Source organism: Mustela putorius, unplaced genomic scaffold, assembly GCF_011764305.1.
Source record: "Mustela putorius furo isolate JIRA1106 unplaced genomic scaffold, ASM1176430v1.1 tig00000174_pilon_pilon_pilon, whole genome shotgun sequence".
Taxonomy (NCBI): domain Eukaryota; kingdom Metazoa; phylum Chordata; class Mammalia; order Carnivora; family Mustelidae; genus Mustela; species Mustela putorius.
The window spans coordinates 42,330,713-42,452,608 of NW_025421304.1; the positions used below are offsets into that span (position 1 = coordinate 42,330,713).

Genomic DNA, 121,896 nt, shown 5'->3' on the forward strand with positions numbered 1-121,896 from the left:
GTGCACAACCTGAGCAACTGTATATAATGACCCTACTATCCATCCTCAGCCGAGTCAAGCCATATGCAGTTTGGACAGTGTTCCGGCAAAACCAGCTGGCACCAAAACAGAGAGGAAGAGTGTGGTTCCCGAAGCCACACCTCATCTGATCACTGATGGGATCCTGTGAGGTAACAGCATCAAAGTGTTACTGGAAACTGCCCAGCAGATGTTATTACCGCTCCCATCCATCCATTCAAAACACCCCCTCCTCTTTCTCATCTTCAGTTGTACCCCAAATAGCATTAGAAAGGCTGCAAATTTCTCCCCTTGGGGGAGTTTCTCCACCCAGGCTATCAATGCTTGAAAGAGCTGCTCCCCAAGGAGGCTCTCCTCCAAGTTTCCTTACCTGTTTTGTGAAAAGTTCATTAAGATGTTTCTTCCTGCATTTGTCCTTCATGGAAATGTTGAGCTGTGATGGTAACATGACCTAACGTCTGCCTTGACTCTCTGCCTCCCTAAGTACAGTGGGCATATGAGCCTGCTAATCCTCCAGGAAATCTTCCAAGGGAGTTATCTTTATCCCCATTTTACAGAGAAGAACACTGAGGCTCAGTCAGGGGAGGTGCCTTGTGCAAAGTCACACAGTGTGGAGGAAGCAGGGCTGACGGTTCAAACCTGGTATATAAAAACACGGCTATTTTTTTTACCCAAGCCATAATTCAGCCAGAATAAAACTATTTCGTCCATTTTATTGATTATGCTGACAGCAAGCAAGTCTGGGGACAAAGATAACTGCACTCTCTGGACAGAAAGCACTTCACTTCCCACCGGAAGACACAACGAGAAAGAGTAGCTGCCACCACTCACGGCACCTGGTGTCTCACGGAAACAGAGCCCAGGACTCATGGGCTCTGAGCGTTTTGTCACCTTCTCAACTCAAAGCCCAGACAGAGGGCTCGTCCTATGTGAGGGAAACGTGCTTTTCCACGAGGTGTTCTCCCCGAGAGCAGGACCCCACCGGCCCTTTTTAATACAGATCCAGTCCACACCACGCTGGGCATTTTCACAGCGCTCAGCTCCCCCGACCCATACCATTGTCCCACTGCACAGATGTGGAAACCGAGACTTGCGGGGTTAAGTGTTCTGCCCTGATGCACAATGGCAGACCCGGGGTCTGAACCTGGGTCACATTCTGTCTGTGACGGGGTGAGACGGAGGTTGCCGCGGCCCGCACGGCCTTGGCATCACTCCCCCGCCCCGCCGCAGCGCACATGAGAGACGGGCATGGTGCTGCACTTGTCGTCTGATCTACCTCAACTCAACGCATGTAACTTCACTCCTGCGTGTCCCTGAGCTACAGATGTGCCCCCATCTAGGGAACCCCCGGGAACAGGCATTACACAAATAAACTTCTTTCCCTAAATTTCCCTCTGATTCTTGGAGCTACTAAGACAGCACACCAATATTTCTGTAATGCTCTGAATACCACATAGGAAGGTCAGTGTACAACGCAGGCCTCAGTGGTTTCCTGCTGCGTCCTAAACCTCTCCTGCCAAATTTCTGAACAGACGAGCCCCAATCCCGAAGCCCGGCCGGGATGGTCTGCTGAGTGCAGGAGTTATGACCGTTTCCTCTCAAACAGGAGGCAAGCCAGTGACGAGGAGCTGAGGACGAGAGAGACAGGAGACCTCGGCAAACATCCGTCCACAGTAGACGTCAGGCCCGGAGCAAATGGGGTGACATACAAACCGTTATTAAAACCAGTCACGTAAGCCAGTAAAGTACCTCTAGTTTACAGTAAATTAATTCAATGCCTTAAAGCCAATCAATTTGTTTTACAACAAATCAAAGTCAATAAAATACCATTAAAACCAGAAAGTTCATAACCTTTGGCATAATCACAAGACACCTGGAATATGGTCTAGAGACTGTCCCGTGATGAGCTCCTGGTCTAGGGTGGCGGGGACCCCGTGCCCCACCCCACCCACAGTCACCCACCAGCCTTGTCGTGGGTGAGGGGGGCACCGCACCCTTCATAACGCGTCACCGTCACGAGAGAACACCACGAGTCTAAACTGTCCCCCACACGCCACAGTGAGCGTGGGACAGCGGAGCCCAGGACAGCGCGGAGGTCTCCGCGCGAGTCGGCTGACCAGAAACGGAGGCTGCTCTGAGCACTGAGGCCGAACGGAGGCCTGTGGGCCTGAGCTCGGTGCCAGAGGACAGGCTCTGCCGCAGCTGGGGTGGGGCACAGGCATCAGGCAAATGACATCGGCTCCTCGCAAGGAACAAGACACAAGCATCCCCCCCAAAGCGGGAGGTTATTTTCTTTGTAAACCTTCCGGAGCTACTCCGTGACATGACAGGCATTAGCTGCTCTCCACACGGTCTGTCCGCCGGTGTAGTCCCTGCGAGCTCGCCGAGCAAGACCCAGTGCCCTCACGGAGCGGGCGGCCTCTCTCAGGACTCCTGCCCTTCTAAACAGGACACAGAGATGACCTGTTTTCAAAGAATTTTTCATGTTCATACAAAAAGGCAGATCTTCCTGCTCACACAAAAAGCAGATTTTCCCATCTGCCTGGAGGTTGCTTTTGGGCCGCAGCCACGGGAATCACAGGGAGCACGGCGACATTCCGACGAGTGCCCCCACCAGCCGAGCTGCAGCCCAGCCCGAGAGGAGGGACCCCCGCTCCGCATCTGCAGAGGCCGCCGCCCCCAGACGGCTCGGCTCGGTTCTCGGCCCCCGGCCGCCTCCTCCCGCTTGTGGGGCTGGCGCGGCTCGGAAAGCTCACATCTGCTGCCCTGGCCACAAGCGACTCCCGCTCCCCACCGCCAAGGCCTGCGGTGCCAGCCCCACATCGCGAGCCGGGCCGGATTGTGGTGGTCTGTCTGTGTTTGTTGAAGTTGGGTCGGGAGAAACGGCCTCGCAGTGAAGGCGGCCTGGAACGCTCGCCCGAGCCCGGCACAGACGGCTCTGTCAGCAAGCTCCGGAAACGGCTGGAGAGGCTGGGACGCGGCCCAGGTCTGGAGCAGCATGGCTTGCCCAGGAACACGCCGTCCGAGTGGGGAAACCGAGGGGCCGCCGCCAGGACAGAGGTCTCTTCTGTGCGGAGGCCGTCCTGCAGCGTGGGGCCTTGGTCCCCTGGACCAGGGAGAGAAGCAAGCAGGAAGCCCTGATTTCCTTATTTGACAACCAGGGCTTTTCCAAAAGGGAAGCTGAATCATGCTGACTTTCTGGAGAGAGACAGCACGTCCTCTTTTTCTCAAAGGCACAACCCCTGGATACCGCCCCCCTTAAAATAACAGCAAAAACAAACACACAAAAAACCATCAGTAATAATGAAGGAAGTTCCTGTTTACTGAATGCTTACTAGAGAGAGAGACCACGCTGCAGAGCGATAATCAAACTACTTGGCAACCATCAGGCCACGGGCACCAGCAGATAAGGACGCACCAGTCTCAGTGCCCCCTGTGACCCCCAGTGCTAGCTCGGCGGCTGCATCACGAGGAGGTAGGGAGGGGGCGACCCCAGGGATAGAGCAGGGGCAACCGGTCAGTGCCTGGGGCCTCTGGGCAGCAATTCTGTATACACGAGTGCGGCCAGACTTCAGCCTCTAACCCGTCAGGGCCCAGCACCTGAGTGCCAGCCAGTGCAAAGCCCCCGTGCAAGGTGGTCTCCAAAATGGCCCTAAATGCTTCTGCCAGGGCCTGTATCTGCCGGAGTTGAAGCTGACGCCCATTTCCATGCCTCGGCGGCGCCACAGCCTGCTTGGCCAACAGCGTGTGGGGGAAGTGACAAGTGGCATGTCTGGACTCGGGTGTCAGGGAGACCTGGTCCCCGGAGCCCTGAGTCTCCTGCAGGACAGCCCTGCGGCCGGAGAAAACCGCTGCGGGAAGCGGCCCTAGAGAATGAGAGAGCCATGCTGGGGAGTCACACTGCTGGCCGGCCACAGTCTAGCCGCCATCCCAGCGAGGGACCGTGGGACGCTGGAAGAGCCACCAGCTGAGCCCCAGCCGCCCACAGAGCACCGGGCCTGCACACAAGGCTGCTGTCTGATGTCCCGTGTTTGGGAATGAGGTACAGCCCTGGACCCCCAGACCGGCACGCTCCCTTATTTATTTACTGTCACTGGGAGGTGGGCGTTATTGCTTCCAGCGTACAGACTCCGAGAGATGAAGGCGTTTGTCCAAAACCACAGTAAATACTGGAGACCAGCTGGGTCCTTCGAGGGAGCCCAAAGCCCCTCACCTTGGACGCCTCAGCGACCCCCCACCAGCATCTGCGGGGGCCCGTGATCACTGCCCAGGACCCATCAGTCTACCGCTCTTCCCATCAGGGCTCCGAGGCCCTCATACGTGAGAGCCGGCAGGCCCACCACCCGCGTGCCCCCTGGGAGCGCTGCGCGGCCGCCACTGCCCGTACCTTCTGGGTAAGCCGGCCGGCCACAGGACGGGCTCCGTGAGACATGCCTCTGTCGGAGACTCCGCGGAACGGCTCCTGCCGGTGGAAGAGCTGTCACTGCCCCCTCTTCATGCTTTACACACGTGAGTGTCCCTGAGAAATACACACATTGTAGAACACTTATGAGCTTTATTCCTGTCAGCACTAATGCAACTGGAAAAACAGAAAATTCTCATTTTCCCCTGCTGGAAAGTACCCTTCCACATTTTTCTGTCTTTGCTTCCCAGCTATGTTAGCTAATTACTCAAAACAAAATTGCCCCGTGAGACTGAGTCCACTCTGCTGCACGACCGTCCCTGTCTGGGCCCCGCACTACCCCGTATAAGCGATCACGAGCCGAGAGAGAGAAGCAACCTCCATACTCCTGCCTGACCCATCTTGTGCTACCCTGTGCTGGTCCTTCCAGGCTCTGCTGGGCTGCTGCCGTGGCTAGGGAGCCCATGGGGAGTGCTCCCTAGAGGCAGAGGACGTCACCCCCACGTCCCCACCGGCACGTCACATGCAACTCTGAGTGCCAGCATCTAATCTAAGCTCCCCTAATGGGCGTCCTCTGAGTTGCATCCGAGGCCCCTGCTTCCAGTCTCATGTTCTCCCACACACGGCATCGCGGCCGTCACAGCTCCACACCCGCCCTGTGCCCGCCCTGTGCCCAGAGCCGGGCCCCGCACTTGCTTTGGACCAGCTCATTTCATAGTAGATACAGTGACAAGCCCAGTTTGCAGGGAAGAAACCAGAATGTGAGCCCCAGCAGCCTGAAGTCAGGCTCTGTGCCATCAACCACGTTACTAATTACTCCTCAGCCCTCACATCATCCACAAGGACCACTGAAAGAGCAGAGTCTAATCCTTTCCTGCAAAGGATTAGCAGCAGAGAGAAAGTTCTCTAATGGCAACACTTGACCCTGGCTGCAGCGTACTGATAGGCCCGCCCATTCCACTGCTTGTGGTGGTCGAAATGCACACGCATTCCCCTATTTGTTTGGTGGCATAGCCTGAGAATCCTAAAATTAGCCCAAAGATTCCACTCAGTCACTCCGGCTGTCTTATAGCTCCTGAGGAAACAAGCAAAATGTGTCTAAGGGTCTACAGGTGGCCATGGTCGCTGCGGCAGGACGGACATCCAGACGCAAGCGCCGTGAAGCCATGTGGCTGAGCACGGGACGGACGGACCATGAAAATCCGGTCGACGCTCACTTCCTTCTCTGACTTCTTGGTGTTTCCAGATTCCTTCGAAACCCAGGTACTGTTTCCATGATCGGGGGGAAGTCCACAGCGCTTTGAAGGAAAAGCAGGGACACAGCTCACCGCATCCTGTTGGCAGAGGATCACCTTCTGGGGACACTTTGGCAGCCCATGTGCCACCCCTGCCATCCTAGGAATCCGTCCTACACAAACCCTTGCACAGATGCACCAGGGCACAGGAGCAAACAGAGTCGCTGAGACAAGGGGCTCGTTGTGGCAACCAAAAAGTCTGCCTACGGGGACAGCTGAATCTGCCGTGGGACAGCCGCACCACGCAACACTGGGCAGTCACAAAGACATGGGCTCAGATGCGAAGCACGGGGCCACGACACACTATAGCAGTGAGAAGGGCCAATCACGGACCTGTGCGTACAGTATAACCCCACTTGTGTCAAAGCGCACAGATGTATGTGGCTGTTCATGCAAGCTCTGTAAAGTCTAGAAGAATCTACTCTAAACTCAGAGCCTGTGGTTACCTGGATGGGGAACAGCTGGAAGAAAGAGGAAATTTTAAGTTTTACTCAGCTTTGGTACCGCTGGAATTGTTTCCAAAAGCAGTTCTGCTTCAGGCAAGTAAACATATTCTTTCTTTACTTTCTGTTATGGAAAAACTTAAACACACGCAGAACTAGAAAGAACAGTACAATTAACCCCGCTGGACCCGTCATCTGGCTTCCAGCTTCCAAAAGTGATCAGCTCCCGTCTGATGTGTTTCCCAGACTCGAGCACAACCGTCCCACCTAAAACGCATCCGTGGTCCCAACTCACCATGCAGCTGGCCGGCGTTCACATTCCTAATTTCTCACCATGTTAGGAACCGTTTAACAGTTTATGTCAGAACCCAAGGAAGGGCCACAAATCACAACTGACTGACAGGATATTCGAGCATCTTTATTGCATGGGTTACTCCCTCTCTCTCACACACGCAGACACACACACATGCATGCACGTGTGTGTGTGTGTGTGTGTGTGTGTCTGTGAATATGTGTGCAGGAAGTGGGTGCAACCCCTGACATGGGGAGGCGAGGTGACTTGCACTGGGGACACACACATGCGGGGACAGTGAGAGCGGCCGACAAAGACCACAGTCCCCAGCAGCTCGTCTCACAGGCTTCCCACGGTCCAGCTTCAGCGGGCTGCGCCTCCCATGGTGTCATCGCACCTGTTCTTCTGTCCCCTGGGATTCCTGTGAATGGGAGGTTGGACCGAGAGGCCTGATCAAGCTCAGGTTTGAGGTTTGGGGCAAGACTGCTTCTGAGCCATAGTGTGCTGTCCCATCGAGAGTTTTCTTGTCACATCACGTGACGTGGGTGGCAGTAAACCACTGGCTTGTCGTAATGCGGGAGACGTCCCTCCTCTGCTCCGAGACCAGCCTCGGCACCAAGCCGCGGTGGAGGAAGCAGACACAGACAGTCGTCGTAATCACAGGAAGCTTTCGACATCCTTCCTTCTCTGCTTCCAGCTCCCCTGAGTTTGGTTACATGACGCCCAGAAGCATGGGGGGACGGCACGCACCATCAGTGTGTCCTTTCGCTAGTACCTCGGCCCATCTGAGCCACTGTACTACGGGATAGCGCCTTCCCACGGTGTTCCATGGTGCGGGGGCTTTGGAGGCTAAGGCACTGCAGGGAAACGGGCCGGGGGCTTGCTTCACAGGTGCTTCCCTCCACTCTGAGGCAGCTCAGTGAACGGGATGAGCTCACAGACCCTGAAGCGAAACTGAAGACCTCTCCTTAAGACTGCCTCACCTCCTGGCTGTGTGACCCCAGGCAAGTTACCTAACCTCTCTGTGCCTTGGTTTCCTGCTGTCAAATGGGAATGATGAGATGACGCACTTGCTAGGGTGCTAGGAAGACCTGGATTAGGTAACACGTACAAGTGGCTGGGCACCCCGTGGGAGCTTCAATTCCACGACCTTTGAAGGGGCTGGGGAGGACGCCCAGCGAGCAGGGGATGAGTCGGCAGCCCCTGCGGGCACTGCACAGCATCACACAGGAACGAGAAGTGCTCTGCTCCAGAGTCAGCCAAGCCTGGCAGGGCTGCTTCCCAGCTTGGTGACATTCGGTAGGTTCCATCAGCTTTTGTGACTAAGAGGAGGCTGTGAGGAAGCCCAGGCAGCCGAGGGGGTGGAGAAGACCTGACACTTCATGCTAAGAGCGAATGTCTGTGGGGGGATTTCCTCGCTCCGGGCACACCGTCCAGCTTCTTCTATCTGACTGCAGTCAGCATCACAACCAGCCTCGAGAACGGGTCCAGCTTCACTCCCTATGAAGCTTCCAGCACTCCGCCAAGGATGCAGGAGTCCACATCCCTGGTCCACAATCCCTGACCTGCAGCCTCCGGGACCAGATGAGCCTCAGAGCTCGGAGCTCGGGGGAGTCTAGGAAGACCGTGAGTCACACACCATGCACGGTCCTAACTCTGGCACGGCTGCGATCAAGGACATTGCTTCTCCTACAACAAACATACAGTGTGCCCCACTAAGACCTAAAGAGATGTGCCTCGGCTCCTGTCAGGTTTTCTCACCCACTCACCCACTCAATTTGCAGGAGACAGAGAAAATGTCTCAGTGGTCTGATCTTTTGAAATCTGGGCACTGCAGAGAAAGGCATGCAGGCCGGCCGCGTGAGGATCCGAGGGACCACACGTGGGGTGCAGCAGGCAACAGTGACAGCTCAGATGGGACTTGGTATCATCAGGCCAATGTGAGGCTATCCGGAGCCCTGCACTTTCACAGATAGTCCTGGGAACCCAAGATTAGCTAATCCTTTGGACGATGCGAGGGCTGGCTGTCACAGGGTCCAAGAAGGGGAGGTGAGCATGCACACAAGCTCTTTACCACCCTCGGTCTCTTGGTCCCTGCTCTCATTGCCGGGGGGTGAAGGGCCGGAGACATTGGGGTCCTTGAGCTGCTGAGCGGCCAGCTGGAGGTGCTGTGGGCTCAGCTGCTGGAGCCTCCAGGATGCAGGGAGAAGCAGGACGTGTCAGAGACACACAGTGGGGTCTCTAGGCCTGTGTCCCGGGCATCTGTCCTTTCTTCCAGAACTCCACCTCCATGGCCATGGCTGACTGGCCTAGGGGAGACCCCATGACCCAATCAGAGTGCTTCCCTGAGACCGCACAGAGCGGTGAGAAGGAGAGAGGTCCCTCCCGCGGATGGCCCCCCGCAGGCTGAGATGAAGGCGCCAATGCTGTCTCGTGGGCCCCCACGCGGAGGAAGCGGTTTTAGAGAGCGAGAGAAGAGTGGCGTGCAGACAGAGACAGAGGAGAGAGGAGGCCATTTCTCACACGGCCCTGGAGCTGACCCAGAGGCCCAGGCCCGCCACTGCCCTCTCCACGCACTGGGTCTGCTCCCGTGTCTACCCTATTCCACCGAGCTGGGTGGGAACGGGGAGCAGGGGGGAGGGGGCCCGAGCAGCCGGCCGCGAGCAGCTACCTGGCTTGTGAATGAGCGCCGCGCCGGGAAGCCGGCCTCCGCGTGTGTATTTGTTCAGGAGGTTGGGGCCGTGGGGTGCGCACCTCACCCTAAGCCCACCAGCACCTGTTGAGAAACACCAACCCCACTGCAGAGTTTGGAGTAAGGAGACTCTGCATCACACCTTATGGAAAGCCACTGGTGCGGAAAACCACAGAGCGCCTTCAAGCCTGGGGTTTTATTTCCTCTGAGACCAAACAAAAGCTGGAAGCGGGCAAGGAAGCGCTGCAGAGTCCTTACTCTCCACTCCCAGCGGCCATGCACCGCCGCAGAAGGAGCCCCAGCTGGGCAGCAGCAGCGGTTTATAAGGTGTAAGTGTGGGGGGACCCAGCGCCATCCTGCAGGGAAGCTGGGAGCAGCCGCCAGGGGCCGAATGGAAAGTCAGCATCAGTCAAAGCTCACGCGGCCGGCCTGGCATCCTGGCTCTGGCAGGACCATGAAGGGGGACTGCCCAGTGCCATGGGGCGTCCTGTCTTCGACCCCTGGTGACGGTCCTCTACCTCTACGACTCCTTCTCTGGTTCTCTGTGTGCACAGCAGGACGTCAACTCCCCCTGGCTCCCGAGCGATGCACCCAGCAGCCACCCACCCTTAGAGAGCAGCATCTCCAAATCCCAAACTTCTAAGTGAGAGAATCTGGCCAGCGTGCAGCCGAGGGTGCCTTCCCCATCCCAAGTACTCAGGGTCGGGGGGTCCCACAGAAAAGCACCACCCTGCCCCCTTTTCTCTTCCTGGAAACCATTCCCGTATCTGGTCAGTCAACAAACGCACCCTAAGGCATCTTGTGCACCAGGCATGGTGCTAGGTGCGGGGTGGGGGGCGGTGAGGAGACAGCATTGTCAACAAGAGACCTGGCCTTTGCCCACATGGTGCCACTGTCCCAAAGCGAGGCAGATGGGAATTCAATAAGCAGACAACGGAATGCGGCCTCCAGAGGCACCGTGGGGGAAGGGGCCGGGGGAGGAGAGAACTTGTAATGGGGGGAGGGGCTGACCTGGGACCTAAAGTGACACGTGAGTTTCGGTGGAAACACTGCAGATATTAGCCAGGCAAATGATGGAGAACCGGCCCCCAGGCAGAGGCAAGCGCTCGAGCAAAGGCCCTGAGGTGAAGGGGTGAGGCTGCTTGGGGCAGCAGTGACGGTGGAGGGTGCTGGGCAATGCTGCCCCGGCCCGGGAGCGGTGCCCGTGCGCGCGCGCCAGGCTTCAGGAATGGGAAGGGAGTCGCGTGGACCGCCGTCGGCACAGCGAGGTTTCGGGTGAGCCGCGGGAAGGGCGTGGGGAGTCCACCTCCTTCCGTCATGAGAGTCCGTCTGAGTCCCGTCTCTAGAGCTGAACCCCCGGGTCCTCCATGCTCCATCCCGGCTCTGGCCGAGGGCACAACCACCCAGAGCGGACCCAGCGCTCTGCTCCAGGGTCCAGAACCCTTCGGGGCTCTCAGCACCGCCCGCGGTGTTCCAGTCCCTGGGCCTGGGAGACTCACCAGCACCCGGAACAATATTTGTCTTATATGCAGCCACAGCCCTACCCGATGACTAACGTCCGGTCCGCACGCCGCAGGGAAACACAGACTCAGCACACAGACTGTGGGATCGCGGCTGCCGCAACCACAGACGGGACGGGGGAGGGGCGCTGGGCACTGACCACGATACATCAGCGACCGCCCCCCACTCTGCCTGTGAAGACACGACTTCAAACTGCTTCCGAGGAAAGCTGTGTGGCTGCACTTCACCCAGAGCACGGCACAGGTCAGCAGCCGCTCGGGGCACTCGGCGGGAGTGAGCTCGGAGCTGCACATCCCAGCATGGCAAGGCCCTTGCGTTGCCCGATGTACTGCTGAGCAGTCAAAGCCACAGAGAGGTCACGCAGCCAGTAGGTGATGCAGCCAGTCTGACCCCACTGTGGGCTGTGCCACCGCGGCCTGCAGCCCCCTGTAAGACGTCCGGCAAACACAGCCCAGACAGCGAGCTTGCTGGTTTACTTATATTCCTACTGAAGCTTCAGTCAAATCCTCATGGGGGATGGAGGCCGTGAGGGCCTGAATCCTGCCCATCCTGCCCTCGCCGGCTCCTTCCTGCCGTGTGGCCAGGTGATCACACCTGCCCTGCTCACCCTCACGTCTGCCATTGAAGCTCACTGCCAAGGACAGGTGCCCCCCAGCCCAGAGCCATGCCCGCAGCACCTGCGCCTTCCCTCCGGAAACTGACCTCCACCTGTAGCATCACATTTACACACGTGCTTCATTCTCTCATGGGACCGAAAGTCCCAACGGGCAGAGACTGTTTCTGTTCTCCTCACTGCTGACTTCTCGGCGCCGACTGCGCGGCTCGTGGCACAGCATCGCGTACGGACAGAAGGCGGGGCGGCAGGGGAGGACAGGAAGAGAGACCCAGTGCTCTGGGAGCTCGCGGGGTGTGCGGGCGTGTGCGCGGCACTCGCTTCTCACTGTCTCCCTAACGAGTCGTCGGCAGGGGTTTGACATGGTTTTAACTTCTTGAAAATTACACTTGAATAACTGTCATCTTGAATGGTTTCCTAAGGAAGATCAAAACTGACCTGTGTCTTGAGGGATGGCTTAGGGGCATGGGTGGCAGAGGCAGGGTGGCGTGTCCCAATCCCCACGGGGACAGCCACCCCACAGGGGCCCCCTCTACTCAGGGTCTACATTCTTCATGTTGGTACAAGGAACGGGAAGCTACCTTAGCAGGAGCGGTGTACACGTTTGTACAGAAAGACCCTGCCTTGATCTGGCTGCAGCGGGAGACGTTGGGTAGTGGGAAAATAAGCTGGAAGAATGTGTAGTGGTTGAAGAACGACCAATGCATCTAGAGAATGGGTTCTCCGCAGCACGGGCCGGAGTGAAAAGACGTGCCTATGTGGACGCAGACAGGGCTCGGAGATCCCTTCGACACATTCCATACCTCACGAGAGCTGGGACACGCGTTTTATGTAAAAAAAAAAATAAATAAAAGAAGAGCAATGAAATGTGGTATGGGGAGGAAATTATACCATTTATGCTTAAAATTATATAGAGGTAGATGTAAATATACATGTGATTTTATACATCGGGAACACTTCTAGAGAGACGGTGAAGAAAAGTGCTCCCAAAGCTTGTCTTGGACAGAACCTTCTAATTTGTCATTCACAGCATCTTTCTGGGAAGAAATGAGCATTTCTGATAAAATGCTTACATGGTTTTCAATAAGCATCAAGCTGACCCTCACGTAAGAATCCAAGATCGGCCCCGGGTTATGTTTTCTTCCAGGGCCAGTGTGCCAGGTCCGGGAGAGGACGGAAGCAGACGACCCTCACTCTCTGTGCTTCTCTGATCTCTGCCTTGTACGACTTCCACAAGTGGCTTTGAGGATTCAAGCATGTCTCATGGCCACGCTGCGCCAGAGCTGAAATGCCTCACGGGAGCGTCGGAGAGTCATCACACAAACAACAGGGAGCCACGGAAGGACTCTGGGGCAGGAATCCCCAGACGAGAGTGTCGCTTTTGGAAGATTTGTGCTGAATTAGTGAGGTTCCCCCTTGCCCGCCCGTGCTCTTCCTACGCTTTTCCTAAAAGGTCGTTTGGAAACTGCAGCCCTTGCAGGCGAGTATGCTGAGACTTAGTGCTGAGAAGAACGTGAAACACTTTGAGACGGGCCGAGAGGGTCACAGGTCTCACAGCATCGGTGACACCGGCTGAACAGAAGACACGAGCGGCACTTTGCCGGGGCAGGAGGCGGACCGGGCGCAGGGAGAAGACCGGGCAACGGCCCCGGAGTCGGAGAACACGGAGCAGCACCGAGGCTTCCCGCCCGCGGAAGTGCACACGAACTCTGTCCTGGGGACACACCACGCGTTCAGACACACGTGTTCTGCCGAGACACATCAACAGGCGTGTGCCGGGAGAGCGCCCCTGCCGCTTGCGGACGGCCGACACACATCTGCTCACATTCTGTTCCCCACAGGCTCCACCGTCTTACGAACTTACTAGCGACCTACATAAAATCTCTTGCGTGTGTTCATTTTATCTTGGCATGAGGCTCAGGAGTTGCCTTCTGAAAATTAGACTTCAACAGCACCAAACCCGAATGGAAGGACTGAGGCCGGCTCTGCTCCACGCCTGTCATCGGAGCGGAGAGGAACCGGAGGGGACCACGAGCTGGGAGCCGAGTTTGTATGGCTGAGCACGTCAGGCGGCCAGGACCGGAAAGGGGAGAAGTGATCTGGAAATAGTTCAGCAGTCAGTTGGGCATGGCATGGTGGGGGACGGCTCCAGATGCGGCGGAGTGGGGAGGGGGTGCGCGGCCGATGGAGGGAGCGCTGGGGACCAGGGAAAAGCTGACTGTCAGATGTGCAAGGCACTTCCAGACACGTTTCTGCAATTAGACGATGCTGAACAGGACAGAGAGAGAGCAGGGAAGTGAAGGGTTGGATGTGGGGAAACTTGTTATTCTTGAATCAGAACAATGAGGTGCTTTCTTAAAAGGTAATCAGATAAGAGAGCAAAAGAGAGACTTGTTCCAAGCTGCGCCGAGCCCATGATCACACAATATTTACATTAAATTTAAAAGCTAATGAAATTCCAGTTCAGTGACCAGCAAAGCAGTGTTTGCCTGCCAGTGCGCTCTCCTCACCCACGGACAAACGGGCAGGCTGTGTTTTGAGTAATAATAGTCCGGAATAGTACGGGGAAGGGGTGGGCCTTGGGGAGAAGATCCAGTCTCTGAGGGTCTTTTCAGGGCTAAAGGGACTGCGGTGAGGAAGAAAGGGAAGGCACTCCTGGGTCCTCTTCCCGGACGTCGGGTGACCGAGCAGTCGGGCTCCAGCGTCTGGTTCCGAGATGTCAATCACCCACTGTCACAAGCTTTGTGGGAGGATGGGGACGACCCCCTCCCCGTATCCCCCCCGTGCCTCTGTGCGGCCGGAAGAGGCTGTCCAGGCAGACCAGGGCCTGAGCCTCCCCGGGTTCACCTGCTACGCAGACAGAGCACCGGAGTGCTTCAGAGGGAAACCTCCTGCGTTTTCTTTTACACGACGCAAAACCCGCGTATAAGGGACAGAGAGACAGCTTTCGGGGAAGCCCAGAGGCTCTGAAGGCTCAAATTCTTGCCGCTTCTGCTTGGTGGCCTTGGGCAGGCTCATCCGTCCCCCCCCTCTGGTCCCACGGGCAGGCGCCGGGCCACAGGCCGCTCTGCGTGGTGTGCGGTGTGCCGGAATCGGGCTCCGATGTCGACGACCACCGGGAGCGGCCGCGGGGAAGTACCACAGCCAGCTGCACACAACGGCTGCGTTAGGGTCGCGGGAGAACACCAGTGACCGCTTCCTAGATTCGTCCCGAGTCCTGTCATGTTGTTGTCTCTTCGCTTGCCAAAGGAAGTGAGACGTGGACTTGGCAGGGAGGGAAGGAATCCTAACTCCTGGAACACGTCAGTGGTAACGGGCAGTCCTCTCCGTGGGCCTGGCACTGTTCTGGTCGACGCTCACGACAAACCGGTGCGGGCGGAGCCGTCCCTGCCTGCCCCGACACACGGAGAAGCCGAGGCCCAGAAGGCGTGCGGAGCCTGCCAGGAGGACGCACATGAACCCAGCGGTCCTCTCCGGGAATGGAATTTCCCTGCATGGAGAGGGCACGCCCACAGACAGCCCACGGAGGTGGGACCCCGCACAGAGGGAGACGTCTCGGCCGTGAACCTGGCCTTCGGCACACCAGGTCCAGATGCCGGCCTTGGAGCTGAGTCAGGAGTCCCCTGAAGATGCCCCCGGGAGGCCTCTCTTTCCTGCACCATCCAGCTGGCTTTAAGACCAGTTCTGTTCCAGTGGCCAGAAACCCAGTGGCTCTTTGTGGCACCGGAGCAGCGCCTGTACCAAGAACCACCACATGCGCTGGGAGGGCGGCGGCCCCGGCCCAGCTGGCAGCGTGTCCACTGTGGGCAGAAGGAAAGACAGATTTCACCTGGGACAGACAGCTTGTCTCCTGCCCGGGGACAGCCCATGCCAGCCACCAGGTGGGGGACCAATTAACTTATGAAGTCAGCTTTCGAGGCCCCCACTGGCAAAGACAACATCTACGCACACAGTTCTCCGTTGGTGCAGGAAGCGGCGGCGACGCAGACAGAGCCGAGCCGCGAAGTCAAGTCAGGTTCAATGATTTTATTGAGCACCGGGGAACGCTCACCAGCTTCACCAACACCACGGCCCCCTGGGGACTCGGGAAGACTCAGGGCAGTGTCTGGAGATCGGAGCGTGAAGACATCCCCAAAAGGCAGAGTTTGGGCACAAAAGTTAGGCTTGTGTGTGGAGCTTCGGAACGCCCGCGCTTGGCTCAGCCAAGCTAACAGAAAGACCTTTCATGAGACTCTCAGGAGATGTTTCAAAAAAAGAAAAGTAAAGTAGAGCCTTTCAAAGTAGAAAGTTCAGCCCTCAGCAAAAACTGGGCTTTTTTGAAAAATTAATCAATTTTTGTGGTTTCAATAAAAGCAAAGGGTTTTGTGGTTTTCCCTCAAAGTTTTCACCATTTTCCATAAAAACAAAAGCCAATATTTGAAACCATTTTCCCCCAATGAAAGTGGCAACGTTTTTGCTCAGGGACAATTTCTTGGAAAAACATCTCTGTGGCGTTTCCACCTTGTGACAGCTTGGCTGGAGCCCAAGAAAGCCGCCGGCACGCCTGTCCACTGGGCGTCCTTCACCTGCAGCCAAATGTGCCCGCCTCGGGTCACAGAAATGTAATTCTGTCGGAAAAACCCCAGGTGACAAGAAAAGATCTTTTCTCTCTCAAGAGGTTAGAGTAACGGGCGTCATTTTGCTTCCCAAGGAGTCCAACGTGAAGGCTTCAAGTGATTTCTGATATACAAGAGCTGTGCCAGGAGCAGGTCTGATCGCAGAAGACCAAAAATGTCCCCACCTGATACCCAGTAGAGTCTGACCAGCAGAACCGTCATACTTGAGACCTCACAGGAAACCAGTTTGAACCCTACTATTTTACAGGTGAGGAAACCAAGGCCCAGAGAGGCAGTGGGGCCTTCTCTAAGACTCAGATTACTGGCAGAGCTATGACTCAGACCCAGGCCCTGTGGACCTCCAGCCACTGGTTTTTCCACATCCCACCTTCAGTAAAATTTACTTATTTTTTATCGTTCTTAATTCCTAGAACAAATATCATCTACACATTAGCCAGCAAATTTTAGTATTTCTTGACCTCCTGGAACAGAAGGTCAGTAACTTTCAGACTCTTGGATGATTCCAGACTCTCACACGATCTCTCAGAGAGGGATCCAGAATGACCCAGGAACTCTCAAGGGCTCACCATGGTCACTGAACCCATGGGACCATCAGCTCCTCCTGGAATTCTTCTCCCCACATTTAACATTGTTAACAGCGCTCTCCTCATTTCACTTTTTGCCTTGGCTGCTAGGAAACTCAGAGCTACTTTGTATGCTGAGCTGCAAGAGCTTCCCTCAGTCTGACTTTTTTAAATATAATTTCTTTCTATCTCTACACGTTGATTCTCCACTCCCTTGCCTTTTATTCTGAATTAGTGATTCTCATGCTTTGTATTTTCAGCCTAAGTCAGTCAAAATTCCTTCTGAAAATGGGTAAAAAATATATACTAAAACAAGTGCTTGCTCTCCCAGATCTTAAATCAAAGTAAGTAACAAAATTACTCAACAACAGACAGAACACTGCAAGGGAAACACAAAAGCCAATATGAAAAGAATGCCCCCCCACAAAAAGCCAGCGAAAGGAAACCGGTATGTTAGGGGTCGATCTCTGAGAAATACAACTGTCATGGTGGACGGCCCATCCCATTCTCACCGTCCCTGGCCACACAGCGGCCGGGAAGCTCACGTACAGTTCTAAGTCTCAAGCCTGAGGACTCCCTCTTCCTACGGTGGCGCAGGTGTAAGAAAGCAGTGGGATCAACTCCAATTACACCACTTCACAAATAGGATTGAGGCCCAGAGAAGGTGAGTGACTTTCCCAAGGCCACACAGCTTGGAAATGCTGAGTTCAAGATCTGGGCTTTTCCTACAGTTTCACACCCTTCTTCACAAACACGTCCTGTTCCACCAAACCTCATGCAACAGACTTAAGAATTTAATTCACCAACACGAGCTTCTTAGCTTTTGTTTTTTGAGGATAACCTAAAATCTAAACCAAAAGAAAAAAGGCTAAGTTTCTACTATCTATGACTATCGACAAGCTGTGTTCATGGGGAGAAGGTGGTGTCTAGGTATCTTGGTTGGAGTAGAACAGATGATCTATAATTCTGATAAGCTCTATGCATCACCCGAGTGACTCCATCAGTTAAGTATCTGACTCTTGATTTCAGATCAGGCCCTGCTCTCAGGGTCATAAGATCGAGCCCCGCGTCAGGCTCTGCGCTCAGAAGGGAATCTGCTTGGGATTCTCTCTCCCTCTCCCCCCTGCTCATGTTCCCACTCTCTTGCTAAAAAAATAAAATAAATAAATCTTTTAAAAATAACAAAGTACACTTCTAAGAAGATTTATAGCTAAAACTTAGGAAACTGTAGGACAAGTTAGTCTACCTATTCAATAAACACTTTTTTATTCTATAAATACTTGACAAGGGCCTGGCAGGAGCCCAGCCCCACAGAGGGGAGGCGAGCAGGAAACCACACAGAGCTCAGGTCCACCCAGGAAGCTCCCGTGTGCGACGGGGTACATCAGGATGAGCTCTCACGCGCTGGACAGGTGAACCCAGAGCAAACCCACGGGCTCTCCACAAAGCCAGCCTCTGTGAACACAGAGAAGGAAAGCTTCACTCTCCAAAGGGAGTCAGCTGCCTTTGTGAAGTGAATTAAAACAATACGATCAGAAAGCGTGGTGACCTGGAGTACGCGGGTGCCGTCTGCGCCTACACGGCCCGCCCCCCCATCTTCATGGGGTCCCTGTCCCTGCTTCAGCATGTGCCGAAAATGTGATGTCAAGTTAAACAGCGTCCCCGAAATCTGGGACCACAAGCAGGCTTGAGGTCTAGAACATTAGTTTTCTGTGTGCTCACGGAGAGGGACTGACTTAAATTATGTTGAGAACGTCTCAGTGGTAAAAGCGAGTGGGTTTTTTTTTTTTTTTAAGGAAAATTTTATTAGGAATATTTTTTCCCCTTAGGTGTGAAATTTGGCAGGTAACCGCATTCTCTGATGGACTGCTGAAGACTCGGTTAATTAGAAATAAGATTCGGGTCCAAGGTAAACATCTTGAGCCTGCTAAGTCTTCTTAGGATGTGTGTCTGAAATGCTTCTGAAAATAGTATAGCTTTCTATAAAGAAATATTAACCGCTGTTCATAAACGGAGTGGACTACGTTCTAACCCAACCCTTGCTAAATTGGTATTAGACGAGGGATTAGTCTCTGATTTTATTTGAAAATCCCAAGAGGAAAGCAACCCCAACCACTGCTTTCTTACCCGTTTTCCATAAACATGGCAAAGGGGCCCCGTCTCCAGGGGAGGCTGTGGAGCAGCCCCCGGCTCCGCGCGGAAGATGGGCCCAGCTAATTGCCCGCTGTTTGTTGACACAGTCGCCCGCACAGACAGAAGGCAGACAGCAGCGCGTCCCGGAGCCTCACCTGGGCTGGGACACTTGCTCCACATCTGCGCCTCCTGCCTCTCCCGCTGGGGGCCACCGTCCTTCGGGGATGGTCGCGTCCCCCCACGCCCTCCCCCCTGCTGGTCTTTCAGCCTCCACACCACAAAGTGCTGAGGGGAACGCCAAGCCTCTCTGAGCGCCCAGGAGCAACCCACCGTGAGGACGGCCGCTCGGACTGGGGTGATGGCCCCTCGGACTGGGGCGACGGCACCCCAGGCAGCCGCGGGGCATCGCGTCGGCGCGGAGCCGAGCCCCGCCGGGCGCCCTCCAGGGGCTCCCGGCACGTTGGGAGGAGTGAGCCCCCCCCGGAGCAGAGAAGGCCCCGGAGGTGCTCCCCCACCCAACGGGGTTCAGTGGGATTTGAAGCCAGACGTTCGGCGACACGGGCAGAACCCAGAGGACAAAGGGCTGGGCGGACGTGAGTCTGGAGCGACACCAGCGGGAGAGCAGGGGACCCGCGGCGCCCAGCGGGGCAGGCGCCGTCCCCGCTGCTCCGAGGACCAGGAGGTGCTCGTGCACACTCGTCCCCAGCTCGCGGGGACGGACGGGACGGGTCCCAGAGCTGCTCCCACCCCTTTGCTGTCACCCACCACACCGTGTGGGAAGATCCTGAGGGAACACACACGTGCCATTATCAGTCTCTACGCGTCAGACCCCCACAGGCGGGCTCTGGGCTCAATCAGTCCTCCGCACTGACGGCGCCCGGCCCGTCGCGGGTGCTGCACACACACATCGGACAAACGTACTATGTAGATCTATTTAAGAGTAAGTCTGCGTTGAATGACAGATTCAGGACCTGGGAGACCTGGGTCCCAGGACCAATTCCATGAGACTCTGTCATCTTCCCGGCCCCGAAGGCGGGGGCTGTCCCGGTCTGCTCTCAAACTCTGTACCCGGCAGGAGTCTCTGCGACAGGCTGCCGGGCCGGGCAGGCAAGGACTGGGCAGCTCACAGCCTCCCGGCAGGCCGGGCCCGGAACTTTGCTTTGTGCATCCAGCCGGGTGGGAGGGTGCGGTCCCCAGCGCCCAGGCGTGGCCTGCTGTCCGCCTGCTTCTGGGCCTCCCCAGCCGCACGAGAGCTTCTCCGTCCCCCACAGCACACCGCGTGCTCTGCGAGTGGGGAAGGCGCCCTCCTGCCCACAGAGAGCTTGCGGCCGAGCGCAGCTGTGGGGAAAAATGAGACCTCGTGCCCCCCGGGATCCCGATGTCTTTGCTTTAGTCTTTCTGGCCTCACAGTGGCTCACGGGAACCTCCCATGGCCTCGTTCTCCAGTGCGTCTCTCCTTCCTCCCCCCTCTCCGGGGCGACTCAGGCACGAATGCATAATCCCGAGTGATGAGTGAGGCCCAGGGCAGGGAGAAAATTCAAAAAGAAAATGAGAAAAGAGCCGAGCCGGCTGCATCCTCTCCGTAGGCCTGCAGGCCCGCAGGCCCGCGCGGCTGGTGCTCCGGCTGGACGGGCTGGGGGCTGGGCGCGCGACAGGTCTGGTGATGCAGGGTTCTGGGGAGAGGAGGTCAGCCTTCTCTTATGTTGCTTCAAGAACCCCAAAATCCAGCTTCAAGAGCACCCCTCAGTTGCTCCACTGACCTCTGAGAAATCACTCACTCGACAAGTACTTCCTGAGGGCCTACTGTGTGCCTGGCACGTGGGGTCCAGCAGCGACTACTAGGGACGCAGATGTGGGGTGAGGAGGCAGGTCCCAAACATCAAGAATGAGCTATTCGCTGTGTACGGGGGTCCTGAGGCTCCCACCACAAGGTGCACCCACCAGAGCCCCCAGCAGACATCTGTTCGCTGAATCACGGTACGGACAGGGCCCCCACCCTCCGGACCCTGGAGGGAAGGTCCATCCCCAGGCCTTGTGCTCAGCCTGTCCTCGGCGCTGCTGGCTTGGGGCTGAGGCCCTCCAAGCCCCGCCGCGCTCTCACACGGCCTCTCCGGTGCAGCTCTGAGTCTTCGTCTTCTTAGAAGGGCGCCTGTCACTGGGTTACGGCCACTCGGAAGACCTCACTGTGTCCTCACCGTCTACAAAGACCCTATTCCAAATAAGGTCATACTCAGAGGTTCCAGGGGCTAGAACCTGGATATATCTTTTCAGGGAACGGAATTCGGCCGACGGTTGTGTTGAGAGAAAGTCAAAGCGGAGAGAGGAAGAGCCAGAGTCAGGGGACAACACGGGTCTGGGCATCCGGACAGCAACATCGCCGCATCCCTGGTCCTGGTGGGGCAGGACTCCGTTTCCCTCGGACCCGGGGGCTCTCAGGCCACTCTCGTCCCCCTTTCTTTTCACTCGGCCCATTCAAAGCAGAGATGAAAGTCACCAGGAGCACCATTTGGTCGCCAGGACCCCTGGCGCCAATTTTCTCGACCCTTCTCCACGCCCAGGGCGCTTGTCTGGCTTTGCAGGGCTCTTTCCAGCCTCTGCTTCAGGCGAGAAGCTGACACATCTCCCCTAAAGCTGCCTCATAAAAGCTGGAAATATATTGAGCAAAGGATTCCATTTCCTGTCCTCGGCCGGCAGGCGCATGTACCAGGCTTTCATTCTCCGCCAAGTTCTCCAGGGAGGTAACACTGCAAACCATTTTTCTGCGTAAATGTTTACACTGTATAATTTCCCTTTGGTGCAAAGCATTTCATATACACAAGGAAAACAAGACAGAAACCAGCGTAGCCGAGATTCCCGAAGACGGGGCTCTCTGGACCTGAGGGGTGGGGAGAGAGGACAGACGCGGACAGCCAGGGGAGCAGCCCCAGCGTCGCTGGACGGCCCCGGGCTTGCTCAGGCGGGCGCGGGGGGCACCCTCGCCGCCGCGGGTCCGGGCAGAGTGGAGAGCTCCGCACACTCGTCTGGCATCCCCAGATACGCTTCTCTCTCATTAATGCCCTCTTTGTTTGAGACCTAAACGGGCTCAAAGTTGCTTAAAGTCTTCAACAGACCAGGAAAAATCATTTTGTAAATGAACCAACATGGTGCTTCAGAGCAGTCGGGGACGTACGAAAACGGAGCAGGGCTCCCCCACGCCCGGAGGCGGCTCCCGCCCAGGCCGGGACTCGGAGTCCAGGCTCCCGGCTGGTGCCCCACACAAGGCAGACAGCTGGCTGAGGACACCCCAGAGGGCCGGGTCCACGGGGCCTGCCCCCAGTGCTTCCCTTCGAGAAGGGAGCACACCAGGAGGCAGGAGAAGCTGCGTTCACGAGTGTGCGGGAAAGGGGGCGACCAGGACGGCATGGCAGAGACTGCGAGGGGGCGCCGGCCTTGGCCGGGGGCTCCGGGGCAACGTTTTTACACGTCGGTGCTCACGGCCCTGTTTTATTAGTAATACTGAAAGTGAGAAACCGCCGCAAGGCTCGGGTACAGCAGTGTGGCTCGCTTGCCTCAGTGGCCAACTCATGAAACAGCGCGTGGCCACCAAAATAACGCAAATGTTGACAATATAACTCCGGGCAGAAAATAAAAAAAAAAAAAATTAAAAAAGCAGAATATAAAATTGTTATTACCCTGAAGCACATAAAAATATACATATATGGGAAAGAAACACATCACATAATCAGCGGGGTTTGTCTCTGGCAGCTGAGGTGTGCTTCTTTAATAAACACAGACCCTTACATGGTAGATGCGGAGAGGCGGCAGAGGAAGAAGTGATCCCGAAGCTCAAACCGGGCCTACTGTCAACTGGAGGTCACGACTAAGGGTCAGCGTCACGGTCTCCGACGTCCCGCGGTTTCTGGCCACTCAGCACAGACCGGCTGAGAGAGGGCTTCCAGGCAGTTCGCATGGATACTCGCAGACGGGCCACACGCGTGTCTTTACACATACGTACGTGTGCGCTCTCACAGGCATGGTACGTGTGCACACACGTGTCTCCATCAGGATGTGTCTTCCCCAAGGAAAAGTGACAAATCTTAATTTGGCCACAAAAAGAAAAAGGTCCCTGAAGGGGGGCCCCACGCGGTCTTAGGGAAACAGATGGCCAGTTGGGATTTATGAACACAGGATTGAGAGAAATCATTTTACATATGACATGTTCCTTGGCAGAGGGCCAGCCAAACATGTTCAAAATTATTTTTTAATTAATTTCAATAGTAAAGAAAGAAAAGAGAAAAAGTCATTGAGTAAATCCCCTGCCTCTAAGCATTCTCACTTAAACAGATCCATTTGTTGTTTAACTGACTCCCTAGAAATTCATAGGCCAAAAAAATGAGGTCTGAGCGAGTAGCCTTGGCCTCAGACCATAAACCTGGCTGCTCTGAGCGCTAATCCAGGCCCGGTTTTAAACTCTCCCTGTGGTCCTGGGCGAGCTGCTCGGGCCTAGCTTTCCAGGTCTTTGCAGAGAGTTAAAATCACCGCGTGTTCCTTTCCCCAGGGCAGGTCCGTGGCTGGGGGCTGGGACTGGCTGTCGCGCTGGGCTGCCAACATCACGTGAGCACAGAGAACCGGCAAAGGGCTCTGCGGAGTGCCTGAGGCCACTCACCAGCTGGGGGCCAGGGCCCCAACACTGTCCCCCTCCCGGGTTTACTCTCCCCGCCAGAAAGATGAGAGTAACAAAGCGCCGCTCATCGAGACCCAACGAGATAAAGCGCTCATGGGCCAAAGGTCTCCCCAGGTTGGACTCCCTAGAGTGCTGTGTCTGCTTCTCCCTCCCAGTTCCTTTCTTTCTTTCTTTTTTAAGATTTTATTTATTTATTTGACACAGAGAGACCACAAGTAGGCAGAGAGGCAGGCAGAGAGAGAGGAGGAAGCAGGCTCCCTGCTGAGCAGAGAGCCCGATGTGGGGCTCAATCCCAGGACCCTGAGATCATGACCTGAGCCGAAGGCAGAGGCTTAACCCACTGAGCCACCCAGGCGCCCGCCCCTCAGCTCTTTTCTAATAACTGACTCCCCATATGGCTGAGTTCACACTTGTGTGGTTCCCTTGGGCAAAGGCTGGTTTTGAGTGATCATGACTCGTTTCCCTGAGCACTTACTAGGTACCAAGCACCTCCCCTCTTACCATTTACTAGGTTATTTTCCCCTAAGACAGACGGGGAGCTGTGGCCCAGCCAGCAGCAGGACTGGGATTTTACTGCAGGCAACTGGACCCCCAAGTTCACAAGCTCAACCACTCCTCCGTGCTACATGTGAATGGACAGGAGCAGGGACACGGATGCCAACCAGGATCCGAGATCTGAAGGAGTCCATACAGCGACCCTCCCCCTGACCGCTCCCGCCAGGCCCAGACTCCGGAGCCACCGTCTTCAAGCTGTGTGGTCCCTGGTGGGTTACTCAACCTCTCTATTCCTCCTTTTCCTCAGTTTCAAGATAACAGCAGCACCTACCGCAGGGGCAGCTGTGAATTCTGTTCAGTGAGAGAATGTACGTAGTGTTTGCAGGGACAGGTCAGGAACTGAGATTCAGAGGCGCCGCACGATGCGCTCGACAGGCCGCAGCCTGGGGCCCCCCATCAGCGGCAGGGGAAGCCGGAGAATGAGGTCGCCGGGATTAACTTAGACCTGGGGTTGGTAAGCCTTTTCCACAAAGGGCCGCGCAGTAAATATCCTCGGCTCTGCTGGTCTCTGCGGTCACCACTCCGCTCTGTCACAGACAACCATCAGGGAGTGGATGCGGCTGTGTTCCAACGCCACGTTACTGACGCGAAGAGGCCCCGGGCCTCGGCTGTAGTTGCTGACCCCTGCCTCAGACGCGGCTGGCTGGGAGCTCTGGACTGCGTCAGGGCTCTGGCAGGAAGGTTGTGGAGTGGAAGAGACACAGAATATGCCACAATCACTAAGTTAAATCCATGCAGCAAGGGTGGCCAAGTGCCACCAAAATGAAGGGCTGGGGCACTGCTGAACGGAGGAAGAGCTCTGCACCAAGCGTTTGGCGTTCCTAGAAGACGCCCTCTTCCCTTGCAGCTCTCAGGAGGCTCCCACAGACCCCAGCTCCAGGTCCGCTTTCTGGGCTAGGAACCCAGCTGGCTTCTAGCATGGGTGTGGGCGGCTGGGTGGGGAATGACACTCATTTCTAGCTGGCGTCTCCCCTAGAGGGTCTCCTCACCCAGGTCCCACCTGGGCCACAGACTTGGGTCCAAGTCCCCATGCTCCTTGGGGCCGCAGGGCCTTTGCACATGCTGTTCCCTCTGCCTACAACATCCTTGCGCACCTTCTTTCCACCTGGCCAACTCCTTCCCCCTATAGGCCTCAGCAGAAGCACCAATTCCAAGCAATGACCTCCCTCAGCCAGACACCACCCCCTCCTGGCTCGGTCCGCCTTTTACAAACTCCCATGCACCTGCACTTCCCCTTGTAATTCTAACCACACTGCGGTTCTACAATATTTATTTCTCTCCCCCACTGGACTCACAGCCCTATGTGAGCAGGGACCACATGGGTTATATTCTCTGTGGTTTCCCCAGTTCCTAGCTCAGGATCTGACTCAAATATTTGTTGAACAAATTAATAAATAAACAGAAAGAAAACTAAATGTACAAGTAGAAATCCCTCCTTCTGAGGAAGAGGGTAAAACCCAGCGGCGTTACATCACGGGAGAAGCACGTTTTAACTCTTCTTCCCTCTTCTACCATTTTCCCGCTTCCGTGCTTTCCCAGCTTAGAAACCAGGGCCCAGTGAGTTCACACAAGGGCCTAAGCTCTATTTTAGAAAGTGCTTCGCTGACTGATGTGCGTCATCAGCACTGAAAACAATGCCGTTTCGCTGTATGTTTCATGCAAACTACTAACCCACATGGGCGTAAATTTGCCTCCGAGGACAACTTAGTGTTTTTATGATATGATTTCAATATTTCCCCATTGTTCCACTGCAATATTTTTTGCTATTAAAAGACATAATAAACTTCTAGAGGGAAGAAGAAAAAAAAAACCAGGGCCACTCCAAGCAAGTAAAAGCAAGAGACTAAGGACCCGTATAACCACTTTTTCTTGGTCTCTGATGACGAAAACTTACTTTATCTCCACGATTACAAAAATACATGGAAATAGCCACAGACAGAGCTCAAGTCAACTTGAACTCGTCACCCTGCTTCAGCTTCCTGCCCTGCAAAGACAGTGTGGTGTGCGGCAGGCACTAAGGAACCCTGAGCAGTGGGTGTTACTGGCGCTTGCTGGGTCCTCACCTGGCCGGGAGGAGGCTCTGGTCTTTTTTTTTTTTTTTTTTACCTGAGGTATAACTACACTCAATTAGTCTCAGGGGTACAATATGATGACACCACACAGGTCTCTGCATCTTCTTGTAAGGACAGTGATCCCATAAGGGGGGTCCTGACCCAAGACCACATCTCATCACCTCCAGAAAGCCCTGATCACCTCCAAATACCATCGCGCTGTCAATCTGGGGACACACACATTCAGCCTGTAATTCTCATTAGTATTTTAATACTGATCACATGTTGAATGGATGCTATTTTGGATATGCTGAGTTAAATTATATTATTGAAATTAATTTCACATTCACTATTTATAACGTGCCTACTGGGAAATTTTGGATTATGCTTCTAGCTCAAATGACATTTCTATTGCACTGCCTAGTTCACAGACTGTGGATGTGAATTCCACCTCCGTGATAACTCTATGACCTCAGGCTCCTAATCCACGAAATGGGAGTCATTCCAGCACAGAAATGTGAGCTAGGTTTCTCTGTACCATCACCTGGAAACAGCCCGTCCACATGGGCTGTGACCCCCGGAGGCCAGTGTGTCTGCCGGAGCCCTCTCCCTAGTGAAGAGCCTCTGCTCCCTGCAGTCCTGGCAGGGCCCGGGGGATCACGGCGCCTCTGTCCGGGGAAGAACTGACTGGCAGGAGGTCTCAGCAAGAAAAACAAGCAGGGCCCCTCTCTGTGCGGTCGCTGAAGAGAAAAGCTTGAAAACAAACAAGCCAAGAAAGGAGTCCGTCCTTCACGAGGTGCCCCTAGAGCTCACTCCAAGCCCCAGGCGGGGGCGGGCAGAGCAGAAGAGGGCTGCACTGGCCAAGGGCACGCCGGGCAGGAGACGGCAAGTGCAGCACCCGGCTCAGACGAACCAAGTCTGGCAGGAGGAGGAGGTTCAGGTGGGCGGAGGACCGAGGTCGCCGCATGTGGAAGTAATCACTAAACCATTCCGCACCTTTCCAAGTCACACGCAGCCCCTCCAGGCCCAAACATCTTTGCATCCCCCAGGGCAGAGCCCCCTGAATCCAGCGGAGGAGCCTCTCGGCATCGGCCCTGGAAGCCAGAGGAAAACAGCCCAGCACAGGCTCAGGGAGAGGAGCATTCTGCTGGGGCCCTTCTGTGTGCGGTCCTGGGCCCGGGCCACAGAGCAAACATGCACGGATGGTTTGTCTGCGGCCGCTGGGATGGAACCAGCTGGAACCTGCCCACTTCCTGCACCAGCCGGCAGTCGCCTTGTGACAGATGCGGGTGAAGAACCTGGCCCTGACCTCTGCCCTGGAGTGCGCTTCACTTAGTGCTCCTGGGCCTCTGTGGGGAGAGGGATGAAACTGGCTGAGCCACAACAGCCCCAGGGTGGCTGAGAGGCCTTTGTCTGCAGCACTCCGTGGCCACGGACAGAGGCCACCTGGAAGCAGGTGAGAACCCCTGGTCTGGCAGAGAGAAGAGTCCCACATCCAACCCTGTCAGCAAGGACCTCTGCCCACTTGCCCCCTAGAAACAGGAAGCAGCTGAGCATCCAGGCCCAGAGGGATCATTCCCATGGTCTGCTTTTGTGAGGGGTTCTGATTAAGAACTTGCCCAGGCCAAGCTAACCAAGGGCAGCTGCACTCTGCCTCTGCACTGCCCAGCGGAGAGTTTCCCAGAAGGCACTGCGTGTGTCATGCTCTCCACCAAGTACACCCCGACATCACCCATTCCCAGCAAATACCCCTTCCTGCCGCTGCCGACCTCCTGGAGGAAACTGTCTTGACACTGTCCTACGTCCGTCAGAGTTACGCGCACCCTTCAGCCCCAGGCCTCGCACAGTCCTGCTGTTGTCCTCCGCACGCCATGATCACCCGTAGGGGCACTCGTTCCTGTGTCCGGCTACCGAGGAGGACCTCCATCACCCTGGCACTCACTGACTGAGCTCACGGTTCGGAGCTATTCTGAGCCCTTCCCCAGTCATGGGGAGCCCACGGGAGCCCCCGGCCTGGGTCTGAATCCCAGCCCAACCGTCCTCTTCACGGGGACCCTGAGCAAGTGACTTGACATCTCAGTGTGTAGTAACAGCTCCCGCCTTCTGGGGAAGGGGCAGCTGGGGTCCTCCCGCTGACAGGCCGAGAGCAGAGCCGCGCACCAGGACCCAGGACACTGCGAGCGGCAGCTGCAACTTCTCCCGTGGCACAGGGCACAAAACCAAACACGTCTATAAGATTCTGATGTCAACCCCAACAGCCCACTTGGAGCTCTCTGCCTCGGAACAGGAGGCCAGGGTGAAAGCCTCCCGCCTCAGGACCCAGGGACTCGCCGCTCTGTGCCTGCTGCGTCGCTCAGCTGCTGCTCCCGAGGACGACCCCGAGGAAGACGGGGTTATGCAGCGCAGAGAAGGTCCCGGCTGCCACCTCCCAGGGGAGCTCGGGGCTCAGGCTCATTTCCCACAGGTGGTCCGGGCCAGGTTTCCTGAAGGCCCAGGGACAGGACAAACAGCCGTTCCTGTCCCCCAGGGATTACAGTGAAAACACATTTAAACCTTCCCAACCTGGGTGGCTCAGAGGGTTAAGCCTCGGCCTTCAGCTCGGGTCATGATCTCAGGGTCCTGGGATCGAGCCCCACGTTGGGTTCTCTGCTCAGCAGGGAGCCTGCTTCCCCATCTACTTGTGATCTCTCTGTCAAATAAATTCAATCTAAAAAAAAAAAAAAACTTCCCATAAGAAGCCAAAAGGCCATGTCCATGTAGGATGCTCCACATACTTAAATTTTAAACAGCAACATGCCAAGAGCTCTCAAAAGTGAGGGACCCCTGCTCTGACTATTGGAAAGTGTTCACCTTCCAGAAAAATAATTGCAGCAGAGTGACGTGTGTCTGACGAAAGCACTCAGAGGGCGCCTTCCCTCCCCGAACAGTCTCCCCTTCCCCAGGGGTCCGGGCCACATGAGATGCTGAAGACGGAGGCCTGGAAATTCCTCCTACTGGGATATCATCACGCTCCAAAGGAGTCGTGGCTTAGCACCCCTAGGACAGGAACGGTCCTTGCTCCAGGTGAGAAACCAACCACTGGACGTGAGGAAGGGCCCGGACTCCTCCGTTCCTCGGGGTCACGGTGCTCCCGGAGATCAAACCTGGAGCACAGAAAGCCGAATGCCAGAGTCGTCATGGAAAGTTCGTGGACGAGTCTCACACCTGAATCCAAAGCTGGATTCAGAAACCAAGACCGGTTTCTTGACCTCTCTGAGCCTCAGTTTCTCATCCACAATCTGGGAGAAGCATCCGTGCCTGCTTCCCAGGTTGGCAGTGAGGACACGGGGAGACCCAGTACTTGAAGACTCTGTTTTGGAAACTGCAACACAGTGTTCAAACATGACTTTCATCTCTCTGAAGGCCAGGGTGTTCTGTCTTGCCATCCACACTTAATCTTTAAATCCTATTAAACACCCAGGCCTTCAAAGAGATGTCAGCAAAGACCTTAGACGCGTTGCTTTTCATAAGGGCAAATCACCTGGAACTCAGCTCACGTCCATCAAAACCCATGTGTGACCTGCACACACTGAAGCGTAGAGGAATGAGGAGGGCCTTGGAGCAAAGGCACGGGTACTTGTGAAGCGGGAGGGAGCTACAGCCCAGCACAACGCGCCCACAGCCTGTGCGGAGGGCAGGGCCGTTTCTGCTCAGGATTGGATCTGCAGCTCCCAACATCACAGCTGGCGCACGGCAGGTGCTCAGAAATGCCGGCCAACCACCGCATATGCATAGTGGCATTGAACTCGAGAAGTCTTACTATCCACACACACGCGAGTGCTGCGGAAGGAGCCAGGAAAGCAGCAGCTAAACCACGCGTGTGATCCCCCCGGAGGCAAGGGCAGCACATTTTGGTCTGAACTTCAGGATCATTTGAATCCTTGGTCCCGAAAATACATCTGACCCTTGAACAACATGGGAGTTGGGGCAGCTGACTCCCACACAGTCAAAACTCCATGTATGACCTCTGACGCCCCCAGAGCTAACTACTGACAGCCCACAGCTGACCAGAAGCCTCACGGACAGCACAAACAGTCGGTCGAGACGCAGTGTGCAGGTTACCCACACCGCACACCGCACTCTCACGGGACAAGCAGCTAGGGGAAGGAAAATGTCATCAGGAAAACCGCACAGCTACTGGACTGCGTTTACGGAAAAAGAAACGGGGGGTGGACACCTGGGTGGTTCTGCTGGTTGAGCATCAGACTCTGATTTCAGCTGAGGTCGTGATCTCCGGGTCACGGGACAGAGCTCCATGTCAGGCTTCCCACTAGCACAGAGCCTGCTTACCGCACTCTCTCTGTTCCTCTGCCCTGCCCCCACACTCTCCCAAAGATAAACGTTTTAGAAGTCTACATGTAAGTGGACTAACACAGTTCAAACCCGTGTTGTTCAAGGATCAACTATATGTTCCTGCATCGCTTATATAATCTATAAAGTAATAAACCCCCAAATGAAAATCAAAACAAAAAAGAAACTCCTGGGATGCCTGGGTGGCTCAGTTGGTTAAGCAGCTGCCTTCGGCTCAGGTCATGATCCCAGCGTCCTGGGATCGAGTCCCACATCGGGCTCCTTGCTCAGCGGGGAGCCTGTTTCTCTGTCTGACTCTGCCTGCCACTCTGTCTGCCTGTGCTCGCTCTCGCTTGCTCTCTCTGCCAAATAAATAAAATCTTTAATAAAAAAAAAAAAAAAAGAAACTCCTGTATAACTAATGCCCCTATTAGATCACAAGAACTCAAGAATCATTAGAAAAAGTCTTGGGGCGCCTAGGTGGCTCAATGGGTTAAGCCTCTGCCTTTAGCTCAGGTCATGATCTCAGGGTCCTGGGATCGAGCCCCACATCGGGCTCTCTGTTCAGCAGGGAGCCTGCTTCCCCCTCTCTCTCTGCCTGCTCCCCCTCTTGTGATCTCTGTCAAATAAATAAATAAAATCTTTGGGGGAAAAAAAAAAAAGAAAGAGTCTTTGATGACCCATAACTAAGATTAAAATTAGTAAAGTCAGAGGGGGGAGTTACACAGCAAAGACGGCCCAGGAACAGGAAACAGGTGCGACATTCAGTGCAGAGAGACACGGTGTCCAGATGAGGAATAATACAGGGGCTGCAGCCGGACATCAGGGAACTCCAGCTCCTGCCTCTGTATCTGATTAAACGAGATCAGTTTGGGTTGAGAATAAGGTGCTCACACCACACCAGTGAGGACGTGTCTGGCACAGAGCCACCGCAGGAACGAGTCCAGCCCCTGCTCCCGCTTTCTGAGCCCCGCGTCTTCAGACGAGAGGCAGAGGTGGGAGACGCTCTCGCTCGAGCTAGCCTCAAGGTAGAGAAGAAGCGGCCGGTAACAGCAGTCAGAAGAACACACACTTTCTTCTTAGTGTGTTTTTTCTTACACACACACACACGGACAGCAGCCAAGGAACTTCTAAAACAAATTAATCCCAAAATTAAGGCTGGGAAAGAAATCTCCCCCAGGACAACAATCACGTTTGAAGTTGGGTTTTCTGTTTGTTTGTTTTAGAGTTCTCACCATCGCTCTCCTGAGCAGTAGGTAAAACTATCTTTGGGGATCAGGCAGGAGATCTCCTGCTGGCTCTCATTCAAAAGCTGAACAGATGTTCCCGCAGCTGGAGAACCAACCAGGACCCATTACTTCGTCGGCACCTACGGACTTGCAAACCCACAGAACGCTCTCCACACACCTGTGCATCACATCGCCTCAGACGATCCGGCCTGCGAGCCCATGCAGCCCCGAGACAGCTGCTAAGCGCCCACTTCTCGGAAGGATGCAGGGGCCATCGGGATGGTGCTGTGGAGACCTAGCCCATCGCCCTGCCCCAGCATGAATACTCGGGCTTCATCACGGAAGCACCTCCCCTGAGCGCCGTCCCAAGGTCCGCACGCGTGATACTTTCCCAGGTGTGCCGTGTCCGTATCTGCCTCCCCACCTCCCAAACACACCCCCCTGCTGGCGCTTCTGCATCGCCGGTGAACTCTGCCAGCTGGTCCAGGTGTCTGTAGGCATCCAGGAGGCTTTGGAGGGGAGGAAATACTAGTTACTCAGAATTAAGTCTGAAAACGACACAGATGGAGAAGTGCCCTGGAGAGCTGGGGTACTGTTGAGGAACACTTATTCCAAAAGACAGTGGAGACCCGGCTCCCAGCCTCCTGCTGACCGATGACGTGGGGCGTGTGGCTCCGAAACGTTGGCCCGCTCAGCCCAGATACACACAGCTGTCTTCTGGGGGCTGCTCGTCCCCAGCACTAAGAGGACCACTAAGCACATGGTCCCGCTAGAAGCTTCCTCAGCCCTGTTTGCCACGGAGTGGCAGCCGGTGCTGGTGACGCATGAAAGGGCAGGAGCAGAAGAGCAGAAATGACGGTCAAACCGTGCTGCAGTTTGGGTGTCTAACCCCCCATCGACCCCAGAGCCGACAACCGACCTTCGGTCACACAGGCCCAGAGCCCGCCACACCGGTCTGCTCAGGGCGTGCGGTGAAACACACACACCACGCAACTGACCACTTCCACGCGTCTGCGGCGCACAACGGAGTGGCACTGGGTACACTCACGGGTTCGCAGCTGTCACCTCCATCTACTTCCCAGACACTTTTCATCTCCCAAAAGGAAGCCCGGGGGTGCAGCCGCCACTCCCCGTCCTCCTCTATCCGCGCCCTGGTGGCCCCCCGCTTTCTGTCCCTCAAGAGTCACCTATTCCGGATGTTCCGTAGAAATGGAACCATTCCATATGCGACCTTTCGTCCAAACGTGGTCTCAGGGCGACACCGCGCGGCCCTCCGGCTCCCAGCATGGCTCCCCGTGCCCAGGGGACACAGACGGCTCTGCAGCCCGTCCTCTGCAGGCGCCTTGCCGACGGCAGCTTCCAGCGCGGAAACCGCGTCACGGCTTGCGTCCCCTCCCGCCCTTATTCATTCCCCGTCTGTGAGCACTTACGTGGCACCTCCTGGGTGCCATGGAGGATGGCGCCCAACGAACACGGGCGGCCACTGCCTCCCAAGAGCTCGCACGACCCGGGAGGGCAGCGGCAGGTTGCGGTCTGTGGCGGGACTGGAGCCCCGGCCCTGGCAAAGCGGGAGAAGTGAGGGTGCAGGCGCGGGACGCCCGGGGACCCGGTTCAGGCGACACTCCCTCTCAGGGCCGCGCGAGGGCAGGCGCGGGCCGCACCAGCTTCCGTTCCCCACACTAGGCGTCCGACTCCGTCCTCACCGGCTCAGACCCCGACGGTGCCAGCAGAGCAGGTGTGCTGACGCGTGCGGGCGTCCCGTGGGCTGGGCAGCGCGCACGGGCTTCCATCGCCCTCGCCCACCGCCACACGCCGAGGAGGCAGCGTGGGCTCCTCACCTCCCTTCAGTGCAGCGGCTCAGAGAGGTTAGGGAGCTGGCCTAAAGCCACAAGCCTGCGTGTGGCAGGCCGGAGCGTGAGCCGAGCTCCACACCGTGACAAGACAGGAACCTGTCACATGTCCTTACACGGAGTCTCAAAGTGGGCAGCTTTCTCGGGGCCTCACCGGCATCAACACGTCCACTCCCCAGAACCCCAAAGGTAGGGATAATTTGACCCCCTTCTTACACCTGCAGCCGGAAGGGCTAACCAGCTTGCTCTGCTTCCAGCTCGTGGAGGAACTGGGGTGGGCAGCGTGGCCACAAGGCGTGCTGAACGACGTCTGTGTGTTGCTGTGCGGCACGGTTCCGCGGCCTCCCACTCAGATTCTGTCTCACCCATACTTACTTGGCCCTCGTCCATCAGAAGTTCTGTGGCCCTCCCGGGAGGCCCCTGTCCAGGGCACCCTGTCCTGGGTCCCTCTATCCATGGCCACAGCGTGGTAGCTGTTTCAGGGGAGGACCACACGTGACACTGGAATAGCTGTGCCATGCGCCACTCCCCCTGGCCCCAGCACAAACACACATGCTTGTGGGAAAACATCCCCATGAGGTCCTAGAGAGGCACAGAGAAGCTCATTTCTGATTTTCCTAGACCCTGGGCAGCCTGAGACTTCTGTCCTCTTACATAGTCAAGCCTGAAACCCCACGCCCACCCCAGCGGGGGTCAGGCAGGTCACTCTCCGAAGAAACAGAACCGACAGGAGATACATACAGCTGACCCTTGAATGACGGGTCCCAGAACCGCGTAGGTCTGCTTACACACGGATTTCTTTGATAAATACAGTACAGAACCATAAACCATTTTCTCTTCCTTGTGATTTTATTACCATTTCTGCTTCTCTAGCTTCTTTCAAGAATGCAATATGTAATTGGTGAAACATACAAAATATGTGCTGTTTAGGTTATCAGTGAGGACTCGGGTCAACAGCAGACCATTAGTAGTAAAGCTTTGGGGGCGTCAAAAATTACACATGGATTTTCGACTCCACGGGGAGTCCACACCTCCAGCTCCCATGTTCCTCAAGGGTCAGCTGCATATAGAAGGAGACTGGTCTTAAGAAATGGGCTTGCAGGATTGTGGGGCCCAGCAAGCCTTAGATTTGTCTGGTTGACAGAAGGCTGCACACTCAGGCAGGGGCCAAGGCTTCAGTCTTGAAGCTGAATTTCTTCATCTCACAGAAACCTCAGATTTTGCTCTTACGCCCCTCGCCTGGGTGGAGGAGGCCTCCCCAGACTCTCTAGGCTATTCGAAGCCTCCTGACTAGAGGCTGACCACATCTGCCAAAAGCCTTCTCAGCAAGACAGGTGAGCGTTTGGTCAGGGAGCTGGTCAGGGAGCTGGGAACTAGAGCCTGGCCAAGTCCACACATGAAACTGACCATCACACCAGCCAGGGCGGTCTCTGCCAGGTATCAGATACAGCTCAGGGGTCAGATCCCAGGGCAACATGAACCGAGCCATAACTGAGACGCTAGCAGGTGCGACCCATGGAAGGAAAGGGGAAAGGATCGTGCTCTGACACGCGCGCGGCTTTCTCTCCACAAAATACTGTGTGGGATACTCCGGCACACTGAGCAAAATATAGATGTTTCTGGACACGTGTAGACATGCATCCTTAGAGAACACAGACGTGACGGTGTGGGCACCTTCTCGGCACGGCCATGTCACAGGGGCTGTCTTGCTAAGCAACTGCTTCTACGAAGTTAGTAAGCAATGAAAAGAAACTTCGAGTTGTACATTTTAGATGTCACATCTGCTCACCCAGAACAAATCATTCTTTAATAAAAGATGACAGTGAGGGGCAGCTGGGTGGCTCAGTGGGTTAAGCCGCTGCCTTCGGCTCAGGTCATGATCTCAGGGTCCTGGGATCGAGCCCTGTGTCCGGCTCTCTGGTTCGCAGGGAGTCTGCTTCCTCCTCTCTCTCTGCCTGCCTCTCTGCCTGCTTGTGATCTCTCTCTGTCAAATAAATAAATAAAATCTAAAAAAAAAAAAAAAAGACTGCAGTGAACACCCCTCCCTAAATGACAAAAAAACTGCCTGACTCAGAACGTGGACGGCACAACCCCAGCCGTATGAGCAAAATAAACCAGCAAGGAACCGTCCCCGCCAGATCCAAGCCCCGGCAGCAAGATGTGTGTGACTCTCCCTAAGACATGCCGGGGGTGGGGGAGAAGTCAGCAAAAAGATACTTCCATTCAGGGGCGCCTGGGTGGCTCAGTGGGTTAAGCCTCTGCCTTCGGCTCAGGTCATGGTCTGAGGGTTCTGGGATCGGGTCCCGCATCGGGCTCTCTGCTCAGCAGGGAGCCTGCTTCCTCCTCTCTCTCTGCCTGCCTCTCTGCCTACTTGTGATCTCTCTATCAAATAAATAAATAAAATCTGTAAAAAAAAATACTTCCATTCAACTAAAGCTCAGGAACTCCCGGCCGCCTGAGCAGGCCCCTGGACCTGTCCAGGAGGGCTTTGTGCAATGGCACATACACGAGAGAAAAATCATAAACACCCTCTCCATTGGGGGCGGAGGAAGGGCAGCAAGGTCTGCTCTACCAGGGGCCGGGGGGCCGGGGGGCCGGGGGGCCGGGCAAGGGGAGGAAACGCTGGGATGAAATACTGTCATGTGAGCGGTGCAGCTGCCGGAAGCCAGGAAATCTGAAATGCGCGCCCGGACAGTCTGCCACTCCAGCTCTGCGCTGCGGGCGGCGGACAAAAGCTGCTCTGTGAGATGCCTGGGGACGGCGGCGGGCGTGACTGTGCTGGGAAGGGGCACAGGCTTCCTCCCCATTTAATGGCTTTTCAGTGCCGAGTGTAAAAACCAAAACATGTTCTGCAGGGCTGACGCCGGGCCCCAGCCCTCGCTCAGCCTTGCGACGAGATGGTCTGTGATGAGGAACAGGTCACCCGGCCCCTTTCTTCACATCGCAGCAGTGCAAGGGCGCTTCCGCCAGTGGGTGCTGCCTGTCGCCCTCTGGACACAGCCAGGCAGCCAGGACGTCCCTGTCTGGAGCCCAAACACCCCTGGCACCGGCACCGTCGCTGCCACAGTAAATCAAACTGGCCCTCACTGCTGCCCACCCCTCGACAGAAAGCCATACAGCAGCATGCAGAGAGTCACCTCAGGAGGGACTACAGGTCCGGACCGCGTGTGCACGGGTGTGTGTGCGTGCATGCGTGCACAGAGAAAGAGCGAGCCCCTGAGAATGGCAACCCCCTCTGGTGAACTCGAATTCTGGGGGAAATGACGGGGACCCCCGCGTTCCCACATCTGTTTACGGAGTTCACCCAACACTTTTGGAAACAATTTAGAGAGCCCTCCAGAGAAGAGCCAAGGAGGAACAGCGGACTCTGCCGAGACCCTGCGGGGTAGGGCCAGGAAGGTGAAGAGAGAAGGGGCGGCCCGGAGGCAGGGTGTCGGGGCCCACGGGAGGCAGGCCAGGCTTCTGTCTGAGGGAGGGGCCGAGGGCTCCCTGAAGGAGCAGAAGACGACTCGCCTCGAGGAGGAGGAAGTCACCGAGGCGGGGCGGGAGGTCCACGGAACGGGAACAGTAGATTCACCGAATTGGATCCTTCTTTTCCTTTTGCACAATTTAACGCTGAAATTCCAAGGTTCTGAGAAAACCCACTGGGGACCCGCTCCTCTCACCTTGTTTCAAGAGAGCAAATGCTGAAGCAACGCAGCTTTGTCGCCAGCGCTAAGGGATTTCTTTGCCATGGTTTCCAAGTCCCTCCTGCACATGCTCCCCAATGTTCACAGCAGCCAAACTGTGGGAGGAGCCGAGACGCCCTGCAGCAGACGAACGGATGGAGATGTGGTCCACAGACACGACGGAGTATCACGCAGCCATCAGAAAGGATGAACACCCAACTTTTGCATCTACATGGACGGGACCGGAGGAGACGATGCTGAGTGAAGTCAAGCAGAGAGTCAGTTATCATGTGGTTTCACTCATATGGGTCACAGCAGGCAGAGCACGGAGGACACTGGGGGAAGGGAGGGAAAACTGAACGGGCAGGAAATCAGAGTGCAGGTTTTGGAGTCGGAAGTGGGTGGGGGATGGGGAAGCCGGGTGACGGGAACGAAGGAGAGCCCGTGTTGTGATGAGCGCCGGGCGTTACACACAAATAGTCAGTCACGGAACTAGACATCAGAAACTACTGATGGACTCTATGGTGACGAACATAATAAAAAAAGTAAGTAAATAAAAGTCCCTCCTGCAAAACAACAGATGCTGGTGAGGATGCGGAGAAAGGGGAACCCTCGTATTCTGCTGGCGGGAACGCAAGCTGGCGCGGCCGCTCTGGAGAGCAGCATGGAGGGTCCTCAGAAAGTTGACAGTAGAGCCACCCCACGACCCAGCAACCGCACTACTGGGTATTCACCCTAAAGATACAGATGTAGTGATCCGGAGGGGCACGTGCACCCCAATGTTTACAGCAGCAACGTCCACAATAGCCAAACTATGGAAAGAACCCAGACGTCCATCAGCAGACGAACGGGTTGAGAAGATGTGGGGTGTCCAGACAGCGGAATATCACTCAGCCATAGAAAGGATGAAAGCTCCCGCCGTTTGCGAGGACGGGGATGGAGCTAGAGGGCATTATGCTAAACAAAGTAAGTCTTGATCAGAGAAAGACAATGATAACGTGATTTTACTCAAAGAATTTAAGAAACAAAACAGATGAACCTAAGGGAAAGGGGGAAAAACAGGGAGAGGGAAACAGACCAAAGAGACTCTCAACTCCAGGAAACACGCGGAGGATGGCCGGAGGGCGGGGGTGGGGGATGGGCCAGATGGGGGATGGGCCAGATGGGGGTGGGTGGTGGGAGGGCCCTTGTGAGAAGCCCTGAGCGCCGCATGGGAGTCCTGAATCACTGAATTCTACTCCAAAAAACAACACTGTACTGTGTGTTAACTGACTAGAATTTAAATAAAACCTAAATAAATAAATGAAGGTACGTATGTCCCTCCAGGGGGCCCTGCCACAGTCGACGTGGGTCCACACAGTCGATGTCCACGCCCGCGCAGACGTCTTTTGCACGAGGCCGTGCCTGAGGCCGTGTTTCTGTGCGGCTCCCACCCGCCACCTACGCCAGAACGCCCGGGAAGAACACATCCCTCTCCCTCCGTGTCCCCCAGAACCGAGGACCCACATCCCTCCCCTTGGGTCCAGGCCCTCTCCTCCTCCCCGCAGTGACCAGCCCGTCGGGGGAAATGAGCGCGTGTGGGAGGCGCCCCCCACCTTTGGGGACAGCACCACCAGGACCGCACCGGTCACTGCGTGCTTCCTCCCGCACAGGCCTCAGCATCTCAAACTCTCAACAACCCACTGGCATCCGGCCCCCACCTCCAGGTCTCGGATGAGGAAGCCGGGCGTCAGAGGACCCTCATGGCCCGCCCGGGGACGAAGAGCGAGGACACGGGCCAGGGCCCACGTTCTCAATCACTCAGAGAAACAGCGGTGGATTCTCAAAGCCGCCAGCCTTGCCCGAGGGATTTCCAGGCAGCGCTGAAAAACAGAACACAAAAATACCCCACAGAACGACAACTATGAGAACCTATAAAACAGGCTCTCACGTGAGCAGAACTCAAAACTCAGGTACAGATCTGAACGGAAGCTTTAACCCGTTTTATTTTCAGGATTCTCTCTTTCTTCAGATAACTAGCTCAAATGCCCATAACGTCCCCCTCATCTTAAAGCAGCATTCTGGGGATAAAACACGGATTTCTCTTCGGGGCCCATAAAGTGTGGGACAGCGCCACCTCCTGGTCAGCAGGCACAGGACAGCTCGTGTTTCCCCTCGGAGGCGTCTGGAGAACAGGCCGTCCTGGAGACATCCTGAGCACTGCAGCGTCCCAGGCCCCACGAGGAGAGGAAGTGAGCAGCGGCGCGAGGGGCTCACGGGAGAGGAGGCTGGACTGGCCTGCCTGGGCTCCCTTCTCTACGGCAGTGTTCCGAAGGTTACCCCACATGGGCCCACGAGCCAGAGGACACCATGCCTCCGGGGGCCAGGAGATGGCCAGCACCCGGGAGAGAGCACAAGGCAGTACCGGCCACGAGCCAGGTTGGGGGCTCAGGGAAGAAATCTAGCACAGGGCCCGGCAGAGGGGAGAGCCCCAGTAAATGCGTGATGAAGCAGAACGAGGTCAGTCGGTCAGCGGGTAGGCCTGCCCGCCCAGCGCTTACAGAACAGCGGGCACAGCAGAAACACACAAATAAAAACATCAGTATACTCCCACAAATTCCGCTGCAGCAACTTGAAGCTTTCAGGCAAGTCTCTCCACAGAACTTCCAGTAAGCACTTACTGGAGGAGCTGGGGTCCCCCAGACAGAGAGGCCACTTGGAACATTAATCCATTCTCTCGTTCCTTCAATAGGGACGGAGCGTCTACAGTACACCGGGGTCCGTGACACACACTTTACATGTCTTTTGTCAGTAGATCTTCACCACAGGCTCATGAGGTAAGAGCACAACCTGTATCTTACAGATGCAGACACTGTGTCCCAAAGGTACTAATTAACTTGCCCAAGGTCAACACAGCTTCTCACCAGAACCAGAATTTGAGCCAATGTTCAATCCAGTGCCCATGTCTTAAGTGTGCTCAGCCCCACAATGGTCCCTCCTCCGAAGGTGTTTAGAGAGTTCCTCCCACAGGGCAGCACTGAGCCAGACGGTCGGAGTCCACTGGGGAAGAGCAGAGCGAGGGCCCTACCCACCGAGAGCTCCCGCACGGCCGACACCCGGCAACCCGGTGTGCACGAGAGTGCGGTGCAGGAGTGGACAGCGGACGGCGTGTGGACGGAGCTGGACAGACCCACTGCCGAGTGCGGCTCTTGTTTCATCTCTCTGGGCCTGCGTTCTCATCTGAATGACAGAAAGAAGATCGAAAATAAGGTCAATGTGAAGATTATAAAATACCTGACACCCAAGACATGCCCCACAGAAGTGGCTGTTTTCAGGCACAACTCAGGAAAAAAGGCAGCAAGCCCCAAGAGGAGCCGAGTGAGGCCTGGAGGCAGGCGACGCCGAGACAGGAGGCACTTGCTTGGTGTTCCAGAGCAGTCTGTTGGCTGTTCTGGACGCTGCGGCCGGAGTGACTCGAGCCGACCACGCAGCGAGGCCGCAAGGTGGCAACTGATGCATCAAACGCCATCAAGGACACTTGCCGAGGTGCTCAGGGGTCGTGTGACTTTCTTTTAAGGCAGGGAGGATTCTTTCCTTCTTTTTTAGACTTAGGAGTCTGATGCAGTTTCAGACTTGTGGAAAAGTTTGGGAGTACAAAAACTTCCCGTATCCCCTTAACCTGGACAGGACCAACGTTAACATTTTCTGACTTTTGTCTTATCTTCTTGTCTTTGTGCCTTTGTTTCCAGAGCCGATGAATAGTATGCGGCCACACAGACATGACGATGCTTTAGCCCCTAAGGACATCCATGTGTATGTCCTTGAAACAAGGACATTCTTGTTCTCAACTCAGTATAGTGCCTCACAACAGGAAATTCCAGTATACAACATCACTGTCTAATCTACCAAGTGTCAAGTGTCCCTGTCAGTGTCCTTCGCATGCAAGACACCCGAGACCATGCGCTGCACTCCACGGGACTATCTCCCTAGACCTCCTCTCATCAGGAACATTCCTAAGTCTTTCTGGTCTTCTTGGGCCAGTTCTTGTGTAGTGTGTCCTTGGGTGTGGGTTTGTGTGATGTCTTGTCATGATCAGAGTCAAGGGACGCACTCCGGGAAGGAGCTCCAGAAAGTGCCGTGAGCTACGGTCCTTGTAGCTCTGATTATATGGCCAAAGAGTATATCTGATGCTGTTCTCAACATTGAGCAGGTTCAGAAAAATCACCATCTTCTGATCCAACTAAACAGGAAACTAGTGACACACTGTCTGTAAGAAACAACCTTTAAATACAAAGATGTGAACATGTTTTTTTTAAAAGATTTTATTTACTTGTCAGAGACAGAGGGAGAGAGAGCGAGTGAGCACAGGCAGATAGAGAGGCAGGCAGAGGCAGAGGGAGAAGCAGGCTCCCTGCCGAGCAAGGAGCCCGATGTGGGACTCGATCCCAGGACCCTGGGATCCTGACCTGAGCCAAAGGCAGCTACTTAACCAACTGAGCCACCCAGGCGTCCCAAGATGTGGACATGTTTTAAGTAAAAAGACGGTTCTGGCAATAACAGAGTAGTAAATCCCAGATTTCTCTTCCCACCTTCTACAAAAGGAAGGAGGAGGAGGAGTACGTGAACAGTCGTGAGTCCAGGAGACTCACGCCTGAGATGGTGGAAGAAAAGGGGGTGAATCCCATGAAATAAAATACACAGTGCCATGATGGAGAACGTCTTGACTGTGACCATCACGAGACTCTTACAGCTAGGAAAAGAATGGGTGAAGATGGGTCAAAAGAAATTGTCCAAACTCTAATACAAAGAGGAAAAGAATGAGGGGGCTGGGAGTGGGGGGGAACAAAGATCATGATGACAATAAAGTTTTAAATACACTTGGGACAACAGAAATAATTCAACATATGTGTAACTGAAACCCCGGGAGGAAGAGGAGGGACACAATGGTGTAGAAGATATATCTGAGGTGACAGCCGAGAATTGTACAAACGTAATGAAAGATATTAAGTCACAAATCCAAAAAGATCAGAGAACTCCAAGCAGGATTATTTATTGGAGAAAAAAAAAAAAAAGGATAGATACATAATATGTAAAATACTGAAAGAGAAAGAGAAAATCATTAAGGCAGGCCAAAGAAATTAAGAGACCAGGAGAATGACAGCAGACTGCTCATCGGAAACTACGCAATTCAGAGGACAATGAAGAACCCTTGCTTAAGGGCCGAGAGAAAAGAACAATGCTCAACACAGAATTCTATCCCCAGCAAAAATACCTTTCCTAAATAAAAGAATTTAATTTTTTTTTTCAGAAAAACAAAATCTGAGGTAATTAATTACCAAAAGATCCCTGCTATAAGATATTAAAGTGGAGTTTTTCAAGTACAAGGAATATAAAACAAGATGGAAACCCGGATCTACACAGAGAAATGAAGAGCTCTGGAAATTGTTAAAATGAAGGGAAGAGAGGGGCCTGGGTGGCTCAGTCAACTAAGAATCTGCCTTTGGGTCCGGTCATGATCCCAGGGTTCTGGGATTGAGTCCCACACTGGGTGCCCCACTCAGCAGAAAACCTGCTTTTCCCTCTCCCTCCACCCCTCTTCCCACTTGCGCACATGCTCTATCTCAAATATATAAAATCTTTTTAAAAATTAAAATAAAAAAAGGGAAGACCTTTAGGGAAGGGAAGACCTTCTTAATCACTCTGGAATGTTGAGTGTGTAAAGCAAAAACAGAAGCAAAGGACTATGGGTGTGTGGCCTATAAAAGTTCCATGACCCCACAGCAGAGGGTGGGAGTCCAGTCACTGTATGTGAATCGGTGCATTATCTGAAGGTAGACTGAAAATTAAGACTGCATATTCTAAACCCTAGGACAGCCAAGAAACATCAGTAACTGCTTCATGAAAATATAACAAGAATGCATTATGGATTCATAGCACATGTATAAGTGAACTGTCAGAGAAAAATATCACAAAGGTAGGGGTTAGAGGGAACTGTTACATGTCTTTGACAAAGCCAACCGCACCGAAGAGTGAGTGCCCTGCCCACGTTGCAGGGTCAGAGAGAAGGTACATGAGGTTACACGTGCGCGCTACGGAGCCCAGGCCTGACAAGCATGAAGTGCGTGGAGTATCTGCTGAAGGAGCCAGTCGCAGCAGACAGCCCATTCGTTCTACGGCGGCTTGGGTTTCCTGCAGAACCGCAAACAGCAGAATGCAGATTTCCCAGATGGGGCTCCCAAGGACGTGGGTTAACTGCCAGCTGGCTTTTTGTCTTCAAGTCCTGACCTGGAATGTAATCTATAAACAATCCCACCTCCAGAAACTCAGTTTCCCTCCCAGGAGCCTGTAAACGCGGCGGGCAGTTTAGTGGGCAATGGCAGCCAGGAAAAATAATTTTACCCAGGAAAAGGGACAAAGAGAACCACAGCTTATGTTGAGAAAAGGAAATTTCTAATCCCCCAACATCTGTAGTGCACATGGATCTGTGACGACACTGCTGTGTCGGACCCTGGGAAGGCTTTCAGTCCAGCCGGCTTGAAGACGAATGCATAAACCACACACGAACTCCACGGCGAACTGGCCGGCAAGTACTCTCCAACCTGCCCTGACACCCAATTACTACGGGGAGCCTAATAAATCTAATATTAAATGACAGTACGATGAATCCAGTAAGCCTCGCAGAATCATGAATCCTAGGCGAAGGGCAGCACATGAGGGCCACGGGAAGATCTTTAACGGAGATACTGGTCAGTATTACCCACTGTTCATTTTGCACAGAAGAAACATGACCCAGCTGAGAGACGGTGCTTGCACAAAGCGGGTGGTGGGGAACCAGGCATGTCTGGGGAGAGCCGGTGGATCTCTGAGGCTGGCGTGCGGGGCCCAGCCTGCCCGTGTGCTCCCCTCCTGCCCACCAGTCCGCTCCGACAGCTTCTGCTGCGGCCGGCGGCACCTCACTGCACTGTGCACACCCTGCTTTCTGCTCAGCTCCTCTGCCACTGCCCCCGGAAGCCCACTCGTCACAGAAGTGCCGAAGACACGTCAGCCAGTGGGACCGCCCTTCACCAACAGGCCAGAGCCAGTGGAAAAGCACTCACCCCTTCTGCCTCCGGCAGACAAATTCTAGGTTCATCCTACAGAGTTCCTCACAAAGTCCCCAACAGAATCAAGTCCCTGTCGCCCACTGCACGGGCTAACAGCGGCCCTAACTAGGGTGAGCTAATTTCACGCCATGTCCCCCAAAGAAACCATTTATTCTATGACCCACTAACTTGCAGAATTTACCAAATTTCAGAGTTCACCAAAAACTGGCTTATCTCTTTATAATGTTGACACCACCCAGGCTGCTGATGCGGGGTGGGCGGCGGAGAGGCAGAGAGAGACGGTGTCAGGGAGCAGGGGTGCCTCGAACCCTGCAGGCCCGGCCCCAGATCCTCTTCAGCCCTCGGCGATCCATCCAGGCACCGCAAGGCTTCGGAATCAGCAGCAGTGCCTGACAGCTTCGGGGCCCTGGACAAGTACCTCGTCTCCAGAATCTTCTCCACAGAAGGGAGACAGACCCACCCCGAGGGCTGCAGGCAGGGAGCACTAGGATGGCGTGTCTCAGCCAGCGCAGCTCAGCACACAGAGTGTTGCATCATGGCCTTGGCCGGAAATACTGCCTAAGGAGCTCCTACAATTCTCAAGGAGGAGCAGGAAGGCATCAAATCCCTCTGGGCTACAGACCTGCTCGTTTTAAGAGGCAATGGTTCATGGCAGAACTTCGTGCCCCACCTCTACTCCCAATGCTGGGTCGAGCTCCGGGAACACGGAGAGACACAGCGCTGCCCTCCAGAGCCTTCCAGGATGGCGGCAGCAGGAAGACGGGCACAGCGAGGATGAGGCAGGGCGCAGGCAGCAGCAGCCACCGGAAAAGGGCTCTGCAGGGAAACGGAGGCAGGGAGGGCTGGCTCTCCTGACAGAAACAGCGAGCGAGCAAGGAGAGAAGGCCGGAAATGAACAACGAGCGGCCCGGAGACCCGGGGCGTGGGGCCAGGAGAGGCCTGGATGACAGGGTTTCTGTCCCGGGCCAGAGGGCCTAGATGACTGGGAACTGCACCCCGCCAGAAGGAAGAATCTATTCCTGCGGTCAATGGAGGTGTTCCTTTAGGGGTACGGCAACTGCTCCTTTGAAACCCCAATGGTAATGTGCACCTCTGGCACACAGAGACCTCACCCACCGAAGGGAAGAACGTCCAAACTCCTAAATCAGGCAGAAATTCTCGTGGGCGTGCGATGTTTGGCCTCCCCATCTGCCCCCTCTGTGCAGTCACACTCAATCCTGCTCTTGCTCCAAACCCCTTGGAATAAATCGCACAGTCCGCAGGGTTGCCAGAGCCCAACAGGGATCACTGGATCGGGGGATCGGGGGATCGGGGGACCAGGAGCAGGAGGGCCTGGCCTGAGGCGCAGCACCTCTGACAGGTCAAGGCCGGGTGAGCTCTACCTCGCCCCAGAACACAGGCTTCTCTTCAAGGAAACGGACCAGCTGTGGGAGCCAGGCGAAGGCCCCTCTCCTCATCTGAGTTCTCAGTCTGTCGCCCATAAAATGCACATGGCGATTGCGCCCCACGTCGCGGAGCTGCGGTAAGGAAGCACGTGGCTGAGTCAACACAGGGCCTGGGACAGAGGAAGCACGCGCTCCGCTTACCCCATCGTCACCACCGCCTGCAGGGGAGTGTGGCTGGCGGAGAGCAAACACCCCACCTCCCGCTGCAGTTCAGATACAGCCGCTCCCGGGTGCGCACGGACGTCAGGTGAGACACACTCTGCGCACCAACTGCACCAGACCCCGCTGGCAGACCCCAGAGCGGAGACATGGGCGCATCCTCACTCTGGACACGCAGCTCCGGGCAGCCCCACCGGCAGGTGAGCGGCGGCCCCCGCGACCTCCGCACCACCTGCGGGAACGGGCTCAGGCGGGAAGAGGGAGCGCAGCTGCCGTCCGGGGGGCGCTGAGCGGCCTCCTGGGCAGCAGCAGGACTTGGGCTCCAGGCCAGGGACCACAGGGCAGCTCAGGCTCCCTCAACACGCGCGGGAGAAACGGGCCGTGGCCTCCTGAACTGAACCCCAAGGACAGAAAACCAAACGCGTCGGGGGAGACGCCGGGGAAAGCAGACTCTCCGGTCGGGTTAACCGTGGTGCACTCACACCTCTCCGTCCGGGCTCTCGCTGGGCAGCGGTCGGCACGCGGGGAAGCCGGGCACCGGACCCTCCGCGCCATCACCGCAACTTTTCAGTAAATCTAGAATTATCACAAAACACAAACTTCACTTAAAAAATGAGGCTGACTCCCACAAGAGCAGCGGGGAGCTGATGCCCGGCCAGCTACCTCTCCCGGAGGAAGGGGAGGCCGAAGCTCCAGGGCCAGAGCCCACACGGAGGCGGCGACCAGGGCAGCCACAGGTCACCTCAAGGCCCAATCTTCAGACGCGGCACTGATGAACACTGACAGGTTCCATCTTTCTGGGTAATTTTTGGTCCCCCTCCTGGACTCCTCTTCTTCCCAGAGCAGGCAATTTATTCAAGGTAGGACTAAATGGGATTCAGTCCGAACGTCTTTCACGTTTTCTCCCGTCACTCACACACCTGAGAGAAAAAGACTCTGCTGGTCTTCAACCTCAGCTTCTGCCTGAGACCACGGTCACAGTCCACGGAAGCTCGGTGCCTTCGAGCTCTGAGACCCTGTCCCTTCCGTATCCGTCACCCCTTTGCCAGGAGACATCCCTGGGCTGAGCCCGCCGTCCCTCGCGGCCTGGCTGTGTGACCTTGGACAAGTCACTGCGGTTGCCAGGCCCCCCATGACTTCCTTCAGGGAGGACGACCGGCGTGTTTCCAAGTCTGTGGAGCAGGCAGAGGGAGCCAGTGAACAGGACCGCCGTCCCTGCGGACTTCAGCGAACACCCGTCGGCGCCCCCTCCCCGTTTCCATTCCTGTCACAGTCGCGAGTCACTGCAGCAAAGGTGGCCCCAGCTCACCCCTTGGAAGCACCGGCTCAGGCTCCTGAGCACGCAGGGGAGCGTCCTCCCATGCGGGCCGGGGCTTCAAGTGCGAGAACATTCCCGGCTCTCCCCGCATCCAAGATACGGCCTGCAGAGACAGGACGTGCGGTCTAGTTCCCGCTGCTGCGCAACAAATCCCTCGGAAGTCAGCAGTTTCGAGCAACAAGTGTCTGTCATCTCACAGGTCTCCGAGAGTCCGGAACCCAGGGACAACCGCCCTACAAGAAGGACGGGGAGGGGAGGGGGAGGGGAGGAGAGCCACCAAGACAGAAACCACAGTGCCTTTCATGACCTAATCTTGGAAGTGACACAGCAAACTCCGTTAGTCCTCGGACCCACCCTGGTGCTGCACGAGGGACTGCTCAGGGCGTGAATTCCGGGAGGTGGGATCCGAGGGCACCGCGGAGGCTGGATGCCATGACCTGGGGAGGTCTGTTTCCAAAACCACCATCTGGGAGCACAGGTGGGGGCGGCCGTATCTTCCCAGGCTGCGGCGTCACGTGGCTGGCACCAACCGGCGGGCAGCAGGGCCAGGAGTCCCCGGAAGGCTGGGACCGGGCGGGGCACCTTCCTTCCCGGCTGCAGGACAGCTGGCGCGTGAGTGACGAAGGCGCGACGCCTCCCTCTGGCCAGGGTAAGCATCTCCACGCATCGGCAGCCTCAGGCCTCACAGGCATGTCAAAAACTCAACCAAGAAATCAAAGCAGCAGACATTCTGTTCGGGTGGTCTCAAACTCGGTTTAGGAAGGAAGGATTTGGGACTGCACAAGCAAGGCTCTCTGCGGGGTCAGGTCACGATCAGTCTCGCTCCCCTGGGAGGACAGAAAGAAGAGAGAAGCTTAGAGACCCCCCACGCGCTGTGCTTGGAACGGTTCGAGGGCACTGGGAAGCAAAGGAGGAAATAGGGAATTTGATTTTCACAGGAAATGAATGAAGTGATCATCGTTTGGTTTTTGATCTTCTCACTGCTTCCAGAGGTAGAAAATTACCCTGTCTGGCTTCCTCCCAGGCCAGCCCGTGGAACCTGGGGCCCTCAGGGGCCCCATGAGGGCCCCAAGGATCTAAAAGAAGTCACGGTCATTCAGGTAGCAAGGGGCAGTCCCAGGAGTCTAGCCCAGCTCTGCACATTTCACGTCAGCACTCTGAAAGGCAACAGAGCCAGAGCACTCCACCTCGGGTTCCTCTTCTGTAAAATGGGGTGATGACACACCTCTTTCAGAGTATGCTGCTATTACTGAAGATGGCGGCTGTGGCCACATGTAACGAACCCTCGCTCACTGTAGGCCGCCATAGGGCTAAGCATGTCAACAGCCTGGTCTCAACTGACAGCTGAAGAAACAGAAACTCAGAAAAGTGAAGTACTGGCCTTGCCCAGCCGGCTAGACTCCATGCTGACCCCAGCACCGGTGAAATAGAGCAGTCCTAGGCCTGTGATGCCTGGACGGATGGATGGACGGACGGACGGACGGACGGACAGATGGATGGAGAGACAGACAAATGAGTCAGTGGCGCAGGAACGGAAGGATGGAGGGATGAATGGGGAGACGGGCAGATGGACAGACGGGTATGCAGATGGATGACCGGATGGAAGGACGGACAGACGGACGGATAAGTGGCTAGACGGAGGGAGAACAGACGAGGTGGCGGGTAGGTGGACGAAGGGACAGATGGGTAGACGAGTAGGTGAGGGTACGGATGAGCAGATGGACAGACAGACGGATAAATGGACGGCTGGAAAGATGGGATGGGTCTATGGACAGATAAACAGATCGCAAGTGGGCGACGAGGACCATCGTTCTGGTTGTGAAGAGTCCAACGCCTTCCTCTAGGAGAAGCACTGGAAACTTCTACGTGTTTGCTTTCTACAGTTCTGACAAATTTTCCACAGGAGAACAAAGTTTGGCTGCAAAATACCTCTTCTTTTCCCAAGGAAAAACAGCACCTCTTTTTTTTTTTTCTTGCAAGTGATGCAAAACATTTCACATGGACCCAAACATATCTAGCACCTAAGGGTCAGGAGCTGGGGACTTCACCAGACACATACATCATTAAAGTTCCCCTGAAACGAACATTACCACTGTTTTGTGCCCATGAATAAAGCATTAAGCAAATATTGAGACTGAGACACCTCATTACCCAGGGTCGTTAAGTAACTCAGGAAGACCACAGCTATGTTTGAAGCCAATTAAGAGGCCTCACACTGGGTGTTGGAACCACACGAGGGGCTGGCATATCCCCTAGCACACAGTAGGCACCTCATAAAATGTGTAGAGCAAGTCAACAAGATGCTCCAGCCCCAGAGACTGGTCAACTACGCCAGCGCGCTTAGATCTCACTCATCAGGTTACCTGGACTACAGCACTCAAGAGCTCAGGACAGCTATGACTGCACAGAGCAAGTGACCCACACTAACGATAAAACCAACAATTCCGGTGTTTCATTTCTGTGTGTGGTAAAATACACAAACATAAAACGGACCACCTTAGCCATGCTTAAGTGTACAGTTTAGAAATATTAGATACATGCATAATGGGCCAATATTACCACCAACCATCTCCAGAACATTTTTCTCTTCCCCAGCTGAAACTAGTTGGGGTCCTTTGGGACTCCATATGAGTTTTAGGAATGGTTTTTCCATTTCTGCAAAAGACAATTTATTAGGATTTTGACAGCGGTCATGTTGAATCTGCAGATCATTTTGGGTAGGACTGACAGCTTATGAATATTGTCTTTTAGTCCATGAACATGGGATGTCTTTCTATTTGCTTATATCTAACTTCTTTCTTCTAATGACCTGTAGTTTTCGGTGTACATATTTTTCATCTCCTTGTCACGTTTATTTGTAAGTACTTTATTTTTGATAGTACTGTAAATGGGACTGTTTTACTGACTTCCTTTTTGCTAGTGTAAAGAGATGCATCTGATTTTTCGTGCTAACCTTGCATCCTGCTACTTTGCTGAATGAATTTTCCGGTTCTAATGATGTTTGTGAAATCTTCAGATGTCCTACATACAAGATCACATCCTCTGTGAACAGAGTTAAATTTACGGGACTCCCAAGAATCCAGGGAACAGACGTGGTGAAGGCAGGTGTCCTTGCCAACAGAAAAGCTTTCAGTCCTTCAGCAATGCCTATGAGGTTCATTGTGGGTTTTTCATACATGATTGTACTATGCTGAGTAGTTTCCTTGTACACCTGGCTTGCTGAGTGTTTTTATCATGACAGTTATTTGTTTGTATCTAACAAACACTTCCTTAGCATCACCTGCCAGGCACTGTTGAAACTGCTTTATAATTATTAACTCACTTGACCTCCGAAGAACCATACGCGGTATACACTGCTATCATCTCCACTTTACAGAGGAGGAACAAAGGCATCGACTAAACACACAGGAAGCTGTGGAACCGGCTTTCCAACCAGATGCTCCGGCTTCTAGTCCCTGTTTGAAACAACCAGGAAGCAGAGCAGAAGCCAGCAGGCTGAGTCTCTATTACACCAAAGACAATTCACCACATTATCTAATCCTTCCCCAAATTATATGATGTAGATATTCACAGGCCCGTCTTACCACCGAGGAAGCTGAGTTTATAGACACTTAGGAAACTTCCCCAGGGCCACACTACTAGTGAGAGACGAAGGCTGGGTTTAAATTTAGACTATTGAGCCACAGAACAGCCCCAACCCGCCCACAAAGGGTGATGTCCAGAGCCGCTCTGTCCACGAGCCCCTTGTGACCGGTGAGCCCTTGAAACATGGCCAGTGCCACATGCTGACACGACATTTTACAAAGAGTTAAGTACAACGGGTTATTACAATTTCATGTGTTCCTTTAAAATGTGACCACCAGGAGACGTACACATGTGGCTCGCACTGCACTTCCGTTAGACATCCAAGAATGGAGGACGGCAGGAGTCGGCAAGGACCGGCTCGAAGGAAGATCTGCCCCCAGGGCTCCCCTGAGCACTACCCTGGCAGTCACTGTCCCTTGTGCTAGGTGCCTTGGGCGGAGGCTGACAAGTGCTGTCCAGCTCCCGTGGACCACACCAACAAGAAATGCTTGCTCCAGCCAGTGGAGGATGCAGCCTGGGAGGGGGCTCAGGACAGAGGAGACCGACCGACTGCACAGCACTCCTCCACTGACGCCAGCACCCTCAAACCCCAGGAGCAGCCCTTCTCAGATCCCAACAATCAGTGCAAATGGAAGGCACACCCTCAACACCAGGGGCAGGCACAGAAGGCAACCCCAACCACCAGGAATGCAAGTGCCCTGGCAACTCCGCATCCGAGGGGTTTTCCCATTCTGCCCCAGGAGAGCCGAGACTGTGGGATCCTGGGCTGTGGAAAGCACATCGAGTACCATCACTGGTGGCAGAAAGATGACCTGGAGATGCGGGGCAGGAGGAGAAGGTGGCAGGAGGCAGGCGGGAGGAAGAAGGACCCGGAAGAGGAGAGGGGACGGGGGGGGGGGGAACGGGGGAGGGAAGGGGGGGGAGGGGAGGGGAGAAGGGCACAGGGGCCACTAGCCACGGAGTGCTTTCCACCCGCCGGGCCCTTGCAAAGTAGGATCGTCACGCCCATTTCTCAGATGTGGAGAGCAAGGCTCAGGAGGTGACATAACCAACCCAAGGACGCACAACCAGCAGCGTGTAAGGCTGAGTCGGCCGGTTCCTGTGACACCAGACCTACTTCTACTGCTACGGCACACGTTCAGTCATGGAGACACTGAAGTTATCATTTCAGGGACCAGGTCACGGCCTTCCAGCTCCAGGACGACCAGTCTTTCTGCACGGTGTGCGCTGCATAATTCCGAGGTCCGAACTCTGGGTGTCCTGGCCGGGCCGGAGCGTGTGCGTGCCGGCAGCAGGACCCACAACAGCGGACCCCACCTCAGTCCCACCTTCTGCACCGCAGGCTCTAGAACAGGCCAGCTGGTGACTCGGACGCACACACAGACGCAGCTGGACCGGCCACACCTGCCTCTCCACGTGGCTGCTCAGCCGCGCCCACCGCACCTGCGACTTCCTCTGCTTCCCCGGCTCAGTGCGTGACAGCGTCGGGTTTGCAGGTGCCTCCTCTCCTGCTCGCTCCCCCACCCCCAGACAGTCCAGCAGCAAATCCTCCTGTCGTCCTCAAGAAAGACCCAGACCTCGGCCTCCTTCCGGGCTCCTTCCTGGGAGGCGAGGCCCCTCCCCTCAGCCTCTGTGGCCAATTCTCAGCACAGCCGCCAGAGGGAGCACGTTAGACTCCAAGCCCGACCAGAGACCGTTAAGTGGCTTCCAAGGGCTTCCCAAGTCAGAAAAAAGCCGAAGACCTTTCCGTTGGTGCTGGGTCTGAGCTGACCTCAAAGCTTCTGCTCCTGGCCTCTGACCACTCCTCTCCCCACCCCAGCCACCCGGGGCTCCCGCTATGCTGCGCACTCAGAACAGGTCCGCCGCGGGTCCTTTGCACCTGCACCCTCCGCCCAGCAGTCTCTCCCCCAGACCCTCCCTCCCATCCTCTGCTGAGTCCCGTCTTCAGAGAGGCCTCACTCTCCCGCATCGGCACCGCTCCCTCTCCTCTGCCTCACCGTCCTAGCACCGTCCCCATCCCACAGAGATTCGCCCATGACCAGGTCCCCAGTCCCCACCATCTCATGCCCCTGAACAGAAACAGGCTCTTACAGCTCAGTGGAGTCCAAGGACTTTCCTGTTAAAGCCAACATTGCCCTTTTGTTTTGTGTTTCAGTATGTGACTCTGTCAGCTGTCCTCAGAGGGACCCCTGTGCGACAGAGGAAGGGACGGGTGAAGGTTGCGGACGGCCCATTCTTAGCAGAGGCAGTGTGCCTGCAAGCAGTGTGTGGAGAACTGTGTGTATCTCAACTAAATAATGCTAACGAAATGACGCAGCCACAGCACTCGTCCCTCCCACGCTGGCAAAGACTCCTAAGAGGAAGGACGCCCAGTGCAGCTGCAGGGAAGAGAGGAACCCCGCCACGGCTCCGGGTCACACCCACACGGCCCTCCTAGAGAGAGCAGAAGCACCTGGGTCTGCAGAGGGTGCTGCGCTCCACGCAGAGAGGGGAACACATCCCCCGCCGGATACCACGTGAGTCACAGGCACGAGCAACACTCCGACAAGCCTGTGTGCACAGCGCCATTCAGACGCCCGCCGCACAGGCACCGTCCCCCGCGATCTGACAGTGGGACCCTCGCAGAGCACCGACACGCTGAGTGTTCCACGGAACCCAGGTGGGCAAGAGCTGCTACCCGGAACCCTCCCGGCAAGAGGGAAGCAAGACACGGGCAAAGGAGTGTCAGCATTAGTAAGCGAAGTCCGTCCGTCCGAGCCGGGCGGATACCACACGGTCTCGCGCATGTGGGATCTGAGAAACAAGACGGAAGCCCACTTTAAGGTGAACACAGGGGGACAGACCATGAGACTCTAAACGCCAGGACACAAACGGAGGGCTGCAGGAGGGGGGTGGGGAGGGGAGGGGTAACTGGCGGATGGGCACTGAGGCGGCGCGTGATGCAGTGAGCACTGGTGACACACACGGTGACGAAGCCATGAATCCCACCTTTAATGATAACAACAACAACTAATAACACACATAAATCTCAAATAATAACTGATAATACACATGAATTTCACAAATATTTTAAAAATTAAAAAAGAAATGCTGTTTAAGAAAAGAAACAAGGTCCTGGAACGGATCCCGGCCCCATGTGGCCCCATGTGACCCCAAGCGGTCCCCCCGGGCCCCTTCTGACCCCATATGGTCACGTGTGGTCCTGTGCAAGCACAACAGAGTCTCTGTGGGGACCAGTTTCCCTTTCTGCAAAAAAGAGGGTAAGAATCTTAGCTTTCAAGAATTAAACGTGAGAACTGTAAGAATTAACTGAAGTCCCAAGGACAAAAGTATGCAATTTAATCACTTCTAAACCCATATATTGCAGACCCTCCCCTGATGAAATAGCAGATCTAGTCCTTGGCTGTCAAGGACGCTAGAGCTCCCAGGTGGGGCTTTGACGGACCAGGCTGCAGGGACCCGGCCACCCCTCTGGGCTTCCTGGTCGACCGGTCATCGCATGTGACACATGGGACCACCAGGACCTTCCTGACACGATGCCACAGGGAGCACAGAGCCCTGCCCAGGAAGCCATCTTGCAGAAAACAAGACACCCCAATCTGTTAGACCTCTAGATGGGAAACACGGAACAGCAGTAAAGCACTGTGTGTATGTTTAAAAAATCCTCAACTTTTTATATAGTTTCACACTCTTATGCCTGTTTTTATACATAGAAGAGTTTCTAGAAAGAATAACGGAGGGAGAGGGAAGCAGAGAGGGAACGGAGGGAGGGAGAGAGGGGAGCGTGCTGGGACGCGTGCTGGGACCGGGAGGAGGCTCCGATGAGGGCACAGGAAGAGGCTGCAGCCAGCGAAGCACACCCAGGCGGAGGGTAGGATTTGCACCCTAGGAACAACCTGCCCCGCCTGGCAAGGCACCCCGGCGCTCCGATACCTCGACCCCCCACAAAGCCCAAGCCCAGGCAGCTCGGAGGAGGCCGCCAGCTCCCAGCCCAGCACTGCTCCCTACCTGGGAACAGCGAGCGGCTGTGTGCAATTTCTGGAATCTCCCCCCTTCAAATGTGGGATGTCTGGAGAGGACACACCTGCCCGGCTGGTGCTGAGACAACAAAATTCCCCAAACTGGAATGCCAGACTTGGCCTCCTCCAGAATGCCACCACCTTCTACTGCCCATGGATCAACCCTGAGGTTTGTTGTTTTAACATGAAAACGGTGCCCTCAAACAGGGCTGCTCTCTTGGAAATGGCCAAAGTGAAAGCAGCTGTTCCCCATCACGCCTGTGGCCCCCCGGCCCCCCAGAGGGGCACCGAGCAGAGGAAACAGTGGACTCCCCCAAAATCAACAAGGACTTATGGAACACCCACTGTATGCCAAGCAGTGAGAGCTGCCAGCACAGCAAGAAGACCCACAAGGACTGTGAGCCTCGAACACGGCCGACACCCTCGCTGACGGCAGAGTCTCTCAAGGGCCCACGTGGCTTCCATGTGGCTGCAGGGACCCGGCCACAAGACCAACCCCACGTGAGACAAAACCCAGTGGACTGGGAGGACACAAACCTCAGGGAGCTCCCACAGAGAAGTGAACTGGAGACACTTGGAGGAGGGGAGTTTCTTGAGAGGGAAGTGGCCTGAATGGGATTCGAGAGAGCTAAGCTCAAGTCCTGTGTCTGTCACCAGCTTGCGGTGTGGCTTTAGACCTGGCATTACCCTCTCTGCATCTCAGTGTCCCTCTATGAATGAGGTGGTCGAACTAGGTGTCCCCACAGCCCCTGCCAGCCCCCAGGTCTCAACACATGGGTAATCCGAGAGCTCTCTGAGGGCAGAGCTGGGCAGCGAGCCCACCCAGGACTAGGGCTGGGCTGGGCACATGGCTGAGGCCGGTCGAGCCACCAGGGCTCTCACCTTCTCCCAGGCGATTCCCGATGGGCCCGTAGGTCTCAGGAAACCAGAAAGGAGGCTTGAGCAGGTGTAGGCCAGGCAGGACACCAGCCCCCATGAGACTCTTCCCAGTCCCTCGGACGCCAGCTGACCTCCCAAGGCCACACAAGCACCTGCCTCCTGGGCACTGGCCCCATCAGCAGGTCACTTCCAGACAAGAGTGTGATGTGTCCTGGCACAGGGCTGGCACTCGGTAATTCAAGAATTCACTTGTTCGTCCAACACAAAAGCGGCGGGGCACCTCGTGTGCGCCCGCTATGTCAAGCACTGGGTGTACCATCCTGACTTGATAAATTTGGTCCTTCTGGGAAGGAGGGTGATCCCGGCAAGCACTATCAGGTACCCGCGGCACGTCCTGAGTGCTACGACAGAGGTGCACCCCAGGCCAGGGCTGGAGGCGCGGAGACCCCTCCCAGCTGTCGGGCAAGAACACGGCACAGCGCCACTGGATGCCCGGGCTGAGGGAAACGGGTTTACTGTTAGTGGCAAAGTTCACATACACAGACTTCCAGGAACGAGGACCCACGTGGCCATGTGAGGGTATCTGGGGTCAGAAGACACGGCTCTGACTTCCAGCTCTGCCACTTACAGCTGTGTGACCCCGTCTCCCAGCCTGACGCTTCTCATGTGACACAGACCTCACCCCGCCAGGCTGCTGCAGGCTGACACCAACGGGGTGGGGGACGGGCACAGCTGAGCTACTGAGTCATGGCTCTGCCTCTTCCCAGCCTCTCCGAGGCTCAGCCGCCCCATCTGTAAAACAGGCAGAGGACGTGGCAAGTTGTCCCCTGCTCCACACTCACGGCTCCCCAGGGCCAGAGCTGGGCGTAAAGCAGGGGCACCACCGCCCCGAAGTCTGCACTCCCAGCCTCCCTCACCAGAGGTGCAGCCAGAGGAGAGCCTGGCTTGGAACCTTCGGGATCCACACACGTTAATATGCTATTCAGGACTGCGAGGCAGCCGCAGTCTTCAGAACACGGCCCCCGAAGATGTTCAACTCCTCTCTGACACCTGAGGGGGAGGCGGCTACTGAGTAACGAGGAAGGAAGCAGGTCCACTGTCGAGCTCTGTGTGGGGAAAGCCACCGCCTCAACCAGAAACACTTGACCTGGGAAGGAATCCAGAGACGTTTTCCAAAGCCCAGACACTGTCCCCGCACTGCGGCCAACTGTCCAGCGGACTCTGCAGCGGTCCAGGGAGCGAGGACAACAGCTCCCTTCAGAAGGCGTGTCGGGGGCTCAGTGGGTGAAGCCTCTGCCTTCAGCTCAGGTCGCGATCCCAGGGTCCTGGGATCGAGTCCCGCATCGGGCTCCAGAGAGCCTGCTTCTCCCTCTCCCTCTGCTGCTCCCCCTGCCCGTGCTCTAAATAAACAAAATCTTAAAAACAACAACAACAACAAAATGCTGCTGTTCCCAGCTGGGGACCGTGACAGCACCATCGCCCTCTGGGGTCCTCCAGCTAATGGCTTGTCCCAGAGCTCACGCCTGCTCCAGGCAGCTGCCCCTGGCAGCGGGCTGACCAGCCAGGTAGCCACCGGACGGGAAAGCCAGTCATCCCAGCACCGAAACAACCCTAGACTCGGGTCTGTCCAGGCTTAGAAGAAACTCATCAAATGCAGGAAGTGCTTCCAGCAGGAAGATGCTGACCATTATTCCGGAAGCCTGGAGAAAAAGGGTTACAGCAAAGGAACAGCTCTCGGTTGGCTGTGAGGGACCTTTCTGAAAAGGGAATGCAGGGGACTTCCCTCTGGTTGAGAGAGATTCTCTTCCAGGGTCTTCATGTCTTAATAGTTTGGGGACTTCACTTGCATTCAAAGGAGCCATTTTCCCAGGAACTGCTTTTTCTTCTGCTCATTCTGCCCTGCTGGCTCCATCCTTCTCTGTTTCAGGGTCCCTGCCTCCTGAGACCTTGCTAGGCAGGTCCCACTGTCCCCTGGGCTAGCCCCGCTCTATACACAGCCCCACAGTACTGGAAGGCATGTTGTCCCCCACTGCCCGTCACCACGCTGGGACGAGGCCTGTGACGGGGATGGGGACAGGGGCCAGAGCCTCAGAAGGGGGCGATATCCCTCCGGATAAACACGGAGCTGCACCACCATGGCACGGTCGCTCGGACATGAGTGCTTGCAGGCACGGCGCGGAGGCTGGCCACATCCCCCAGCGTGATTTTGCCCAAGGACGGATTCTCTGACGGCTGGCTCTCCTTGGTCTCCAGGTGGACAGCAGACAGGCTTCTTCCCAAAAAGAGCAGAGATACCATCCCCGTTTGGAACAACCTCCAGGCCACAGAGGTCCCCGGGAGCTGGCCTGGGTCTGTATGGCCTGGGCGGGGCAGCAGGTCACCTCTCGCTCGGGGCCTGGGTCTCCACACCTGCCCCAGGGGGAGTGCTCGCTCCGCCTGGCAGGCCACCAGGAGCCTTTAGCACACCTGGGAGCAACCAAGCACCAAGGGGGAAGTGGGGGTCCAGGGAGCCTGCAGCCCTTACCCTCAGGGCAGTAACAGCATTTGGGAAATGAGAAGCAGACCAGCATTATCTACAGGAAATGCTGTAACCAGGCTCGGGTAACCTTCTAGAAGGCCAGGGCAAAGGCAGCGGTCACAGGGCCCAGCTGTGCTGTCCAACTTGCTGGCTGCTGGTCACACACGGCTATTTAAAGTTAGACTGCAGTGAACTAAACTAAACTACAACTCAGCGGCAGGGACCGTGTCTCGAGTGTTCAACAGCCACACGCGGCTTGTGGGCTGCCGTGCGGAACAGCGCACGTCCGACATGCTGTCTGCAACACGTTCTACTGGACGGGACCGGGCGGCATGGTCACTGCTCCGTAAGCGGTATGAGCCGGACAAGATGAGGAGGAGCGGTGTAAGGGGTGGGGGACTGAGAGAGAGAGGCGGGAGCGAGGGGCGGGAGGGGCTGGGGAGGGGGAGGGGGGCTGGGAGAGAGGAGAGGCAGCAGGGAAGGGGCAGGGGGGGGGGGAGGGGAGGCATCAGGGAGGGGAAGGGAGAGGCAGCACGGGGAGCAGGGGTGCTGGGGGAGGGGAGGCAGCAGGGGGGCCGCTGGGAGGGGAGGCCGGAGCGGAGCGAGCAGGGATGGGGAGCCTCCAGGAGGGGCTGCGAGGGGGGCTGGGGACAGGGAGAGGCAGGGGAGCCGGTCCTCTGGGCTCCAGGGCCACGGGAGCGGGAGCGTCTTTCTCACAACTCCTCAGACTCCTCGGAATACATCCCACCTGGGAGGCTGCCGGGCCTGGCCCGGAGAAAGCCGCCAGCAGGGGAGCGAGGGCCTGAGTCCTCCTGAGCTCCCGCTTCTCCAGCCTCTCCAAGCACTTTCCAGACGAGACTCTTGTGGCTTCAGGACAACAGACAGGCGGGAGAGCCAGGGCTGGGCCAGCCCACCGCAGTGTCACTGCCTTAACAGCAAGCACGGTGACTCCGGTGACTCCGGGGAGTGCATCTGGAAGGGTTCACGTCGTCTCCACCGGAAACAAACCACCGCCACCTCCATGGCCGGCCGGGCCCCCCATCCCAGGGTCTCTGCGGCTGCCTCCAGGCAGGCCCCGTTCAACTGGCTTCAGCCAGAGCAGTTTCTCCCCAACACAAGTCTGACACACTTGGGATCTTTGAAAAGCCACCGATGCCTCCCGTAGTGTGGTCTGTGCTCACCTGTGTCTCTGGCCCTCGTAAGCTGCACGCAGAACGCGGCAGGTGGTCCTGGGCAGGCCTTCCCACGGCGGCGCTCTCCCGCACACTCTGTCCTCAGCCTTCATCACCAGAGTGATGGGACTCACCGTCAAGTCTCAGCTCAGACCACCGTCCCCCAGGAACCTCCCCTGACCTCAGGACCAGGTCCACAGGCCTTGTCTTGTGTTAGTTTCCCGCAAGGCAGAGCCTGAGGCCACGACTCACGGCACCCGCTTTGCCGACAGGGGGGCCGGGAGGCCTGTGAAGGAACGGGCAGGCGAGCCGGGACAGAGGGCATCAGCAACGTGAGCACAGGGGGCAGCGGGCTTCCGTCCTGCCCGGAGCGCCAGGGGGCAGTGAGAGCAGAGCTCGGCGCTGTCCCATCCAGGAGGCGGCCGGCTGTTTACCCGCAGCTCCCACCCATCACCGGCTGAGGGCTGCCCCCGGGGGCGTCCCTCCCTAGCACAGGCGGTCTGTCCCTGCAGCCGAAGAACACCCGATCAGGGACCGCTGGCCCGTGGGGCAACACGGAGATGCATGTGAACAGAAGGTCAAGGGCACGCGTGTGCATTTCACTCCCCTCGGTAACTGTCCCCGTATCGCAGCACCCCGTCAGCCCAGGGGCAAGTCCGGCGTTCACCCCGCCAGGCCTGACGCACAGGAGGCGCCAATAACTATCTGCTGAGTGGACGAACGCCCTCAGTGTTGCCCTTAGGCCAGATGGGCCCCAAACACCACTACGCCCTCAAAGGAAGCCTGGAGGCTTCCCAGGACCACCTACTGGAATGCCCCACGGGGCCAGCCCCAGGCCCTCCCCGGCCTAGAGCCCCTCCTCTGTCCTCTTCCCGCCTCTACCGCGGCCGCCCGCGATCACACATTCCACCCAGTCTAGCGCCTGTGGGAATCCGTCCGGCCCTTCCTGCCAAGGCAGCAACAGAGTCAACTCGGGTCAGGGGTGAGGGAAGGTCCAGTGGCTCCACTTTCTTCTCTGTACTCCTCTGTATTCTCAAACCTCCCGAAGCGAACTGTACTCCTTTTTTCACTGAACTTCCATTTTGAGGTCACCGTGGACTCACCGTGACTTACACGGAAGAACACAGAGACCCCGCGTTACTCCCATCCGCTGTGTCCCAACTGGCAACATCTGGCAAAACTGCAGCAGCATCTCACAACCAGAACACCAGTAAAGTCAAGATACAGGATGTCTCCATCACCACAGAACGCCTCATGCTGTCCTTGGGTGATGGCACCTGCTTCCCTCCGCGCCCCCACCCGCCTCCACCCCAATCCTCTGGCAACCACGAGTCTGTTCTCCACGTCTAAGATTTGATGGTTTCAAGAAGGCTACGAGGAACGACGGGGATCTTCTCACAAAAGTGCACACACACAGATACCTCAGGCTACACACACAAGTTACAAAACTAACTCAAAATAGACCAGAGCCCCAAAGAATGAGCTAAACTATAAATCTTTTAGGAGAAAACACAGGCAGGGCACCTGGGTAACTCGGGTGGGCGAATGCCTTTAGCTCAGCTCATGCTCCCGGGGCCCCAGGATCAAGCCCAGGTCGGGCTCCGGGCTCTGCTGGGAGCCTGCCTCTCCCTCTCCCACTGCCCGCCGCTTACCCCGCTTGTGCTCCCTTCTCTGTCCCAAATAAATAAATACAATCTAAAAAAAAGAGAGGAAGAAAACAGGTAAATCTTTGCGACACTGGATTAAGCAACAGTTTGAGATACGGCCATCTAACCTAAGAAAAAACAGCAAGCCAAGAAAAATACAGAAAACTGCATTTCATTGAAATCAAAAATTTCTGTACTCCGAAGGTCATCATCGTCAAGAGGAAAACCGCCTACGGGGGAACATGCTTGCCAATGACACATCTGATAAGGACCTACCATCCAGAACACAGCCAGAACAGACTCAGCAACAATGAAAACAACGGATGATCCAATTAAAACAGAAACAAGTCGGAACAGACATCTCTGCCAGGAAGACACGCAAATGGCTGGTGAGCACGTGGATGGACGCTCGAGGTCACTGGCCGTCAGGAAAACGCAAATCAGAACCGTGATGGGCCACTGGTCCACCCCGACAAGGACGGCTATCACCCAAACAGGGCTAACAAGCGTCGTCAAGGATGTGGGGAAACCCAAACCGGCCTGCCAGGCGGGCGGGAACATGAACGTGAAATGGCACAGCCTTCCACTGTGGAGAATGGAGCGTGCTGCGCGACACGGTCGGCGGTCACCCTGCGCCCCGGCACTCACGGGCGCAGGCCCGAGAGGAGCAGGAACACGTCCACACAGAAGCAGCACTAGTCACCGGGAAGCAACAGGCGGAAATGACCCAAAGGTCCCGCAAGCTGCCGTGTACACACACAGAAAGGAACGCGGCGCTCACACCAGCTACCACGTGCGCGGAGAGGCGCCAGCACAGCCGACCCACGTGCCGCAGGGCTGCACGCACGGGAGGTGTCCAGCACAGGAAACGTCAGGAAGCAGGTGAGCGGCTGCCAGGCGCTGGGCAACAAGGCAAGGACTGAAACAGGAGAGGTCTCTTTGTGGGGTGACCACACGGGTCTGGACTAAGACAGCAGGAGGAGGGCTGCACCACCACGTAAATACACCAAAATCCACGGAACCATATGCTGTAAAAAGGTGAATTTTATGATGCAAATGACACCTCAGTTTATAAAAACATCGATTCGCATAATTTCATGCGACCTACTAAGGTGAGTGCCACCTGACACAGGTGCCAACCCTACCTCCGGCCTGTCACCGGTGGGCCTGCTGTCCCCACCAACCTGGGCAGGAGGAGAGACGGGACACCAGGCTGGAGAACACGCCCCGCTCCACAGAGAGGAACCAGTGTCAGCGTTCAATCAGGGACCACTCTGGAGCTTCACAAATAACATTTATTGGCCGCGTTCGCCGGAGTCTCCCCCGCGTCCACAGCAGCTGCGCCGCCACGAAGCACTGCCTGCTGAGGGCCTGGACCCAACCCCGGGTGTGACTCCTGGGGCCTGAGAGAACGGTGGCTATCGCGCACTCCCCCTGACTTGACATTCTCGTCAAAGACCTTCATTATGATGGACATTTTCGTTGATGTTCTCGGCAATGGCTGAAGATTCCAACTTCAAAACCAGAATAAGTGGCTGGAAAGCAAAGAGAAAGGCAGTTACTCGGAACTGGGCCCCGCGCCGAGCCCATGCTGCCCCGGCAGGACCCCGCAGGGAGCCTCCCTGGGTTGGAAGGCGGGGGACCCCCGCAGCACAGGGGGATGCCGTCTGAGTCCCTGACGAGCCCAGGCAGGAAAAGGGTACAGGGAAGTGATGCCACTTCCAGCCATGGGTTCTCTGATGGGGCACTCGGCCCCCAGAGCCCACTCTCCCCCTCGGGGCAGGAAGGAGAGCCCCGGCCTTGCGCCCTCTGCAGTTGTGAAGGGGACGCGATGCGAGCAGGCTGCGGCGGGCCCCATCGAGAAGGCAAGTGTGACAGTCTCAGCCCTCCAAGGTCCCTGCTGGGAAGGTTCGGAGCTCACCTCCCCTCCCGAGGCCTTCACAGTCCTAAACCTCTGCCAGGCCAGGCTGCAGGCAGCCGGCAACTTCTCCTGAGATAAGCTGGTGTGTCGTCTGGGGGACTCTCACAGGGCACCCTGCAGACACCCCAGCCAGACAAGAGAGTTCTCCTGAGCATCTAGCTGGCACCTGTGGCTCGGCCCAAGGAGCCCGGCTCTGAGGCAAACACCTCCTCTGCGCTCCCCAGCGTGGTCCCTTTGGCCTGCCCGGACCGTCTCCCGCGCGTACCATCTGCAGTCGAGAGTCCCTCCTGGCTCCTCCCAGAGTGCGCACAGGGAGTCCGACTCGAGTTAGCAAACACACACACACACACACACACACACACACACACGATGAACCTTCACGCACAGCAGAGAAGGAACGCGAGCTCACGCGCAGTGCCCCGAAGCTGCTGGCCCCCAGCCCCGAGCCTTCCGGAGAGCTCACGCCACAGACCAGCACCTGCACACAGACCTGCCCTGGGACACCGTCTGTCATCACGGGGGTCAGAGGCAACACCGGCAGAGCAGACAAGCAGGGCGCAGCGGGCTGGGCGGGGGGTGAGGGGGCTTCTGCTTCCAGCCAGGACGAGAGACAAAGACAGAGCTACCCCTGCTGAGGACAGCAGCAGCGGGGACAATGGACAGGACACCTACAACCACCTTCAGATACCGGACACTTGGCAGAAGACTCCTCTTACAATGACACGAAGACAATTAAGCAAACAAGTCAACATCTATCAACCTGACCCGTGTGCACGTACACGCTGGTGCAGTTGTGCACACCCTCTATCCACATGCACTTGTGTATCTGCACGTCCCTGCACAGGTGTGATGGGAGAGCCTGAGCAGGAGATCGAACGAAGCAGCCCTGCCTGCCCTGGAGTGAGGTTTCTGGGGTCGAGGCTGGGGCAGGGGCTTCCCAAAATGGAGCCTTGACGGCTGGGAACGGGCAAGGGGAGAGGCCACAGTCCCCAGGCCTGAAACTGTGCTTATTCCCCAGCGGGCTGGCTGGGCGAGCGGCCTCTAACAGCCACCTTCAACCTCGACGTGATGGAAACGTGTGCACACTGGAAGCAGTGCCAGGCCACAGGGATGAGTGGACGAAAGACAGTCGGGCAGCCCCGAGATGCCCAGTGCCCCACCGTCAGCTCGGACGTGCCTGCACCGCTCACGCACTGAGTGTGTGGTGCCGTGAGAGCCCTGTGGAAGGTGTGAGCAACTCCGATGGTGAGCCCGCCGCAGCCACTCCTCACCCTTCGTTCAGCCACAGCCAACTTCTCCCACAGCCCGGACTCAGCTGAACCCCCAGCCCCTGACCCAAACAGCCTGGAAGTGAGATGGGCCCAGGACCCCCAGGGCCCCCACCCCATGCCTGCTCACCGAATGGCCAACACGACCTTCAGGACCACCTGCAGGAGGGTGAGGAGGCTGAAGGGCAGGAAGGGGGCCGGGGGGCTCACTCCCCTCTCTGGGGCCAGCGGCTCGTGCTGGTAAATGGCCTGGAGCTGTTGCCACTTGAGGAGGAGGCGCCCGTCACAGCAGATCCGCCAGCGGTTGTACCAGGAGTGCAAGTCCAGGGGGCGTTCTAGGCGAGAAAGCAAGTCAGGCCCTGGGCAGAGTGGGGACGGAGTGCCGCAGGTGCACACCACACACGGGAGAACCTTCCAGAACCCAGGGTGAGGACGCCAGGGGATCCAGCAAGGCCGGTCCCAGTCCTGAGAGTGTGGACCGACCGACATCACGCAGATGAAGAGAACACTGCTGTTTACTTATTTCTGGGCTGACTGTGGGGCTCGTGCCGGCGCCTCTATCCCTTATAGCCACATGACGAACCAGTTATGGATGAGAGAATTCAGAATTTAGCTGGGATGTGTTTCCCATTAATCTTCGGTTTTGTTTTTGGAGGAGGGAACCGGGGGATGCAGCTGAGATGAAACAGACGGGCAAGAAGCTGAGAATGAGTACAACTTAGTGATGGAAACACGGGTCGGAGTGTCTGGAAACCACAACCACAGATGCGATTCCAGTGTTTCCACTTCCCTGACACGAGCCTTTGAGAGCTGCTTTGGTCAGCGTGGGAGCCTTCTGATACCACACCTTACTTAGGTTACACTACTAACGTGCTATGACTACAAGTCACACCACATTTATATGTTACACACACCACACACAAACTTTGTCACATCGCACACCATGGTACTACTCCAATTATACTAATGGGTAAAAGCATGCTTGATATAAAATACACTATTTTCTTAATCCTACTACAAAAACATAGGGAAGAAAAACAGATGAGCCCCCTCTTTACAAAGAAAATACAAGATGAGAAATACAGATTTTTCTCTTTAAAATGGAAATAATCTGGGTTTGAAGCTAAAGAAAGTAGTTTTATATTGCTTTTCTTAAATCATATTTTTAAATCACCCTGTACAAAGCTCAAGGGAGACCGATCCTAACTGTCCTGGTGCCAGTGAGACCCGGGCTCTCAGTCCTGTCCTGGAAACACCTTCTGGCCTGAATGGGTGAGGGCTCGACTCACCGTCCTTAAAAACTGCCTGAGCTATGAGACAAGGACTGGAGAAAAGTTAATACTGGCTTTTGAAAATGTGTCAAATTGGTGCACATGATTCAACAACAAGCTGAGCTTTTAGCTTTTCCTAAAGATGCAGAGTATTCAAAGCCAAAAGCCACCAATAAAAATAACCCGTAAATGTGTGACTATACAGTTAAAAGAGCAGTCTCTCCAACTGCTCTTGTCCTCCCACTGTGGTTCCTCTCGTAAAGGGACTCTGGCTCTCTCCCCCAAACCGGAGCCAGCCTGCTGCTGTTGGCTCTGCTGCTTGTCCAGCCCCCCGTCTTGCTCGTGGGTTCCTGAACTCCTGTCTTCCCACCCACACGGTAACCGTGACTGTCAGCCCAGACACACACCCGCAGCCCGCATCCACATCCACACGGGGCTTCAGCTTCTCGGCCATGGGAATGGGGGCCGACTCCGCAGCCGGCAGCAACTTATTTCTCCTCGCCGCAGTGTGTCCGGGGCTCCCTCCCGTCGTCCCTGAGGGCTGCGAGCTCTCCAAGGCAGGTGCCACATTTCGTACACACACCCATGTACGTCCATCCTCCCGAGACACGCTTCAGCTGCTTCAGACACCTTGCCAAGGACACCACTGCTGCAGACACATGCATGTCGGAGTGTCTCCCAGACGTCACCCTGACAAGGGCTTGCCGGAGTAAAGACGACGCACATTACAAAAACTGAAAGATGGGAGAAATGGGTCAAGTGGTCAAAAGATACGATCTTCCAGTTAAAAAATAAATACAACCTGGCGCTCCAGGGTACAGCACGGTGACCAGAGGTAATAATACTGTATTGTATTTCTCAAAAGTTGCGAACAGAGTAGATCTTAAAAGTTCTCATCATGAGAAAAAAAAAGATTTGTAACTATATAAAGTGACAGATGTTAACTAGACTTACCATGTTGGTCATTTCACAAAAATGTATCAAAAGTATCAAACCATTACACTGTACACCTGAAACTAATATAACATTCTATGGCAATTATAGCTCAAAAAATAATTCGATAGATGCCTCTGAACTGCCCCGACAAAAGCCGTGTACATCCGTGCTGTTCCTAATCGTGTGACTCTTCCGACCCGCGAAAGTATGTGTTTGTGCCGCATTACAAGGTGGGCCTGCTGGCTGGTGGCCACTCGCTTCCTGGGCACGGTCCCACCCAGCCCTCTGCTCCTGGCTTCTGGGCAGGCCAAACTGCTCGCCCATCACAAGCTCCCAGTCCTAGCCAGGCGTCCATCCATGTCCCCCTTCCCAGATTCCAGCAAAGGGGCTCACCACGCAGAGCACGGGAACAGCCGGGCAAGGGAAGGACCTGATCCAAACCACCCAGCACGCCCACTCCTTGGCTCACACGCAACACAGAGGAAGCATCCACGTTGGCCATCGGCGCCGGACACGGCCTCCCAGAGCCATCCAACCCACTTGTTTTAGAGACAAAGAAAGCAAAGGTGGGACGGAGAGGTCCTCCCTCAAACTGACGCGCGTGTACGAGAACACACCAGCTCACAAATACGTGCCTCTCCGACCACGCTCTGTTGCAGAGACGCACTACACCACCAACACACGGAAGTGAGGTGTGTACTACCGCTGCCGGAAACACGCGCACGCATGCACACTAGCTCTCAAACACATACGTGTGCGTGTACCGCAGAAGGGACAAGCGCCTCAGTCTGCCGTCATGCACGTCCAGCGCGTCCTGCGTGTGTCAGCGCAGGCAGCCGCACCAGACCGTTAGCAAACACACTGACTAGGTCACCGGCATGCGTGCGTTTGTGTACGCCGGACACACACACACACACACACACACACACGTCACGAACTATGCAAGATTCGACCTTAAAAGAAAATACACTTTAGACACCATCGAACTCCAGGCTGCAAATCGGCTTCACCCTGGAAGCCAACGCAGAGAGACCGTCAGAGCCTAAGGCTTCTCTCGTTCACTGCGGGAAAATGGTAGGTGGCTAGTGTCGCCTGGAAAGACAAGGGGGTGAACACGCGGTCGTGTGCCACACGCCATCTGTGATTCACAGACATCTGGGGATGAGAGAAGTCTCCCCATCCGCACGAGACCCCACCCTCCTCGGGCAGGGAGGGGAGAGACACGTATGCTCGGTTACCTTGGATGCCTTTACAGCTCCGCGGCCTTTTCAACACCTGAAAGAAAGAATGGGGGCAGATGTGTCGGCCCAGCCTGGTGGCCCACAGAAAGGTGGGCCCGGGGATCTGGCTGGACACCAGAATACAAGCCATGGTCCCCTTCCAACGTGCCTCTGAGTCTTAATTCTGGGGACAGTTTGCTTCTAAATGAGAAAAACCAGCAAATCATAAGTGGGTGAAGGCAGAAAGGAAGCCTCTCCCGACCACCCAGGACACCCAGAAAGCGTGGGAGAGAAGGGGCCGTGGGACTGAGGAGGGCTGGACCTGGCCAGCAACCCCAGTAGTCACTGCCCTGGAACCCAGAGCCTTGGGAACGCAGACAGAGCAGAAAACCGGAAACAGTAACTCAGAGTGCTGCCCCTTCCTGGCTCAGCCCCCTGCCTCCAGGGACGCCCAGAGGGCTGGACAGGGCACTGAGGCAAGGGGAGGGAGGTGGAGCAGAAGAGCAGGAGGCAGGAGAGACGGCATGAAAACTGGGGGCAGCAATGAGGGACCCCTCCAGACAGCAGTGCGGCCCACCCTCCCGGCACCCCCAGGACACCGAGCTGGTCCTCCCCTGCACACGCCCACCTCCTGCACTCTACTGCCCTCACTGTGCCTTCCAGGAGACCCCGGACACCAGAGCCCTCTAGGTGTCCCCGGTCCCTCTGGGCCTCGCTACCGTGAGCCTCCCTCTTACCTTCTTGTGAGGCCTCAGGATCTGGGGCACCCAGTAGGGCATCACGGCCTGATCCCTAGGCATCGGGAGCCGGCCCCCAAAGCGGTGGCATAAGCAGGGGCATGCCTCGGAGGTTTTGGGGATATAAAACCGGACCATCTTTTGGATCTAACAAAGAGGGAGGGAAGAGAAGGTCCAAAGGGGTTGTGGCCCAGAAATCTTCGCCCTGGGACAGGGCCCTGGGGAGCTCCTCTTCTGTGCCCTCCCGCAGGCCCACCCCAACCACCCAGCAGAGGGAGAAGCCTCCCCCCACGACATTCCCAGGGGCCGCCTGCATCTCTGCCGTGGGAGGTCTGCACGGCTGCCATGGTGGGACATGAGAATCGCAGGCAGGTGTGTCCTGAGCCTGCAGGCCTCCAGGACCGGCTCCTGGGCATAACATCTAGCCTCTCTGAGCCTCAGGGTTCTTGGCTACAAAGCTTTCCCGAAAACACGGGCCAGGGTCTATCACGGGCAGCGTCTGGTCCAGCAACCTCACTCTGGGATACGTGAGCATCTGCCAAACGACGCTCGTGACTACACGAGCGGCAGCACGGCCGGAGTGCCCAGGAGCCCAGGGGCCTGTCTGGGAGGGACACGGGGACAGCAGGGAATGGGACAGCCTCTGGAAAGGGCGAGGCAGACCTGTGTGCCACGGCATGAGTGAATGCAGAGGCATGACGTGGCGTGGGAAACACAGTCTGCAGGCGCAGCATGCTGCCGTGTGCCGTCTGCATAGAGAATCTGTGTGCCACGATTCCCGGGCAGGAGTTGTGGGGGATCACGGCCTTGGCCCGTTCTGTACCCTCCCCACAGCCCTGCCCTTTGCCCTGTGACCCCCACTCCTTCCGGCAGGAGGGCAGTGTGGAGCCCACCCCTGGACTTTCCTTAGGCCATGCATTGGTTTGAACCATGGACAAGGGGGACGTGATAGCAGCCAGGTCTGGCCAAAGAGACCACACGGGCCTCTACAACGTCTGAGCCTGCACAGTGGCCCCAAGATCAGGGGAAGGTGGGGCCGGGCCACCCAGCTGAGCCCCTCACGATGACAGGGACTGCAGTCTGAAGTCCAGGCAGCTGAGCAATGTGCTACATGTCCCTAAAGGAAGGAGACACACACGGCCCGTCTCCGGGCCACACGGGGAAGCCTCAGGGTAGGCACAAGTCGGGCACCCCCCGTACCACGGTCAAGTTCCCGCCATGCGCTCACGTCTCATGTCAGAAAGGCCACAAAACGTGCTTGTGCACGGACCCTGCTGATGTCCCGAGGCGGAGGGGATGTGGCCCAGAGCAGGCGTGGGACATGCTGCAGAGCGCAGAGCCCCACAGGGGAGGGCCGAGGCATGGAAAGCTCATCCGAAGGAGATGAAGAGGCCCCGGAGAACCCAGGAAACTCTGTCCACCCCTACCTCCTGCCAGCACGACAAGTGCCCCACGGGACAGGCACATCTGGGCCAGTTCCGCCCCCCACCAAGCGAGTGATGGTGCTCACTGGGCACGCTCTCCGTCGCATGTACGGCGCTGGTTGCGCAGACCCGTCCTGCCCAGAACCTCGCTACACAGCGCCGTCCCGGTCCCGCAGACAGAACGAGCGTGGGGTGCAGGGGAGCAGGAGCAGAGAGAACACCCCAGGCCAGGACAGCTGCCGTGGAAACTGGCAGACGGACTCCAAATCTCACCCAGAAACGCAAGGAAACCAGAATGAGCGGCTTGAAGAGAACCAGCACCGGAGGGCACCGGCCCCGCGTGAAGCCGCGCGGCGGAGATGGCGCAGCGGCGGGCGGGCGGGCGGGCGGGCGGAGAAGCAGCCGGAACAGGGTCCAGACAGACCCGCGGCTACACGCACGGCTCTTTTCTGGCAACGGTGCAAGGGCCGGCCCGTGGAGAAGGCGTGTGGCACTGGCACAACCGGGCACCACGACGGAAACAACGGAACTTCAACCCACACCGCAGCCACACACAAGACGAACCGAAAGAGGGTCGCGGACCGGAACCTAACTGTAAACTCTAGCACGTCTGGAAGAAAATGCGGGAGAGACCCTCCTGCCTTGGCGCACGCGAGGATCTCTCAGGAATCCTTGGACAGCACGTCCCAGCACCACGCTGCGCGGGACACGGCTACGCGGGGTCGGGAAAGGGTCAGACTGATCAAGTGGGCTCGTCCGGTTTAAAACTGAGGGTCTGTGCCAAACACCAGCCACGGAACAAAAGGACAAGCCAGAACCACAGAGAAATGCTTACAAACATGCAAGTGGGTACGACAGGAAGTACGATCATACCCACAACACACGAACAACTCTCAAAACCCCCGAACTTTAAGAAAAAAAAAGCAAACAACCAAATTTTTTTTAAAGATTTATTTATTGGACAGACAGAGATCACAAGCAGGCAGAGAGGCAGGCAGAGAGAAGAGGAAGCAGGCTCCCCGCGGAGCAGAGAGCCCGATGCAGGGCTCGACCCCAGGACCCTGAGATCATGACCTGAGCTGAAGGCAGAGGCTTTAACCCACTGAGCCACCCAGCTGCCCCAAAAATGTTTCTAAACGGGCAGAACATCTGAAGAGACACAGACCAAGGAAGACGTGCCAATGCCCCAGTTCTGGAGGGGCCACTCAGCGTCACTTGTGACTATGGAAACACCAAACAGAGGCACAGGGAGACACACACCTATCAAGACGGCTACAAGCGATAAGACTGACCGAGCCACGCGCGTCCGAGGACACGGAGGAAGCGGACCTCACGCTGCTGCTAGGAACGTCCAGTGAGAACCCCTCGGGAGAACAGTTCAACACACGCTGTTGGGTCACCCCACGGTCCGACAAGTCCGCTCCCAGGTATCTGCCCCGGAGACAGGAAAGCGCGGTCACACAGACACTTGGACACACGCGTCCCCAGCAGCTCGGCTTGCGACGGACAGAACTTGTGGAGGCGGTGCCCGTTGCCTTCACCGGACGAAGGGCCGCATGGCGGTCCCGTCATCGGAGGGACACGACCCAGCACCACGCTGCCACCGCGTGGAGGAAGCACAGAAATAATCACAGGGAGTGACCGAGGCCACCGCGGACCCGCTATAGGATTCCGCCCACAGAAAACCCGAAGAAATGCCAACTGAGCTGGGGTGCCGGAAACAGATCCGTGGTTGCCCGGGGTCGCCGGGGAGGGGAGGGGCACGCGGAACCCCCTCAGGACGGCTCAGCGGCAGCAGCGGTCTCAGAGTGGACGACTGCCGAGACTCAGCAAACTGAACAGTTTCCACACGAGCACTTACCACACGTTCCTCGTAACTCCACACACCTAATTCTTGGAAAAATCTGAATTTAAAAAAAAAAAAAACATACAAACCGTCTCCCCAGAAGCTTAAGAAATCGCTCACATAACATCTACGATTTCGAGGGGTGACCAGTCCCCTGAGGTTCACCCTGGACTCGGAGGAAGCAGCCCTGGTCGACGTCACCTACCTGCTTTCGGGGTCTCAGGGACAAAGGGACCCAGTAAGGCAATGCCGCCTGGACCCTGGGCACCGGCAGGAAGCCCCCGAATCTGGCCTGGCACTCACAGCAGGTGGGCTGTCGAGGGACAGTGCTGGGGACAGGACACATCTGGGCAAGACACAGAAAAGACAGAGTCAAACCTGCTCCCCGTGGGCGACGGGCACCAAGGAGCTCCCCGGAACAGGGAGTCCACGCCTGGAGAGCCAGGGCTGGGGCAGGCTGCCCAGGGCAGGCAACGGCCCCCCAGCTCCGCCCGCAGCTGGGCAGGCGCGGGCTACCACGGCTCCGTCTGCGGAGTCCGCTGCGGGGTCGCTGTCCTGCCGCGCTCCGGGAGCGGGGCTGGGGGGCTGCAACCGGCTGCGGGGGAGCGGGCGGCCGTCTCCGCCGCGGATCCGCCGGCAGCGCTCTCCGTGCGCAACGGCCCCACACCCACGCCGCGTGGCCCTCAGCATGCCACCGGCAGGAAGGGGCCGGTCACGCCCCGCGGAGTCAGAGGGACAAGCTGATGCCCCGAGCGGGTGCGCCGGGGATGGTGCTGTCCTCCCCGGGCTGGGGCGGGCGGCCCTTCACGGAACCACCGGGCCCGCCCACGCGCCGGGACCCAGTCCCCCGGGTCCGACGGTCCCCGGGGCTGCTGTCCGCGGACCCCTCTCCCCGCTCCGGGGCCGCGGCTGCCCAGAGCCTGCCGCCCTTGCCGAAGGCTGTGCGGGGCTCGCCTCCGTCCCGAAGGTCTGCGGCCGGCTCTCCCTGGAAAGCGAGGACACGAGGCTGAGAACGTTCTGGGCGCGGTGCGGGGAGCTGCGGGCGGGGCGGGGGAGGGGCTGCGGGGGGACCTGGGCCGGCGCCGAACGCACTCCCGGGTCGGACTCCCGGGTCGGCGGGTCGCCGCGCTGCAGGGAGGGGGGCGCACACCGGGCACCTGCGCCGGCCCCGGGGCACGCCGGGCAGCGCTCGCGCCGCGACACCGGCCCACGCCCAGCCCCCGGGCGCCCGCGGGCGACGCCGGAGCGGCCCGCAACGAGGACCCGCCCGCCGCCCCGGCACACGCCGCTCGAAGCCGGGTCGGGGCGCACCCGGGACCCGGGACCCGGGAAGCCGCTCGGCCGGGGGCGCGTCCCCCGCTCCCAACGCGACCCCGCGCCGCCCCCCGCGCCGCCCCCCGCCCCGCCGCTCGGCCCGGCCCGACCCCAGCCCCGCCGGACGCCGGACGGACTCATCCCGGGCCTCCGTGCCCAACCCGGGGCGACAGCAGCTCCTCCCCGCCGGGGAAGCGCCGCCGCCGACGGACGGACGGACGGACGGTCCCTGACCGCGGTCCCGGGACGCACCGAGCCTCAAGGCCCCACCCCGGGCTCTCGGTCGGGAAACACGGCGCGGCCGTCCGGTGCCTACGTCCGGTGCCCTGCCGACGCGCTCCGGCCACCGCTGGGCCGCAGCGACCCGGGCCCGGGGACGCGGCTGGGGCCGCCCGGGCTGCGGCGTCCACGGCCCGGCGAGCGGGGCTCAGGGACGCACCTGCCTGACCTCGGGGCCGTGCGTGCCGACAGACCAACGGACACGCGAGGGCTCCCGGAAGTGCCCGCCGCGACGCGGGCCGGGCCGCCGTGGACGCGGCTGCGGTGACCATCGTGAGGCGGGTGACCACAGTCCAGCCGCCCCTCACGCGTCCAGCTCCTCCCCGCCAGCGGCGCGCGCGCGCGCACGAGCACGCACGAGCCTGCACGAGCACGCAGGCACGCACGCTCACGGGGACCGCCCATCCAGGGCCCCGCCCCTTCCGCCCGCTGGCCGCCTCAGGCCCCACCCTTCCGTCCCAACGGCCCCGGAGCCCCGCCTGGTTCCCCCGAGCTCAGCCAATCGAGCGCTGCCTTCTAGGCATGTGCCCTGATCTGGCGGCTGATTGGCCTATGGCGGCGCGGGCCTCGGGGTCGATGGGTCACGGGGAGGGCTCGGGGCGGAGCGTACGGCGCTCCCCGGCGCGGGGACCGCCCCCACCGCCTTCCGGGGGCGCCGGTTGTTGCCCGCGAGGCGCCCTGCAGCCGCCCGTTGCGTTCCTCGAGTTCGGATCCGGCCGCGAGCCCCGCGCCGGGACCCGCGTCGTGCCTCAGCCCCCGGGGCTCGGCGGGGCGAGCCTGGGGAGCCCGGGGGCCGCGCCTGTCGGGGAGCCGCGGCGGTGGCGTCCCGGGGCGCGGCGGGTGCGCGGGCGGGCGCGCGGGCAAGGGTGTCGGTGTGCGCTGTGCTGCCGCGGCCCGTCCCGGTGCGGCCGCCGGAGCGGGAGTCCCGGTGCGGCCGACCCGGAGCGGGAGTCCCGGTGCGGCCGCCGGAGCGGGAGTCCCGGTGCGGCTGACCCGGAGCGGGAGTCCCGGTGCGGGATTACCCGGAGCGGGAGTCCCGGTGCGGCTGACCCGGAGCGGGCGTCCGGTGCGGGCTGACCGCTCCGCGGTGTTCCGAAGCCCGTGCCCGCGGCCCGTGGCTCCCGGCCAGGCACACCCCGGAGAAGGCGCCCTCGGCGCAGCGGAAGGCACGGCCAGCAGCCTCCGCCGCGTCGGCCGCGCTGAGCCGGAACGACCCGAACGGCCGCTGGGGCTGGGAAGAGTGGAAGGAAGGTCGGCGGCGTCTCCACGCGGAAGGACGACGCGTGCACGGAGGGCGCGGGGCAGTGCGGAGAAGCCAGACCGCCGAGCAGCACAGGACGCCCCGTGAATGCCGTCGGCCGGAAACCCGGTGCCTCCCGCCCCGCACACCTGCCTGGAAGGTCCGGAATAGCCAGAGTGACCAGGGCCGGACCCCGCCCCGGCCGCCGCTCCCTCCCTGTGCGCTGGGCGAGCCACCGACTTCTCCAAGCCCGGCCGCGGTAGAAGACTGAGGAGCAGCAGCCAAGCCCCAGGACGCGGGGGTCAGATCGCCGGGCAAACCGTCCACGCCGGTGCGAGTCAGCTGGCATCACTGGAGCGGGGGCCTGCGTTCTCCCTGTGTGCGCCTTTCCCTCCGGGCACAGGCTGGCTCACTGCCACCTCGGAGGAGGCACATGCGACCAGAGGAGCCTGCGGCCGCCAGAGGCGTCCATCGGGCTGTCGTTTCCAAAGCCGTCAGGTAGGAGGAGGAGCCGAGATTGTGGAGTCCCAGAGCCGCGGTGCACTTGTGCAGTGCGTGAACCAACCGAAGGTCCCTAGCGGAAAGCATGATGCGTGGGGCTTGCTCTGGGCCTGCCCCTGCCGCGGCTCCCAGAGGTCACCGTGTATGACCTGCACAGGAGCAACCTGGGCTAGCAAGGGCCCCGCAGAGGCCTGACACCGGAGGACCAGCAGACCGGAGGGGCCCATCTGACCTGGCTCGAGGGGACGGACCAGTGGTGGGCCGCTGAGGCGGGCACAGCCAGCACAGGGCATGCCCCGAGCCCCACAGCACTCACGCCATGGCTGTCTGCGCGTGCCTGCCCAACGGTGGTGACTGGGGGCCCGAAGCAGGCCGAGCGTGCCGGGGACTCATGTCCCTGGAGCAAGGATCTGAGCTTCTGTGCTGTGGGGTTTGTGACCACGCAGCGACCTTGCCTGATGGACCCGTGACAGGCACGGGGAGCTCTCCAATGCTCAATCCTGTGGGTTTGGTAAAAATGGGATTTAAAATTTTTTTGACACTTTCTAAGTAGTCTCCACACCCCGCATGGGGCTCAGAGTTACATTCCTGACGCACGCGCGTGTCCCTCACTGGGAGCCCTTTGGGGCCTCTTTGAAATATCCCCTAACTGTCCCGTCTGAGTCACAGTCACGCCAGGGGCCACCGACTTGGGTGCCGTACTAACAGCCCCAGGATCCAGGACTCCCTTTTTCACTCTGACTGGGGCCCTATGTATGTGACCGGTGCCTGCCGTGCAAGGTGGCTGCCCTAACCCTCACCTTTTCTGGTGGGATGCAGGCGCTGCTGTCCCCGCTTGTTCCCGCCGCCTCTGCAACCGTGACGTTCTAGAACTCTGTCCTCAATGTGCTGTGGAACACGGGCTCCCTTTCCTTCTCCTTCACCATGTCCTGCGCTCTGCCAGGGGACACGGCACCACCACCGCCCTTGCTATCAGCAGAGTCCCAGGAAAGGGCCGAAGGCTGCGCCCGAGAGCCGGGCTCAGGGAGGTGTGGTCATTTGCAGGCAGCTGTCCCTGTCTCACCCCAGCACCGAGCACTGGCATCGTAATGCTTCCCATGAAGTCCTGAAGCATCTTCTAGGGGAGGGGCTCTGTGCCGTAGCTGCACACCATGTCTCCCCGCGTCCTTGGCACCCTGTGGGAGCCTGCCTCCCAGCAGAACTGGGGAAGGCTAGAAGCTGGGGGAGTAAAGCTCCGTGGTGAGGAGGGCCATTCACCCGGGCTCCACAGCCTGTCCCCAGCCTGAGTCCTGGAGGGAGCCCGACATGGTCCACGGGGGTGCTCAGCAGCCACCCTCTGAAGGAGTCTGCAGAAGGGCTGACCAGCCCATCCACTGCAGGGCTCAGAGCTCCCCTCCTCTGCTGCCTGGACCCTCAGTCGGGGATGGCAGGATACCTGAGCCAGCATCTGGGTTCCTGCTGTCCACCAAGTGGTCACAGAGCCGAGCCCCAGAGACAAGCCACAGGCAGGTGGGACCCCTGAGACGGCATCTGGCCGAGCAGCACACAGACAGGAGTAGAACAGGAGTAGAATCCTGTCTGCACCCCAGTTCTCCAGTCCCATCCCCAAGCCCCACATCCCGCTGTCCACGACTCCTCATCCAGGCTCTGGTCACAGCCCAGGCCATGCCAGTTCTAACCCGAGCCCTCACGGCCGCCTTGGGGCACTCCCACCTCCACCTTCTCACCAGAAGTCCCTTCTCAGTGTGGCGGTCAGCGCTCCTGGGGCTCCCAGTTAGAGCCCCAGCCTCCCTTCTGCCTGCAGGGCACGGCCGTCTGAGCCCGTGTGGGTGTGCGCGCGCGTGCACATATATAGACCCACGCATCCACACGGCCTACCCGTGGTGTGAAAATGTCCTGGGGAGTGTTAGGGGGAAAAACGTTTAGAAAGGCTCCTTAGAGTGAGAGGATAATGGAAAAAGGCTGACAAGCGCCCCTCGCCGCCACGCTCTCTTCTGGAAACCCAACTCCCTGAGAAAGGCAAAGCTGCGGGCCGGGGTGCCGGCTGTGAAGGGGAAGCACCGGGGACTCTGAAGGGGATGGAGGCCGTGTCCCGACTGTGGGGCTCGTTCACAGCCATACGCACACACACGGAAGGCGTGCACACGCGGCACATTCACATACGCTGTGACAGTCTAACCAAGAAACAAAAGGACAGCTCAACCGCTTCTCACCGAACAGCTAGGGCCGGCTTTTGTTGAGAGCCATATTCCTCTGCATCCCTTCCCGAAAGATGCTGGGAAAGGAGAGGACAGTTACATGGAGGACAGCCACAGGCAGGCCACCACGCAGCAGCACCAGAACCCTGGGGGGCATGGGTTGGGAAGCTTCCAGTGCTCAAACCCTCTTCCCTGGGGCCGGGGCTCAGCATCCCGGGGCCCGGGCAGGCATCTCCCTCTCTCCCAGCCGGCCACCCCACAGGGGGCCAGCCTGTCGGTCCAAGTGGCCGGCGGCACTACTTCTGACACACGGACCTCACCTCCTCCTGACCACCAGGCGCCAGGGCCAGTGTGCCGGGGAAGGCAGTGCTGCTGGACCTGGGAGGAGCCCCCAGTCTGAAGCACAGACAGATGCAGCGCCGGGGCCCCGCCTGGGTTGAGGGAGACAGGTGAGGACAGAGCACCTCACCCACCGCCATGGCCCTGCAGATGCCGGCCTAAGCGTCGCCTGAGCTAGGTGCCACAGGTCCAAGGGCACCCGCGTCCACGCCGGCCTAAGCGTCGCCTGAGCTAGGTGCCACAGGTCCAAGGGCACCCGCGTCCACGCCGGCCTAAGCGTCGCCTGAGCTAGGTGCCACAGGTCCAAGGGCACCCGCGTCCACGCCGGCCTAAGCGTCGCCTGAGCTAGGTGCCACAGGTCCAAGGGCACCCGCGTCCACGCCGGCCTTGACCCCCCACTGCACTGGGGACAGACCACACCCTAAGAGGGTGCCCACAAGTGTGCACAGGAGGCCACCATGCCCATTTGGGGATATTTTGTGCTGTGATCTGTGCAGGACAAAGACCCCACTGGTTGTTCAGTGCTGTGTCCACAACGTGCGGCACCGTGTTTGGGGCACGACGTGCAGGTACTGACCCAGTGGTTCTCCACAAGGTGACTACCCACGGGACACTGGCCATGTCGGCAGATGCTTTGGGTTGCCGTGATCACGAAGACGAGGAATGATGCTCAGTGCCCTACAGTATGGGATGGCCCCCCCACAGAGACTCAGTGCCCAGTAGAAAAGACTCCAAACAAGCAGCCAGGGCTGGAGACAAAGCCCTAGGGGCCATGAGGTGAGCCAACAGTGGGGGCTGGTCCCCGTAAAGATCCTGGGTCTGTGGCTGGGCCTGGGCTGCAGGCGTGTGCCGCCAGGGAGAGCAGGACCATCTGGGGAGGGAACACCGGGTTACTCGAGGCCTCCCTCCAGCTCTCGCCACGTGTCCTGCAGTCCACGACCTCCTTCCCTCTGCTCTGCTCCCCAAGAAGCTCCTGTTCATCCCAGGGTTGGGCATCTACAGAAGGGCCAGGTGTGGGGAGGGACTGTAGGTGCCGCCCTCAACGTGAGCAGAGCGACCGTCCCCTGCAGCCGTATGTTCCCCAAAACCAGGTGCTGGGAAGGCACCCTTCAGCACTCGCGGATTTTCAGTTCGTGCTGGCTGGGGGGGCATGCAGTGACCTAGATCCCCACCAGAGGCCAGGCTACAGACAGCTACAAGAGGGGGGCCAGGGGCCCGCAGGACGCATGGGGAGCTGGGCCAGGGCCCTGCCCAGCACAGCCTCCCCCAGGTGAAGGACCAGGCAGCCGCCTTCCAGGGGAGCTGCCAGGCAAAGCCGCTGCTCGGACAGAACAGGGGAATCCTCCCGCCCATGAGCAGGAACAGGAGGTACTTTTACTGCCTATATAAGTTCCTGCAGTTCTTGGGGCGCCTGCGTGGCTCAGTGGGTTAAGCCTCTGCCTTCAGCCTAGGTCATGATCTCAGGGACCTGGGATGGAGCCCTGCATGGGGCTCTCTGCTCAGTGGGGAACCTGCTTCCCCCTCTCTCTGCCTACTTGTGATCTCTCTTTCTCTCTCTTGTCAAAAAAATAGTAATAATAATAATACATTCTTGCGTTTCTTTACAAGGATGTTACCTTTACAAAGAGAAAACCCAGACACGAGACCCCCAGCTGTGCGCACAAAGCACAGCCCCGCCCTGTGCTTCCCGTTCTTACCGTTTTCAGAAAAGGCGAAGTCCGCTTCAGTTCAGCCTGAGGAAACCCCACTGCGGCCCCGGGTCCCCCAGGGGCACTGGGTCGGTGACGGGACACTTAGCAAGCCGAGGTCAGAGGTGGGATCCGGGATCACTTACCGCTTCGTTCCACAACTAGGAGGTTCAAGATGCTGTCAGGTCCAGGTGGAGAGGCTCCCGGGGGCCTCACCCCACCAGGATCCGGTCCTGTCCTTCGGCCCTCAGCCCCCACCGCCCGCTGCTCGTGGCTCCTGCCTCCTCTGAATCACGTCCCCAAAAAACTATTACAAAGCACACGACGAGATTTCAGAAACTGATTGACGGAGAATCAGCCCCACACGGTGGTCCCATCCCGGTGACCCTGGGCGCCAGCTCCCAGCAGCCGCTTCCTCGGGGCCTGGCCCCGCGGGGGCACCGTCCCTGCTCCAGCCCGTCTTACACCACAGCAGACGCCCCGGAGGGACAGGTGTTCCCCCACCCCACCGGTCAGCTGTCAGGCCGTGGGATTTCAAGATCAAGCAGCAGAAATGGGTTTCTTCTCCAAGGAGGCTACATGATCTCAAAGAACAGCCAAAAGCAAAATTAGGCTGAAAAAGCAAGGGTTCTGACCCCTCCCTACGTTTTGGTGGGCGTCCCTGTGAGTGCAGAAAGGGCCCGGCAGGGGGGCTGTTTTCCAAGCCCCGGGGTCACCGCCAGTCACCCACGCCGCCCGAAGGCTGGCCGGCAGGCCCCTGAGCCGTAGTGACACGGAGCACTCGGTAAGTGGGCACCGTCTTGTTCGCGTTCGCCACAAGCCAGGGAGGGCTGAGAACGTTCCTGTAAGCATTCCTCAGCGCACGAAGATGGAACAGGGCCGCTTCCTCAAAGCACCGGGTCTCCAAGGGGAGCTCCTCTCCCACACACCGGACAGCGCAGCACGAGACGCTCAGAAATTCCGAGATCCCCGTGACCGAGTTCACCACGGTGAGGGACTAAAGCAGGCTCCTCTCCGTCACCGCTTCTGAGCACGAGCGCAGCGTGAGAACACACGGGCCGCCCACCATCTGAACACCAGCCCGCAACCGCTGCACGCCGGGGCCACAGGACAGGCTGGCTAAGCGATGGGCCTTACCTGGCCAGACCACAGCAGCACACCCAGGTTCTCGGGCAAAGAGAACGTTGGACAGGCCAGCTCCAGCTCAGAGCATGTTCTGCGTAAGGCAGGGATGGAGGCCTGGCCGGCTTCTCAAGCTAGCCCACCCCGGGCGCACGCCCACCCTCCTCCTTCCCCAGGAGGAATGCCAGGGGTACAGGCGCTCCCCCCACCCCCCTAAGCTGCACGGGCTGGGGAAGGAGGTGAGGAAGGGAGCGGCGGGAGGCCGGCGCCCTCAGCACCAGCCACAGCGAGCCCTGCCCCAACCGAGGGGCCGAGGGCCGAGGCCGGGAAGTAAGGCCCAGTCTGGGCTGCGGGAGGATCTGGAAGGCCCACCACCACGAGGCCTCCTGACCTGCTCCCATCCAGCAGCGGACACTGCCGGTCTGAGCTGGGCAGGCCACATAACCAGACAGACCGCCAGGCCTGAGTCAGAGCCAGAAAAAAGGTCATTTGCAAAAGCTGCCCGCACGGCCCACGATGCCCCGATGCACGAGAATCTCCAGACTGACATCCGCCGTCTCCGATCACGTCACTCCCTAGCGAGTCGCCGAACGGCCCGTGCCCAGGTGTGCAGACACGCACCTGAGGCTCCCCTCCTGCCGCTCGTCCGCACCAGAATTCCCCCACCTCACAGCAGCACAGTGGCCAGTAAGGGGGGTGCCGAGCAGGGGAAGATGGCCAGACCCATCCAGGTCCCCCGCCAGCTGCCCTGAATCAAGCACCACATGGGCACGACAGTCCCTAAGTTGGGTCATTCATGTTCCTTATGGGGACATGCGCTACCCACCCCCCAGCTGCCTCCAGGCTTCCAACCACGATCTCTGTCTTTCCCAATCCTCACCTGCAACCAATTCCCGGCTGGAAGCTGCCCGGGTGGGCCGGCTGCCTGCTCTGCCCTAAGGCACACCCAAAGGGGCTGGTTTGCACGGGCTCTGCGCACTCCCCTACCGAACTGCAAACAGTTTCCAAGAGGGAAACCACGTATGCCGGATGCCCGGCTGTGCAGTGAGAGGCCCTCACCCAGGACACTGCCGAGCCATTTGGCCCCACAGGTCCCTGGGGCCCTGCCTGACGCCAAAGACAGGGACCCACAGGAAAGGAGCCAACAGCCTCTGCTAGCGGAACCCATGGAGAGGCCTGCACTCCAGAGGCAGGTTCCACCGTCTGGGTTCAAGATGAGTTTTTCATCAGAAAGGCTCATCTTCAGTCTGAGTGGGCCGTACAGACAAGCGGCCGCAGGCTGGGGCGGAACATGGAGTGCGGTCACTGCACGCCCCGCTGGCCTTCCCTCTGTTCTCCCTGAGGCTTCACGCCTCGGCGACACCATGCCTGCCACAGGACACACAGTGACAGCCACAAGGGTGGTGGGGTGACAGCGCCTGGAGGCTCAGTCCTGCGGAAGACACGAAAACTGGGACAGCGCCTCGGGCCCTGCTGGACGGATGTGGGACGTGAGCCATGGTGTCTCCGACAGCCGGCCAGAGGGAACCCCCTTCTCGGCTCGCCTCCCTCCCGAGTCAGGAGGCCGGGAAGAACCTCCTCGCAAGTCCGTCGTTTAGGGACATGCCCAGAGCTCACCCACTCTACAATTCCGGGAAGCAAAGCGAGTCCAAGAGTTGCCAAAAGTACTGAAGCTAGAGCAATAGGGACTTTTTATTTTTTAAAAAAAGGCCAGTCAGGGAGAAATTCGTCAGGAGAACAGGTTTCATGGGACATCTCACGTTGGTCTCTACAGGAAGGCACCACAAAGCTGCCCCTTTCCCTGGGGACCCTCGCCCCCAGTGTAGGGGCCCGGCGCAGTCCGTCCAGCAAGGATGAGCATCGCAGAGGGGGACGGGCGGTCTGCCTCGCCCGTGAAGCCGCCCCCATGGGAGGTGCGCGTGGGGACAGCTCTCTGCAGGCCTGAGGCAGAGCTGCAACGAATTCTTGGGGGTCCGCGTGCATTCGGGCTCTGTTCTCAGGGGACGCGAAGATCAGCAGAGACCTTACGGTGGCCCCAAAAGCAGGTGTCAGCGGGACACACAGGCACAGCACCCGCAGGAGCATCTGTCATCAGGGTCCCCGCCTTGGAGGATCCCAAGAGGCCCTGGTGTCTACAGCGCATTCCGTCCATGGGCGTGATGTCTAGAAAGCTGCCCTGCGCCCTGCAGAGGGGGGCCAAGGTCCTCTGCGCATCACCGGCTCTGCTGCTCAGGCCTGGGAACAGCAGCACCGGGCGCGCCCTGCACATGGGGAACGCGGGGCTGTTTCGGACGTGGCCCTGCTGAGTTCCGGGGCAGGTCCTGGGACAAGTGGCTGAGCTCGGGGTTCTGACGCCAGCGCGTGGGCAGGAGGTGGGTGGGGGGTGTGCGAACAAACACCTGCGTGGGACTGGCTGGGGCGAAGGTCCTGACTCTAAAGCTGCAGAGACCAGGGCGAGCAAGCCACCCTTGCCTATGGCCCGCATCACAGGCCCCCTGCGCTGCTGCCCAGACCCGTCAGAGCTGAACCGCATTTGTCTAAAATCCAAGCAGGTTAGTAGAGAAATGGGAATTCAGTCCAGGGTCCTGGCCCAGCATTCCAGACCCTCCCCGGAGCTCCCTTTATGCACACTCTGCCCCCCACCCAGACTGCCCTCACCCCAGGCCCCTGCCAGCCTGCAGGCCCTGTCCCTTGCCTCCAGCGGCACATCCCCACATACGATGCCTCTGTGCAGCCCCCAGGGTGGCTCGGGCTGTCCCTGAAATCCACAGGCTGAGGACAAACCCAGCTTCTCCACTTGAGTTGTTCACAGAACTCTGCAGCCGGCGTCTCCATCGGTCCTCTTCTGGTTCTTTCTTTCCGTAAGACACGCTCAGTCAGCCTTCCCACGAGCTCCGGACAGGACACACGCGAACGTCACACACTCTGTACAAAGAGTCCGGGGGGGGGCTGGGCCGAGACTCCGCCGTCGTGGGTGCTCTGGTCAGAGGCCGACTCTCCAAAGTGCATGCTGCTTCCTCTCCCGGGCGCAGGGTCCGGGGCCGCCCGTCAGGAGGTCAGGGACTGGATGTTCTTGAGCATCTCCTCGAAGGCCTGCGGGGACGGCGCCTCTGCATTCCGGAAGGTGGCCTGCACCCTGCTGTACAGGCTGAAGGATTTCAGCTCCAGCCAGATGAACCCAAAACGGTCCTCGTCGAACAGGATGAAGACCCCAGGGGTGCGCTCGGGGCTGGTGAAGCCGTGGCCGGCAATGAGGCCTGTGCCGTAGAAGCTGTGCCGAGACAAGAGGGAAAGCGCCGGGAGGAGCGTGAGTGCCGGGAGGAGCGTGCTGGGCCCGTCCTGCCCCCGCGGCCCCCTGCTGCCGCGCCCCCACACCGCGGGCCGGCCCTCCGCCCCGCCAGCTGGAAGCAGCACGTCCCGGAGCCCCAGACAGCCCATGGTCCGGACCGGCAAGCGACTCGAAGCGCCAGTGCGCGGAGTCGTGGGCCCGGGTCAGGCTGACCTGCCGCCCGCCGCCCTCCCACCAGCTCACCCAGCCCAAGAAAAGGGGCCTCGGGCAACCCCGCCGTGTACTTCTGCTCCGGAGTCTGGCTTCGTAAAGCCGGCCCCAGTACCGAAACCTCAATTCCCGGAACAGCTGCGTCAGCACGTCCACGACTCCAGTGCAGTCACCACAGACGTACCGGCGCGTCACTGTCACTGTCGTGCACTCAGACTATAGGACTTTCAAACGCCCGTAAGGCCAAGGCTCAGGTTTCAAGAGCAACGTGGGACTGAGATGAGACGCATTTGTCTTTCTTGCCCCGAAACTGGGGCTCACAGAGAGAACGAGAAGCCAGGAGCCGGCCCGATCTCCCAGCACACAGAACGGCGCCCAGCACCCCGATCTCCAGCCACCACGCCCAGGCTCCACTGGGCAGGAGGGGGAACGGGCCTGTGCTGAGCGTGTGTGGTTCATGGGACTCTCGCATGCGGAAAGTGGCACCAGAACCCACAGGGAGCCAGTGATGCGGCTGAGGTTCGTACTGCGGACGGCCATGTCCCCCATCCGCGCTGCGGCGAGGCCTCGCAGACACTCAGATCCAGCAGGGAAGGAGCCACAGCACACCCCTCCCAGGTCCCGAGGCCAGTGTGCAGCCCACCCCATGCCTTCACCGCAAGGCGGGCCTGACAGCACCCAACGGAGCCCACGGGGCTCTCGGCCGGCCACGAGACACCGCAAGCTGTCCAGTCTCAGGAGGACAGCAGGCCGGCCACGAGACACCGCAAGCTGTCCAGTCTCAGGAGGACAGCAGAGCCCTTCTCTTGTATGACCGCTCGCAACAGTCGGAATCACACTGGAACACCACCTGTATGCCTCCTCTAGGAAAACCCGAATTCAGCCACTTTTGTGGTAATTGTGTAACATGAGGGAAAATGACACGGATCTCCCCGGTGGGAGATCACGGACGAGTACGTGTGCTGACCTCTGCCCCAGGGCCTGGCACCAGCTCCCGAACCCGAGAGTCCTAAGGGACAGGAACACTAGGAGGGGACCGAATAGGAGGGGACGGGCCAGGAACGGAAGCCTGGAACCTCGAGCAGCCTTGCCTTTCTCCAGACGGGAGAAGGGCTGGAGACAGAGCTGACGACTGGCCAGGCCTCTGTGAGGAAGCCTCCGTGACATCCCCAAGTACAGGGCTCGGGGAGCTCCCAGGTGGGGGACCCCTATGTGCACCCAGTCCCCGGGGGTGGAAGCTGCTGCATGCGGGACCCTACGCATCTCCGCCTGCGGCCGTCCACTGGCGTCCTTTCTCAGCTCCTTCAACGAAATGGCAGACATAGTGTTTGCCTGAATTCTGTGGACTGCCCCAGCACATGAACTGAACCTGAGCCGCTCGCGGGGACCCCCGACATAAAGCTGGTTGGTCACAAGCACGGCTGACGACTTCGTTTCGGTGTCTGAGGGGACAGAGGCAGTCTTGCCGGGTCTGACACCATCTCTGGGGGCAGTGTCAGGACTGAGCCCACTGGCTGGACACCAAGCTGGTGTCGTGGAGAACTGCGTGCTGGTGTGGGGGGACCCCCCGAACTGGCACCGGGTACTCAGAACCAGTGTACCCAGCAAGCCCACACAGACACCTAAATCCTCCCTCGGGAGTCAGAGCCCCGGCCACACTTATGCCACACGTGATGCGCCAGTCAGACCACCAGCACCGGCATGAGCCAACGGTCAGTTCGGAAGTCAAGGAAACAGTCCTTTCCGCCCTACTGGACAGACACGGAGGCCAGGCAGCTATGATGCCAGGAGACAGACAGGTCATCACCTCAGAACATCCCCTAGGGCAACTGTGCAGGAGAAATTTCTGCAGGGACGGAATGTTCTAGACCTGCACTGTCCAAATACACACGTGGCTGCTGGCACCTGAAATGTGGCCAGTGCGACAGAGGACCCGAGTCTGTGGTTTCTTTTGTTCTGGTTCGTCGACACCTAAGAAGCCCCGAAGTGCAGAGGGCTGGGGCAGGGGGCCTGAGCGGCCGAGAACAGTGGCCCAAAACAAAACCGTAAGAGCCGCGGTCAAACCAAGAGCAGGCCGGCCCCGGGGCAGGAGTGCGCCGCCAGCCCTCTGTGGGGAGAGAAACCACAGATGACACGGACGGCTGACCCTGAGTGTGCTCAGCGGGGCCTCACCCACAAGGACATCCAGCTGAACTCAAGCCTGTTCCCCGGGGAACAGGTGCAGAAGGGCCCCCTCCTCACTGGCCCCTTTCAAGGCCACCCGCAGGCTCGCCTGGCTACCCTTCACCTGACCGCTGAGGCAACACAAGGCACTAGGAAGGAGGAGGCCTCCAGCCCGGCGGTTCTAGTAAGCCTGGAGGCTCCCCGGGGGGAAGAGGTCAGGAGCCTCCGAAGTCTGTGCAGCCCAGGGAAGGGCGCTGTCCTAGAGCCTAAGCTGGGGCCCACACAGAGCGGTCGGGGCTCCCCGCCCGGGTGCAGGGAGCCCCACACTGGCCAGTGCCGAGCCGGCCCCCACAGCCCGTCTCCACGCCGGGAGGGGAGGCAGGACTCCCCGGAAGGCCCGCTGCGCCTCGTCCCCACTTCTTACCACATCCTGCAGGTGCGGGGGTAGTCCTCGTTCCTCGAGCTCACGCCCACGGGCAACACAAACGGCTGCCCCTGCCCGGGCTGGGCACCCGCGGCCTCTGCTCCCCCGGCCTCCCCGACCTTCTCGGCAGGCAGCTCCGCACCGGGCTGGGCAGGGCCCTGCTGGGGCTCTCGGGGGCTCTGCCGTCCTCCGGCCCCGCCGTCCTCCAGCCCGCTCTCCTGCTGCTGCTCCTGGCGCAGCCGCTCCCGCACGTCCAGGACGAGGCGGGAGAGCTCGCTGAAGTTGCGCAGGCTCTCCACGTCAGGCAGCTGGATGCGGTGCCTGAGGTCGATCTCGACCGTCTGCTGCCCGGCGGGGATGTTCGGGTCACCCTGCGGAGCGAGCACGCAGCCGTCAGTAGGGCTCAGGGAATGGCAGCGACACACTCTGCATGGTTCCTGCCACGATCACGCTCCTGGCCCTGCAAGCTCACTCCAGCCTTCCCACGGACTTAGCGGCACCCCTTCTGATGTAAGAACGTTTCAGAAGTCCTCAAAAAACACGTGCCCACGGCGCACACCTGGTCTGCGAGGGCATCTTTGAAACTAGGGGCTGACGGCACCCGAGTGACCTCGAGAGGCGCACAGACACCCGGCGGAGTGGTTCATGTGGACCTGGGACCTCCTGGTGTGTGACAGCTCCCGTTCTAGAACACTGGGGCTTAGAGAAGGGCACAGACCCTCCCAGGGACGGCAGGGCAGACCTGACCGCAGGCCCCGACCTGTCCGCCTGACACGCAAATGCTCCTGAGCCTGAACCTGGGAGAACCTGCAGGCCCGGCGGCCCCACTGGGGGCCCCAGTGCTGGGCTCTCCACGCAAGGAGCCGTCCCAGGGTGCCAGGCCCTGCCAACCCAAGTCCAAGAGCACAGCTCCCTGAGAACAAAGAATAGGCACTGCGCCCCGGGACACTGAGTGTGCCGGACAGAAACACACCCCAAGTATGCACATGGCAGGTGAGCGTGGTGTGGGCGGGGCCCCCGGAGCAGGCCCGGTGTCCGGCTGGTCCGAGACCCCTACTCTGTTCAACAGCCCTCCGACTGTGCTGGTCAGCTGCCGGGCCAGGATGGCCGCGGGAGCCCGTGTAACAGTGCGGGCAGTCTCCAACGAGGTCGCACCTCAGAGCCACCAGGGGCGCTCAGGGAGCCCCTCCCCACTGAATCAGAGTGAGTGTGGCCCCCATGGTCCGTGGTCCCTGAGTGTCCAGGGACTCAGCCTCAGGGTTTTCTCACATCCCTAAGGATTCTGCGTGTGGCCAGGACCGGGAGCCGCAGATAAAACCACCCTAGAAATGCTCCAAGTTCCCTGGAGGGGTTGTGAAATGCAAATTCTGGTTCAGTGGGTCTGGGGGGCGGGGGGCGGGGCGCACTCCCAATCAGCATTCCCAGCCCACTCCCCGGTGCAGGCTGCCAGGGGTCCAGAGCCCACCCTGAGCAGCCGGGGCGCAGCCTGAGCCTCGATACCGCGCAGCCGTTCAGACTGAGTTCACAGAGCGGGGTCCGCCAGGCAGCGCCCGGACTCACCGTGATCTTCGTGCCCCGGGCACGCTTCCCGTGGAAGCTGAGCATGACGATCTCCAGGCCGTGGCTGCCGTAGGTGCCTTTGAAGAGGCCGGGTCTAATGAGGTCATCCGGGTGGCTGGGCGGGAGGTAGATGCGGCGGTAGGTCAGGCAGTTGCTGTGGGGGGAACCGGCGGCGTGAGAGCGGCTCGGGGGGCAGGCCCAAGTACGGAGCTCACTCGCCGAGCTGCCGGTGAGGGAGGGCGGGCAGGGCAGGGCAGGGTAGCCGAGCACAGCCGGGCAGAGCGGGGCACCCGCATTCCTCGCCCCCCCCGAACGCTTGCAGGGCCCATCTCACACCTGCTCGGATCCCACCAGGGCTGAGCAAGGGTGCACACTCGCGCTATCAACACGGCAAGGGAACTGGGGTGGGCGGCGCTCTCTAAGGGGGAGGGGCTGCCACTCCCGCTCTGCTGGCCTGGCACAGGAGCCCCGGAGATGGCGAAGGGCACGGTCACCGCGCAAGGCCTATTTCAATGGGTCCCAGGAAGAGGGCGTGGGGCAGAGGCCGAGGCAGGGAGAGCAGTTAAGAGAGGAGGGCTCCCCCCACCGCAGACGTGGGGAAACCACCCCGAGGCCCCAGCACACAGGCTGGTCCGGTCCGAGCACACAGCTGGAAGGCGATGAGAACCCGACAGAAACCCGACACCGAGGGGGTGGCAGGGGGCAGGGACTGCGCTCACGGGACCACGGGGGCCGCACTCACTCGTACTGACTGGTGTAGATGAACTTCATGAGGATGAGCTCCTGCATGTGCTCGTGGAAGATGTCCTCCAGCGTCCGCCCCCACTCCTCCCGCAGCCACGTTCGGAATTCCTTCCAAAAGAGCACAGGTCACGAAAACGCCACGACCAGCAGGGAGGACTGCTCACTGTGGCACTGAGTATTCTTACGGCTGGGGTGATGCCGCAGGCACAGCAGTGCCCAAGTCCCAGCGGGGCGGACAGGACGGGGGCTCCCACAGTTTGCTCTCCGAGTCCCTGACTTCCTTCCTGGGGAGGTCAGCCACCAAAGGAAGGTGAGGGGCTACGCTCCCGCTTTGCCAGAGCACACGGGCCCAGACGTCAACAGGCAACAACAGGGACCGTGGGATCCTTTCAGGCAAGGCTGGGGCCACAGCCCGTGTCCAGAGCTCCCAGGTAGCAGCCACAGGAGTCTCACTTCTGTGGCCACTCACAGGACATGCGGTGTCTACACCGAGCCTGGTTCAGGGGCTTCTAGGAAAGCGGGAGCACAGCAGGACTGTCATCGCTGACCCCCGTGCTGGCCTCATGGGCCAGAGCTGCTTTCTGCCCCTGTGATGAACAAAACAGGTATGGCAGGGGTGGCGGGGTGGGGCAGACGTGCCTTCCCAGTTATGTGACATGTTCAGGAAGTTGATCTGTGACAAGGGAGCTTGTACAAACACCGTGTCCCCAAAGCTCAGTTACGAATTAATCCACAGCTCGGTTCCTAGCTCCATACAGTGTTTCTAAGGACCGTCCTGAGTTAGCTCCACGAACAGAAGCAAACGTGATTTAACAACGACAAACCAAGAGAGCTACAGCCTCTAGGTTCCTTTAGTGTGTTCCCGCACAAACCCTGGCCACACACGGAAACCCCTCAGCACAGCGACAAGAGCACACGGCTTTGGAGCCTCAAGCTCGTTACATACGACTGACTGCACGTCTCTATAGCAGCAGCACAAAGTTGAACAACGGAGGGTTTTACGTCCCATTTCCAGCAGCCTCCAACAACTTATGACCTGGGAATACGTGTTAGCAGGCATATGCACGACCCCTTCTCTGACAGCCACGGGCCTGGCGGAAGGAAACAGAGACACCCCACAGTACACGTGCCCGTGGACCGGAGTTCCCGGTACCAAGCCAGCAGTTCTCTCCAAGGTCATCCGAGGACTCAACGCCATGACAGCCCCAGTCCCACCAGGGTCTCTGTACAAACTGACAATTGTGAAATTCTTAGGGAAGTGAAAAGAACCTACAACGTCCAAAACAATCATGCAAAAGAACGAAGCTGGAGGAACCGCACCGAGATCACCTCTGACTCACTCTGAAGCTGCAGAAACCAAGACAGCAGTACCGACACCGGGGTCAGTAACCACCAACGAACGAGACAGAGAGCCCAGAGCCCGACCCCGCTATCTGGTCCGCTGCCTTCCGACAAATACAGCCAGTCCACCCGTGGGAAAGAAAGTCTCTTCCACAAACGATAATCCAGCAGCTGGACATCCACACCGAGAGAAGGAACCACAATCCCTGCCTCACACCACACACAGGAAGTACTTCCGGGTGGACTGCGGACGCAGACACAGCACGAAGCTACCCAACTTCTGAAGAGGAGACTCTGCAGCCCAACAATCATACAAGAAAAAACTTAACACATTAGACTTCAAACCCGTCCACTCAGATGGAGCAAGGCCCCGAAAACCAAATGGCTAAGGAAGAGCCAGGAAGGGAAGGGAGCTAACGCAGCGAGTCACGGACGCGCCCGTGTGGAGTAGCAGACACGCTGCGCGCCCCGAGCCCGGCTTGTGAGGAGTCATCATCTTATTTACTTCCCCAGGAAAGGTCAGAGGCATTAGAAATACCAATTACCCAGTACCCAAATACCAGACCCAATTACTCAGAACACAGACCTCGGAGATATGTTCATTACGAAATTATCTCCTGAGCAACGCATGCCCAGGGAAAATCACAGTGGCCCAGAACACGCAAGAAGGGAAGAACATCAACCCGAGCTCGCTCACCGGGTGCCGGCTCCGTGGAACCACCACCTGCGTGTGCGCACCAGCCCAGAAGATGGGTGCGCACACCCTCCCTGGTCTACAGTTTGAGCAACCCAGTTGGCCCATGGCAGTCGGAGCTACTCCCCGAGCCCCGGGCTAAGTGGGCTTGTTTCCGCCAGGGCCAAGACGAAGGCTGGCCAGAGCTCAGGAGGCCGGGGCTCACCCATCCTGGTGGGTGGTCGAGGAGGCCCAGGAAACGAACAACACGTGACAAGAATTTGGAACGTCTTCAGGGCCTTTTCCCTGGTAACTCCACTTCCGTATGGTCCAAACACCAGGAAGATTTCTGCAGAGTGCAGGGGCCACAGGGGGGACACCTGCAGGCGGTCAGCATGGTGTGAAGGCGTTCACGTGTCCTCTCAGTCTCCAGACCCCTCACGTGCGACCGGTGACAGCATGGCCCCATTTCACAGATGAGGACTGAGGCTCTCAGAGAGCAAGTCACCGGGCAGGTCAGGAGGGCAGCAGGGGGAGCACAAACCCCATGTCCGGCCACAGGAGAGCAGGTTCACTCACGCCATCGCCCCACGGATAACAGATGGAACGTGATTTAAAAATGAAGACAGTAAAGAATTCTAGTGAGACTGGAAAATACTTCTGGAAGCGCTAAAAAGCTTTAAAAACAAAACTAAACAAAAAGACTCAAATTAGATGCAGTTAGATTGCAGTTGCCTTGCAGAGCGAGAAGGTATCATTTCAGCATGAGACAGAGAGACAGGAGTCTAGTGCCGCAGCCTCTCTGTATGACCGAATACAGAGGCACCGGAGGCAGCAGGAGCGCGGCCGGCAGAAGCCCACGGCCGGGTGCGGAGGGACGAGCGCAGGGCTGCGGCCTGCCGTCCTCCCTCCCTCCCTCCACTCGTCCCGGCTCTGCTCGGCCTCGCAGGCCCCCGTTTCCAGAAGCCGCAGGGTGCGGGGCTGGACAGGCACAGGGTGGGCAGGGAATGTGCCAGCTGGGCCTTGCCGTCCCTGGGAAGGAGGCCAGGGAAGACGAGGCCGGGCAGGCTTGGGGGGGCCCCGCAGAGGGGCTGCACGGTGAAAGCACACAGGTCACCCGGAGGCAGCGTGAGGGCGGTCGAGGCCACCGCAGCCCGAGCATCCGATCACGCCACGGCAGTCTGGACCGGCGCTCAGCGCTGGACACGGCGGCAAAAAGCCCGGGACTGGAGCTGGGGGTGAGCAGCGGGAGGGCCGGTGAGCAAGACGGGGCGCGTCAGCCAGAGACCTGCAGGGCAGCTGTGGCCTTCACAGGGCAAGGGAGGGAGACTCGCGGGCTCCTTCGTGGGCAGCACACCCAGCGGGTCTGGGGCCAGCACTTCTCAGGGCACATGGCCTCCAGAGGGGGTTGTCACACAGTGTCACGGAGACTGGAGGAGGGCACAGCACCAGGCCAGCTCCTGGGGGCATGAGAGGACTCCCTCCTTCCGCGGAGGAGACTGCGCTCACCCTCCTGTTCCCCTGCTAGCCCTGCTGGCCGCCAGAGCCCTCCATTCCCTTGGGGGCACCATGCGGCCCCAGAATTTTAAATGACCATCAGCCATCAGAGCACAAGGAGTCATAGGGCAGGGCTCAGCCTTTTAGCTCAGTGTGCAGAGCGATCCGGAACATGGCACTGTCCCCCCATGGCCTGTCCTCTCTCCCTGGGGCCTGACACCACTCCCCTGGGTCCCAAAGACTCCGCGAGGAGGTGAAGACATTTCTGGCGGACTCGTGAAGTGGCAGGAGACCCTTTCCCCAGACAGCTGAGGGGCAAGACAGGGGAGGGACAGAGAGAAAAGCAGGTGAGAGGCGAGGGGCAGCTGAGATGGACAAAACGACCGGAGGGCCAGATGGCAAGTTATCCCTCTGCGCTGCCTGGAGACGTGGCATCTCCCAGCCCGCCCTCCCCGGGCGGACTCCGCAGGACAGACAGACACCTCTGACTACAGAAGAACAAAAACAGAGAAACTCCTGGATAAAAATATACGATAAGCCAAACTAAAAGACAAAACATGAGGAAAAATACTGGCAACTCATGCCTGATTTTGATTTTCTAAGAGGAAAAGAGCTCCCATCAATCAACCAGAAACACAGCAGCACCCAGAGCCGCGAGGTGGTTTCCCAACAAGCGCGTCCCAGAGGAGCAGCCTCAGGGAGCCCCGCACCAAGCCCCGACCGCGTCCTCGGTCCCCGTCACAGAAATGCAAACGGACACCACGGTCCCGAGACCAGCAGAGCTTTGCTTCCACCTGGGCTGCACGTGCTCTTACGTTCCATGAAGGCCTCGGGTCAGGGCTATCGCGGCCAGAGACAACAGCAATCCGCTTCACAGCCAGGGAGCCCGCTCAGACGCGGCTTGCAAGACTTTTTTCTGATCCCGGTGCGTGTATTTCCAGAAATACATTGCACGGCCTCTTAAGTCCACAGCTGAGGGGCTGCTGTTCTCAGAAAACACACTGGCCCTTTCCACCGCAACGCGGCCTAGAGCACCCGCCTGCATGACGACCGTGCCAGCCGTCGTCCCCAGCGCCGTCGCGGGGGAAAAGTGCGTCTGCCCCGGCCGTCACCGTCACAGGCCGAGCATGTGAGAAAACAGGGCCTCGTCTCCCTTCAAGGGATCCCCACGAGCCCGTGTGCTCTCTGCGGACACACACGCGTGTGACTTTACCTCGCGCCTCCCTGCAATTCCGCGGCTCACGGGGAAGCTGTCGGACTCCGAACCTGAGAAATGCGCAGCCAACGAGTAACCGTCAGCTCAACAACGACCCTGCTTTTCCAAAGTCCAGCTTTCTTATTTATTTGACAGACAGAGATCACAAGCAGGCAGAGAGGCAGGCAGAGAGAGGGAGAAGCGGACTCCCGGCTGAGCAGAGAGCCCGAAGCGGGGCTCGATCCCAGGACCCTGAGATCATGAGCTGAGCCGAAGGCAGAGGCTATACCCACGGAGCCCCCCAGGCGCCCCCAAAGTCCAGCTTTCTGAAGAACTTTCTGGAATGGCCGTATGTGTGACCTGGATCCTCCAGAAAGGCAAAGTCAAAGGTGAGATAGCACCCGTGCAGATAAACTCGCGGTGTGGCTCAGAGACCAGCCTCCCCGCAGCGCTGCCGAGACCCGGGAGTCAGCCCCAAGCCCGTCTGTGGGGAGGACACAGAGGCTCGCCGCCACCTCACACCCAAGAAAAAACTTCCAGCAGCACGGGCACGCTGGCCATAGGGGAGAAGGAGAGCCCATCAGAGGGAACGATTCCTCCCGGGCTCGATCGATCCGCGGGGCGGCGGGGAATGAAAGCCTGTCCGCGTGGACACGTGCACGGGACGCCCTGACGAAGGGTCAGACGCACGGACCGGGCTGCGCCAGGGAGACGGCCCTCCGCTGGGCGCACACTGGCGATGTGACACCGTTCGCCCCACGCCCGTGCCCCGCGAACAGAAGGGGTACAGACTCACCTCCTGCCTCCCGCCAGACATCCGGTGGTGGTCCGTCTGGTTGCACTTGGTGGAGAACTCATCCTTCTTCACGATCTTGAGTGTTCACCACAGAGGAGAGGGCACCGAGTCAGCCACGGGCAGCAGGGTCAGCCTCTCCCACACCCACAACCCCCACACGCGTGCCGGAGCCCAAGAGGCCACCAAATAGCGGCCCATCCAAAGAAGGGAGCTCAGAGCCACCCAGAGCATACACATCCTTCCCAGGGGAAGGTGACATGCGTCTTCCCAGGAGGACACCCTACGGCAGGAAAGGGGGCCTGGTGCTTTTGTCATATGTTAGGCAACACCCATGCTTCCTGGGGCGGCTGTGTGCCAGACTGTTCCCAGAGGGCAGAGCGTCTTAGTCCGAGCTCATGGTCTTGCAAAGAGGAGCCCTGAGGGGTTGGAATCACGACAAAAACAGCAATCGGTTCCAGCTGAACACACGATCCCGGGGGGCAGGGGCATCACAGCACACGCACATGAGAAACGCACCCCAAGTGGACCGAGCCCCACCTCCTCCCACGTTCACCACTCGGTGTGGACACGGGTCTGTAGCTGGGAACACCACCGCCGCTCAGCCAGCACCGCCCCCCGCCTGCCCCTGGGACGGGGAAGGACAGAAGGACCCCGGCCCCTCGCCTGCACATGGCTGCCAGGCCTCGGGGGCCCCGCTCACCTGGATGTGGCCATTGTGTGGCCCTCTGTGGCCATACATGCACTCTACTGTGGCCGACTTTCTCTCCATCAGGTGGACTCTGAACAGAGGCTTGAATCGCATTGGGTCGTCCACGTGCGGGTCGTGGGGGGGCAGGTACATCCAGCCAATGATGAACAAGCCATCCACCTGTGGGGAGCAGACGGGCATGAGTCCACGCAGGGCTCGGGAGGAGGGGCCAGGACGGGACCGGGTCCCCAAGGACCACCCTGGCCTCCACGCGACAGACCCACAGAGACTCTCGGGGCCAGGAGACCACCTGGTCACCACAACCAGCACGACCCACCTACCCAGCGCTCAGTAAGTAGAAGTGGTTAATGCCTGGAGACCGGGCAACGGTCGCCAACAGCACTGCGCCGACACCAAGACCTGGGAGAGCAGGACTTACGTGCTCTGACCCAGACAGAACCGCAGCATGAGGGGCGGGCGCGCTAACCCCGCCGGCGGCAGGGATCCTTGCCCAGCGGGGACAGATCCCAGCCGCGGTGAGGGGCTCGTCACACACCTTACCACCCCACCTGCCCACGGGAAATAAAGGGACACACGCCTGCAGCCTTATCTACAGCAGCCGAGATGCGGGAGCAGCCCCAGTGCCACCGACAAAGAGACGGACAAAGACATGATGTATGTACCGTGACACGCCGCTCGGCCATCAGAAGGGACGAAATCTTGCTATTTGCGATGACACAGAGGGTTGTGTGCTAAGTAGACTGCGTCAGCCAAACACAGACGGGTTTCGGCCACACGGGGAGTTTAAGAAACAAGACGGACAAAAGCAGCAGAAAGAGATGGACAGACACAGAGAACAAAGACACGGTCCCTGGGCGCGGGGTGCGGCGGGCAAGATGGGCGAAGGGGAGGGGAAGGGCGGGCGGCCGGCTGCGGGATGAGCGAGTCACAGGGTAAGTCAGCGGCGCTTGTGAGCGCAGCTAACGGACCATGTCACCCAGCTGAAACTCACGTAATGCCGTGGTCAGCACGCCTCAGTAAAAAATAAAATTCCGAAAGAAAAAAACAAGCAAGTTTTGTTTGAAAAATAAGGTGGAAAAAAAAAGTAGCTCAACCTACACCTAAAGGCAAGCCTCGTGGAGAGCAGGGCCAGGTCTGAAGTCGGAGGGACAGGCCGGTCGGCGCTGGACCGCAGCAGGAGGTGCCCAGGAAGCACCAAACCCGCCAAACACGGGGGGTCAGGGGGCTGCTTTGGCAGCAGAGCCCCGCGAGGCACACACGGATGCCGCACGCCGGCACTGCGGACCCGGCTCCAAGCAAGCCGCCGCGCACAGGCCGTTCTGCAGCCGTCCGGTAGACGAGGTAGACCAGGCCTCAGGCCATGTCACAGTGTCCCCACCACATCTGCAGGGCAGGGCAGGGACAAGGCCCACTCGCAAGGAAACACCCACGCCCCTTAAAGACCCGCACAGAAGTACGAACAGACGAAATGCCATGGGCCTGGGATCTGCTCTAAAAACCCTGGAAATCAGAGGCAAAGGGAGGAGGCAGGTCCCACGGGCTCTGCCGTGCCTGACAACAGAGGCGTCCACGCTGCCGTCAGTCTTCCAAGGCACCCGACGGGGTGGCCGTGGTGGACGTAGTGTCAGAGTGGGGAGTGGTCCCCAGGCACAGCACACGGCACGTTCCCCGAGGCCAGAGGGCCAGCCCCACGGTCGGGGACCTGGGTGTCTGGCAACTGGCGCTGTCTCACCCACTTCCACAGCGATCCGGTCCGAGCTGACGAGTGCGACCTGGCACTGTTCTGGCGTGACTCTGTTTCCCATGATCATCCCCTGCTTTCAGAAGCTTCAGTGTTTTCTTGTCACTTTATTAGTCACCGCGAGCGAGAAAAACAACGATCACCCTCCCCGCCTAAAGCACGGAAGGCAGCCTGCCCACACCGGGAGCGGTCTGGCTCGTCCTGCGAGGAGCGCTCTAAACACAAGGCTCTCCCCTGCGATGTCAGACATAGAGAGAAAGCGTGTTTCGTCACGGGGGTTTCCGCCAATCATAAGGAACACGAAGCAGTACTTATCCCCGTCCAAAACCCCACCCGGTGGGCACACCACAGGGTCCCTGGGCGCCCGCGCAAGGCAAGCTGGGAAAGGCCCACACCGAGGCCCCAACGTGCTGCTTGTGAGACGCACTTGTGGCCAGTCCCGCGGACTAGGGCCTCCGGCCTACAGAGGGGCGAGCGCCCAGAGGGGAGCAAGACCAGACTGCCAGCGCTCCCCACGGGGCACCAGGCTTCACTCCCAGCGGCCTTTGGCTGCAGCGACATGGGGCCGGGCTCCCGGACATCGCGTCCCAGGGCTTCTGTGCAGACAGCCCCCGGCAGGCCAGTGGAGTGAGGATGGCCACACCAGAGACCCGGCAACGTGCCTACGGTCCAGGTGCCCGTAAAGCACCAACAAGGAGCATCTACCTTTCAAAACACGGCTGGGAAGCAACTGGGCAGAATCTACACACGAGACAGCAGGACCTGTTCTGGCCGAGAACCAGGGCCTTACACAGGATGCCCCGCCTGCAGCCACCGGCTGTGAGGGCCGCCCACGCCGCAGCCTGAACACTCCTGAAGACACCAGGGGGCACGCTCAGTGGCCCCGTGACGAGAACCAAGACCCTGAAAACAGCCCCAAGAGCCTTGGGCTTGAGGCGAGCCCAAGAAGGCAGGGCCTCCCAGCCCTCTGCCCCAGGTCCCCGACTGCAGGATGCTGAACCCCCAGGCCACCACAGAGGCCAGGGCTCTCGGGCAGGATCCCAAGGAAGAGGGCCCCACAGTGTCTACAGCTCTGGGTCCCAACCTGTGAGGGGCGGGAGGTGCAGAAGCCAAGCAGAGAGCGCTGCCAAGACGCTAACCCGCCAGGACGGAGCGCAGGACCCCTTCCCCGGGAGTGGAAATGCAGGCCCTGGAGAGCGGCAGGCGCCCAGCCCCCTGGGGACATGCTGTGGAGGGGCCACCAGGAATAAGACTGGCCCTCACCACTCCTGGTCGGGGCCAGGCGCGCTGCTGGCTGGGACCCCAGGCCAGAGGCCGGGCACCCTCCGGCGGCAGCAGCGTCCACAGCCGCGTGTGCAAACGTACTAGCAGCCCCACGGCCACACCTGAAAACCCAGAGGGTAAAAGCAAACTGTGAACTGAACCGGAGATACAGAACTTTGGTACATTCAAGACACAATAAGGAAAACAAAGGTCACCAAAAAAGAAAAAATAAGCCAGACTTACATCCTGACCACAGTGGACTAACAGGGACTGCCGTGAAGCCCAAGGCGACCCTAGACAACAGGCCACGCAGGGCTGTGATCCCAGAGAATGAAAGAGGTGATCCCCACTTCCCCCTGGATTCCTGCCAGAGCCACCTTCCAGACCCCAGGGCTCAGAGGCCAGGCAGAACTGGGCAGTGCTCCAACCTGAGCAACCAGAGACCGGAGCTCGGGGGGCTGGCGGGGCTGGAGTGTGGGGGCTGAAGTCCCAGAAAGGAAGGAGCTGTGCAGAGACAGAGCCCAAGATCTGCCGAGGGACCTTGGCTCCAACCACTCACCAAGCCCAGTGCCAGCTGTGCAGCACGCTAGACCGCCCGGCTCTGCGAAGCCGGAGCAGGCGTCCTCAGGGAACTCCCAGGGCAGGGCAGGGGGACCCCCCAGCACTGGGACCTTAGACAGAGAGCTACAGCACATCGCTAAGAGGCCCAGTGGTCCTCCCGAACACCCTGTCTGCCTGACCAGACTAACCCCACCTGAGGGACAGGAGTCATCCAGCTCAGAACTCGTTAACAACATCGACCACCGCAGCTCCCGGAGAGGGGCAGGCGCACAGGGGCCGGGGAAGCAGCAGACAGCCAGAATCAGGAAGACACGGCGGCTGAAACCAGAAACACCGTGCTCCCAGCAGAGGCGGGGTGGGGGGGTACCCTCATGGGACGTCAGTCAGGCTGCTGGCAGGACAGACACCTGCTTCCAAGGCAGCCTCCACTCCCACTGGGCAGGCTGACCCCTCTGGTCCTTGTCTGCGGGCCCCGGCCCCCTCTCCCCCTACACTGGGGATAGTTACCAGGACCACGGCTCTTAGCTCAGCAGCCCTCCTAGCCTCCAGTGAGCCTGATACTCGGAAGGCAGAGGGTAGAGCCTCTGGGGCCTGACCCTCGGGGTCTGTCTGTGTGAAGAGGTCCCGTGATTAGACTCGGGCTCTGTGTGTTTCGCAAGCAATGGAGAGAAGTGGGGCTTGTGCTTCATGTGATACCAGGAGGAGCCCAAAACAGAGTCCTACTGCTGGCTAGTGAATGTGATCCTCAGGATGGGTACTGTTGGCCACATCTCTCCCCAAGAAGGCCCCACTTCCTCCCTATAATCTTGATCACTAAATAATGGCTCCCAAGAAAGTCCCTGTCCTAATCCCTGGAATCCCTGTGAATGTCATCACCTTACACGGCAAAGAAAGGATTAAGAGACCTGACGTTAGGGGGCACCTGGGTGGCTCAGTGGGTTAAAGCCTCTGCCTTTGGCTCGGGTCATGATCTCAGGGTCCTGGGATCGAGTCCCGCATCGGGCTCTCTGCTCCATGGGGAGCTGCTTCCTCCTCTCTCTCTGCCCGCCTCTCTGCCTACTCCCGATCTCTGTCTGTCAAGTAAATAAACTAATAAGAGACATGACGTTGAGGATCTTCAGAGGTTTCTGGCTCATCTAGGCAGGCCCTGAACGCCATCCATCACTTGGAGCCCTCTGAGAGGGCGGTGGACAGAGGTCTGAGACACATGGAAGGGGAGAGGCCACGTGAGGATGGAGACAGAGGTACAGGGTACGGCCACAGACAAGGGCCACCGAGGCCCTGTAGCTGAAAGAAGCAGAAGGATCCTTTTCTGGAGTCTTCGGACGGAGCATGGTGACCCGGAAACACCTTGGTCTCAGCCCAGGAACACTGATGGAGGACGTCAGGCACACAGACTGAGGACATCGGGAGTACTGACGGGAGGACAGGGAGCACACGGACAGGGGATGTGGGGCACAGAGACTGAGGACGTCGGGCCCACGGAGGACGCTAGGCACAATGAGAACATTGAGCACATCAGGAATACTGACTGAGGACATTGAGCACACAGAGGACGCTAGGCACAATGAGAACATCGGACACACTGACTGAGGACGTTGGGCTTCCAGAAGAGAGAACACATTTCTGTCATTTTATGCCATGCAGTTTGTGGTCACTGGTACGGTGGCCGCTGGACGCTAAGACAGTGAGCGGGAGATGCCCTCAGATGGTGGCAACCACGTTTCCCCCAAAAATTGTCCACCGTTGGTGCCCCAACCCACCAAGGACACGGGCCTGACCCCAGTACTACTACAGTGGGTGAGAAAAGATTTCAAACCGGGGTTTGACGTCGCTCTGAGGCCCAGCCTGGGCGTGAGGCCGCCGTGGCTGCTGAGTGACTCACTCTGACCCGACAGCCTGGCGTGCCTCCCCAGCCACCAAACTGTGTCTTCCTCCCAGGACAAGTGCTCCCACGTGTTAGTGGAATGACAGAAGGAGCGCTCGGTGAGTCGCAGCTGGGGTGTGCCCCGGGGCTCAGTGACAGGGCCGCTGCGATGACTCCATGTGGCCCGGAGGGCCTGAGGGTAAGTGTCCAGGGCTCCTGGGGCTCCTCGGTTACAACAAACTAGTGCACACCCCAAACCCTGAGGGCCCCACAGGCGTGAGCGCAAAGGCCCCAGGTGTCCAGGAGGCAGGGGCCAGGGTACAGGAGGGAAAACATCCTCGCAGCTCCACAAAGTCCAGGGACGCAGCGAGAAGGCTGAGGACCAATCACAGCACAGCCTCGGGCCTCTGACGATCATGCTGCCGTCCAGCAGGCGACGGCCCCTCGGGGAAGGCCTGCGAAGGCCCGCGAAGGCCCAGGCAGCCCGCTCTCGCTCTCGGACTTACCACCACGTTCAGCAGTCCTCCGTAGGGCCCGATGTCCGGCTGCCACAATCCCAGAATGTGTCGGTACCGGTGGAGCACTACAGGGAGAGAGAGAGCAGGTCTTCACGCTGGGGCCGGCCGGTCTGCACTCCACAGTGACACGGCGGGCACCGCCGACAAACTACTCGTGATGGCTGGGGACAGAGCCTTGGACATAAACGTGGATCTCAGAAGATCGTTCAAAAAGTTTCTCAAGAATCTTAAGAAGGAAAATGTCTCTCGAGACCATAATAAAACAGGCAACAGGGCCACTCTGAACCCAGGCTCTAAGTGACCAGCACCAATGGCGCTGCCTTGAAAGACAGAGTGAGCACCCTTTTGAAATGGTGAACCTCCCATCAGTGAGGGGGTCAGAGACTGGGCCACCACTTTCCTCAGCAAGGCCAGGACGAGATTTTTCTAATGCTGGGACCCGCATCTGCCCATGAAGTGTGTCTCTAAAGCAATCAGACTAAAAATTATCACTAGAGTGAACGGCTCGCTCTGCTGGGCACACAAGCCCGACAGCCCTGTCCTGGCAACAGGTGTCACCACGCCCCATGATGACACATCCAGTCACACATCTGGGTGTACCTGTGAGGGTGTTTCCAGGTAAGATTAGCATTTAAATCAGTGCACCGAGTGAAGCTGATTACCCTCCCTGTGTGGTGGGCCTCGTCCAATCAGTTGACAGCCTGGAAAGAAAAGGCTTTTCCACAAGCAGGGACTGCCTGTCTGTGTGAGCTGGGACATCAGTCCCTTCTAACTTAGGACCTGAAACGGAAACGTGGGTTCTTCCAAGCTGTCCAGCCCGCCAGCCTTCAGACCCCAACTACACCCCTGGCTCTTCTGGGTCTTCAGCTTAATGACAGCAGGTCTTGGGACTCCTAGGCCTGTATTAACCGCAGGACCCGATTCCTTATGATAGAGTCATCCAAGAAAACTGGTTCTGTTTGTCGGGTGAACCCTGGCGAGCACACGGGGAGCAGGGACGGGCTGGAGCGCTGAAGCCACGCAATCACTCCGTTCCGAGGGGAGGGGGCCCCGGCCGGCAGCGCCAAGTGGGACACAGAGACAGTCGGGATGGCAGCGATCAGGTCTCCTCCACCTTGGTCTGGGGTAGAAGGACTAGGAAAGTGAGGCCAGAAGCAGCCCAGGCCCCTGAAGTACGCGGGCAGGGGGCCGGCGACCGCTGAGACCCGAGGTGTCAGCCTAGGAACACAAGTTCCTACACGAGCATGTACTGTCTCCCAGACCCCTGCCGTCCGTGCTGCGCGCCATCTTCTGAGTCGGTTTACAAGCGGCACAGGAAATCCAGTGTGGTTATCTTACGGTCATACCCTGTTAGGTCTGTGTTTAATAAACAAGCAGGAGCTCAGCAGATAACCAACTCCATGGTGACATGTACGCTCAAGGGTTTCGGGGTAAAATGTGATAGTATCTGGCACTTACTTTAAAATGTATCAAAAAAGTAAGTTGGAAACATGGAGAGATGACAGCTGTGGGATGTGACCTGTTGCCGAGGGTGGTAGGATCTGGTGATGCTAAGTGGCTGCTTGTGATCCCGCCCATGTTTCTTTCTTGTCGATTCTTAAATCTTTCATGACGAAACACAGGGGAGTACGACACCTGGGCCCTCCCCTCCGGTCGCCCCTCCCCTCCGGTCGCCCCTCCCCCCGGCCCTCAGTCTGACTGCCAGCAAGGGTCTGGCTCTTTTCCAAACCAGTCTACGATCTCAGAGCCCCGGGACGGCTCCAAGAACATGCGAGACTCTTGGCGATTCTAAGAGTTCCCTGTTTTGCTTTAGAAGCTACAGCTTGTTGCAGTAAACACACTGCCCCCCACGTGTCTGCTTGGCGTGGCGGCCCTCTCTGGACATACGAGCTCTACACGTTAGAAAAATCACCGTGCCCCCCGTGGCTCCCGCGGATGCAATGACACCGATTCGCTCAGCCTGGGACCACCCTCAAGGCGGCCCGAGGGAGAGCGGGAGCCCAGCGTCGCCCTCAGGGCTGCAAGCAGGACCTCCGAGCTGACCCCTCGGCGGACAAGCTGTTTCCTCATGCAGGCAAGGTCTGTGTTTTAGGGCAGACACGTTACAAACTACAACCACCCAGAACAGGGTCCAGCAAGAGCCCAGGGCGCCTCCAGACGGACAGTGTCCACCTGAGTCACACAAACACTGGGTGTCCACACCGGCAGGGGGCCGCGCTGAGTTACCGTCTAATGCCCGAGGCCCTGCTGGGAAAGCCAACCCCTGAACGAGACGAGCGGAGTGCACGTGTCCATGCACTCTCCCTCACGCTCCCCCTGGACCCTCTGCCTGGCCCTGCATGAGGCTGCGGGGGGTGGGGGGAGGGCTGGCTGAGATGTCCTGGCACAAGGCACTCCCCAGACCCAGAGGAAGACCCCCAGCTCACAGAGCCCTCCCTGCAACGTCTCCAAACAGCCGCTGACCAGGGGTCCAATTACAGAGACTGGGCAGGAGACCCGAGATGTGGAGGCGACTGTGTTAGGCCCTTCAGATACTTTACTGTCATGGGCTTTAGGACGCTCCGGAACTTCAGTTCATGGGCGGAGACAGCCTGAACACAGGAAAACCCCGTTATCCGTGACAACAGCAGAAATGCGCTGCTCCACCCCACAAGGCAGGACGCAGGCCTTTCAGAATAATTTGTGTTTCTTCCAAACAAGGCAGCTGGCAGGCTGTTCCAACCACCAGTCCCCGAGGTCAGTGTGGCCATACTCAGAAAAACCTTCTCAGCTCTAGGACACCACCCTCCGTTCCCCAAAGTGGGGGAACCATCTGAGCTGGCTAAGGGACCTCCCCGCTCAAGCGCTGGCGCGAAGACAGCCCTTCCTGGTCAGTGCCAGTGAACGCTCATCTACCAGCAGGAAGGCCATAGAGTAGGCAAGCGGAAAACTCCTGGCACAGGAGACAACACCAAACCCAAATGATCTTGCTGTCCTCGGCATGGTGTGGGCGGGGAGCTGGCTCTCTTCCCCCGTGGCCTGCAGGCAGACAGCCGGCCCCCCGCCAGCACGGCCCTCATTCGTGCCTGAACCACCACATCTGAGGCTGGGGAGCCGGGCTTCTGGGTGACAGGTTCCCGCACATCACTATGGTCCACAAAATCATCCTAGAGACAAAATCAGAGCAGATGTCCAAGCTCATGAGGCCAGAACGACCCTGGTACCGAAACTAGGAGGCCACAAGGACAAAGACCTGCAGGCCCGTCTCCTGATAAACGTGGATACAAAAATCCTCAACCAAACACAAGCAGATCCCACTCAACAGTCCATTCCAAGGGTCACTGACCGTCATCAGCTGTGGTTTATCCCAGGATTAAAAAATGGTTCAACGTCCAGAAATCCAAGCAGTTGACAGCACCTTAACAAAATCAAGAACAAAAATCGTACGTCCTCGACAGATGCAGGGAGAGCATCTGAAAAAATCCAGTATCTACTTAGGACAGAAGCGCTCCACAAAAGGGTCGAGAAGGGCTGTGCCTCCACGGGACAAGGCCACAGGTGAGAAACCCCCAGCGAATGTCACGCGCAGCGGGGAAAGCCGAGAGCTTGCCGTCTGAGGCTGGAACAAGGCAGGGGTGCCCCCTCTCGCCCCTTGTAGCCTACGCAATGCTGGAGGTCCTGGCCTGAGCAACGGCTCAGAAAAAGCAGTAACAGGCATCCAGACTGGAAACAAAGTAGTAAATCCTTTGCCATCTGCAGTCGACTGTGACACCGTCGGTGGAAAAGCCCGCGGAACTAATACCGGAACCGAGTCAAGCTGCAGGACCAGAATCGACATCCAGAGCAGGAGCAGGAAGACGAGCCCACGGGCTCCAGGATTCGGCCCGGTGATGGGCAGGTGGGCTCCGTCCCCAGCTGCACTTCCTGCCAGGGCCCCTGCCCCCTCCACAGGCACCTTCCTGTTTCCAGATTTCCCAGGGGTCTCCCCCTTCCTCACACCCCTGGTGCGTTCCTGGCCCCCCCACCCCCAGCCCACTGGACTCTGGAGCCTTCCAGTCAGACTCTCCCTGTGCAGCCTAACACCCTGTCACCTGCGCCCAAGCATTAAACGTGGCCTCTCCATCTCTCCGCCGCAGGGTGCGTGATGTTCCACCAAACCCCCGGAGCTACCTGCAGCAGCGCCAGAGCTCTAGGCGGGAACCTCAAAACCCAGAGCCCCGTGGTCACAGATAGCCGCTCTCAGTTCACGCACGAGGACACATGTTCGCTACGCCGTGAGCACGACGCGTTCCCCGCGAGATGCTGCCGCGCCCTCAAAGACATGGACGAGCCAGACTGTCAGCCGACAGCATGCGGCCTGACCAAGTACGCAGAAGTGAGCCGCCGAAGCTCCCATGGGGCCACACAGCTCCTCGGAGGTTCGCTTTAGACAGGCCAGCCTGCCTCTCCCCGGACACCGTCGTCCGCTTGAGGCTGCCGTGCCTCTGGTCAGCAGAGACCAGGGGACCAGGGCACAGGGGTTCTCAGGAGCTCCAGGAACAGGGCAAGTGGGCATGGGAAACAACGGTGCCAGGCCCCGAGGTCCTCCCACGCCAGGCAGTGCGGACAGTTCTGGAAGGCTGGGCTGAATGAGGCACCATGCTCACTAGTGCTCACAGGGAGGGTGGGTCAGCACAGGACGGAACGTGCGGGAGGCGACCTCCCAGAGCGCTCAGCAAGGACCGGACTGTGCCTCCCGGCCCCAGCCCCAGCCGCCCAGACTCGTGCCTCCCAGCCCCCGACAGCCCAGCCAGCTCCCACGCCGCTTGGACACGCTCCCGATGAGGCCCCTGGTCACCCGCCTCCACCCCGTTCAGCTCTGGGCCTGATGACCCGAGCAGGGTGGGCGTGGTCAGGAGCTGTGCCCCACCCTTGCGCCCCCCGAAGCAGGCTAACCGGGGCCCTGGCACCGGGATGGTCTCCACAGGACCAGCAAACACGCCTCGGCTGTGTGTCCACCATCAGAAGGGGGTTAGGAGAGATCTCGTGCGCAACTCGGTTTCCTCTGCTCCCACAGGCTTTGATAGAAATTGTGGGTCTATGAGACTGAGCAGCGGGTCTGCTCCAGGCAGGCGACACACGTGGAGGGTTCAGGGGGTGGGAGGAACGCGGGAATGGGCCGTGTGCTTCCAGGAACAGAACCACCCCTCTTAGCACAAGCAGGCATGTGCGATGTCTTCGTGACAACAGATACCCACTCTCCGCCTCAGCGCAACCGAAGAGCGTGGACATGTGTGCGGTACGGCTCAGGGAAAGTTCCAGACTCAAGTAACACCCATGGAGAGGGGAATCAGGTTCTAAATAATCAAGTGCTTCTGCTCACTTCTGCCCAGTGTTTTTTCTAATTCACATACGCGGTTACAATGTGACTAACGAGATCCAGAAGCCAACCGCATACACCTCACTTTGGAGCACAAGTGTTTTAAGGCTTCTACCTTGTCCTCTCGGCCCCACAAACAATAAATACTAAAATGTGCCCCCCGGAGTGGTCTTGCTGGTACTACCCAAGAACCCCAAAGCTGCCGCGGAATCCCGGCCCACGTGTGCAGCCGACCCAGGGCCACGGCTCAGGCGTGGCCTCAGCTGTGGCCAAGCCACAGAAAACAACAAAGGTAAGAAAACAGCAGAAGCCAAGGAGGGCAGCTCGCTTTTAACACCCAAGCAGTCCTCGTGCCCGGAGTTAGAGGTCCCTCTCCATGCAGCTTCTCGGCCGTGCGCGCCCGCAAAGCCAAAGCCAGCAGCAGGTACGTACGGCAGGTGTAAACATCTCTGTATTCCATGTGCTCGTAATCGGGAAGAATTTTCATGAAACGTCCCGACTTCACGCGAGGGTTTATACCTGAACAGACACAGCAGGGAGAGGGTAAAGATGGTCTGCTTCCCGGACGGTCTGTTTCGGTGACTCGACACGCTCCCTCACTGACGAAGGACATCTCCCACTGCACACTCAGCCCAGAACCTCAGGGTGCAAGTGTTCGCCAGGGGTGACCTACCTTCCTTTAACCAGTGGAGCCACACCAGAAACTCACGAAGGTGGGCTAGCCCGGGACGCTCCTCTCTCTGCCGCCACAGATCAAGGGAGCACACGGAGGTGGGAAGCCAAGGCTGTGGCCAGGGGATGTTTGGGGGGAACCCTTGTATCTGACTCCGATCTCTCCCTCGCCGGGTGCACGCCTGGCTTTCCCCTTGACTTCTCGGCGTTGGTTTTATTTCTAGGGGTGATGTTTCCTAGCTCAGGCCCCTCCCCCCTGAACCTGTCTATGCCAGGAACCAACCCTGACTTTCTTCCACCACCCGTTCCAGAGGCTAAGCAATTTTCTCCTTGGTAAGGCGTTCAGAACAAACACAGAAACACAGTTCTCGCATCATGAGCATCAAAACTGAAGCTGGCTCTGACCAGGGCAGAATCAACACTTCCAGACACTGAAAAGGGTCATCATTCCCTGGATCTTGAAACCGTTTTTAAGGGGTCAAGAATCAGCAATGAAAAGAAATCTCCAGATGCCGTCCTGCACCTGTCCATGTCCCTAGCCATCCAGATGTGCAGGCGAGCTGGCTCCCCTCGCCCGGGCCCTGTCCCTCGCCCACCCCCAGCTTACGCCCGGCCACACCACCTGCTGCTCACGGCTACTGCCCAGCTGTGCTCCACAAGGCAGCATAACCGAGCTGAGCTCCGTGGGGGCCTTATTCCCACATCTGCCCCCACACAGGGCAGGTGTCCGCACCCGCCTTCGTCCAGGTGCCGTTTGGAATGGTAACTCCTAAGCTCCTGCAGAGAACTCTGCCTTGAAGTGCCTTTCAGGTGATATCGTCCAACATCCAACCCAATCTGATATCCCAAACCTAACGAACTCAGGCAGTCCAGTCATAAAACCCTGAAGCCAGCTGACCATCCAGGAAAGCCAGGACAGCAGTTTCATGTGCGCACACAGAGACTGTTGTGGGCGGAACCGGGTCCTGCTCCAACACCAAGGCTGACAGCCACTTCAAGTCCCTGCAACTCCATGCTCTGGCCGGATTTAAGAGCTGAGTTCTGGGCAGCCGCGGAGGAACCAAGGCTGGAGCCAAGGCCATGTGGGCGCCCATGGCATGGAGGGCGGGAAGCGGGCGCAGAGCTGGCTTTCTGCCTCTGGACTCTAGGCTTTGCGGGATGCGGAGCAGGAGCGGCCCGGCTGCGGAGATGGAAAGACAGGAAGGGCTCGGGCTATCAGGACACATGACCACTAGGGCCCCCAGACCCGTGTCCCCAGAGACGTGTCTTCCTGCGCTGGTGGAATGTGGAACAGAAGCAAGAGAAGAAGCCAGTCTGAGCGAGCACAGGGGAGGAGGAGCTGGCAGGTCCGGAGCTGTCAGCCTCGCACTGGGGCCAAGCCCAAGGACAGGGCTCGGGAGGCAACTTCGAGCTGGGCGGGGCAGCTGGGGCAGGACGAAGCCCAGGCCTCAGGAAGGCAGGGAAAAGCAGGGTACCGGGCGTGGCCAGGCAGAGGGCTCCCAGAGGCAGGTGGTGGGTCAGACATCACAGCGGAGCCCCCACGAGCTCTGCAAGTCGTGAGCGCACCAGCTCCCCTGAGGAAGGTCCATGAAGAACCTCCAGCCCGCTGACAGGAGTGCTCCCCAATGTGGGCGAGTCCCCTCAGAACACCAACCACCGCACGCCCCAAGCTGCCATGGATCACGGTGCGGAGGGAAGCCTCGGACGGGGCAAAACCGGCCACATCCAAGGAGGGAGCACGGCCCGCGTCCCCCACAGAGCCAGCCCTACGTGGAAACCCCGCGCTCCCCGACAGCCACAGAAGGGGGGACATCTCAGGGAGAGCCTGAGTGACAGATCCACCAAGAACAGGGACACGGAGAGAGGCAGTGGCTGGCGCCGCAGACCCTGGGGGGGCTGCCAGCACTGCGGCGGCTCTCAGAGACCCGCTTCCGTCTCAGTCCTGAGTCAGACGGCGGCCGCTGCTCCCCATGAGGCATCTGGGAAGGGGCAGCACCTGCTCTGCTTTCAATGGATACATTTCCAAAGATATGAAAACCCAAATCTATCAAGACTCTTTTAAAATGAAACTTGAAGGTCCTTTTTATTTCTTTAAATTTTATTTAGAGAGAGCAAGCATGAACGGAGAGAGAAGCAGGCTCCCCACTGAGCAGGGAGCCCAATGCAAGGCTCGATCCCAGGACCCCAAGATCATGACCTGAGCGGAAGGCAGACGCTTGACTGACTGAGCCACCAGGCGTCCCCTTAAGGTCCTTTCAGGGCAGTGAACAGTCAACTTTAGCCAAAGATGGTCCCCATCATCTCGGACTCTGTCCTTTGATCCCCAGCCCCGGGGAGCTAACACCGCATGAGACCGCCGCCCAGGGGTGAACCCAGCGGCTGCTCCCTGCAGGTTGGTGCCGGGCCACAGCTCCTGGGCAGTGTCTGTGTGAACAGATCTTCAGAGCCTCACGCTAAGGGGCACTGAGGGAAGACATGCGGGGCTGGGGGAGTCAGAGCACTCGGGGCGTGTCCCTGGTGAGCCCGGAAAAGCCAGCGAGCAGAGAACAGGAAATGAGGACCGGAGTGTTCAACATGGGGCTGGGAGGCCGCCTGTAGATGGAGCCCCAGAAGGCGGAGCCTGACGTGGGGCTGCAGGCAGGTGGCCGACGACGCCTACAGAAGGGGCCACACTTCCCAGTGAAGCTGCTGTCCACGTGCCCCTCGGGCTGCGGGCCCAGGATGCAGGGAAGGGAACCTCTGGAGCTCCCCAGGCTTGTCTGGCCCGAGTGCAGCCAGTTTCTCAGACCCAACGCTTCTCCACACCCAACAGAAGACACCACTGTATGTGACGGGCTGAAAACAAGGACGAGACCCCCCGGAGAGGCAGGAAGAGCCCCTCGTAGGAGGGCCGCTGCCCCCAGCGCCGTCGTCCGAGAGGGAACTGTGGGTCACCTTCTCCGCACTCCTGTCGTGGGTGCTCACTCTACGGCTGCCTCTGGAGCGAAGGGGGCTATGGCGGGCAACAGGTTCACTTACGCTTGGCATAGACGTCTCTACAAGACACGCCCGTGATGTCCAGCTTCCGCAGGTTCTCGCAAACGCCATACTCTGCAACAAGAAACATGTGCTGGAGATCACAGGCCAGAAGTCACGAGGCCACAGAGAGACAGACAGGCTGGGGGCGGGGAGGGAAGGTGCATGCCGAAGCCTTGGTCCTGTCTTCCACGCCGGAGTCCGTCCCTCGCCGCTGCACCCACACTCGCCAGCAAGGCCCTCATCCTGTGTTTAGACCACACTGGACAAAGCAACAATCCACACTATCCCAAGAACCTCCAGAAGCTTAAATGCACAAACCCCAAATCACACAATCCCCAGCTCATGAAGCGTACGGCACAGACTCGGGGCTCCGCGAACAGCACACTGCCGTGGCAATGAGACTGTCCTTGGTGTCAGGGTCCCACGAAGGCCCCCAAACCTGCACTGCGGCTCCCCGTGCCACCGGCTCTATTACACAAAGCCGCGGGCCTGTGAGGGGAGCCCGGGGCGAGAGGCCGGATGGAGGCCTGAAGGAGGAGGCTGCACCACATCCCTTCGGCACCAGCCCCCGACCTCAACCCGCGACGGAGGCCCTGGATGCCCTCCCGGCCTCCCCGGCCTCGCCTAGCTGACGGTGCCTTCCTGCTTCCTCCTCCTGTCCCTACCCCACCCCACTTTCCCAAGTCACCCACTTCAGCTTCCCAGCTGAGACCTCGGATCCTTTGGGTCGGGTCCCAGCGAGGGTTTGCAAGGAAAGCACCACACGGTGCTCATCACCACGAATCCAGAACTGCCAGGGGGCCAAGCGCTGACAGCGACCAGCCCGCCTGGTACCACCAGCCTCTGCGCAGACCAGGCACCCCTGTATCCGACCTGGTTAGCAGGCCTGAGCACTGCCACCGCCTCGTCCACGCCAGCGAGGAGAACACACGCACAGAGAGGCCCGGGACTGCACAAAGCAGCAGAGGTCGTGGTGCGGGACCCAGAGCAAAGCCCCGATGGGACGCCGCTCACAGGTGAGCAGAGCGGGGGCAGAAGCATGCTCAGCGGCCCCACTGCCCAAGCCTCACACACTCCCCACCAGGACTCGATGCTCATCCGGGGTGCTGGGGCCCAGCCGGGGTCTCGCGCACAGCCACTGCCCGTCCCAGGAAGGGCCGCCAAGGCTGGGCAAGGCGGAAAGCTCAGTGGTCTGTCTGAACCGTGGGTTCATGCAGCGTGGCTAGTAGTGGCCGAGGGCTGTCCCCTCATGATGTCACTCCGGATGGTGCCTATGTGGATGTTATCAGCCCGAGCGCATCTACACGCTGACGGAGTCCAGCAGTACTGGAGGCCAAGCTCCAGAGGCACAGAGGGCAGAAGGTATTTGGGGCGAGGGAGCTACTCGGCCAAGTCTCTCCCCGCAGGCCTCCCAGGGAGCCTTGTCATGAGGCAGGGAAACGTGAAGTTGAAGACTCCTAATATGTAAATCACCACCTTGCTCACGATCAGGCAAAAAGATAAAAAGGATGCGTTTCATCCTGCTGCCAAGAACGTGGACGCTCTCCCGCAGGACAATGCAAGTGGAGGAACCTGAGAGCACGTGCAGAGGAATACGCCGTCCGTGCGCCTGGGGCAGGGACACAGCAACACCCCCGTCCAAGGGGGTCCCCAGCATGAGAAACCACAGCTTGTCCCAAGTCCTGCTCCCCCCGTGGACCAGCTGAACGGGCCACTCTCGCCCTGGTCAGCAGAGCACACCGGAAGAGCCGGTCTACCCCACTCTCACTGAGAAGCGCTCTGCTCTCCGTCAGCTCTCTTCACCGCCTGCCGCTGGCTCCGTGCTGCCCGTGGCGACCAGGTGGCTCCCCCAGAAAACCTGGGCGGGGCCACCACTTGGGCTCCCCATAGCCACTCGCTTTCTCCTGTGCAAAGGAAGCACTTCAAACCTGTTACTGCATAACAAGATCCACGCCCGCCGGGTTTGCCGGGTTTGCTTCCCGGGGGTGGGGGGTGGGGGGGTTCTGAACGGACAGCGCCCTTTCTCGGCTCCAGGGGCCTCTGGTGCTGCCCGGAACAGACACCCACGGGTCTCTTACTGCCTCGGTGACGAAGCGGGTGGCTGCAGGGGGCAGGGGTCTTCTCCTGTCATGTGTGTAGTGCTGCAGGCAAGACACCGTAACTCTCGGTGCAAACGGTCAGATACGGGTCAGAGCCCTGAAAACGCACCTGGGTGTGCTCCCGTGGCTGACGGCACCTGAGGCCCACGGCCAGGCCCGTGAGGCACTGCTCTTGGTGCTTGGGCACATCTCTGGGCCCAGGCGGTGAAGACTGGTGACCTGGCTTACGATTTCTGAATCAGACTCCAACCACACTCCAACCTGACAGGAACGATGCTTCTGAATGGCTGTGAGGGTGTACCCAGGACTGCCGCCTCATCATAAATTCCTGCACACGGGGCACCTGGTGGAACGTTTGCCTTTGGCTCAGGTCATGATCCCAGGGTCCCAGCATGGAGCCCGGCATGGGACTCCCTGTTCAGGGAGGAGCCTGCTTCTCCCCTCCCTCTGCTTCTCCCCCTGCTCCTGCTCTCTCTCTCAAATAAATAAATAAATAAATAAATAAATTTCTGCACGTGTCAGGAAATGGTATTGTTCATGCGGCACGGGAACTAAAGCTGCACAAGCAGATAAGGGAACCACAAACACCTCCAACAACCAGAAGGAAAGCAAAACTAGACTGCGGTGCTAACAGAGCGGTCCTCAGTGGGTTCTTCTTAATGTTCCCGAAAAGTTAGACTAAATCCACAAATGTCACTCTGACCCAACCGTTCCTACAAGAATTGTCTGCTATTTTCCACTTGCCGGGAAAACTTTTGTTTTTTAAAGAGGGACTCAGAACACCACCAGAACAATCCTCTGATTGTTCTATCCATGTTCCCATAAGTCATCAAGGGAGCCGGTCCTTAAAATAGCTGGAAGGCCCGGGTACTCACCAGCAGCATGTCTCCTTCCAGAAAAACAACAAGTGTGAACTTTGCCCTTTGACACAAGTTCTGTCCCCGCTGACCGCCAGCGGGCATGCCACCGCGCTGCCTACAGGCGCTTCTCAAGCCAACACTGGATTTGGTGTTCCAGGCTGTCGGTTCAAAAAGTTCCCCTGACAGGGCGTCCGGCCAGCTCACTCAGTGGAGCGGGCCTCCTCAGCTCAGGGTCCTGGGCGCAGAGATTACGTAAATAAAAACTTATTTACAAAAAAAAAATAGTCCTTGCTAGTCTATTATATAAAGGAGCTTAAGCAATTCTTTTCTGGAAATATTTACTCCGAAGACAGCAAAAACAAAACACAACAAAAATCTGGGAAGAGAGAAGCATGGGTCAGCCAGACTTGGGGGATTTACAAAATGAACCAGCCGTGCTGTGCAGAACAGCGATCCAGCTACCATTCTGCTTCTGGGTCCAGCCCCCAAGAACTGAGAGCGGGGGCTCAGATACGGCTGCGCCCCGGATCGCAGCAGGACCTCACAACATCCAAGAGATGGAAGCGTCCACGGGCAGCTAAGCACACCAAACCCCGTGGTCCACCCACCCGATGGACTGTTACGCGGCCCAAAAAAGGCAGTAAACTCCGTCATCCGCCGCAGTAGGCATGAACCGTGGGGACATCGCGCTCAGGGAAAAATCAGGGTATGGGACACCAGAGACAGCCGGGACAGCGGGTGTGGGGGGAGGCAGGGAGCAGGTGTGTGAGGGCCGGAGCCGAGGTGTGCAGGACCAGCGAGCGAGGGGGGCGGGCCGGGGTCCAGGTGAACCTACCGAACAGCGGACCATCGGGGCCCTGCGCTTAACTACGGTCCGAACAGCCGCTGTTGCTTATGTATGTGTTACCATAACAAAAAATTAAACTGTCACTTCAAACATTCCAATCGGAAAATTTCCGAAGAGCTATCTGAAAAATGTTTTGCCAGGAGGGAGAACAGCCGAGTACTTGGGCAGAGTAGGATCAACACATCAACACATCCGGCAGCCTCGTGTGACCTCCGGCCCTGTGACCTCAGGCCCCGGGGAGGGGGGGGGCAGACCAGCAACTCCCCGGCCCCACGGCGCATTCCTGAACATGCCGAGTCTGCTCAGAGTCTGCGGGTGGGAGTGGGCTCGCTCCCCTCCCGCCCCCCGCGGGTGAACCCGGCAGATCTGGCTCTGGCTCCCGAGGCTCCTTCCCCCGAGAAGGTGGAGAGGCAAAGGCAGCCGCGGCGGGGGCTGGGATGTGCGCACGGAGCAGAGTGTGACTGACAGAGCGGGCGCTGTGCCTCGGGCCCTGAGTCGTCCCGGGAGGCCGTCACAGCGGGGACCTAGTCCCAGTCCCCTGGTCACTGCCACTGAGGGGGGCTCCCCGCCACGCCGGACGGGTGCGGCACTAAGACACGACCTGCTGCGAGTCTGTGGGCAGACAAGATCCATCCGGAAAGGGAGGTTCTCCCCCAGCACTGCGGGGAGCTGGGTGGCACAGACAGGAGTCCACAAGAAGGGTCTCAGGTATGGACAGAGGTTGCCACGCAGGCAGCGCTATACCAGGAAATGTGGGGGCGCGGGGGTCCAAAGAGGCCGCTGCCCCACTGGGTATGTCTGAGGACGGAGGAACGGAGACGGTGAGCCAGACGTGGTGCCGGGCAAGCAGCACGGAGCCAGGGAGGAGGGCCGTGGGGTGCACCTCCCCGCCACCTGCTGTGCTCTAAGTAAAACTCTGTTTGCACTAAACCAGGGGATAATTATACTCCTTAGTAAAATAGGGTTCACACTTCTACTTCGGAGGATGAACAAAAGTCAAAGGCAGGGCTGGGGGCTGGGGGAGAGGGGCCCTCCACCAGGCGGGACAGGAGTCTGGCAACCAGGCCCAGGCTTCCAGCACAGCTGTCGGGGCCAGCACCCAAGGACGCCCCTCCACCCACAGAGCTCAACCGCTCTACTTAGCTAGTACCGTAACTGGATGAAATTTTTGTTTTTTTAAATAATGTAGGAGATCTGGAAAAACACTCTGCAGCCACCCCTTCTTAGGAGGCAAGACTGTAAAACTCAAAATCTGGACACGGCCCACAGGTGTCTCCAGATAAACACCGGGAACACTTGGGAGGCAGAACAAACAGTCCCCCAGGACGGCGGAAACCGCCTACAAGATCAGCATGACTCGTTCCCAACGAGTCCAGGCCACGTAAAGATAAACAGTCCCTGTGCCAACGGACACTGTGAGAAGCCGCACTCCTGCAGCGAGACGACTCTGACGGCAGTCCAGCTCTCGTGACATGCACCTGCTGGCCAGTGGAGACCCATGCCTACTAAAGCCCCTGTCACCCTGAGACACCCACCCTTCCTGGCTGCACACCCACTGTCCCACTGCCCATGTATGAGACCAGGAGAGAAGCCTGTGAGCCTGACTCTGCCACCATCTCCCCCTGGACATGGTCTGCTGTTTCCGACAGGTCCCTGCTTCTCCACTAAAACTCCACCCCCTGGGCCGGGTCGGGTGTAGCAGCCTCTCCATCGCCACCGGGTGGACACCGAGGGCATCGCTGGCAAAGGCTGCTGACTCATGTGTTCCAAACCCTGCCCATCTCTGGAAAGGGCCTTCGTTCTCGAGAGGACACTTGTTCTCTCCAAAGTCCCAAAGACACCCTTGTCTTCACATGCCCTTTGCAGCCAGAAAGACAAACCGAGAGCCTCAGTGCATTACGTAATCCTCTTATAAGCACAGGAAAACAGTGACAATGGCCGTGCCTGGACCTCTAACAACCAATCCATTCTTCTTGGCAAAGCACCACTGTCCGATTAAATATGGCCGGGGGAAAGCTTTACTTGATGCTCTCTGCGTACCAGGTTCACCTTCTAGCTTACTTTTTTAGGGCTGAAATAAAGGAAGTCTGAAAAAATGCTCCCTGTGAGGCACCCCTGTGCTTCACCCTTTCCTGCTTTGCTAAGGGAAAAGAAGAGGTTTCTCTATAAACCAGATCAACAGATTCCACATGCCTAAGTACAGAGAACTGGCGTCCTTCCAAAGGACAAAGCAGAAGAAAAACACAAAGATTTCCCCCTCAAATTCTGAGATCCTGCGACAGGCGGGCTGGTCTCCCTTTCCCATGGGTAAGACCCGTGTCCCTACTGCCTGGACAGTCTGTTCATCCACCTGCCAACCCGCCCTCCCCACCGCCAAAACCAGTGGGCCGAGCAAGGATCCGCTCTAGAGGAATCCTAGAAATCCCTAAAGCCAAACTTAAAATGAACAACTTGCCCAGTTTACCTCTTCCCAAAACAACCCTCCAATTTCAGTCGTATTTAACAAAAGCCACATTTTTTATTTTTTTGAATCAGCGTATCATATAGAATAGAAACATTTTCTTTTGTTTGCAAAAACAGAATTAAATACTGGTTTTTAAATCCCCATTTCTGGGACGCCTGGGTGGCTCAGTTGGTTAAGCCGCTGCCTTCGGCTCAGGTCATGATCCCAGCGTCCTGGGATCGAGTCCCACATCGGGCTCCTTGCTCCGCAGGGAGCCTGCTTCCCCCTCTGACTCTGCCTGCCTCTCTGTCTGCCTGTGCTCGCTCTCGCTCGCGCTCTCTCTGACAAATAAATAAATAAAATCTTTAATAAATAAATAAATAAAAATAAATAAATAAAAAATCCCCATTTCTGTCATAAAAACCATACATTATTAGAAAAAGATTATTCTTTTTTTTTTGGAAAAGAATTATTCCTAATTATGATGGAATGTAATCCCACTTTACAACAAATCAAGATATTATATACAAATGTTCTGTATAAAAAAAAACTTACCATCAAGAGCAGAAATGACCAAGTTATATATTATATATTATGTATTATAATATATAATACTATATAATATGTAGTATTATATATTATAAATTCAAAACCAGACATCGACAGGAACTGAGCTGAATAATATAAAATCCTTGCATCTGAATACTTAAAGCTCAGTACGGAAGGAGAAGATACACAGGCGAGCATTCCCTTTGTTTCTAATTTTCTTTTGTTACTGCTTGAATATTCTGATTTAGAACTACGGTCTGAATGTAGACTTCAAAATTCACCGAGTAAATGTGAGGTATTAACGCAAAAAAGCCTTGTCAGGGTCAAAGGCAAAATAAAATAAGGCACTTGGCTTCTACCCTCAGAAGTCTGAGAAATGATGACTTATTTATAGCCCCACAGGCCAGTAACTGCAGGCGGCCCACAGCCAAAGGAGTGATGCATCAAAAAAGTGTTTACCCTCACACTGGCCAGGGCCTGCCCTGGGGGCTGGGCTGGGTTTGGGTTGGTTCCTGTAGGGAGATAAGTATCACCTAGTCCTCCGGCACTTGCCCCCCCCCCCCTCAAGCTTGCCCCGAAACCAGGACCGGAGACTCAGCCGACCCTGCGCTCAGCAGCCACCTCTCACCGCCCTAGAGAAACGCCACTAGACAATATTTAACCCAACAACTCCGGTATGCAACAGACAGGACAGGCCAAAGTCCTACAAAAATAACTGATTCATTGCTAGGGCACTGGAAATTGTGAGCTTCTCACCAAACATCATAAACACAGCTATACCTGGTTTTAAGTTCCGAGCTCTACCCCCCACCCTCCAAACTCATCCTGTCGTTTTAGGATCGGCCCTTAAACACACACGCATCGTCTGCACCCTGGAAGTCAATCATGGCCCCAAATTCTTCGAAGTAGTAAAACCCGGGTGTGTGCTATTCTCTTTCCCACTTCCCAACTTTGTGGCTTGTTTTCAGTCCTGGGAAATCCAATTATCACAAGACAGAAAGCAAGCACGTAAACAAGCAAATCCACTAATGAGTCTCACTCCTTCTCCCAAGAAACTAAAAAATGGAGCCACCATACCCATCAGGGCTAGACCAGACCCAGAGGCTGCACTCCAGGACACGTGAGGGGCCAACTCACCCCTCAACCAGCCTGAGATCCGGCCTCCTGGGAGGGCTGGGAGGGCTTTGGTTTTTACCTAAATGGACCTGGGGCTTTGGCCGTATCAACTCACCTTAACCCCATGTCTAGATCAGGAAGATGAAGGAAGAGGCTAAGAGAACTGAGACCAGACCCGTCCCACAGCTGGCGGTTCTCATACAATAATGAGGCGAAGCCTATGAGACATCTGTGAATACCAGAGGGGGCAGCCGGCCATCCAATTTTTGACACAGATAAGCTGGAAACTGGGGCTACCAGAACAAACTAGTGAAGTCAAAGACCTAGCAAACAGCTTCCTAACTTTCTGACGAAAATCATTACTTAAGCCCAAAACACTAAGTTTGACTAACACTGTAGCTTTCTGGGGCGCCTGCGTGGCTCAGTGGGTTAAGCCTCTGACTTCAGCTCAGGTCATGATCTCAGGGTCCTGGGATCAAGCCCCGCATCGGGCTCTCTGCTCAGCGGGAAGCCTGCTTCCTCCTCTCTCTCTCTGCCTGTCTGCCTACCTGTGATCTCTGTCTGTCAAATAAATAAATAAAATCTAAAAAAAAACCTGTAACTTTCACGAAAGTCATCTGAAATGAGGTTAACCAGCTTATCACTATAGACTTTTAAGGATATGTCCTGAAATATTAAACAGAAATGTATCCAGGTGGAAAAAAACCAACAAATTAGCAAGAAAAACAAACACACACACACATAGGGTAGAAAGTGAACAAAAAATAAGGATAAGCAAGTAAGAAAAACCCAAACTGCCAGTAATATTTTTATCCCACTGAGCCACCCAGGTACCCTGAAACTGCCAGTAATATTTTTAAATGTGCTCCCTCCCCAGTCATTGAACACATTCAAACTGAAATAATTAAAGATGGGTCGTTCAGAGTAGAGAGATTTGGGCAGTTACTGGATGAATGGGGTCACTTTGGACAGCTGGACCAGAAATGACAGCTGCGTGGTGATGAGACCGTGCATGCCAAACGTGTGCGTGTCACCTTTCGTGACTCATCTGGTCATGCTCTCGTGTCAGGCGGGTAAGCTTCCCAGTACCTCAGCAGTACCTAGTCAAACTGCAGGGCTCACGCCTCCCCTCCGGCCGCCATGCTTCCGCATGTCCGCGACCCCCATCCAACAGACAGGGACACTGCGCACTGTTCCCGGAGTACAGCAAACACATAAATAAAAATAAGGGCAGGAAAAAGGGTGGTCCCTTCCAATGACGAACCACCACATGGCATTTAAAAAGACTGAACCAGACTTAGATGCATTCACATGGGAAGAACTTAAAAACACAATTTCACAAAGGCAAAAAGCAGATGCTCAAGACTTACAGCATGAGTTATTTCTAAAAATCACACATGACAAAATGTTGTATTTGGGGACGTACACAGGCATACGCACACACAACTAAATTAAACCCACAGACACCGGCTGCTTCTCAGAAAGGCAGCGCTGATGAGAAGGTAGAGGAGGCGCCTGGAGGGCTCAGTCAGCGAAGCGTGGGACCTTGGCTCGGGTCATGATCTCAGGGTCCCGGCTCAAGGGCAGTCTGCTCCTCCCTCTCCCCCACTTCTGCTTGAGCTCGCTCTCACAAGTGCTCTCTCTCATTTAAATAAAGTCTTTAGAAACATCAAAAAGCTAAAAGCGTTAAAAATTTAAAAAGGTAAAGGAATCAAAGACAAATATAATGAAAGAATGAACATTTATTGGGGTGACTACAAATATGACTGTCTTATCATTTTTGTCTTTCTTCCCTTTTTAATTTCTCAAAATGGAAATATTCTTAGCTTGCCTGGCCACCGTGGTGGACAGGAAACCTTGCTTCTAACGTCACACTGTCTCCTACCCCAGGAAAACGGGACTGCAAAGTGCCCCAGCAGGTAAGGCCTGCAGTCCTGAATCTGTCCCCCGGCTTCCTTCTACACCTTCATCAGGACTTCGTACGTTCCCATTAGCCACTGAGAATTCAGCCTGAACTCTAACCCCCGGGAGTTTTGTTCTGGGTGGGTTTTTGTTGAAATTTTATTTATTTATTCGACAGAGATCGCAAGTAGGCAAAGAGGCAGGCAGAGAGAGAGGGGGAAGTAGACTCCCTGCTGAGCAGAGAGCCCGATGCGGGGATTCGAGCCCAGGACCCTGAGATCATGACCTGAGCTGAAGGCAGTGTCTCAACCCACTGAGCCACCCAGGCGCCCCTGCCAGTGAGTTTTAACCCCTACCACACCTTCAAGCCTTGATTACACAAAATGTCTCTGTGAGTCTCTGGTCCTACAGTTGAGCTAGTTGTGTTCCAGCTCCCCTGAGACGAACCCACCTGAAACCAGCACCCAGGTCTGGCTGACCCACCGAGGAAGCACAACAACCGTCTGCGATGGGTCTAGGTCTTAGAAGTGTACAGAAAGCAGACGACAGCGGACAACAAAGCAAAGGGAAAGGCAGCATTCACAGAGAAATGTCCAAAGAAATGCACGTGCCCCGCAGTGACAAAAGGTTAATACTGCTCACCTTCAGAGAGGCCTTACAAATTTTCTTTTAAGATTTTATTTATTTATTTGACAACAGAGAGGTCACAAGCAGGCAGAGAGGCAGAGAGAGAGGAGGAAGCAGGGTCCCGCTGAGCAGAGAGCCCGATGCGGGGCTCGATCCCAGGACCCTGGATCATGACCTGAGCCACCCAGGCAGCCCGTCTTACAAATTTCTAACACAAAAAGACCCTTAAAAAGACGCATTAACAACACACCAATAAGGAGTCCCAAGAGATGCAATAAAACGGCCGGAAGTCTTGTGTTCTTTCAGCCTAGGCCTGCAGAGGCAGCACGTCCCCAACACCCCTGGGAAGGCGGCGAAGCGTCCAGCGTCTCAAGCACCGCGCCGAGGCCGCCTGCAGAGCAAACCCGGCGCCTGAGCCCTGAGCCTGGCCGCAGCCACGGGACGGCCGGGCCCTCGCTGGGGGCGTCGGGGCGGACAGGCCGCTCGGCACCGCCTGCGGACGCACATTCCGACGGCCGGGCAGCGGGCTCCACCGCGGCCGGCCGGGCTCCCGCAGGACGCGCACGGAGCCGCCGGTCCCCGCCGTCCCCGCACACAGCCGCCCGCACAGCCGCCGCCGACGGAGACGCCGCGCGCTCGGGGGTCCGCGGGCGCCGCTCCGGGGCAGAGGGACGCCGCGGAGCCCGAGCTCTCCGCGCCCCGGCGGTCCGGGGACCGCTGACGGCGACGACCGGCGCCGACCCCACGCGTGCGCGTCCCGAGCGGGTCCCCGCGACGGCGGCGGGTCCCGAGCGCCCCGACTCCGCACCGGCGCGCGCACGCGGGGAGCCCCGAAGGCCGGCGACGCAGCCCTTTCCTCCCCGCCCGCCGCCCGCGGACCCCGCACTCCCGGCCCCGCCGCCCGCAGCCGCCGGCCGCACGCCCCGCCCTCCTCTGCGCCGCCCCCCGAGGCCCGGGGACCGGCGGCGGCGTCCACGCGCGTCAGCCCGCGGCGGCGTCCACGCGGCCCCAGCTCGGGCGGCCACCGCGTCGCCGGGCGGTGTCCCCAGCCGGGGACCCCGCCGCCCCGGACCCCGGACCCCGGACCCGGCGCCGTGGGGGAGGGGCGGGGGCGCCCGGAGCCCCCGCCGCGGCCGGCCGCGCCCCCCCCGCGCCCCGGTCGTGGGCGGCCCCCGGGCCCCGGCCGGCGCGCTCACCCTCCCGGCAGCGCCGCCGCCAGATGGTGTCGGTGTGCAGGATGCGGCGGAACCTGGTGCAGACGCGGGCCAGGCTGGGCAGGTCGGTGCCCGGCAGCGACGCGAAGATCTCCACCAGCAGCTCGGGCGGCAGCTCCAGCAGCGAGCAGCGCGCGGCGGACTGCGGGCCCGCGCCCCGACCGCCCGGCGCCCCCGCCGCGGCCGCCGCGCCCGCCTCGATGCGCTCCTCCTCGGGGTCCGTGTCCGGCTCGCTGTCGGCCGCCGCCGCCTCGGCCGGGCCCCCGCGCGGCTGGCGGCGCCGACACCCCCGCGACGGGCCCACGCCGCAGAGCCGAGCGCACACCGCCATGCCGGCGCGAGGGACGGCCGCCGCCTGTGCGCACGCGCCGCCGGGAGCCGAGCCCCGCCTCCGCGAGCGGGGCGGGGCGCGCCGGGCCCGCCCACGAGCCGGGGCCACGCCCCCGCGCCCCGCCGGCCACGCCCGCCGCCGCGCGCGCGGCCGGCCCGCTCCCCGCGGCCCAGCCGCCCCCGGACGCCTTGGGGTCTCGGGCCGGGGTCGCGCGCCTGGGCGCGGCTCGGGGAAGACTCACCGGCGGCGGCTCCAGCTCGCACGACGGC

At 58.2% G+C, this 121,896-nt stretch overlaps 2 protein-coding genes across 11 annotated transcripts; both read right to left on the reverse strand.

Annotated features, from left to right (window-relative positions):
• Positions 1-62,031: 62,031 nt before the first annotated feature.
• CUNH16orf95 (chromosome unknown C16orf95 homolog) lies at positions 62,032-73,392 on the reverse strand. Of its 5 annotated transcripts, none has more exons than XM_045076397.1 (7): positions 73,133-73,392; positions 72,313-72,364; positions 71,585-71,725; positions 68,110-68,256; positions 67,391-67,427; positions 64,076-64,280; positions 62,032-62,291 (listed from the first exon to the last, which is right to left on the reverse strand). In XM_045076397.1, exons 1-7 carry the CDS (start codon positions 73,375-73,377, stop codon positions 62,273-62,275), a joined length of 846 nt encoding a protein of 281 aa, XP_044932332.1. In that variant the 5' UTR covers positions 73,378-73,392; the 3' UTR covers positions 62,032-62,272. The 5 variants fall into 5 exon arrangements, with proteins under 5 accessions (XP_044932332.1, XP_044932334.1, XP_044932335.1 ...); XM_045076396.1 differs by lacking the exon at positions 62,032-62,291 and adding an exon at positions 65,624-65,950 and having other exon boundaries at positions 64,168-64,280; XM_045076399.1 differs by lacking the exon at positions 68,110-68,256.
• Positions 73,393-81,728: 8,336 nt separating this feature from the next.
• On the reverse strand, positions 81,729-121,670 carry FBXO31 (F-box protein 31). Of its 6 annotated transcripts, XM_045076389.1 has the most exons (10): positions 121,279-121,670; positions 109,640-109,711; positions 106,382-106,468; positions 100,600-100,676; positions 94,653-94,820; positions 93,953-94,027; positions 88,449-88,558; positions 87,707-87,860; positions 86,147-86,517; positions 81,729-83,331 (listed from the first exon to the last, which is right to left on the reverse strand). In XM_045076389.1, the coding sequence occupies exons 1-10, from the start codon at positions 121,625-121,627 to the stop codon at positions 83,109-83,111; spliced, it is 1,686 nt and encodes a 561-aa protein (XP_044932324.1). In that variant the 5' UTR covers positions 121,628-121,670; the 3' UTR covers positions 81,729-83,108. The 6 variants fall into 6 exon arrangements, with proteins under 6 accessions (XP_044932324.1, XP_044932326.1, XP_044932327.1 ...); XM_045076391.1 differs by lacking the exon at positions 106,382-106,468 and having other exon boundaries at positions 121,279-121,669; XM_045076392.1 differs by lacking the exons at positions 106,382-106,468; positions 109,640-109,711 and having other exon boundaries at positions 121,279-121,669.
• Between the last annotated feature and the right edge of the window lie 226 nt (positions 121,671-121,896).

Bases quoted from the DNA above. Each gene is read 5' to 3' on its own strand.
- CUNH16orf95 (XM_045076396.1), bottom strand. From the start codon at position 73,377: ATGGGCGGTCCCCGTGAGCGTGCGTGCCTGCGTGCTCGTGCAGGCTCG. The intron at 72,365-73,132 runs GTGCGTCCCTGA...CTCGCTTTCCAG, and splicing joins ACGGCCCCGAGGTCAGGCAG to GGAGAGCCGGCCGCAGACCT. The intron at 65,951-67,390 runs GTAACCGAGCAT...CCCATCTTTCAG, and splicing joins GAGCTGTAAAGGCATCCAAG to TTTTTGTAATGTGCGTCGTC.
- FBXO31 (XM_045076389.1), bottom strand. From the start codon at position 121,627: ATGGCGGTGTGCGCTCGGCTCTGCGGCGTGGGCCCGTCGCGGGGGTGT. The intron at 106,469-109,639 runs GTAAGTGAACCT...GTGTCTGTTCAG, and splicing joins TAGAGACGTCTATGCCAAGC to GTATAAACCCTCGCGTGAAG. The intron at 88,559-93,952 runs GTGAGTCTGTAC...CTCTTTTGGAAG, and splicing joins TGTCTGGCGGGAGGCAGGAG to GAATTCCGAACGTGGCTGCG.